Raw genomic sequence first — 144,179 nt, 5'->3', positions numbered from 1 at the left:
ATTTGGAACTCCTTAGGTATTTGTTACACTGCCAAACCCAGTGCATAGTAGGCGCTCAACAAATTAGTGCTGAGACAATAGCCAAGACCTCAAAGGCCCATATAGAATTTTCCCTTAACCCAGGAAATGGGGTTAGTGGGCAAAAAGGACAGAGGTAGAATATGAACATGTTCATTTTAATTCATAGAAATAGCCCCTAAATCCCAATCCGTTACTTCTTTAATGCATTCAAAAAAGCACTAGCCCCAAATCAGAAGGGGCTCTTAGACCTCCAAAAGGACCTTAATAGGTGGGAACTGGAAATTGACTTAACCTCATATGCATAAAGTTGATAAAAGGGTTGAGTGAACAGCCCCTTGGCAGTCTGCATCCAAAGAGATGATTAACTTGTCCTGGGAGGCAGGTGGGGCTAACAGCTGTGATAAGGATAATGCAGAGGGCCTGAGGGGAGCTGGCGCCAGGGTGGCCTTCTTGGAGGAAGGCAGTTGTTTGAATACTCTTTATGGGAAGAGGACAAAGGAGGGTTAGCAATTTTGGGTGGTATGGGATGGAGAATATAAAAGCTGATCCTCAGATTCATATGGAATTACAGGGTACCATAAATAGCCAAAAAAATCTTGAGAAAAAAAAAACTTGGAGGTCTCACACTTCACAATTTGAAAACTTACTACAAAGCTATAGTAATCAAATCAGTGTGGTACTGGCATAAGGATGAACATACAGACCAGTGGAATAGAATTGAGAGTCTAGAGAGAAACTCATGTATCTATGGTCACATGATTTTCAACAAGGGTGCCAAGTCCAGTCAATGGGGGAAGGAACAGTCTTTTCAACAAATAATGTGGGGAAAACTGGGTTTTCACATTCAAAAGAATGAAGTTGGACCCCTATCATATACCATATACAAAAATTAACTCAAATGGATCAATGACCTAAAAATAAGTACTAAAAGCATAAAATTCTTTAAAAAAACATTTTATTTACTATTTAGAGAGAGGGGAAGGGAGGGAGAAAAATACCAATGTTTGAAAGAAACATTGATTGGTTGCCTCTTGCACGCCCCCAACTGGAGACCTGGCCTGAAACCCAGGTTTGTGCCCTGACTGGGAATGGAACCAGCAACCCTTTGGTTCACAGGCCAATGCTCAACCTACTCAGCAATGCCAACCAGGGCCAAAGCCATAAAATTCATCTTAAAGAAACACAGGAGTAATTCTTTATGACCTCAGATTTGGCAATACAGTCTTGTGTAAAACATCAGAAGCACAAGCAACAAAAGAAAAAATAGATAAATCAGATTCCACACTTAAAAACTTTTGTGCATCAAAAGACATTATCAAGAAAGTGAAAAGACAACCTTTCAACTGGAAGAAAGTATTTGCAGATCAAATATCTGATAAAGGCTTAACATCAAGAATGTATAAAGAACTCCTAAAACTCAACAAGACAAACAACCTAATTTAAGAAATGGGCAAAGAAATTAAACAGACATTTCTCCAAAGAAGTTGTACAAATGTCCGCCAAGCATATAAAAAGATGTACAGAATTATTAGGCATTAGGGAAACCCATATCAAAACCACAATGTGATAGTACTTCACACCTACTATGACGGCCATCATGTTAAAAAATAAATAAGTGTTGGTGAAGATGTGGTATGAATGTAAAATGATGCAGTCACTGTGGAAGAGAGTTTAGTGTTTCCTCAAAAAGCTAAATGTGGAATTACCAAATGACCTAGCAATTCTGCTCCTAGGTATATACCCAAAAGAACTGAAAACAAGTGTCTAAAGGGATACTTGTATACCAGTCTTTAATGCAGCATTAGTTTACAATAGCCAGAAACAATCCAAGTGTCCATCGAAAGATGAATGGATAAAAACATAGTGTATACATTCAATAGCATATTATTCAGTCATAAAAAGAGATGAAGTTCTGTTTCAACATGGTTAAATCTTAAAAGCATTATATTAAATGAAATAAGCCAGACAAAAAAGGTCAGATATTGTGTGATTCCATTCACCTGAACACCTAGAATAGGCAAATTCTAGACACAGAAAGTGCAGTGGAGGTCACCAGGGGCTGGGGGACAAGTGGAATGGGGAGTTATTGCTTAACACTTACAGAGTTTCTGGTTGGGAGTTTTGGAAATCAATAGTAGGATGTATGTACAACATTGTAAATGTATTTAATGTCACTGAATTAAACACTTAAAATAGTTAAAATGGCAAATTTTCTGATATATATATATATATATATATATGTATCTTGCCATAATAAAAATATTTTTTAATAAAATGAGAAGTGACAGCTGTGAGGAGAAGTGAAGTGTAATGTGCATATGGCACTCTGTGAAATGGGTAGTTATTGGGAAAATGGGTGGTGATGGCCCAGCTTCTTCTTCCAAAAATGTTTTATGTTAAACACCAAAATATGCCTAAACACAAAAACTTTATATGCAGGGAAGAGCTTCTCCAGCAAATAGAGGAGAAGCAAGATTGAGCCTTAGAGTTAGGAGACTGACCCATAGTCTGGGCCAACCCAAGGTGCTGAGATAATGATCTCAAAAGTCACTTTCTATGTCCAAGTTTTGTAATTCTGGTGGCATGTACTTCCCCTTCATAATAAAGCTAACATCTCATATCAAACATGGGAATATATTTAAAAGAACCATCTCAGCTGACAGGTGCCTGAAACCTTGCTTAGCTAGGAGATGTTTAAACTTCCAGCCTCTCCTCTGAAGAAAACAAAAGGCACTATTGCTTGCATAGCAGTTTTAATTTACCTTCTTTTTTTAAACACTCAGAAAGAGGGGAAAGAAAGGAGAGAGGGCAAGATACATCGAACAGTTGCCTCTCACATGCCCCCAACTGGGGATCTTGTCCACAACCCAGGAATATGCACAGACCAGGAATTGAACCAGTGACCTTTTGTCCACCAAGCCACATCAGCCAGGGCTTAATTCACTTTTTAAGACAAAACATACCCATATACTACTCTATATTATCACAAATTCTTTAAACTTAAGAGAAAGCACTGGGATTTGACTTTAAATCATCATCTTGGTGTGATCAAGGATTCACCTGCTGATGCAGCACTGCCTGACACACTCCTAGGATGCTGGCTGCGGAGTGCGGCAGTGTTCCACCGTCTCTAACGTGGCTCGAGCATTGAGATCCAAGTACTCCATGGTGCTTGGCATATAGTAGATACTCAAAATGTGCTTGTAAATATAGAGAATCTCAGTTCTCCATGAGAGGGAGAACGAAGATGATTGTGGGGACAGCATGAATGACATTCATGAATACCAATGAAGTTCACGTTTAATTTTCAGGCAAGGAAAGAGTTAAAAGGAAAGAGAGTATATATGGTTCTTATTTACTTCAAGCCTCTTTGAAATCCCAGTAATTTCATTTGGATAATTGTAAACCCTCAATTGGACCAGAAATTGATTTTCAGGGATATCCACTATTGAATTAAAGAGTGATCTGCCTGCAAATCAGACATGTTCTCCAATATCTAAACCTCCTGAATGAAACAGCCTCTGGCAAAGCACAAATGAAAAAGTGAGATGAATATGTTATACTGGTTAAAAGTTAAAAAGAGAACCTTTAAAAACAATGTGCATTTCTGTAGAGATGACATTTGGGCAGATTTGATATGATGGCTAGTTTGCTTGGTTTTCTCCTATTTTGGTTGCCTTGTCTGTTTAAACTGTACTGTGCAGGTACACCATACAGCTGGCCCTAAATACTAAAGGCTACGGGATGGCTCTTGCAGGGTGGTAGGTTCAATTAGTATCACATCTTTAATTACAAAGACTATTATATACTTCACATGTATAATTATTTACTTTATGGCATGATGCCATCCTATAGATAAACAAAGACTTTGAGAAAATTTACTAGCTTTTCTGGGAGTGTCCCCAAAAGGGTGTAATTTTCATCCTAACCAACAACTAAGATGTGAATAACCCTACCTGTAAATTGTTAATCTGTTGGGGTACAATAAGTTTAGAAATTGCCCTCATAAATATTTTTCTTTTAACATAAAATTGCAGAAACATTTATCACACCCACAGGTACAAGGATGATCATACTGTTGAAAATACAAATATAAATAGTATAGAGATTTTATTTTCAAGGAACTCCCAGTATAACTTGGAGACTGACATGCAAGTAAATCATTAAAATAAAATCTGATAAAGGCACAAAAAGGAGTGAGTAGAGGTTGGAGTGTTGTAATAGTCTTCATGGCAAAAATCAAAAGTGAGTATTAAAGAATGAATAGACATTTTCATGACACACAAAAGTCAGGAGAGCATTCCAGGAGGAGTGAACAGAATGTCCAGAGGCACAAAAAAAAGGGGAGTGGGTTCGTGACAGCTCCTTGTGGATTTGTACTGCTGTGAGCTGGGGAGTGAAGTAGGGGGATGAGACTGAAAATGTAAGATGTGAGGTAGAGTAAGGCCTGAGATTTCCATTTTTATCCTCCTCGATAAGTAATAGTAAAGGAAGCCACTGCACAGGTAATTCATCTTAAAATATACAACATAAACCAGGTTATTAGATTGTAAAATATGATTGAGGTAGAAGGAGCGGTCCTAGGAAAAATTGAACCAAGAATCTTACAGCTCAAAAATATTATTCAGAATAGCACCAAAAAAAAGAGTCTCTCTTGCCACTTTCTGTCCTCAATTTTTAAAAAGTGTCAGTTTATCACAAGCAAGCCTGGCAAAACAAAGAACTCAGAAGCGGGTGCTATGAGGGCCATTCCCCATGGGCTGAGTGACAGAGGAGCCCTGCTGCTGGCATGCAGGTATCCTGGGTCCAGGCTGAGAAGGTGTGCAGGCAGAGCAAGGTCCTACCTGCTGCACAACACACAGCAGCCTGGAGAACTGATCGCTTTTTAGGCAGTAGAGCCAAGCCCCCTGCAGAGGGCTGGACTGGGGTGTGTTACCCATTCTCTAAGGATGGATGCTTCTTGCAATTCTTACTCCACACATGTATCCCCTGCCCTTGGGTCTGATTTCTTTTCTAATGACTCTGGCATCATAATGTCTCTGCCACCCAAGCCCTCAGTGATGATTCCACACACAGCTGTCTAGTGTTTGTCATAGGCCACAAGGGCTGCTCTGCCTCTCACTCTGTTTCCTCCCCTGAGCCCCTAAAAAGATGAGAAATTTCCTCTGATCAAGACATGGCAAAATTCATTTGAGCATTCAATGAATTGTATTATTTTTGTAAAGCAAATATAATTTTAGTAAGTTATCTAATTGAGGAAGGGTATAAGGAAAGAAGATAAACACACTATGTGCTTGACTCTATGATGGGTGCTGTAACTATGTAATCTCATTTAATCCCCTCAACACTCCTGTGAGGTAAGCTTATTCAACCCATTTTAGGGATGTGAATATAATCATTAAGTCCATGTTCTTGGGAACTCTAGCAGCCACCATCACCCAGCCCAGTTTTGAGCACAATGGCCTAGGCAAGAATCTAACACAGTAGATGGCTGATAAATGGTAGATGGGCCCCACTGGATTCTTGTCCCTAATCAAGTTGATGAAGCTTTTCAACTTGTTTAACTAGTTTTTCAACTAGTTTACCCAGTTTTCCTGCCCTCTTACCCCAGCCAGTTATCACGCCTGATTTCAGTGCTGAAAACATATATTGGTAGAGAACAGAAGGTTCTGCATACTATATTAGGTTCTCTAAAGGAAAAGTCAGTCTTATATGCTTTTATATCTATCCCACTTTTTCCCAAAGGGATTTAAGTGATTTGCTGCAAAGTTACATAAAATAACATGACTAAATATAAATCAGAATAAAATAATAGGATAATGGATAAAATAAACATAAATAGTTGAAATAAAAGTTAATAACAAAAGAGGGGAATAACATAAAAATGCAGGCTATAAGAAATTATATAGCTGCTAATTGCCTCCCTTTTTACTTTTTGCTTACTAGCAGCCAAACTAAGGAGGAAACCATGGTCAGCTACATAGCACTAATTGTTAGAGAGGAAAAGAAACTTTCTTCAGGAAAGCTTAGCTTTTCTAAACAGTTCTAAAATGTATTCCTCATACACAGTTCCACATTAGCTTCTACCCTCCCCACCTCATGAGCAAGTAGACACTATACTCATCACTCATTCCTATAGCAAGGGCAGTAAGTAAAGTAAGACCCTTTGGTAAATGTTAATAGAGAGGTTCTCAAGCTGGGAAACACATTTTGTATCTGTTATCTATTGCTGTGTAACAACTCACCCCAAAGTTTACTACCACCATTTTTGTGCTCATGATTCTGAGGGTCAGCAAATTGTACTGAGCTCAGCTGGGCAGTTCCACTAATGCTTAGGCCTCACACTCCAGAGGTGCTGATTTAACTGGTCTGGATGGGGCCCAATTATCCACAGCAGTTTAAAAGCTCCCCAGGTGATTCTTATGTATTGCCAACCTGAAGTACCACTGGCACAGTGCATAAACCTACATCACACCTGAGTGAAGGCAATACTTCCCAGGTGAGGTAAAATTAAAAAGGACTTCAGGAAATACAGATGCCAGTTACCCAAAACAGTATTGAAAAAGAACAAACTTGGAGAACTCATAGTTGCTGATTTTAAAATTTATTACAAAACTGCGATCAAGACAGTGTGGCATGCACAAGGGGGACACAAGTTCAATCAGAATTGAAAGTCCAGAAATATGCACTTATATTTACAGTCAGTCAATTTTCAACAAGGGTGCCAAGATCATTCAATGGGAAAAAATAGTCCTTTCAACAAATAATGCCAGGACAACTGGACATCCACGTGTAAAAGAATGTTTTGGGACCCATTCCTTTCACTGTAAACAAGAAGTAATTCAAAATGTATCATAGATCTAAATGTAGAAGCTAGAACTATATATGTCTTAGAAGAAAAGTGTAGGCTAATACACCACGACCAATGGTGCATTACTGGAAATTTATCCCAGGAATGCAAGGTTGTTTTCACCCAAAATTAGTTGAACACCCGAAATTCAACTAATATAATTCATTGTTAATTTAAAAAAAAAAGAACAAGCCCCATGGTCATCTCAATAGCTGCAAAAAAATTATTTGTCAACATCCAAATTACATTCATAATATAATCTCTCAATAAGCTAAGAATAAAAGAAAGCTTCCTCAAAGAATGTTATTCTTGGACTTCCGGCAAGATGGAGGAATAGGTGGACGCACCGCACCTCCTCGCACAACCAAGATTAGAACAACAATAATTTACAGATAGAATAACACCCAGAACTGATAGAGGATTTATTTGACTGGAAGTCGGACAGCCAAGAAGTTGAAGTAGACCCATATATCCAGACTGGTAGGAGAAGATGAGCCAGGCGGGCGCGGGGCTGGTGCGGGTCGGCAGCGCGCAGAGGTCGGGGAAAATTTGGCACGAAATCGGCGCGACAGCCATCCGGGGTGCAAGAATGCAGCGGTGATCCCTGAGTACGCAAGCTGCGGCTGGCGGACCCAGTGAGGCAGCAATTGTAGACCAGGGCAGAGCTCGCAGCCCAGGATCCCAGAGAAGGGTCTGAACCCAGGAGAATGGAACTACCGCCTTTGCTCCGCCCCCGCCCCCGCCCCCGCCCCCGCATATAACGTCACAATCTAGTGACTGGGGTGCCCAGCCCCCCACTGTAACAAGAGCGACCAGACGGGAAAAAAAAGGAGAGACAGGGAAAGACATGTTTCCAACAGAACAGATCAGTCCCCCAGGACTCATCCTTTTGAGTGACCAAAAAATAGCCAATCTATCAGATGCACAGTTCAAAACACTGGTGATCAGAAAGCTCACGGAATTGGTTGATTTTGGGCGCAATTTAGATGAAAGGATGCAGGTTACCATAAAAGAGATGCAGGAAGATACACGGAGGAGAGCCAACAGTGAAAGGAAGGAACCTGAGTCTCAAAACAATACAGTGGACCAGAAGGAAGATAGAATCAACCAAGCAGGAAAGCATGATGAAATAAGAATTCAAAAAATTGAGGAAAAGCTTAAGAGCATCCAGGACACCTTTAAACGTTCCAACATCCAAATTATGGGGGTACCAGAACAGGAAGGAGAAAAGCAACAGACGGAGCACGTATTTGAACAAATAATAGAGGAGAACTTCCCCAATCTGGCAAAGGGAACAGTCTTCCAAGAAATCCAAGAAGCTCAGAGAGCCCCAAAGAAGTTGGACCCAAGAAGAAACACACCAAGGCACATCATAATTACATTAGCCAAGGTAAAAACGAAGGAGAGAATCCTAGAAGCAGCAAGAGATAAGGGGACAGTAACCTACAAAGGAGTTCCCATCAGACTGTCAGCTGATTTCTCCAAAGAGACCTTACAGGCAAGAAGGGGCTGAAAAGAAATATTCCAAGTCATGAAAGATGAGGACCTACATCCCAGATTGCTCTATCCAGCAAAGTTCTCATTTAGAATGGAAGGGAAGATAAAGTGCTTTTCAGATAAGGTCAAGTTAAAGGAGTTCATCATCACCAAGCCCTTATTTTATGAAATGCTAAAGGGACTTATCTAAGAAAAGAAGATAAAGAAAAGACATGTATAGTAAAAGGACAGCAAACTCACAATTATTAACAACCACACCTAAAGCAAAACCAAAAGAAACTAAGTAAACAACTAGAACAGGAACAGAACCACAGAAATGGAGGGCACATGGAGGGTTAGCAGCAGGGGAGTGGGAGGAAGAGAGAGGGGGAAAAGGTATAGAGAATAAGTAGCATAGAATGTAGGTTGAAAATAGATAGGGGGAGGGCAAGAATAGTACGAGAAATGTAGAAGCTAAAGAACTCATAAGTATGACACATGGACATGAACTAAAGGGGGGAACATGGGTGGGAGAGGGGGTACAGGGTGGAGGGGAGAGAAGGGGGGAAATGGGACAACTGTAATAGCATAATCAATAAAATATATTTAAAAAAATGTTGCTGAATAAAAAATCGAGGGGTAAAAAAAAGAATGTTATTCTTATTAGTGAAACACTGATCATACAGTGGAATAATTATTCAGCCTTAAAAAAGGAAGAAAATTCTAGTGTGCTACAATATAGATGAATCTTGAAGACATTATGCTAAGTGAAATAAGCCAGTCACAGAGGAGACATACTGTATGATTCCATTTATGTGAAGTACCTAGAACAGTCTAATTCATAGTGGCAGAAAGTAGAATGGTGGTTGTTAGGGGCTGGGGGAAGAGGAATGGGGAATTAGTGTTTAATGGTAAAGAGTTCCAGTTTGGGAAGATGAAAAGAATTTTTGAGATGGTTGTACAACAGTGTGAATGCACTTAATGCTACTTTACTGTACAGTTAAAAATGGTTAAAGTGATAAATTTTGTGTTATATTTTATATTTTATAATTAAAAAATAAAAGTAAGTAAATAAAATAGTGAAAGATGAGTACCTCACCTGTAAGGCTGGCAACAAGTCAAAGATATCAGCTCTCACCACTGTCCTGGAGTCTCCAGCCAGTGAAATGATGAAGGAAAAATAAATAAAAGGTATATAGATTAGAAAGAAAGAAATAAAACTGCCTTTATTCAGAGACATGATTTATATGTAGAAAATTCAAAGCAGTCTCCCAAAACTTACTAGAATTAATAAACCAGATCAGCAAGGTCATACAAGGCTATAGCATACAAAACCAATATACAAAATTAATTGTAGTTTAATATATTAACAATGAACAATCCAAAAATGAAATTAAAAAGCAATTCCATATTTGAACAATGATTAAAATAAAATTTAAAAAAATATTTGAACAATGATTAAAATTAAAAAAAAGCAATTCCATTCACAATAGCATCAAAAAGAACAAAATACTTGGGAATAAATTTAACATAAGAAGTATAACAACTATCAACTAAAAACCCAAAACATTAGTAAGATATTTACCTGAAAAGTTGAATAAATGGGGAGACATACCATGTACATCAATTAGAGGGCTCAATATTGTCACGAGAGCAATTCTCCCCAAACTGATCTAAAGATTCCACATAAAGCCTATAAAAATCAGGGAGTTTTTAAATAGAATTTGACAACAGGACCCTGAAAGTTATGTGGAAATGCAAAGAACAGAGAAGAGCAAAACAATTTTGAAAAAGAAAGTTGGAGAACTGATACTGCCTGATTTCAAAACTTATTATACAGCTATAGTAATCAAGACAACCTTGTTTTGATATAGCCGTAGGCATGTGGATCAATGGAAGAGAATAAAACATCCAGAAATAAGCTCTGACATTTACAATCAATTGATTTTCAATAAAGATGCAAAGGGGAAAAATAGAGCCTTTATCTCACACTACACACAATAGTCATTCATAGACCTAAATGTAGGAGCTACATAACCATCCTCCCTAATGGGAAATATGTACCAAAAAACAAATCCCTGATAAACAGCTCTTTGCTTTATTTCACTTAGGTGAATGAAGCTAAAGGTGGGCCAAATATCTTAAATATTTCATCAATATTTCTTACCAATTTTTTTCTCTCTGTTACCAGATTTGACAAGCTGGGTCCCTTGGAAGAAAACCACATTACAACACCTGGTGGACCTCTGCACTGGAAGGAAAGGGAGTGGAATTTTTAGGTTGACCCCCGGGATACTAAAAAATCCTGAATGGGTTCTGAACTCAGATTTTTGTTTTATAGAAAAGTAATTTGTTTTCCATCTAGAGAATTTGATTGTAAGTTATGCCAATAATTTCTCAAATTTCACCCAAATTTATTTTGAAGACATGACAAAGAAAGGAAGACCTACCCAGGCCTGTTCCCTACTGGGTTGCTTTGGCCCTAAAGGGCTGAGCAATTCTACAGAATCCTAGGTCAGCAGCTGTGTTCTGGGGATTTCACATACTGAAGTGCTCGAGTGTGCCTATTGGACAGCCCGGAACGCTGCAGATCAGGACTGAGCCTGCTTAGGTGAAAGGCCTCCAAGGCAAGCAATCCCTCAATTAATTTCTCAAGGTTTTAATAGACCCGAGAAAGAAATGGACACACCTCTCTCTCAAGGGAGAAGCCGTGGGTTTGTCTATGTCTTCTGGATTCTCTCCAGCTTGTAGGTAGGTTTTCTTTCTTGCAATTCAGGAATGGGTGTGGAAAGCAGAAAGCTTCTCTTCTACACCAGTGGCAGCATGTCCACTCACCTGCCAACACAAGAAGCAACTTGCAGGACCAGCACTTCACTTCTTTTTTTTTATATAGCAATTTGGTTCAAAGAAAAGATGGCCCCCTTCCCATGAAGCTAATAAAAGGGAACTATATTTAAAACAAGGATATATACTCAAAACCCAATTTCTATCTCTCCCTATCTACTGACAAATACTCATTAAAACTGAATTTAAGAATAGCCATGTGTGTCTTTTAAAAGATTAACTTCCCTCCTACCAAATGAATTAACCTTAAAAGCTCTATTTCAGTTAGTAGTGACCTTTATTTGAGAATGTGTCACACTCTCATCAGAGACATCAACTTTTTTTCCATGAATAAAACTGTCACAATTAAGAATTATAACTCTTAATATTTATTTACCTTCGTGTTCCACTTTCTACCTAAGAATTATAAGACAAAATTACATACCACGTAACAGGAAAAATGTAGAGAATAACTGTGTGAGTCTGGGCAAGTCATTCTCCTTTCCTGTAGGAAACATGAGCAGGGGTTAGCACACAGTCACATGGTCAGATCTACTCTTCCTCGATTTTATGATAAACAGATTAAAGAAAATGCCTAGGACTATCAGGATTTTGTGACAAAGTTAAGCATAGCATGTGATCCTAAGTCACCAGTGTTATTTGTATCTCTTACCAATACTTTATTTACTACCATTTTTTAATGAAGCAAGGTTATCATCATCCTGACTCTTTTTTATATTTCTTCTTATGTTTTAAAAATAGCACCCTTGCCCTGGCTGGTGTAGCTCAGTAGGTTGAATGCCTGCCTGCGAACTGAAAGGTCACCAGTTTGATTCCCAGGCAGGGTGTCTTGGTTGTGGGCCAGGTCCCCTTTTGGGAGCATGGAAGAGGCAGCCAATTGATGTTTCCATCACACATGGATGTTTCTCTCCCTCTCTGTCCGTCTCCTTTCTCCTCTCTCTAAAAATAAATAAAATCTTTTAAGAAAAAAATAAAAATAACACCTTTTTCTGGATTATAAAATTAATACTATTCATTACAAAATTTTAAAATATGGCCCTGGCTGGTGTGGCTCAGTGGGTTGAGCACCAGTCTGCAAGTCAAAAGGTCTCTGGTTCAATTCCCAGTTGGGGCATATGCCTGGGTTGCGGCCCAGGTCCCCAATTGTGGGGGTGTGAAAGGCAACCAATCAATGTTTCTCTCACAGAAACATCAAACACATTGATGTTTCTCTCCCTATTTTTCCCCTTCCTTCTTTCTCCCTTTCTTCCCTTTTTCTCCAAAATGAAATAAATACATAAAATATGAAAAGTTATGAAGAAGAAAATTAAATCACCCATTATCCTCTACCAAGAGATAAGTTAACATTTTTGTTGTGTTTCCCTTTATTATTTTTATGTATAATCACCTTTTCCCCCAAAAGCCACATAGCAAATAACTCATAAGCAATTTTTCCATTCTTACTCTATACCCATGTGAGATAAGACCACTTACATTTGGTCATGAGTTTGTCCTCTGGTCCCTGCCTTGTGGTCTGTTTCTCCATCCACCCTAACTCCAAGTCCTTCAGCCAGGGCCCCACTTACACAAGGCCTCAGGTTTAGGTTTTGACAACATGCCTTCAGAGTGCTGTTTGACCCCCTTGGACATTGGGAATGTGAATTGTAAAGGCAAAACTCCACATGACTGCCCATCAATATAACAAAAATCAAGTAAGATTTTATTAAAATCTACATTCTTTGTTGTTTTTGATGGTTTGGAAATTAGAGTTCTACTCTGCCTTTTTACTTTTATTTTTTAAAGATTTTATTTATTCATTTCTGGAGAGAGGGGAAGGGAGGGAGAAAGAGAAGGAGAGAAACGTTTATCAGTTGCCTCTCACAGGCCCCCATTCGAGGACTCAACTGAGACCCATGCATGTGCCCTGCCTGGGAATCAAACTGGCAACCTTCCAGTTCGCAGGCTGGCACTCAACTCACTGAGCCATACCAGCCAGGGTGGCCTTTTTAAAATACAGGTATTTCTGACCTGGCTGGTGTGACTCAGTGGGTTGAATGCCAGCCTGCAAACCAAAAGGTTCCTAGTTCGATTCCAATGGGGTAAGTGCCTAGGCTGGGGGCCAGGCCCCCAGCCGCCCCAGTTGGGGGCATGCGGGAGGCCACTGATTGATGTTTCTCTCTCTTTCTCCCTCCCATTCTCCCCCCTTCCCCTCTCTCTGAAAATAAATAAATATAATCTTTAAAAAAATAAAATACAGGTTTTCCAAAGACATGAATGAGATACCAGAGAGCAGGAACCATATTTGTAATGCCAGCACATGGCCCACAGTAAGTGCTGAATAAATATCCAGTGAGAGTTTAAAAAAACATTAATCAAACCCTTGTTTCCTTTCTGGGGGAATGCAATCAAAACTTTAAGGTAATAGCAACAGTAATTGACATGGTGTGTAGCTGCATACTTTATCAGCCAGAATCACCAGTCTTTAATTATTTAAACACCTCTGTTCCCCTAGTGCTCACTGTCCTTGTCCTCCTACAGTCATGGACTTAATCTGCCTCAGTGACTGCTATTTCCACTGACTCTCCTCTGGTTGACTTAGTCTTTGCTCTACCACCAAGGGCACGCTGGCCTTCTCCTTCATTGACTTACAGTCTCTTTTAGCCTCCCACCATTCCAGCTACTGTGGTCTGCTGCCACCTCCTCCTCTCCTCTGAAACCATTCTTGCCAAACTCTGTGATCACTTTTATCACTATTTTACCTAACCTCTTCAAGGCATTTGACACACTTGACCTCTCCCTCCTTGAAACTCACTCTTCGGAGTGCATGATCCCTGCCTCTGAGCTCTCCTCATGCCCCTAGCCACCCCTTCCTGGCCTCTTTTGCAGAGTCCTCCTCTGCCTGGGCCGTAAATGTTAGAATTCCCTGTGGTTTACTCTTCAGCTCTCATCAGTTCTCACCCTGAGACTCACCTCTCTGATTTCATCCACTCCCACGATTTCTGCACCACTTATAGATCCTGCATGACATCTCTGAGGGGATTATCAACTGCCTACTGAAGAACTCCATGTGAATGTCCCTCAAAATCAACATGTACACATGGAACTTACACCTTTCCTCCCAAACCTCCATTCCCTTATTGTTTTATGGAAACCAAGTCAGAAACTTGGGAGATTCCATACTCTCCTATTGCACAACCCCAAATCTAATGGTTCACTGAGTCCTGTTGACTGTATCTTTTCATTATTTATCCAATTGCTCTTCAGACTGTGATCTTTCCAAGATGTCTATCTTATCCTTTCTCTCTGTAACTTCCCATTTCTCTTATAATAATGGGACCCAGCCTTCTTCACAGGCTCTTTAATATTGGGTCCCTGCTTACCTCACTAGCCTCATCAACCTTTTCCCTTCCTAGTTCCTATGGTCCAGTTATACCCAACTTCTTTTTATTCATTCAGAAAGCCCTGATATCTCTCACCTCTGGTAACATCAACTATTCCATGTAACCTCTCTACCCCTTCCATCACCTGGCCATCCCTACTCCTTCTTGGAGTCTTAACTTAGACATCACTTTTAGGGAGGTTTTACAGGAAGTCTTTCTGAAGCTCTAAATCTCTTAGAATATCCTCCTGTTATATAAGCTCCAAAAATGTTCTGTACCATCTTAACACTTACACACTAAATGTGACTGCCTTTGTAATTTCTTGGACTACCAAGCTTTTCTTGTTTATCTTTATATTGCTAGCACACTACATAGCACAATGCTAGCCCATAGCAGACAGGTGCTCAGTAACAATTGTGAGTGGATGTTGAATTAATGAATGATTGAAGGAATGAACAGATGAATGTGCTTATGTCTTTTGTAAATGCCCTTTTCACCACTTGCCAGGATGAAGCAGATTCCTAACATACTTCCCCACACTCCAGTTCAATTTATTTTTCCACATTTCAGTTCAAATTATCATTTTGAAAAGAAACCCTGATCATGTCATGCCCTTGTTCAACTCAATGGCTGCACATTTCTCGCAAGATAAGGTACAGGCTTTCCCATGGTTTTAAGGCCTATTAGGATTTAGCTCCTTACTATTCTCCTCCTTCACCACCCCTCTCCCAACCAAAAACTAAACTCCAGCCCCTCTGACCACTCTTGGCTCTTCCCACAGCTCAGGCTCTCTCTTGGCTCTGGACCTTTGCACATGCTCCTCCTCCCTCCCCTCTCCCCACTTTTCCCCAGTTTAGGAATAATTTCTAGGCAGCCATCTTGGAGTCCTTAGTTCCTTGACAAGTAGAACTGGGTGACTTTCAATGGTCCCCATTGCACCATAAGGCCCTCAGCCAGTCTTCAATCACAGCTTTCATCAGCCTGCAGGCATCCACCAAGTGATGCTGTACGATTCTTGAGTGCTCAAGAGCAGTCTTTCAACCCCAGCACAGTGGCCTGAGTGAGAAAGGTGAGTAGTGAGATGGTTAACAAAGAGCTATTTTCAAAGTATTTTGGGGATAATTGTGGCCTCTGATTACAATCTTGTGTTACTATTGCAGCAGTCACATGGCATTCTCTGTGGTAGGAGTGGAGGGAGACAGGCGTGGGGAGCAGAGAGAGGAGCCTTGCAAGACCCAAAGTAAGAATGGCCACAAACTAAGGAGAATCATTAACTTCACCTTCTATACCTTAAGCTCTATCCTACTTCTAAAGTAAAACTAGGAGAGCCTATAGATTTACCATATTCTTTCATTTATTTACCTAAAATTTGGGCATAGATTTTTTTTGATAAACAGAATTACATTTTCAAGTATTGCCATTTAAAAGAACCCAGATGCTTCACACTCACTTAAAAAAACAAACCCACTTAAAAAAACAAACAAAAACCAAAAAATAACATTAGCAAGGAGGTGGAAAAATTAAAACCAAAACAGTATGTTGGTTTCTCAAAAATTAAACATAGAATTATCAAATGATACAGCAATTCCACTGATGGCTATTGAATTAAAAGCAGGGACTCAAGAGTTCATGTTCATATGAAGTTCATATGAACTTCATGTTCACATCAGCATTTTTCTCAACAGCCAAAAGATAGAAATAACCTAAGTGTTCATCCATGGGTGAATGAATAAACAAAATGTAATAAATACATGCAATGGAATATAATATTATTTAGCCTTAAAAAGGAAGGAAATGCTGACTCATGTTACAACATGGATGAACCTCAAAGATATTATTCCAGTGAAATTAGCCAGACACAAAAAGACAAACACTATAGTACTCGCTTCAGCAGCACATATACTGAAATGCAAACACTGAATGATTCCACTCATATGAGGTATTTAGAGTAGTCAGATTCATGGGGATTAAGAAATTCAAATTGGTTGTTACAGAATAGTCACGGGGATGTAAAGTGCAGCATAGGGATATAGTCAATAAAAGTCTAATAACTATGTATGGTGTCAGATGGGTGCAAGATTTATTGAGATTATCACTTATTAAGCAATGTCAACCACTAGACTGTACCTCTGAAACCAATATAATGTATGTCAACTGTAATTGGAGCAAAAAATTATTTTAAAAATGAATAAAATCAATAAGCATGTCCTCAGGTGAGGATTTGGGGGGAAAAAAAGGAGCCCACAGATGAGTCTCTTTGTAAAGCAAAAGGCTCTTATGTAATGTGAGGAATCCCACCTTCTCCCCTACTAATCTACTTTGAAAATTCAAGTTTATATGTATTGAATTTCTCAAAGCCAGGCACACTTCAGATATGTTTTTCTGTGGAAAATGCCCATTTGCAATCATTTTTTCAAGGAGATTCTGTGAGAAGCACTCATTTACAAATATCTTATTTTATGCGTGTGTCTAAAAATCACTTTGAGAATCATAATCATTTACTCACTATTGCTATGTTATGTGGGCGACAACCAACCTGCTGCTTAATAATGTCATTCTGTAATTATCCCTCCCATGGGAGAATGGTACATGGATATAGCCCCTGTCACATCACCAAAGTGCAGTGAGAAACTCCAGCTTCTCTCAGCCATCAGTGGGAGTGTCAGGGCCGGATGAGTAATGGACCTGCCAACCACAAATGAGGCTTCCTCTGACTCATCCACACACAAAGCTACTTTATCTTTCTCCTCCCACCCGAGTGCCATCCCTGTCCTTTCCTCCAGAGAAGCCCAGGCCTTACATGAAAGTGGACACACTGTGCCTGAGTGCAAGGAGGTTGTTGAATCAGGAGTCTGCTTGACCCTTGCAGCAAGGTCCCAATAACACCTCTGCCTAGGCCATGTCTTTCATCTGAGGACCTCAAAGTCCTTAAAAGCATTGACTATGAATCCTCATGCAGGCCTGGGATATGAGGAAGGCTAGTTCAAATTTGAAGAAACTAAGGCACAATGGGGATCACAACCATGCTGAATATCACACAAAAGGATGGTCCAATGACAACTTTCGGATTTCCATGTTACTTTTAAGTCCCTCTCCCTATTTCTCCCTGCTCTTTTCCAGAATCAAACTCATATTTTCAATGGATGGGGAAAGGGGATAACAACTTTGCACAAAATATAATCTACAAATAGCAACCAAGTACTTCGGGTCACCCAGAGAATCTATGTTTTTGTGGCTTTTTGAAAAGCATTTCTTCCTGAATCCTCTGAAGTGTCTCTCCTTTCTGAAAACTTTATTTCTTATAATGCCAGCATCTTCTTGGAAGGCAATTGCCTCAGGCTATAAGACTGTCTATCAAAATTTAATCACCTGGACATCTTATGAAAATGCAGGATCTGATCTAATATGTCTGGGTGGGGTCTGAGACTCTGGACTTCTCATAAAGTCTCAGCTTCTGATGGTGGTCAAAGGACCACACTTAGGGTATCCAATAGCTAGGCAGAGAAGGCCACTTGTAGACAAATAACTCTTGAAGCCTATCCATTCCTTCTCTTAGCAGCTTTCTGGGAGCTTAATTATTCTGAGTTTAATTATTCTGATTCTTTAGAGTCTAACTTGCAAACTGTGCTGATCTTAGCATATCACAGCCCTGGAAGGAGGTAAGAAAGTTGTGGTTGTTTAAAGACCACACAAAGTAGGGAGATAGTACTATCTCTGATCATACTTTACATAGTTAATAGACATGCCCCTTTAAGGAGTAGTACCAGGTATAATTGCTTGCTAAGCAACATTCCAACACTTTAGACCAAAAAACAAAAAAGTGAATTTCATAGGAGGTCACTTAGAGTAAAAAGAAAAATTACTTTCAAAATCAACCATCCAATGCATGTCAAGTACATAGTCCAGGCACAGAAGAGATTTTACTATGTACATTCATCAGTGCCTGACATGACCTTTCACCCCCATGATGTAATTCATGTTCCCTGCCATCATCATGGCAACACTGATAACCACCAGCTGTGGCTTCTCAACACCCATGGAATGCCAGAGTCATCCAGGCAGTCTCATTTTGTTAAGCCTTCCACCCTGTCACTCTCTAAGAGGCAGTTGAGGCTCTAGGGCAGCACTTCTAAATAATAAGGTATACTACAAAGTCTAAGTCCTTCCCAGACTGGAGACTTCAACCCATACCTGGCCTACAAGAGACATTCACCATGGCAAATATTTGCCTGTGCTCTTCTAACCCAGACATCAAGGGTAGAGACAAACGGTGCATCTGGTAACATCTGCTGCCCACCAGCACCACCCCACCCCACCCGACTCCACCCCCATGCCTCTGTGTAGGCAGAATGGTGGAGACAGCTCTGACAGTCCACCCTGTGTGTTCCCAGGTGGGGTGGAGGCAGCTAGCTTCTTCTACATGCAACAGATTTTCATCCTCTGCACCAAGTTCTACAATCTGACAACATAAAACTTTACCTTTTTCTTTAACATTGGCAATTATTTCAAATGTACTGAGAAGTGCAGATAATACTGCAAATATGTACATATACTAGCTCTATCAATTCTCAACACTAAATTTTTTGAAAGAAACAAATGTGCAGGCATAGTTGATTTTCCCCATGTACTCCTCCCAAATTTTCTTTCTCTTCCTCTTTCCAGAGCTAATGATTATCATGATTTTGCTATTCATTATTTGTATGTGAGTTTTACACTATTATTTCATGTTATGTGATAAAAATATGTTATTGTTTTGCATGGGTTTAAATAAATGGCATCCCACTATATGCATCTTATTGAAAACTTGATTTTTTTTCCACCAAACATTATCTTTGTGTCCATGTAGTTCATTCATTTAAATTTGCTGTATGGTATTCTGTTGCATGGATTTAAAACCATTTTATTTTTCCATTTTCCTGTTCATGGGCATTGAGATCACGTAAAATTTTCATTCTTACAGGTAAGGTTGCCACAAACGTACTTGTAAAGTCTCTTTGTACACAAGGTTTTCCAGAACCTTGCTTAAGAGTGGAATTGTTGGGACCCAGTAGACCTATTTTTATCTGATGCTGCCTATTTGCTCTTCCTAAATCAACCGCTTACACATCCACCAGCTCTGAGAGATTTCCCATCTCTCCACATCTTTGCCAACAAATAGAGTAGTCATACGTTTTACTTTCTGGTAGTCTGGTAGGAAGGAAATGGTATCCCCATCACCTTTTAAAAACAGCCTTTTTGAGATATAATTCCTATATCATACCATATGGTATGATATACCATACAATTCCTATACCATACAATTCACCCATTTAAAGTATATAGTTCAGTGGCTTTTAGTATAATCACAGGGTTGTGCCTCCATCAACACAATCAACTATAGAATGTATTCATTACCCTAGAAATAAATCCAGCTCCTCTTAGCCCTCACCCAGTTTCCACCCTCTTCCCTGTTCACAGCCCTAGGCACCCACTGATCTACTTTCTGTCCCTATAGATTTGCCTATCTATTCTGGACATTTCATACAAGTGAAATCATACTTTCATTCTCTTCATGAATTCCTACAGCCTGACTACATAGCAATTTGTTTCATGTCTTTATTATTGGGAAATATTTTAATATGTGGTTGGTGCCCATTTAATTTGAATGCCACTAATTACTAGTAAGTCTCATAAGGTTTTCATATGCTTATTGGCCATTTGGTATTCCTTTTCTCAGAATTGTCAATTTATATTCTTTTATCTATTTTTAAATGGACTTGATTATCTCCCCCTTGTTCATTTGTAGAAGTTAGTTAAATATTCTGCATAGGAACCCTTTTTTGGTTGCAGATGTTGGAGGGCAATCCCCCCTGGATTTCTGTGTTGCTGCACCGTCCAGACCTTTCAGAACCACAGATATTCGACACTAACAGGCTCCAAAGACAGAGAACGCCTCCTTTCTCCCCAGTCCCCTTTAATGCTCAGTTTCTAAAGGTGATAAACCCAGAGCCATTTGTTTACATTCCAAATGGTTTAACAAAAAATACCCAGAGACCTTCCTCTCCTCTCCCTAGAGTGGTTTTGTTTACATTAGAGAGCAAAGGTCTCTCTGGCCCCCTCCAGAGTGGGCGGGGCAGATGTGCTGGCAGCATCTGTGCATGCTCTGAAATCCATAGTTTCAGAGCTCTTCCCTGTATCACAAGCCCTGGACATGCAGGGTACCTCTGGACCTCACCATGTCACCTCCGGGAATTAGCAGTAAAACCAATATGCAAGCAAATAGCTGGTCTGTTCTCTGATCCAGAAACCTCCTGTTTCCATTCAGGGTAAATACATGTATACAAATATAAAAACTTAGATATATTCTCCTAGTCTCCACCTTGTCTTTTTCCTACTTATGCTGTCCTTTTTTTTCTCATGTTGGTAAAATACATACATAAAATTTACCATTTCAATGACTTGTTAGTATATAATTCAATGGCATTAATATATTCCCAATGTTGTGCAACTATCAACACTACCCACTTCCAGAACTTTTTCATCTTCTCAAACTGAAACTCTGTCCCCATTAAACACAAACTCCCTGTCCCTCTCCCTTCAGCTGGTGGCACCCACCATTCTACTTTCTGTCTCTATGAATTTGACTGTACTAGGTAAGCAATAAAAGGAGAATCATGCAGTATTTACCTTTTTGTGACTAGCTTATTTCACTTAGCATAATGTCTTCAAGTTTCATTAATGTTGTAGTAGCATGTGGAAGGATCTCCTTCTTAATTGCAATAAAATACACATAACATAAAATTCACCATCTTAACCATTTTTAAATGTACACTTGAGTAGAACTAAGCAGATTCACACTATTGTGCTACCATCACCAGCATCTGTCCACAGAACTCCTTCCATCCTGCCAAACTGAAACTCTGTGCCCATTAACAACTCCCCGTTTCCCTTCCCCCAGCTCATTCCTTTTTGAGGCTGAATAATATTATATCTACTGTATATATGTGTATATAACACATTTTGTTTACTCATTCATCCATTAATGGACAGACACATGGGTTGTTTCTACCTTTGGCCATTGTGAGTGATACTGCTTTCAACATGGAGGACCAAGGTATCTGTTTGAGTCCCTCCTTGTTTATGGGGTCTTTTGACAAAAAAATGAAATTAAGTTTTAACACATTCACTTTTTTCACCCTTTCCTTATGGTCCTGGTTTTTTGAGTTCCATGAAGCATCATTTTTAAAATTTGCCATGCTTTCTTCAATGGCTGGTTTTGTTTCTGGTTCCCATCACCCTAAATCATGATGCAGAGGCTGTTCATCCCCAACTCAGGCTCTAAGCCAACCTGCCCAAATTAGGGCAATCAAAGGGCCAGGTTCCACTTACATCTTATGCCCTGGGCCCTCTCATGGGGTTTTCCCCATTACTACCCCTTGGGTACAACCCAGGCTAGCAACTGCAGACTCATGTCTGGTTCCTGTTGGCTAAGTCTTATCTACTCTCACTGGTTCTTCTAATGAATAGAGTCTTGCACCTGAACTTAAACCCAGGGTCCAGGGCCTTGTGTCCTGTACCTGGACTGCCAGTCCCCATTCAGAATGTCTGATTGCCTGAGTTCTATTCCCTGCTTGCTCCAGGGATCTGTTGTATCCCCCTCCCCACATCAGTGAGGTCTCAGTTGACCAGGGTCTTGGGTCACTGCCTCCTTCCCAGCACTGTTTAAACTACAACCAGAGGTGCCTATATTCGTCTTGTAAAAAAACTGACCATTATTCATTCTACCCTTTTTCATACCATATTATGTGCCAGGCACTGCTTGGATGCAAACAAACAAGGCCCGTCTTCATGGTGCTTACAGGGTGGTTGGGGAGCAGACAATAAATAAGAAAACATACGGACAAATGAAATAGTTACAACCTATGATAAGACTCTAAAGATTATAAACAGGGTATTATGCTTGAAAATAACTTGGCCATGGGGATGCTGCTTCTGTGGTGGTTGGGGAGGGTCTCTTGGAAGAAGAGATAAAAGATCTGAGAACCAAAAGAGGTGAAAGAGCTGGAGAAGCAGTGCGTTAGACAGAGGTTCACTGCAGCTGCAGGTTTCTGAGGCCAGCAAGTCAACATGCTGCTTGCTGCCTGGGACTGAATCTCAGCTCCTGAGCCTCAACTGAGGCTCCCCAATTCTTCTCATCTCAGCAACCAGTTCTGTGACTTCCAGGGCACTGACCATGTGGCCTGGTCCAGGACCCCCTTCTCCACCTGGACCTCTGGGAATCTCTCCATTGTGGGCCTCAGTCAAACTGCTGTGGCCATTCCCACTGACTGCCAAGAAATTTGTTCAGTAAGATTTTACACAAGAAATTCTTGAGTAGCTAACACATGGCCAGTGTGGGAAAGCAAAACAATTGAAATCAGGGTCTCACAACGATATTTTTACAGTTACGTTTATAGCAGCATAATTCACAAAAACTGTAAATAATCAAGTGTCCATGGATGGATGAATGGATAAACAAAATGTGATATATATATAATGTAATATTATTTAGACTTTAAAAGGAAGGAAATTCTGACACATGACACAACTTGGATAAAACTTGGAGATGTGAAAATTAATAAGGACCTCAACAAGTATTGGAGTTGCAAAGGGCTATGCAGGAGGGCAGGGGCATCTCATACCCTGTCCCTCTTAGAAGATTGCCCCAAACAGGAAGAAGTTTTCTACTCTACTACTCCAGCAGAAGGAAGGCAGTACAATTTTCTTCTCCCACTCCCCACCCCACCCCACAATGGCCTAGACAATAGAGACTGTCACAACCCATCAGTGAAAAGCCACTTTACTTCAAACTCCAGTTTTCCCGCAAAGGACTTTTTGTTTATAACAGCTCCTCCTAACTTCACTTTTCCTCTGTGAAAAAACATTCCTCTCCTTTGTTCTCAGGCTTGACTATGGTTTTTTCATAGCTTGCATTTCCAAGATTACAATTCTATTGTTCTTCTTGAATAAACCCATATTTGTTGCTAAAATAACTATTTTATTTTATTTTTAACTATTTTATTTTTAAAGTCAGCAGAACATTATGCTAAATGAATTAAACTAGTCACAAAAAAAGACAAACATTGTATGATTCTATCCGTACTCAGAATAGTAAAAGTCATGGAGACAGAAAGTAGAATACTGGTTGCCAGGGGCTGGGGGAGAACGAGTTAGTATTTAATGGGGACACAGTTTCAGTTTTGCAAAATTAAAACACTCTGGAGATGGAAGGTGGGATTGGTTGTACAACAATGTTAATGTACTTAATGGTGTCACTGAACTGTGAGAACTCCATAAACCCTCCACTCAAATGACTCCATTCAAACCACTGCACAAAGAGACCAAACTCTAACATGGCTTCTAACAGCCTAAGGCCTGGGAAGACCCAGGTCCCCCTTGAAATCCTGTTTCTGAAAAAACTAAAGGCTGCCCAAAGAATTTACCTTTGTTCCAAGCCAAAACCAAATCAATTTCTTCCTTGAAACATTTACCAAAAATAGAAGCTTACCATTATAAAAATTGTACATCTTTCCTCATTAGAGATGTATATTTTTCTGCTATCACTCAGAAGTATCTTTCTGAAGGAACTAAAAGCCATTCCTTTTATCCCTGGGCAGATAGCCCACTTGGTTAGAACATTGTCCTGATTCACCAAAGTTGCAAGTTCAATCCTGCACATACAAACAAGAAGAATAAACCAATGAATGCAAAGTAAGTGGAACAACAAATCGATGTTTCTTTCTCTTTTCCTTCCTCTCTCTTTCCAAAATCAATAAATTTTTTTAAAAAGTTAAAAGCCAATCCTTTTAAACATAATCGTCAAGAACAATTGGGCCTCTGGCTCCCAGTGCCTGTAGGAGGGTAGAGACCAACTTTGACAAATGCCAGTTAAAGGACACAGCTGGCATAATTGTGTTTACAGCATCCAACTCACCAGCTTCTTGTAGTGTTTAATTCACATCCCTGACCCTGCCCGCTACTCCTCCCTCCTCCCTTTAAAATGCCCGTTTGTTGCTGGGGAATCAGAGAAGAGCTTGGTTGTTTCCCTGCCACAGTAGTTACTGAATAAAATTTGTTTTCACTGCTTTAACTAACACCTAGTTTTGTTTATTGTTGACAACCATACACTTAAACATGGTTAAGATTATAAATTATGTTATGTGTAAGTTACCACAATTAAAATTTTAAAATCATAGTGGAAAAATACTTTAAAAATATAAAGCAGACAAGGGGCTTTTCTTCAGAGCTTGCCTTCCAGTGGAAAAATTTTAACATCCAAGAAAAACAGTGAAAGTGTCACACCTGAGGTACAAAAAAGGGACTGGGTGTGTGGCAGGGTTGGGACAGGGACAGAAATCGGGAAAGCTTTCATAGAAACACATGAAGAAAGAGGAGAAGAGAATTACAAAACTCTGAGCAGACAAAGCTCTGAGGTGAGAAAGCAAAGGGATGGTCAGGCAACAGTGGGTAGTTACACTTGATGGGATTGGAAAAATTCAATCTGAAAGGAGTTTACAGGAAGGACATTTTGAAATGGAACAGAGAACCAAATCAGAAGAAGTAATTGATTTTACTCTGTATACAGGTCAAGGGGAGCTGCTCATGGTTTTTAAGCAGGAAAGGGAGTGATCCAAGTTGTACTAAGAGGAAACAGAGTGTCACCCCAAAATATGCCTTGGAAATATTGGTTATTTTAAGCTGGTTTATTTATGGAAATAGTAGACTCAGAAAGAAACTTTGAATCCCCCCGCCCCCTAAAATGCAAAAGGAATTCAGATAGAAAAAATCTACTTAAAGGGAGGGAGCTATCACCTTAGCATCATGATATAAACTAAGTGTGGCAGACAGGGAAGAACCAAAGTCTGTTTGTTAGACCCGCCTCTGTGCCCACTATTTCTGGGTGGCCCAGCAAGAATGTTTACCACACATTTGTTCTTTCTCATCTACCTGTGAATTGCCTACTTTCCCTTTGAAGTCCCAGATCCCTCTCTCCATCTCCTTAGTCCAGACTGGCATATGTAGGGTAAATGGAGGCAGTCTGCCTTCCTCACTTAGATGTCTCGACAAATAAGGGAGCAGTTTCCCATAACCTTGAGAATGGGTCTGATAAGCAGTGTTCTCATAGCCTTGAGAATGGGCCTGATAAGCAGTTCCCATAGCCATGAGTGGGCTCACATGTGCAGAATCTCGCTGTGTTATACAATGTATCCTGGCACCCTGCCAGGGTGTATTTGTCTGTATTTTGTATATAAGAGGGTTGGGACTTCCTGCTGGGGGACAGGTGACATGAAATGTGACACACAGAGACATGCAAGGGGACACACAGTTTGCAGGGTGCGTGGATCACCCACCCATGAATAAAGGCATGTCAGACATCCCAACAGCTCTGTGAATATTATTCCATCTGTCCGAATCCCATGACCCTGTCCAGCCTTGAACGGTCACAACAGAGCATATAAGCCTCAACTGCCCAATTTGTCCTCAGGTCCCCATAATCTTATGGACCCCCCCATATATACACACTAATAAGTTTGGGGGCTCCCATACTATGTGTCCCAAGCATCCATGGTGGGCAGCATCGTGGATCAGGAAATGCAGTTCGTTGAGCCCAGTCAGTGGTTTGTGAAGGATTCAATTCGGCTGGTGAAAAGATGCATCAAACCCAATAGAAAAGAATTCCAGAAAACTGCCATGGCAGCAGCAATAGGATTTGCTATAATGGGGTTCATTGGTCTTTTTGTGAAATTGATCCATATCCTCATTAATAACATCATTGTGGGTGGCTGAATACCTTTTTAGAAGAGGGTTTTTCATCTTGGAGACTGGTCAACAAGAGAGGATTTTTGAGAAGCTTGTGGTGTAAAAAAATGCATATTTTGTGTTGTTCTTTCATTTTTTTTCTCAGATGTTTTCTATTTCTAAATTAAAATAATTTCAAAATAAAAAAATAAGTTTGGTTATTTTCTCCTGTCAATCTGTTCATGTTAATTTGATTATCAGACCAGCCAGAAGAGTGCAGAAAGGTAAAAGGAAAATTAATTCTCTCCCCCACAACACAAAAGGCAGAGAATGCTAGTAGTCTGGTGGTGTGTGTGAAAGAGAGCAAGGAGATTGGGAAGAAAGTCTGAAAGCCAGCCAGCCCCATTGTCCAGGTGAGCCTGCAGTGGAAGGGAGCTTAGAGACAAAGGCCTTGGTGGGGACCTGACAAGCAGCTGTTGTTAGAGATTCAGGGAGGGAGGTGGAGCCAAAGGGCCCAGGATTGGGGAAAGGCAGTGATAGTTCCAACAAGAAGGTAAAATGCACTGAAAACACTCCATACACGACAGCAGTAGTTAGTATTTGTTTCAAATTAGCAAAAGTGCTCTCTCACAAGGAAGTAGTCAAAGACTATCTTTGTGCTCCATAGCTGACCACCACCTTCCAATTCTGTACAAGAGGTCGAAGACTTCAAAAGGGAGTTAGAGATTGAAGAGGGAATTTCTTTGGAATAATTCTTTTTTTTTAATTCACATGATATGTCTATTGATTTTAGAGAGAGAGAAACATTGATTGGTTGCCTCCTGTACATGCCGACTGGGGATCGGACTCACAGCCTATGTATGTGCCTTTACCAGAAATCAACCCCACAACCTTTTGGTGTGTAGGATGCCATTCCAACCAACTGAGCCACCCAGCCAGGTCTCTTTGGAATAATTCTTGAAGTGCTCTGACCTTTCCCACTCCTTCTTCACAATGAGGGTGGGAGGGAAGAGGGCATCACCCCTGCTGCAAGGTCAGTGGGAGGACCCATAAGAGGGCCAGTTGGAGAGCTTGACCTGTGTCCCTTCAAGTTTATAAGACACAATGGGCAAATGCTGGATGAAGACTCATGTCTCAGAACCCATCAATGCAAGAAGCCATGGCTGATGTTGGGAACAGCCCATACTTTCAGAGTTTGTGAGCTGTTCCCATGGATGAGAGCTGAGCCTCTCTAGAGAAAGCTGGCCTGAATGTCACAGAGCCTGCCCAAGAGGGTGATCTAAAGAGGCAGGAGAGGTCAGCAGACAGACACTGCCATGGCCAGAAGAGCATTCACTTGTGCTAAAGAAAGTTTAGGGGAGAGACCCTCAGGCATCCTTTTTACAGAATTGTGGAGATTGAGCAGCTCTAAAAATCTCAAAGTGCTTCATGAGATAGAATCAACTGTAAACATCTGCCAAGCTCAGGGAACTTCAATGACAGCTCAAAATAGAGCAACTCCAGAAAAGCTGCTCTTGTTCCCCACACCCTTACCTTTCCAGCCTACTATCTCCTCCCCACCTTATTCAGACCCTGAAGGAGTCAGAGCTGATGGTTGGCAAGTTGTAGAAGGAGCTATTGAATCTCAAGATGAGGAAGTAGTGTCCATGTCTCCTCGTTCTTTTTCCTAATATTGGCAGCCACCCTGAATCAGAACAAAACTCTGGAAGAGAGAGGGCTTTAATTGTAAACGAGATGCAAAGATTTTGCATTTTGCCTCTTACACAAAATTGGACATTTGAATTACAAAAACAGAACTGATTTGCAAGACTTGAAGTGACCAGAGACTTTTTATCACCTGAAAGGGACCAAACAAGTTATGGGATCTGCCCTGAGTGTCACCTGAAGGGTGAAGGAAGGAGTCTGAAGGTTTGAACAGGCTGGGAGGGTATGGGAGGGTGAGAATACAGCTGTTTCTCTTGCCAATAGCGATGGTCAGTGTAGCACAAGGTCAAGAAGTCACATCCCCTGACTGGCTACAGAGCTGCTGGTAGCAGCTTCCACTACGTGAGTGAACAAAACTGACTCCTAAGCCATACACTGTTTCCTAAAGGGAATAAGTGGGGAAGAGAGGAAATTTAGGAAAATACCAGTACTCCAAGCTAATCAATTGTCATTTCAGAGCTTTAAAATTTGGGGTACTGTGGTACTGCTGACACATTTGTACCCAATCATGGGTGATGCCACAGGCACAAGGGTTACATCTCAATTGTAATTTCTACAATAGAGACTGTATTGCTCTAGAACAAATTACCCCAAACTCAGCATCTTGAAATGACAATGGACACCAATTATCTCACATAGTTTCTGTGCACTGGGATGTTGGCAACAGCTTGAGTAGGCGGTTCTGGCTCAGGGTCTCTGAGGAGGTCATAGTTAACATGTCAACTCAGGCTGCAGTCATCTGAAGGCTTAAATGGGGCTGGAGGACCCATTTCCAGTTAGTGCAGTAATATGGCTATGGCAGGAGGCCTCATTTTTTTCACCAAGTGGGCCTCCTTATTTGGCTGCTTGAGTGCTCTCACAACATGGCAACTGACTTATGCAGAGCAAGGAGTTCAAAAGGGAGCTCAGGAAGCCACCATGGATTTTGTGACCCAGTTTGGGAAGTTACATACCATGCTTAGTACTCTCATCAACAGAGGTAAATTATTAGGTCCAGTCCAAACTCAAGAAGAGGGGACTTAAGCTCTACCCCTTAAAGAGAGGGTGTCAGTGAATTTGTGGGCACCACAGAGACTGACTTTTCTCTCTTACACACAGAACAGGGAGTGAAAGCAGGAAAGGAGTAGGTGCCGAGAGTAGAAGGGCCCCTGTCAGTGAAGCTGGGGCCCCAAAAGCATCAGTTAGGACAGAGCTATGACTTATGCCAGTTTGGTAAGTTCCTTAGAGGTTGATTTCAAGGTCATGAAGAAATCTGAAATAAACCATTGGTGGTAGACTTTACAGAAAAACTGGGAGTATAGCAGAAGATTTTACAGGTCAAAACTGTTAAATAAAGGACTTAATGAAATGTTCCAAGGAGGCACCCAAATAATCCAGTGTTTTGGGATTATACACCCACAGCAATTAGATTCAGGTTCATATAGGAAATAAAAAGCAAGAAACAAAAAAATCTGGAAACCAAGAGAGATTAATCCAACAAGTATTAAAACATTATAGCCCGGCTGGTGTAGCTCAATGGATTGAGCGCGGGCTGTGAACCAAAGGGTTGCTGGTTCAATTCCTAGTCAGGGCCCATGCCTGGGTTGTAGGCTAGGTCCCCAGTAGGGTGCGCACAAGAGGCAACCACACATTGATGTTTCTCTCTCTCTCTCTTTCTCTCTGCCTTCCCCTCTCTCTAAAAATAATAAATAAATTTAAAAAATAAATTAAAAAAACATATTATAAAGTCACAATAATTTCTAAAAGTATGATGATGTTGCATGAATATCCACAAAAAGAAAAGAAATCCACAAAAAGATCAAATTATAAGAATTTGAATATATGATAGAGGTGACATTTCAAATCTTTGGAGAGAAGATGGACTATTCAGCAGACTGGTGTTGGGAAAGCAGCAGAACCAGCTGGCGGGGAGAGTTGGGGTGTTATGTCAACAAAATTGACCTCTCGTGGGTTAAAGATTTAAATTTTTTTTAAAAGCATGGAAGTACTATCTAGTAACTAAAATAAAGCATAAGAACATATTATTATCTTGAAGTTTTTTCTAAGCATAACTCCCACAAACAATGGAAGAAAAGATCAATCAATTCAACTCCATTAAAAAAGAAATCTTCATCAAAGTGCACCAATTCACCATCAAATCTTCATCAAATCACCAATCAAAGTGCAACGAAGTACGAACTGGGAAAAAGTATTTGCAACTCAGATCACAGACAAAGTTATAGATAAGGATTCAAAAATTACTAAAGAAACAGGCCGAACTCAATGAAATAATGGGCAAAAACAGGTCATAGAAAAGGCTCTTCACATTGGAAAATCTGTCAGCCTCTCTCACAATAAGAAAAAGCCAAGCTAAAATCCACTGACATAACTTTTTCACCAGGTAGTTTGGCAAGATCAAAATGTTAACAATGTGTTGACAAGAATCTGGGGATGGATACATCATATGTTGCTGGCAGGAGTGTAAATCAATGCTCATCCATGGAGAGAAAACTGAAAATATCTACCAAAATTACAAATGCACTTCTAAAATTTAACCTACAAATATCCTCATATATGTATGTGTTGGAGCAAAGAGAACTTCCCTACCCCACCCCCTTCAGTTCTTACAGCTGTACTAATAATAAAATAATAAAATTGACACAAGACTAGATTAATACATGCACATGGGAGAATCACAATATGATGCTCAGATCATAAAATGAGGCTCAAAAAATGATCAAACCAGGCATATTTTTATACTATTTAAGCAATAAAAAGAAACAATAAATTCTGAGAAATTGACAGAACAAAAGAAATAGTGTTCTTTAGAAAGGAATCTAAGGTTTGGGTATTAATTAATGAAGAATCTTAAAAAAGTAGTAAATCAGAAAAGAGGCCAGAAGATTTGATTACACAGACTCTTTGGCTCTGAATTGTTTAACTCTAGTGATAAGGGGAGTCTTCCAGGTGCAAAAGGACTCCTTTTACATGCGAGATTTATTTTCTGCATTCAGAAAGACAAGGGAGGATCAAGGTGCCATTCTGACACCAGCTACCAGTTAAGTAATTTTCATTTAAAGTAATCAGTATGCCTTTGTGGGATATTTTGGGGCAGCCTGTTTTGGGCCTCAACTTATGACATCATATATGAAGTAGATAATCCGTTAAAATTCCAAAGGATTGAAAAGATCCAAATGTCCATCAATTGTAGCCTAGTTAAAGGGTGTGATATTATGCACAAGTTAGAAGAATAACAGAGATCTATCTGTACTGATGTGAGAGGGATTTCAACCAGATATTTTGTCTAGTGAAATAAGCAAGGTGCAGAGCACGTGAATGTCTCCATTTGTGTAAAAGGGGGAAGGACAAGAATATCTACAGATATTTGATTATATACACAAAACCTGTGGAAGTCACACAAGAAACTGGTAATATTGTTCACTTTTGAAGAAGGGAATGAGTAGTTGGGAGATGAAGAGGAATGAGAGAAAGACTTTAATTTTATATCCTTTTACATCTTTTGAATTTTGAAACATATGAGTAAAATACTAATTCCAGGAGCAGGGGTCAGGGGAAGTTTAGATAAAAACAAAACAAACTGAATATGCCCAAAGTTGGGAAGTGAAATCATGGAAATGGAAAATTTTTTCATATTTTTAATATTAAGATATAATTCAGATATCATAACATTCATCATTTTAAAGTGTATAGCTCAGTGGTTTTTAGTATATAAAAAAAGCTGTGCAACCATCACCACTGTCTCATTCTAGAATATTTCATCACTCAAAGCAGACCTCCATATGTGTTACTTGTCACTCCCTCTGCTCCTTCCCACTAGTGCCTGGTAATCATTAATCTGCTTTCTATCTCTATGAATTTGCCAATCCTGGATATTTTATATAAATGGACTCATACAATATGTGATTTTTTTTGCAACTGACTTCTTTCATTTAGCATGTTTTCAAGGGTCATCCGTGTTGTAGCATGTGTTAGAACCTCATTCCTTTTTATGGCTGAAAAATATCCCATGGTAAGAATATGCCCATTTTGTCTGTCAGTTGATGGACAGTGTGTTATTTACACTTTTTGGCTGTTCTTAATAGTGCAGCTATACACAGTTTTGGAAGGAGACTTGCTGGGGGGTGGTGAACACACAATACAATATATGAATGATATGTTACAGAATTATACATCTCAAACCTATATAATTCTATTAACCAATATCCCCCAATAAACTCAATAAATAAAATAAAATAAGATAAAGAAATGCAAAGTTTTGACTCACATCAGCTTCAAGTTTCCTAATACTCATAACAAGAATTGGGCCAGCATGTACTGCCATATGATTGATATTTTCTGTACACATTTTCAAACACATTTAAAATACATTCTGGTCCAACTATGAAAAAGTCCAATTTTCCATTTAGGTCAGTTTTTCCTTTACCATCCCATGCACTTCCCACCTTGTTTCTTCTGGTGTTTTCCTCCCTTCTCTGTCTGATGCTGTTTGTGCATTCCCCATCCCTCTCGCTTCCCTACCGCGCAGTTCGCTTCTCATAATATGCATTTTTCATTCCCTCTGTTTGCCAGCATGTACAATCATCATTGCCATATTAATTCATCCTGGAAAAAAATTAAAAGCTGACACACCTGAGCTTTCTTTGCATAACCATTTTTGCCACTAGCTCTTAGCCTGCAGGCCCAGGGGTTTGTTGAAACCCGCCCTGCCCCCTTCTCCCGCAAGTCTGAAGCTGTAGCATTTTTCAAGCCCAGGGTTACTGATCCCCAGAGACTCTCTTCACAGAGATTACCATCAGCAGCAACTGGAAGGCGGTGTTTATTTTAGCTACAAATAAGACTTTGAGAAACAGGAGGGAAGTCACACATGCACACACACTCCCTCCAGAGAAATCTTTTGGTCTGGAGTTTCCTTGGTGTCAGGGTAAACACAAAAAATAAGAGCTCGGGTTCTTCTGCTGCCATTTCTGTCCATCCAGGCTCCAGAGAGCATTCCCTCCCAGTGGGGAGAACAGGCCTTATTTATAAGAGTGGCATCCTTAGCAGTCAGAGATCAGAGTTTCGGATCAGTGAAGGAAACTTGTTTGGATTTTTCATTATAAATGTCATTGCCCTATTAGTGGCCAAAATCCTATTTAATGGAATATAGACACTTGGTTTTGTTTTGTTTTTTTGTTTTTTAAACTATACCACTGCCTTTATATTCCCACTCTGGGAATAGCAGCATCCTGTCTCTCCTGAAGGATTGCAACAGAGTTAATTGCTGTTTTCTCCTCTTGCCCTGTCCAACCATCCCACAGAGTGACACAGGTTGATGCTCCTCCCACATTTCCCTGTCAGACAGACCCCTGTTCTAAACCATGCCCTGTCTCTCTGGTACCAGTAGGACGAAGTCTAGCTGGTGCACGGATATATAAGACGCGCCAAAATTGCGTTCTTGTCTGTCTTTCCCTGTTCTCCTATACATACCCTCTCCACCAAACAAGTCGATTCACTCTCCTCTGACCACCCCAAGCGCATTCCAGCCTTGACTCAGACCACACTATCTGCTCTCTGTCTAAAAGCTCTCCATTTCCTCATTCAACAAATATTTACAAAATTCCCACTACGTGCCAAGAGGCAAGACTTCACAGTGACGCGGGGTGAGTGAGAGCAGCAGACAAGGCATCAGGCAGTTCTAACACAGTGTGAGAAGGTGTATTGGACTGTGACGCAGGGTTCTGGGGGAGGGTAAACTAGTGAGGGAAGAGGGCCAGGGAAGGAAAACATCAGCCGCACTGACTGCAAGCTTTCAGCAGCTGTTAGATAGGCAGTGTTTTCCCATTGGTGTCGGAAGGCTATGTGCTGCTAGCCACTCTACTGCCTCTCTGAGGCCCACATCTTCCTGGGTCAGAGAGACTTAAGTGAGGGCACCTGACACCAGAAACTTTTACCTTCCGCATCTCTTTAGCAAGCAGTGGCGCAGGCCCTTGTTCTTTGCAGTGTTTTTAAGCTTTGCGTGTTGTATCTTGTTTCCACAACTGTCTATGTCTCTGTGGGCGGGGCATAGTTTCACACACACTGTTTTGTACAGAGTAGGCAGCAAATAAATATCTGTTGAATGAATAAGTGACTAAATGTACTCATAACACCTGATTATATGTCCAAAATCATCTGTCTGCAAAATAGGTCCACTAAAGAGAGTTTCTCTTTCCTAGTTCACAAGGAGTGCTAAATAGATTAATTCATTTTTGTCCCCAATGAGACTTGAGATCTTCAGTTGAAGAACACTAAAATCTTACTAGATGAAAAAAAACATAAAACAAAATATATTTTACCTGGTAGCAGGGCCTCAAATACTCTCCTTTAAAGTCATTTAAACTCACAGCACAAAAGTGGAGAGCATAGAATAAGGAGAAAAACTTATTTTTCCTCTTTAAATGTTTTTGCAGTATCTAAAATGATTTCTGAGCTCTGGGAGTATGCTGCCAAAATCAGAAGAAATGTACACATGAATGTACAGCTCAGAGCCAGCCTTTTCCTGAAGGGTGGATGGCCTGTGTCCTCCAAAACCTGGACACTGGAGCTCTGAAGCAGCTTCTCACTCAGCAATTAATGCTGCTGGAGCTACACCCAGGCCCCAAGCCTCCAGCTTTGTCTCTGGAAGAAAATGCTGCTGAACACTGAGGAAATCTTCAAGGAGATTAAAAATAATGACAGAGATCCACAGCTTTGCTCTCCTTGCCTTCCCCTCTGGGCATGAGGCTGCCTGCTCCCAGGATGCCTTGTGCAGAGTGGGTGGTGGCCTTCCAGGGAGAAATGGGCATGGGTGACCACACCCTTCTTTAAGGCTGTCCTCCCTCTGTTTGAGGGACACTATGTTCTCCTTGACAGTTTTCCTGTCTCCTCCACCTTGTCCCACTTCCACACTCACTGACCTACTTGCCTTCAAGGTTGAAAGCAATGGTCTCTCCCCTTCTCTGCTCCTCACACTCTGTCCAGCCGACTTACTTATGCCCTCCCCAAGGGACAACCTCCAAATCTTACATCCGTTTACACTTTTGCCTGCCCACAGTGAAAACTCATTATGCCCCAAATTATCTCATTCTCTCTCTCTCCAAACCTGTCTATCCTGCTACCTTGGGAGCCAGAAACCTGAGGCACTGCTCTCCCTTCTGCTCTCTATGTGCTGCCAGGCTCCATCCTCCACGTTCCAGCTGCCACCGTCTTGGTTCAGGCCCCGCTTTCTCTCTCATTAGCTTACAGAATGGCTTCTCTGTCCTCAATCTCTCACTCAGTCCAACCTCCAAATTTTGGCCGAAGAGATATTTCTAAAATGCCAATCTGATCATGTTTTCTCCCTATTTAACTTCTGTCACCGGAATCCTACCACCTAAAGCAGTGTTTTCTAAACATGGTTATAGACCGGGGAGCTTATAAAAACTAAAGATTCCAAGGACCCAAGAAAGGCTGAGTCAGAATCTCCAAGGAGTTGTAGGTTATTAGCTCTGCCTTGGACCTGATTTTGAAAATCACTTTTACCAGAAGAATCAACTTCAAATTCCTTTGAAGTGCTTTGGCCTCAACAATCTGAGCCATCTTCCATGTTCATTTCCTGCAGGTACACTCACTCTCTGCCCTGGTATTCCACTGTGCAGATGCCAACTGAAGGTTTCCTTATGCCCCCTAGAAAAATCAGTTCCATCCTCCTCTGGGCCTCCTCCTAGCCAAAAACAAAAACAAACCAAAAAAACCCTACTAGGATTGGGTGAAGGGATTAAGAGATACAAATTGGCAGTTATAAAGTAGTCATGGAAATTTAAAGTACAGCATAGGGAATATAGTCAATAATATTGTAATAACTATATGATGTCAGGTGGGTACTATACTTATTGGGGGCATCACTTTTTAAGTTATGAAACTGTGCAATCACTATGTGGTACACCTGGAACTAATATAACATTGTGTGGCAACTATAATTAAAAAATAAAACACAACACTACTCTATCACTTAGCACATTGTACCTATATTTCTTTTTTTTTTTAAGATGTTGCTTTTTCCAGCTAAACTACAGACTAACTCCCTGAGGAAAGTCTTAAATAGTTTTGTATTCTCAACTCCCAGCACAGGGCTGCATCATAATTGGTTTTTAATAAATATGTATTAAATGCACGACTGGATGAAGATGAATATAAGAAAACACATAATTTCTATGTTAAAAAAAAGAAACAGGCCCAAGGTTGAGTCACTTGCCCCCAGGACAGCAAACCCAGACTTAATTGCAGTTTCAGCCCCTCCCAGGAGTGGAATTTTAAACTGGAATTTCTTGATCAAGGTAGTGAGGTGATCTGCCTGATAGGACCCTTGCTGCCTTTCCCCCAAAGACAGACAAGCTGGTCTGAAATGACCCTTTCTTTCTTTTTTTTTTCGTTAATAACTTTCTTGTCCCAGCCAGTTCCCTATAAGAACCCTCCATCGTGCACAGATCCTCAGAGTACCTCTCTATTTACTAGGTCGGTGTGAAGACCAGGACCAACAGAATAGCACTGGTCTGATTAAGATAGCATAAAGTATATAAAACAAAGTGGAGTCACTCATATCAATTAAAATGGCTGCAAGTTAGCCATGACACTTTCTTTCAAGAGGAAAATTATTTAAGTCAGAGTAAACACATCTGGCAAGGAGACACACTTAAGATATCTGCACATGTGGTCAGAGTAGCCACGTCTGCAGAGCGTGACCAGCCAGAGATGGGCTCCTGGGGAAATTCTATACTTGCTAACACCGGTGTCAAGCACAACAGCCATGTACCACCATAGGCTATTAGGCAAATTATACATCTGGCATCAGGGGTGCCAGGACATTTATCGAAAAGACCCAGAAGGGTGGCGTACACCACTTTGAAGGTATAACCGAGGCAGGCTCCAGACCACTGCTGAGACAGCCAAGCTCCACACTCCAGAGTGCTGCCCCATGCCATGCTGATCTCCCTTGGCATTGGCTGCCCCAGGCTCTGCCCTGCTGGACTGGGGACATCTGTCCTGCTATGCACCTGACTCTGGAGATCATTCCTTGGCAAGACGCTGGCAAATCTCTTGCCTACCATGCTGTCTCCAGAGCCTGCACATAAGACTCTGGGACTCCAGTTCATTATCCCCATTGATTGATTGTGTGTGTGTTACATTTCTCTTAGACTGTTAAGAGTATGAGTAGGAATTAATGTATGTTGAGGTTCTACTTTGAGTGAATGTGCATTCAACAAAAGTGAGTGAATAGCATAGTTACTGTGTGTGATTCTTGTCTATCCCTTGGTGCTGTGCTGTCCAGCAGGCAGCTAGCCGAGCAGTTGCCCAGCTGACTTACAGGAAAGACTATATCATGAACAGGTGCTTGTGTAAGTGGGATGCTGGTTGCTTCTAGGGTCAATCAATAAAGCCAATTATATCTTCAGATTTACTCAGTTGAATTTTGTTTTTTAACATACATATAAAATTTTATGGAGATGGAATAATATGAAAAGCTACAGTTTTTATAATTTCTAAAAGTTTAAAAATATCTGAAGCCCCAGAAACTTTCCATGTTCCGCCTGAAGTCTAAAACCTCCACATCATTACTATATCCTTTTTTCCCCAGCATCCTCAGCTGAAACCACCCAACAGTAGTGTCCTAAGGGGAAGGGGCCTTTGGCTTAGGTGCAACCAATAAGGGATGGCTTTGGCTATGATAATTTTTTAAAGATTTTTATTTAATTATTTTTAGAGAGAGAGGAAGTAAGGAAGAAGGAGAGGGAGAAAACATCAATCACATACCCCCACAGGTGACCTGGCCAGCAACCAGCCATGTGCCCTGACCAGGAATCAGATGGAACTGGCAACCTTTCAGTTCACAGGCTGGTGCTCCATCCACTGAGCCACGCCATCCAGGGCTGACTATTATAATTTTAAAGAAGATAATAAGCCAGTTAAAACCTACTGCTTTTGATTATCAACGTGTGTTAGTAATTCTAAGCAAAGTCAGTGATAAAATTCTACTGGTTCCCCCTCCCCTCCAGATAACCCTGTCCTCTTGTGATTCTTTTCCTTATTATCCTAAGTAAAGCTATATTTGATATTTAAATCTTTATAAAGAGAGAGAGAGACCAGAAAAACCTCTTGATCTGCTGCCAGTGGAAATCATACTCTTTCACAGGGTTGTGAGGAAAGCATTTCACAGATGCAGACACAGGAGACTGTGGTGTGACAGGTTTATTTGGGTTTCCCATGTCCCACCTGTCTGTCCCACCATGAGAAAAGACTATTTTTTGTTTGATTATTTAGTTGACTTTTATTTTTCTTAAAGATGTTATTTATTTATTTTTAGAGAGAAGAGATGGAAGAGAGAAAGAGAGGGAAAGAAATAATCAATATGTAAGAGACATATCGATCATCTGCCTCTCGCACGCCCCCAATTGAGGACCCAGCCCGCAACCCAGGCATGTGCCCCAACTGGGAGTCAAATCAGCAATCTTTGGGCTCACAAGCTGGTGCTCAGTCTACTGAGCCACACCAGCCAGGTCATAGATGACTTTTAAAAATAAATATATGCATATATTTGATGAAAAGTAAATATATATATATATGGAATTTATTTGCAAGAGGAAAAAAGTGTTTATTCTAAACTAAAGCTACTTATTAATATTGCAGACCCAGAGAAAGAAGATACTTACCAAGAAGGACTCCTGGTGGCTAAATGGGCTCAAAATAAAAAACAAAAACAAAAAAACAGCACAGCTTGGCAGCAGTTTCTAAACAGGGGCCTCTCACAGGCCTCCCACACAAGCCGCACTTTAGGGAGAATCCTGCACTGAACGCAAGCTGGTACTAAGCTACCTGCCTCCTGCACTGAACTACCTGCCTGCACTGTGTTGCTGCCATCTTAGCCAGCCCTTATAAAAAGAAGTTCCTGAAATCCTATTTCAATGTATAGGACTGAGACTTTATCTATCCAATCACAGCTGTGCAACTATCCCCAACAGAATCTTCACTGACCAATCAGAGTGACTGCATTATAACCAATCAGGACAGTGCCTTTTGGACCAATCAAACCTCAAAAATTTGGAGTCTTGATTTGCATAAGGATGGACCAATCAAGAACCAGAGTTGGGACTTCTCTATATATAAGTCAGCTCTCCTCTGTCTCTGAGAGCACACTTTCCCTTTTCCCTTAAGACTGAAGACTGTGTTTTCCAGCTGGAGCTGAAACACTAAAGACAAAACACCTAAGGTGTCTTTAGGTGGAGCAGATCTGTCTGCCTGAAGAGGAGGCTTGCTCAGAGGCATCCTCTCCCCAGGGCCACCTCACAACCATGCTATTCCATAGCTATGCTGTTTCATAACTGGACCATAATGCTATTGAATTGTTCTAATAGCTGTGCTGTGTCACAAGTGAGCTGTTTCCACTGAATAGTTTCCTTCTTAACCTTACCCCAAGTAGGAGTTCCTATTGGGGGTTCCTACTGAGGTTGAATTGGCACCATTGATTGACAATATAATGCTTACACATTTTTTTAACAGTGAAGAAATAGAATCCTTTACATAACACTGTTTTAGCTTAATACAAAAATGAGGCAAATTTCTTACATTAAACAGGTGGAGTTATTCAATAATTTAATAATTCAAATGCTACAGGAAGTTTGTGACACATTAAACAATATTTTTATAGAAAAAGTATTTTTATTGAGATATAATTTATATATATTTGGGTGTACAACATAATAATTCAATATTTGTGACACATTTCTGAAAGAATGATAATACATACATAACTATTCATAGAAAATGTCAGACAACAAAAAGGAAACATACTTTCTACCAGTGCTTTTTACAAAACTGAAACAGAATTTTGTAAAAGCCAATTTTCCATATTTCAGTATATACAAATTAAAATATAAAATTAAAATAGCTTAGAATTTTGCTATTTCTTGTTAGAAAACTTACCATAAAGAGTCCAGTCAAGATGGAGGTGTAGGCAGAAATGCTTCACTTCCTCACACAACCAAAATAAGGATAACAACCAATTTAAAAATAAAGAACAACCAGAACTGCCAGAAAATCATCTACACGGAAGTCCAACAACCAAGGAGTTAAAGAAACATTCACACTGGTAGGAGGGGCAGAGAAGACTCATGGCAAAGCAAGGTGATGGATGTCTTGGGAGATCCCACATTCACATGCAGATAAGCCAGGCAGAATAACAGGGGAGTGAGACAGAACACAAAAGCCAGGATTTCAGCATGGGAAACTAAAGACTCAAAATCCCTAGCTGTGAAAAATCTGTGGGGGTTGCAGTGGGTGGAGGAAACTCCCAGTCTCACAAGGGAGTCCATTGGAGGGACCCACAGGGTCCTAGAACATACACAGACCTGTGAATCAGCACCTGAAAGGGCACAATTCACTTGTGGGAATCAAGGGAAGTGATGGAAAATGGGATGAGAGCCAAGCAACTGGCACTGTTTCCTCTCTGACCCCTGTCCCACAGAGAGTGCCACATTGCAGGAAAGAGGATTGCCCCACCCTGGCAAATACTTAAGGCTCCAGCTCTTACCAAGTAACAGGTGGGCCAAGACAAAGAAATATGGCCCAAATGAAAGAACAGATTAAAACTCCAGAAAAAGAACTAAGCAATGAGAACATAGACAACCTATCTGATGCAGAGTTCAAAACACTGGTAATCAGGATGCTCACAGAAATGGATGAGTATGGTCACAAAATGAAGGAAGAAATGAAGGCTACACAGAGTGAAATAAAAAGTATACATACACGGAACCAACAGAGAAGGGAAGGAATCTGGGACTCTAATCAATGATTTGGAACAAAAGGAAGAAATAAGCATCCAGAATGAAGAAACAAGAACTCAAAAAAATGAGGAGAGGTTCAGGAACCTCTGGGACAACCTCAAACATTCCAACATCCAAATCACAGGAGTCCCACAAGAAGGGAAAGAACAAGAAATTGAAAACTTATTTGAACAAATAATGAAGGAGAACTTCCCCAATCTGGCTAATGAAATAGACTTCCAGGAAGTCCAAAAAGCTCAGAGAGTCCCAAAGAAGTTGGACCCAAGGAAGCACACACCAAGGCACATCATAATTACATTACCCAAGATTAAAGATGAGGGGAGAATCTTAACAGCAGCAAGAGGAAAGAAGAGAGTTACCTACAAAGGAGTTCCCATAAGGCTATCAGCTGATTTCTCAAAGGAAACCTTATAGGCTAGAAGGGCCTGGAAAGAAGTATTCAAAGTCACAAAAGGCAAGGACCTACATCCAAGATGACTCTATCCAGCAAAGCTATCATTTAGAATGGAAGGGCAGATAAAGGGCTTCCCAAATAAGGTCAAGTTAAAAGAGTTCATCATCACCAAGCCCTTATTATATGAAATATTAAAGGGATTTTTTTCTAAGGAAAGAAAAGAAGGTTAAAAATATGAACAGTAAAACAACAACAAACAACTATCAACAACTGAACCTAAAAAACAAAATCTAAGCAAACAACTTAAACAGGAAAAGAACCAGAGAAATGGAGATCACGTGGAGGGTTATCAGTGAGGAGGAGGAGAGGGAGAATGGGGGGGAAAGGTACAGGGAATAAGAAGCATAATTGGTAGATACAAAATAGACAGCGGGAGTTTAAACATTGTATAGGAAGTGGAGAAGCCGAAGAACTTATATCTACAATCCATGGACATGAACTAAGGGCAAAGGGGAATGCTGGAGGGTGGGGGCAGTGCAGGGAGAAGGGGGATAAAGAGGAGAAAAAAATTGGGACAAGTGTAATAGCATAATCAATAAAATATGCTTTAAAAACAGAAAACTTACCTTAAAATCTCTCATTTTAATCAAGGTAAAAAACAATTTTCACAGTCAAAGAGTTAGAAGCACCGGACCCTTTGACCTCTGAGAATCCCCTCTGCTACAATTTGGAATATTATGTGTCTTTGACCAAGCTTTCTTTGAGGAACCTCAGAGCAAGTTTACCAGCCATGTTGCAAAGCATATAAAACTAAAAAGCCTTTCTTTTTGTCCTTTAGATAAACAGATTATTCTCAAGACAAGAAAGAAAGAGAGAGACAGAGTGAGAAAGAGAAAGGAAGGAAGGAAGGAAAGAAGGAAGGAAGGAAGGAAGGAAGGAAGGAAGGAAGGAAGGAAGGAAGGAAGGAAGGAAGGAAGGAAGGAAGGAAGGAAGACAAACCCAAATGGAGTCACCCACCAAGGCTTAATACCTAACCTAGGATCAGGCTGGCCTGGCAGAGGGTGGCAGGTTTATTCTTTGGGTGTTCTAGAGGGGATGAGTTCTGAGGCAAAAGCCTGTCATTCTTCCAAAATTGTGTAGATTTTTAATCTTACGTTTTAGTTTGTAAACTAAGCCTATGAAAATAAGATAACTAAAAACTAACAGGGGAACTGCTAGGAGAACCCAGGTGTTAGCCTTCATTGAGAAGCTTAAGTGATTAAAACTGTAACTAAAGAGTATTCCAAAATCATGAAGCTTTTGAATCAAGATCCCTTCCTTTATCACCAAACCTTTACCTCTGGAATTTTGCCTAGAGGGTATTGGCAGGCAGCAGGACCCCAACTTGCTGTTCAGTAACAGTATTAGGATGATTAGACGGGGAGCTGCAAAAGGGAGGAGAAAAGCCATGGGCCATGACTTTGAATCTTAAAAAGAGGTCGAAGTTACAATTTTGAATGCAGACTCAAAGACACCTTGGACGTTGCATTGCACTTGTACTGATTTGTTGACATAGAAGCAACACTGCTCTTTGAGATATAGACATGTGCCTCTTTCTGAGGCAATGAGATCTAATGTGCTTCAATTCTGACAGGTGACCCCTCTTAGGGAGTTTATCTGCTCCTGGGGGAATGCTAAAGTCTCCCCCATTTTAGTGCTTTGGCAGTGTCCTGGGGTAGGCAATGGTGGATACCTAAGGAGGCTTCCCTTACTGTAGTTCCCATGGCCAAGACCATTCCCATAGCCAAGAGAATGCCTATAAGTGATATTGGAGGAATTAGGGGCCAGCCCTTTTGATTAAGTGTCCTTGTGCCCTTAATGGGAAGGGGAGAGTGGCATTTTCCCAGGCTGTGGAGACATCAGGAACGATGTAACTAAGAGAGCAAATTCCCCTCCACTGTGAAGGGAGGGTCCAATATGCCTTAACCCAGCAAATCCAGAATTTACCAATTCAGAAAAGAGTAGCTGAAATGAATTAAATTGATTTGTTCAGATATGGCTAAGGTTTCTCCCTTTTTATATGAGTTATCTACCCAAAATTTATATTTTAAAAGATGGCCCTGACAAGACTTCTTGGAGAAGAGTAGATATTTCCATTTCAAATATGTAGGGAAGGAAATCAAGCTTCTCCTTGAAGGACTTTGGTTTCATAAAGCCAATTATCTGTAAGTCTTTTTAAGATGACTAGAGGAGGTTTTGGAAAGTTAAAAGGGTCTGGTGGGCTTTGATATTCTGAAGCCACACCTCTGGCCCTGTAAAGACTTCATTTATTTTTTTAAAAACAAGTTATTTTTAATACCTTGACAGTTGGGTACTACTCAAATGTTTGTAAAGGGCTTGGGCAGGAACCCTGTCATCCCATACTGCTGGATCGATCTGGCATTCCCATGAAGGAGTAAGTGTATCTGGGTGATCCCTAGCCTGTATGACTAACATTTGAAGTGGGGACTTCAATGTAGGGCTGCCTCTATAATTATTCTAGTTCCTAATAATTGAAGGAGGTCTCCACTGGCAGGGGTCAGACACTCTGGGACTACAAGAAAAGAATGAGTGAAGTGCTACCTGTCCCAGAGACAACCTAGAGGAAGGGTGAGGTTTTTGGTTGTAGGCTTCCCAGCTACTCCTAGGACAATACCGGATTGTGAGGAAAGGGGTCTGGAGAAGCAAGTAAAGACAAAGTACATGGCCCTGATAACTAAGAAGAAAGTTTCTGTCCTACCTGCCACATCCGTGTACACCGGTCCAGTAATGGTGACCTCTTGAAGCAGGGCCAGCTGTAGTGGGCAACTTCAATCCTGTGCCACCATCTGCAAGACAGTCGCAGACTTGAGCCTGCGAGTTCCAATTCAAGGGACAGAGAGCTCTGCCTAGTGGCCTGCCTTCTTGCTTATACCATGGTGCCTGAGGTGGCTTGTTACAATTTGGACATTCCTTAGCCCAGTGCCTCGCCTTCAGGCACACATGACACTTAGTATCCTTTAGGGTGGACTTGGAGGGGCCTGTGAAGTATGGCTGTGATTGTCCCACAAGAGCAACTAGAATTTGGGCATGCCTTAGTCTCCTGCCCCTTCCTCTCTTGAACCCTGGCCCTCCTCTCCTGGTCCTAATTGTAAAAGGCTGTGTTGGCTATAGTTAACATTTCATCCGAGGAAACTCCAGTCTCCTGAATGAGGTTTTGTAACTTTCTCCTAATATCAGAGGCCAGTTGAGTTAAAATTTTGCCTTTTAGTATCACCTCATATGACTCTAGATCTAGATTGGTATGTTTGATAAGTGTTTCCCTTAGCCTTTCTAGAAACATGGTGGGATTTTCATCTGGACCCTGACTAATGGCAGAGACCTTGGAATAGTTAAGGGCCTTCTGATGGCCAGCCTCAATCCTGCTTCAGTGCAGAGTAGGAAATGATTCCTGTCCCACTTCTGGGAAGAGCTGTTATAGTCCCATTCAGGAACCATTGGTGGGACTGCTGTTTCTCCTGTGGTGCATTTACTGTCTGATAAACCAAGTTGTTAACAAATTTTCTGGCCCCGTTGATTACTTTCTCCTGCTTGATATCTGAGAGTGTCTGTCCCAAGACAACCATAACGTCCTTCCAAGGTAACTCATAAGCCAAGGAGAGGTGCTGAAGTGCATCTCTATATTTATCTGGGTTGTCAGAATATTTTCCTAAGACAGTTTTAATTTGCCTAAACTCAACAGGAAAAAAGGTTTATGGATTAACTGGGGCCCAAACTCTCCCATGGTTTCTACTAGAGGTATCTTAGGAGTAGAGGAAGTAGAAGAGAAAGAGGCCGTTGGTTGGGCTGGAAGACCCAGATATAGGGGCAGTAAAAGTAAATGGAAGGAGAGTTTTTCCAGAGGTCCTACAGCTGGAGTAGGCTCTGAAGGGGTCTGGGAATTAGAGGAAAAGGAATCAGGAAGTAATATGGGAGTGAGCTTACACTTATGGCATAAATCTCCATGACCCCTTAGATAAAAGATTGCCTGTACACATGGGATTTTGGACCATTTACCATGACGTTTGCAAAAAAGATCAAGCCATAAGATTGTATTGTAATTTAAGGTCCCATTTTGTGGCCAAACCTCCCCGTCCCCTAGCCAATATTGGGGCCAAACAGTGTTGCAGAAAAATATAAGTCCACTTTTCTTCAGGGTTGGGGAATCAAACAGTCCAACTGGAAAGGATATATCCTAGAGGAATGCCAGCAGGAATGGATTCTTGGCTTCCCATCTGAAAGGGAGAGATAACATGAGGTTAGAGATCCCAGCATCCTGGGGTCTAAACCTGAGGATTTTAGTGTCCTGAAACCTGGGGATCTGGGACTCAGCATCCTGAGAGCCTGGAATCCAAAATCGACATCTCTGCTATGGATAGGGTAGAGGCAGAGGCAGGTACAAGTCTGCTCCTTTCCCTCCCGAAGGGTTGCCTACCAATTGTAGGAAGAATCTTGGTAGTTCCCACATTCTTCTGGGACCTGAAAAGTCTCAACCAGGGGTGGGAGCCCAAGAGGCTCAACCAGGTTTTGAGGAGAAAATTACAGAGGGCTAAAGGGAAAGCAAGAAGAGTAGAGTGATGCAGAGCCTAGGCAGGAGCGTCACGAAGGAGAAAACTTTGGTCCCATTGAATGTGGCCTGCTTGCTGGAGGGATTTTATGAGCTGACTCTTGTTAAAAGCTATAATGCTGGGACTGAGTGAGTCCTTAACCACATGTTCTGATAAGGTTGTGGGCCTAAACTGAACTAATCCAGTAGCAATGACTCTCAGAATGGGGAAATACTCTCAGGACCAACAGTCTGGACTGGCCCAATCTCATGGGCCCCCAGGCCTTAAATAAAAGAGATGTCTGAGGAAGAGAGGGATCCCTGTCTCAGTAAAGAACCAAAGGGACAGGTTGCAAGCCAGAATATGCCTCCTCTGCCTCTCGAAGGCACACAAAGGACAGGTTTGTGCCGACTTGTCTGCCTTTTCAAAATACCTTACTAAGTGGACCTTATTCAAAACAGTGTGCAGAGGACCCCTGAGGAGATATGTGCAAAATGTCCCTTGTTTCCACTTATTGTAGGCATAACAGGGCTGAGCCCAATTTGAAACAGGAGTAAGATGCAGGGCTCGGAACAGGCAGGTAAAGAGTCTAAGAACCTTGGGTTCAATGTGATGGACTAATGTTAGGCAGAGCCATAACTAGCTATCAATTATCAGGAGTTGTCTATTGATAGCCTCTGGCCAATAGCATCATAAAAAATGTTCATAAAAACAAGAGAGGGGAAGGATAGGGTCACCATCAGCAGGGTAATAGCTAGTGAAGACGCATGGCCCAAAGAAACATGGTCATCATTTGTCAAGAGAGAAGATGCAACAGTTGCCCCACCTGCAGAGTTAGCAGAGAAGGTAGAGGTATAAATAGAGTATCCAAAAGGCAGCAGGAGAAGCTAGATCTAAAAGGAAAATTGAAGACTTATGAGTAAGGCTGATTGAACAAGAATGCATGGTTAGAAGAACTTAGAAAGAGCTTAGAAAGCCCAGAATTTTCCATTGAAGTCTAAAATCTTGCCTCCTCCTCTCGAGAGTTAAACCTAAGTAGGGGAAATGCTTCAGGGGTGAAAGTGTGATTACTTGCACAATGCTCCTCATTGCATGGACATTTGCTTGCAGCTGATGGGGGACTTAGTGTCTCTTCCCAGGTCCATGACCAGCTTATCATTTCACAAGGTCTTCTAGCAGCAAGCACCCTAGTGGCTTTTAAATATTTGGCCCCTGCCAGCATGGTGTGGCAATTTCTGAAGAGGGAGAGAACAAGAAACCCTCAGCAAAAGCAATAACTATAGGAAGCTGACTTGCAAACTGTCATCACCAAGGATATGACTATAAACAGGGTCCTATCCAACAATCCAAAGTCATGGTACCAAAAGATGTTACTGGAGCTCTATTCTTCTTGCCAACAAAGTAGAGAAGTAGAAGAGTAAGAGTTGTATTAGTACGCCCTCAAGGGAGAGAATGGACCTGCCAAGACAGATGAGAAGAACCTGAGTCTCCTGAATCTGCTGCCTTACATACATGCATGATTACTGTATTAGCACAGGGGAGGGGTTCTATATTGATTGACAAATACTTTGGTCATATAACTTTAGTCTCTTCTGCGCATGGCCTTTTCCCTAATTCTCCTTGACTGCCCACATGGGGTTAAAACAGCAATGAATATTTGCTAACAGGGGCAATTAACTGAAACTATTTCAACTATTTGCCTTGGGTCAACAAGGGCAATGGCCCCCTTCCTCCTTCCTCCCACCGCTCATTTGTAACTACTGCCTAACACTTCCTCCTCATGGTCCCCATGCTGTTCCTCCCTGCCCCACACAGATACACACCTGTCACCTGGGTCTATTTCTCAGAGAAGTTGCTCCCAGAACAAGGTTGAGAAAGTGTGTAGGATATTCCCCTTCCTTCTCCTTAAACCACAGCCTGCCTCTGGAACTGTGAGAACACTGTGCCACTTTGGGGGTTCATCTGCTTCTCCACGTCCAGATCTGATAACTTTCTAATTTCTTAAGACTTAAAGCCCCACTATAAGTTTGTAACCAAATGCAGGTCCTGCTGCTTGCATCTTTGAAAGCCAATACTCAAGAGGCAGATGCTGATGTAAAGGAAAGAGGTTGAGATTCTGGCCATCTGGAAGATGAGGAACTCTTGTCTCAAAGCCAATCTCAATATCTCAGTGCAGGCAGTGGTTTTTATAAGAAGACAGAGGGGGAGAGAACAAAGAGATCAAGGGAGAGAGTTGAGAAGTTCTCTCCTTGCTGACAAGCACAGTCCATTCAGATAAGGCAGGTGATGGTGTGGTGTGCGTCATCCTGGCTTCCCGTCATCCTGGCTCCACGGTTGAAGGTCAGCAGTCTCCTGGAACTGGGACACCCTAAGGCCAGTGTCTGTGTTTTGAAGTTAGTTTTCAGGATTCTTACAGAAACATGTTTTTATCTACAGGCTCCATGCTGGTATTAGTCAGAGTCAGCACTTACAAACACAATGTCAAAAGAATGGTGGGGTGGGTTACAATTCCCCACTCTTACAACAGGAAGAGAAATAAACAAAGAACTTCACTTTTTAAAAATTGTTTTATTGTTGACATTACTACAGATTTAAAGAACTCCATTTATTTTTATGATAGAAAGGGATGGAAGAAATGATGACCAAGATGTGGAAAAAGCTGCCAAATATATTTTTTAATTCTTGGGGAATTTTCACTTTGGAGAAGAGACTGGCAATCATGCATGTAGAAGGCAAGGAGACAGATAAAAATTGCTCTTGGTTCAAACATACCTGATTCCTGAGAATGCATTCCTTCCTGGTTGTCAGATGTGACAGCAGGAGTGTGGGTGAGGGGGCTGACCTCTGAGTCAGGTCACAGGGCTTGGCTGTCTTCTGCCATGCTCTGAAGTGAATATTCACAGACACAGCCAAAACTAGGTAACTCTAATAATCTGAGGAGTGGGTGGGATGGATTGACCAGCTAGTAGCTTGTTTAGCAATGCAAACTACTAGTCAAGGGTGTTACTAAAGGTGACCCGAAATGTTTCCTTACAAAGATGACCAAGTCACACATGGACAAATGTTTTGATCTAGGTAAGAGTTACAGACAAGGCACATTTGACAAAAAACACAGAGATGATTTTATTCAGAAACTGAACAACAACATTCTCCAGTTCTAGAATCCTGTTGGGCCGAGCTGGGTTTCCTGAAAACCTAGAGGCATTTGGAGGCTTTGGTTGCTCACCCCTCAAAGTTGAGCTGGGCACCAAGTCCAGAGCCCATGTGTCCAGGTGGCTGCCCAGCTCAGTAGAGGAACACATTCAGAGGGTATGATACTGCGATGTTACATAATATGTTACATAATATTTAGAATTATGTACAAATACATATTTGGTCTTAGTCTCCGTTTCTGGCTCACAGCTCCCCAAATCCTTGGTATTCCCTAAATATTAAGAGTGATAAAAGTGTCTTTTATCATGTGAACGAGGTGACTTTTAGAAGCATGTAAGGATGGAGGCTGGTTACCAGGAGAAACAACCAAGCATATGATTAGAGGACTGGACTTTCAATGCCCCCCAGCTCCTGGGAAGGGCTGGAGGTTAAATCAATTGCCAATGGCCAATGATTTAATGTCATGACTATAATGAAGCCCCAAAGGAGGTGGTTTAGGGAGTTTTTGGGTTGGGGAACACATGGGGATGCAGGGACAGTGCTCACCTGGAGAGTGCATGGAAGCTCTGTGCCTTTCCTCCACACCTTATGCTATGCAACCGTTCTATCTGGCTGATCCTTTTATAATAAACTAATGATCTAGAAACTCTTTTTCTGAGTTCTATGAGCCATTCTGGCAAATTAACCAAGCTCAAGGAGGGCATTGTGACAACTTCTGATATATAGCCAGTTGGTCAGAAATCCAGGTAACAAGTTGGATTTGTGATTCTCATCCTGAGTTGGAGGGGGTGGTGGGAACCTCTGATCTATAGCCAATTGATCAGAAGCACAGGTAAGAGCCTGGGTTTGCAGCTAGCAACTAAATTGTGTGTATTTGGGGGTGGGGGATAGGTAATGGACAATCTTATAAGACTGAATCCTTAACCTGTGGAATCTAATGCTATCTGCAGGTTGTATCAGAACTGAGTTAAATTTTCAGACACCAGCAGGGTGTCCTGCTAATTGGTGTGTGGAGCAGCCCCCCCCCCCACCCCTACATGTTGGAATTGGGTCTGGGAAACTAATTCACAGGGTAAAGCAGTACATCCATCCCCACATAAACGAATGCAGACTGGACAACACAGTGTCTGCAGAGGAAGCACTGAGTCGCCTTTAGCATTGGTCATCTGTCAGCAACTCTGTTGGAACCTTGCACTGACACTGAGCCACATACATTTATTAGTTTCTGTCCTCCCTCTTCTTCCTGCCCAAAATAACTAGCAATAAGAAGTGAGGAAAAATTTTTAATGTAGGATTGAGTAAATAAGATTTTATTTTTATATAATATTTTAAACATAATATAAAATGACTATAATCCCTGTGAACTTTTAAAATCATCCCATCCAGAGGAAATGGTTAATTATACCACCCTCACTTTAAAATAACATGTCAAATAATTCCCACACTAGTAGCTACCTGCCTTAGTCTGTCCAAGCTGCTATAGGAGAACACCACACACTGAATGGTGTATAGACAACAGAAATTTATTTCTCAGATCCGGAGGCTGGAAGTCCAAGATCAAGGTGCCTGCAAATTTACTGTCTGCTGAGAGCCCACTTCCTGGTTCAGAGACAGCAGTCTTCTTGGTGTGCCCTCAGGTGGCTGAAGGGGCCAGGAAGCTCTCTGGGGCCTCTTTTTATAAGGCACTAATGCCATTCATGAGGGTTCCACTCCCATGGCCAAATCATCTCAAAGACCCCAGCTTGTAGTTCAATCACATTGAGGGATAGGTTTTAACATATGAATTTGGGGAGGACTTAAACATTCAGCCTATAGCACCTGCCTTAGAAGAGTTTTATGTGGGTTGACTAATTAACTGAGATAGTTACTATCTTATCTTCCTTCTCAGTAGTCTGAAAGGACAGAAATATTTCCTTCACCAAACCATTGACATGGGTCCCCATGAAAATCAAATAGAAAGGGACTACTATCCTAGAATTATCTTAACATTTTGGTAATAATTTTCTTGCTTTTCTTTACTATTTGCCCACTGTGCAGTAGTCCCCTGCTATCTACAGTTTTATTTTTCATGGTTTCAATTACCTGTGGTCAACAGAGATCTGAAAATATTAAGTGGAAAATTCCAGAAATAAATAATTCATAAGATTTAAACCACATATCATTCTGAGTAACATGACGAAATCTCTCACTATCCAGTGTTGCCCAGCATGGAAGTAAACTGTCCCTCTCTCCAGCATCTCCATGCTGTGTATGCTCCCTGTCCATTAGTTACTCAGGACCCATCTGATTACCAGACAGGTTACAGAGAGTGAGAGAGAGGACATGTTAGTATAACTTTATAACAGTATATTATTGTAATTGTTCTATTTTATTATTAGTTATTGCTGTTAATCTCTTATTGTGCCTACTTTCCACATTAAACTTTATTTTATAATTATGTGTGTGTGTGTGTGTATATATATATATATATGAAAAAAACATAGTATATACAGGGTTTGGTACAATCGTATTTTCAGGCATCCATTGGGGGTCTTGGCATACATCCCCTGCAGATAACAGGAGACTGCTGTTTACAAATAGAATATCTGTTTAATAATCAATCTATAATCAATCTGTTTCCTTTTGTGTCTTATTTCTTTTGCTTAATCCTACACATGTGAAATGCATCCACTTTGTTGCACCTCTATTCATTTTTAGTTGCAAAATAATTCATCATATGAATAAGCTTCTTTCTCCATTCTACTGCCGATGGACACTTAAGCTGCTAATAGTCTGGGGTTATTACAAGCAAGGGGGCTATGAACATTCTTGTTTCTGGCATCCAGTGAACATTCGTACGTGTTTCTCTAGGACAGTGCCTATCTGATAGAACTTTCTGCTATGATGAGAATGTTTTACATCTGTGTTGGACAATACAGTGGCCACCAGCCACATGTGGCCATTGAACATTTGAAATGTGGCCAATGCGACTAAGGAACTTAACTTTTATTTATTTTATTTCACTTAATTAAACTTTAAATAGCCCTGGCTGGTGTGGTCTCAGTGGATTCAGTGCTGGCTTGCAAACCAAATGGTCCCTGGTTCCATTCCCAGTCAGGGCACATGCCTGGGTTGTGGGCCAGGTCCCCAGTCGGGGGTGTGTGAGAGGCAATCACACATTGATGTTTCTCTCCCTCTCTTTCTCCCTCCAGTCCCCTCTCTAAAAATAAATTTTTTAATTTTTTAATTTAAATAGTCACATGTAGCCAAGAGGGTTCTATATTGAACAGTACAGGCATAAGGTATATACATAATAGTGGAATTGGCAAGTAACCAGATGGTAAATTCAACTCTAGGAGATAACACCAAAATGTTTCCAAAGTTCCTAAGAAGTCAGACTTCTTAAAAGAAACCTGGCTGTTGAGTCCTCAGGAACCTCAAGTTATATGTTAACTTTGGTTGATGAATATCATGTTTTAGTAATATTTACTAACTCCCTTAGCAGGTCACTAGTAAGTAGCTTTCACCATATTTAACAATGAAAATTGCTGAAACCATGCATTATTCACTCATGAAATCAAAGCAGGGACTCAGGCTTTTTAGATCAGGAGGATGTCTGACAGTGATTTGAGAATCTTTAGTATAGTAGAAAGAAAACTGACATTGGAGCCTCAAATTCAAATTCTGATACTGCATCATGGTAGTGATGGGACATTGAGAAAGCCACGTAAGCACTGAAGTTCAGTCTATTCTCTTCCTCAACAAGCATCCACAGGAAGGCACTGTGTTGATGGTAGGGATAAAAGACAAGAAAAGACTCTTAAGTATCTCACAGTATATTTGAGGAGAGAGCCATATGAACTTTTTTTTCAAGTATTAATTCATTTAATTGTAATTAGTACAAAAACATCTATCCTACAGAAACAATAAGTGAAAAGGCAAACAATAGAAAGGGAGAAAACATTTGGAAATAATATATCTGATAGGGGGTTAATATTCAAAATATATAAGGAACTTCTACAACTCAAAAAACAGAAGAAAAACAAATAACCTGATTTAAAAATGGGCAGGCTTGAATAGACAATTTTCCAAAGAAGACACACAAATACTAACAAACATATTAAAAGGTGTTCAATACTACTAGTCAAAGAGAAGTGCAAATCAAAACCACGATGAGATAACTAACACCTCACACTCATTGGGATAGCTACTATGAAAAGAACAGAAAATAACAAGTGTTGACAAGGATGCAGAAAAATTGAAACCCTTATTTATTGGTGAGAATGTAAAATGAAACAGCCATTATGGAAAACAGTTGAGGGTTGCTCAAAAAATAAAAAACAGGATTATATGATGACATACCATATAATTAAATGAAATTACATAAAATTACATGTAATTATTAATAGAATTAATATGATCCAGCAATCCCACTTCTGAGTGTTTATCCAAGAGAATTGAAAGCAGCATCTCAAAGAGATATTTGTATCCCATATTCAGAGCATTACTATCCATAATAGCCAAAAGATGAAAGTAACTCAAATGTCTATTGACAGAATGATGGATGAAGAATATGTGATATGTACTTAGAATGAAGTATTAGACAACCTTTTTAAATGAAATCATGTCACATGCTACAACATGGATAAACATCAAGGATATTATGCTAAATGAAATAAGCCAGTCACAAAAGGGTAAATACTGTTCAATTTTACTCAGATAAAGTATCTAAAGTTGTCAAAATCATAGAAACAGAAAGATGAAAGGGGCTGGGGGAAAAGGGGGAAAGGAAATAGTATTTAATGAGTATATAGTTTCAGTTTTTGCAAGATGAAAACTTCTAGATCTGTTGCACAACAATGCAAAGATACTTAACACTACTGAACTGTACAGTTGAAGATGGTTAAGATAGCAAATTTAATATTATGGTTTTGCCCTGGCTGGTGTGGCTCAGTGGACTGAGTGCCAGCCTGCAAACTGAAATCTCACCAGTTCAATTCCCAGTCAGGGCACATGCCTGGGTTGTGGGTCAGCTTGGGGTGATCAATTGATGTGCACTATCTCTCTTGCACATCAATATTTCTCTCCCTCTCTTTCTTTCTCCCTTCCCCTCTCTAAAAAGTAAATAAATAAAACCTTTATTATTATGAGGGTTTTTTTACCACTATACAAAAGTACCTATTCCACAGAATTCTTGTACAAATGAAGAAATAGAATGAGAAAACCTGCTTGGTAAAATTCTTCATACATAACAGGTATTCAAAATGTCATTTCACAGCGGTCCGGACCCTCATCTCTAAGCAGCATCATTTCTAGAGCTTTGTAACAGGTATCCATGCCATCAATTTCTCTGCTTCCCTATCTATTCCACACATCACTGTAATGAAATGTCACTTCCATTCCACCACCTGTCCCTATGCTGTCATTTACTGCCTGGTAAACTCTGCAGGGTGCCTAACCCCTCTGGTGCTCCATTATAGCATTTCAGGGGTTCCTGAAGATTCTGTGAGATAATGCATGTAAAGTGTTTGGCATCCCTGTGGACTGCTGGTGGGACTATAAATGAAACAGCTGTTATGGGAAACAGTATGGAGATACACAGAAAGTGCTCACCAAATTGTTATTATCAGTACTCTAAAGGGTTTGCTGATTAAATCAGAGCTTCTTCACCTGGAGAAGACCATCTATAAATGGTTGCATCTTACTTCATGTAACTTAGCTAAATGTACACTGGTGGTTGCATACTCAACGCCACTTTCTCTTCCCTTCCCCTGAGAGAACCCAAAGTTCACTCGGGAACACATGCATCTCTGGGTGGTGAACACGTGCTGCAGGCAAACTGGCCCCTTCCTCCCACAGGATTAATCCTTTTCATTTCTGGGCCAGCAACTGCAGTGCGGTGCAATTCTCATAGAGATCTGAAGGGAGACTGCTGAACAGACATATTCTTGGCTGATAAAAAGAAAAACACAAGAAAGAAAAGGCCCTTTTTCTACATCTGGATACTCTCACGAGAATGAGATGCACTAATCATGGCAGAAGAGAATACTATAAAGAGCCAGGACCTTGACCAAGACCTTGGACTGATGTATGTACCATCCAGAATGGTCCTATCTCTAAAATTCTCCTGTGAGAAAAAATACATTTGTCTTGTTCAGGGCTCATATTCAGCAGGTACTCCTTTAACCAGACATATTGGTTGCTAGCATATTGAATATTCCCATGCTGCTCTGTTAAGAGCAACTGTTGAGAGCCACCTAAGTGACTCTGTTGTCTCAGTCTCCCATTCCTCCTCTGGAATTTGCTAGACTTTCCCATATCCCTCCACAATGGGTAAATGCTGGTCATGGCAGAGGCCTCCAAAACTCTACTCCATCACCACAGCCAGGGTCTATTCTGATTGTTTATAATATTAAAAACCATGCCAAAACAAACAATAAAAAACAATATTTTTCGTCCTGTTTAAATTGCATGAGACACAAGCTCTCTGCCACAAGCTTAGCTTTTCACCCTCTTACACCCCAACCCAACTTACCATCCTCCAGTCTAGCTTCCAGCATCACCCAGCCACTCAAGGCTCTACGCATCCATAGCATACATTGCCTGTGCCACACAATTTAGTTCTTAAAAAGTCTTGTATTATTTCCTAATTGTTCTGTGTATGGGCATATGTATGCGTATGCGTGTGTATGTTATTTCATCAGAAAAGAGTAACATTAAGGGCAGGAGCTCAAATATAGCCATTGTATATCCCACAATAACATATCATCAGAAGGCTTAGAATAACATGAATTTCAGGGTAAAAGAGAGTGAATGAACTATATAGTTACTGTTGATTTTAATTTATTTTCTCATTTTTGTTTTTATTTTATTTTATTTTTTGGTGGGGGATGGGTGTTGGAAAAGAATCTAAGGTATGCAAGTGTATATTTACTGTAAAAATTTACTCCCAGCTCTTAAACTTCTTTTTCAACCTTTGACCCAACTGCCTGTGGTCAAAGCCTCTCTAAGAATGCAGCATGAAAGATACATAAACCAGAGCCCAAGGAAGGCTCTGATTGGTATTTCATTATGCTGTTCACATTTTCTACTACTTCAAAAAAGCCCAATACCACAAAACCCAGAACAGACTTTCAGGCGGCAAACAGGCTTGTTAGCAGTGGGGTGGCCTGTGGAGCTCCGGAAGCAGCGCAGAACAGCCTGGCCAGTCGTGTGCAGGGACAATCGAGCTGCCACCATCAGGCTGTTGCCCTCCAAACAGGAGCAGAGTGTTGATCATCATGTCTTTCCAACTCTCCACTTTCCCCTAGTCTTCTTGTAATTGTGTACAACAGAGAACATCTAAAGTCCCTTCAAGAAAGATCCTAACAGGGCATCAAAAAGTGGACCCCATTTCCACACCCAGGGCATAGATTTTATGACAGCCCTGCCCTTAACTGGGGTCAACAAAATAGGCAGTGGTCAGGAGGTGCCTCAAGGCTCCTCCAAGCACCTGGACCTCTGGACCTTCCATGCCTGCTTCAAGGAGCTGATCTAAGAGCAGCCCTAAGTCCGTACCATCAAATCCAAAACTGCCTGATCCTCAACTACTTCCATCTCTCTATGGGGTAACTCAGGCTGCGTGAGGCTGGGTTTCCAGTCCTGTGAGTGTTCACCAGCACTGGCCATGCACATTCCTAAAACCATGGGCCCGGATGGATCCTACACCACTCCCTCTCACAGGCCCTGGCGGCTCTCCTCATTGTCCTTCATGGTCTGGAGACAGTGAGTTTCCAGGTGTGTGGGTGTGCACATGCTGTGTTAACGTGACTGCAGCTCAGACAGCAGCACAGCCACCCCAACCACACCCCACCTCCAGCAGCCGCATCCAAAGCTCCCTTAATATGCATTCTTGATATCACTCTGATTCCTCCCTTCCTCAACAGCCATGGTTGTGGAAAACAGACTCCTATGTTTGCTGGGATGCTGCTACTGGCTGGCACATGGCACACCATGAGGGGTAAGGGCCCCAGGAGCCCAGAGGCTGGGTGGGGCCTCCCTCGGGCTTACAGATAGAAGCAGCTGAAATTTCAAACCCCAAATAGAACTGTTCAGAGATCTTTTATGCACTTGCCTTCTTGTAGGGGCCTGTTCCTTCTTTGTTACAAAAATGTTTTCCTGTAATTAAGATCTCTGAAGGACTGTGTTGTTTGCAGCAAGCCTGCCCCAGTCAGAGCTAGATTTCCATCTCTGTGACACCTCTGGAAGACTTGTCTCACTCTGAAGGGCTGCTCCCAGAGAATCCACTCTTTGTTCATCATCCCCAGACTTCAGGGGTAGGGGCACTTACCCACTCTGGGCCATCCTGGAACTCCCCACAGTCAAAGCTGTTTCAGAGAGATGCTGAGAGAGTAATTCCAGCTAATGCCCATCACTGCTCCATGCTTTTTTTGGTGACAACACCCTTCCTTGACAGGCACTGGCTAAACCAGCAAGCATAAAATTTGTCCTCATTTGTAAACTAGAAGAGAAGCAGTGATGCTACCACAGGAAGGAAGGGGAACCTAACCAGAGCTGGGCCTTCCAGCAAAATGAAGAGCTACCAGCTCTCCACTATCCCATCGGCTGGGTAACTAGATGCTCCATAAGGCTGCCATGAACTTACAGTGAAACAAAACCAACCAAAAACAGCCAAAAAGCAAAATAACCAAGAAAACCCACGGCTCTGCTTGAGAATCCTAACTGCAACTTGGCTTGCATACCCAGAGGAACTCTGGGGTCCCAAGATGGAGTGGAGTCGGATGCTCAGCTAATTTCCCAACCTCAGCCTCACAGCCCGTCTGGGATGAGCACGCACCCCCTCACCTGATGAGGAAGGCCAGCTTCTCCTACTCAGGCGCTAGGTGTGGGTGTGAGCTCCCTGAGCCAGCTCCACCTTAGCCCACAAGCAGCAGCTCAGATCCATGCCCCAAATAGGGAGTGCTTTCCTAACACGATGGGAAGGCTGCAAGCTAACTCCTCTCACTGTTCTAAGCTAGGGCAGGGCCAGCCCCACATAAAACTGTGAAGTCAGGAAGTTCGGCTTTTGGAGGTCTCCACCCTCTTTCTCTGCGCCTCTCTCTCCACTTCCCACCACACCCTTTTGGGCATTCCACTGCTCTCGGCCTCGTTAAGGAAGATTTGCTCAGTGGAAATTAGCCGTTTACAATTTTGTGTGAATTTATCTCTAATTAAACAAACTCCTTCTCGTGATCTTAAAAACATTTTCCAGAAGCAGAGTGTTGGTGGTGAAGGTCATCTTGGTGATCCTTCCTACTTCTACAAAGGCTGTCAAGGACTTAAAGACCACTGGCTCTGGAGGTCTTGTTTTTTAAGTGCCAAGTGATTCCGACTGTAAAATAAAATGTATTCTTTTTGGAAGAGAGTAATAGAGCAATAAAGTGACACTGCAGGTGAACTTGTGTTAGAATTTCCAAGGATTCTGAGAGGAAACCACGTTAACTGAGAACTTTCTGTGTCAGGTTTGAACTTTCACAGTCATCTCTCTTGACTTCCATCTCATCCTCATTTCAGATGAAGGGACAAGTTCAGAAGGTTTGGCTTACCCAAGTTTGTCCAGCTAGCAAATCCTGCAGGTGGAATTGAACTTGCAAATATCCTGCCACATTATGCTCACTCAGAACAGAGTGAGCATAATGAGTTTAAAATACATTATGATGTCCTGAGGCACCACAGGAAAACCTCAGATTAACAGGGAGCACAACTCCCAGACTGTCAGCATTACTTGGTGCTGATTTAAAACTACCCGAAAAGTTTTTACAGGAATTTATTACCAAGTGGAACGTCTGGATCTTTTTTAAGCTGAAACAAGGATTTGAAAGAAATTTCACGTTTCCTTTGACATGAAAAGCTTGGAGGTGGAGTAGAAGGCAGCTGGGGGCTCTGTTCTGCTGCTCCTGTGAGAGTACCTTTGGCACAGAAATTTGAGGAGTAGGACAAGCTAACAAAATACAGGGCAGGGCAAAACAGGGCATACAGTTGTTCATATGGGAAATAATACCATTACTAATAAATAGGAATACAAGAATGAACTCATGTGTTGTGTACTCACAAGTGTGAACCTACTTTTTCCATACACTGTACTGTTGGAAAAAACAATTAACATCTCCTTTATTTATTTATTCTTTTTTATCATATATTTTTCATTACCATTTAGTCCCCTTATGCCCCCTCCCCGCTGCAATCACCACACTGTTGTCCATGTCCATGAGTCATTTTTCCTTTCTCCTCAATTTCTCTGCCCTCGAAACTGCCCCCCAATAGCTGTGATCCTGCACTCTATCTGTGAGCCTATTTTGCTTGTTAGTTCTATCTATTGATTCTTAAGAAGCCCCATTTTCCCTCATTCAATGTATATATTATCTGTATTTAAACAAAGTGGAATGGAAATTTTATCTTCAGAAATAACAAACATTCCCAAATATGAAATTTTAAATGTATCTAATAGAAGATTAGGTTATTCAGATTTGGGGGGAAGCCTTGTTCATTCTTTTGTTTGTATGTTGTTCTAGCCTGTATACCACATATACACATTTAAAACTTTCTACCCCACAAAAAAATAAAAATAGATGAAGTTAATTTAAAAATATTTTATTTGATACAGCATATGCAAAATATTATCATTTCAACTTGTAATTAATATTCTTTTTTCATACTATCTTCAAAATCTGGTGTGTATTTTATTTTATTTTTTTAATTTTAATTTTTTAAAGATTTTATTTATTATTTACTTTTTAGACAGAGGGAGAAAGAGAGGTAGAGAAACATCAATGTGTGAGGGATACATTGATTAGCCTCCTCTTGCATGCCCCAACCAGGGACCTGGCCCGCAACCCAGGCATGTGCCGACTGCGAATCAAACTGGTGAACCATTCAGTTCACAGGCCAGCATTCGATCCACTGAGCCACACCAGCTAGGGCAGGTATGTATTTTATTCTCACAGTGTAGACTAATCCTGTTTCAAGGGCTCAGCTGTCACATGTGGCTGTGGTACCAGAGTGAAAGTGTAGCCCTGTGACCTTCACAGACTTGATCTCTCCAACATTTCCATTTTATGAATGGGGAACCTGAAGCCCAGAAAGATGAGGAGAGTCTTAGCAAGTTAGTCGCATGTCAGACTCCCAGTTTAAAGCCCTTTGAAAGTCTAAATTTTTGTTTGTGTTTTTCTTGAACTGTGTGTATTATTTTAAAGCAAAACTAACAACTGATTAAATGAACTTACAACTTCTGGAAAATGCTGTTGAGGAGTTTCTTCCGGAATTCTTCAAGAGGATTAATTTAATAATCAACCACCAAACGTGTAGCTGCTGTCATCGGGATCTGTTCATTTAATCCTTCTTTAAGGGGAATGTAAAGAGGGGGACTTGACTAGTCCTGCGCAGTCAGTCTTCAAGATCTGGCAATCAGCAGCTTCCCAAGCAACGGACACTTGCAGTACAGGCTGATGGTTAGATTTCAAGAGCACACCTCCCTCTAGAGGAGCAAAAATTATTGCAAGGAGAATGATTAAAGTGTCACCCAGTAAGAAAACAGTTGCCATCACAGACTGATTCATGTATAAGGCAAACCTGACTTGTGATAACTGGCACCTCAAACCCATTTATTCCAATTAAAAATAAAAATTTTAAATTTAATTTTTATTTTTAATTTTTAAGTATAAAAATGTAGCTAAACACAAAATTAGATCAGAAAATCCTTATTTAATATAAATTATTTTGAAACATAAATAAATCGTAATAAGGTGGTTTTTTATCCCACACTAAAATGTAAATAAAACCTCTTTCCCAGATTTATTCCAAACCTAGTAACAACCTAAAACCTGTTCAAATCTATATATACAAAAATTAATCATGACCAATTTAAATTACTTGGGAAAGTGTAGAAGAGGGGATTAATAATCACAGCCAATCTAATACAAATGGAAAAATGCTTGCAGTCACTCCCAAATATAACCCTACATTACATATAAATCACGATGAAAATATAAGTGCCTACATTACAGAACTGTGAAATTTTGTTTAAAAAATAACAAAAATAAAATGTTGGGTATCATTGGTGCACATGGAATAATATAACACATAAGGGCGATAAAGCTGGAAAGTACTAAAATGTAGCTAAAATTCAAAACACAAGCTTACTTCAAAAAACAAAAACATTTGTCAGGGAAATAAATGCTAAATAGGAAAGCCAAACTTTTCAGCAGGATGGCCTTTCAGACCAATTTGAAAAAACACAGACCCATCCTACTCCAGCCCCAACCGACTGTAAATTCTAGCTAATATGAAAAGGAGGAAGGTCAAATCACAGTAAAAATCTTCTTTGCAAATCTCTTGCCCCAATGAATTTACTGGAGTAAAGTTCCTAACACTGTATTTTGTCTACTCGACATTTCTCACTTTAGCAACATCACCTCCATTTTTCCATTATAACACGGTGCATCTATTCCCAGCAAACCCAGTCTCCTGGAATCAGTGTTTAATGTGCAGAGCAGATTATCCTGGAGTCAGCTGAAGGATGACACTAACCAAAACCTTGAAGTTAACAACCAAGAGTATACACCTCAAACTCTTATTCTTAATTCAGCATCTGATGATCAGAATTTGGCAGCAGCTTGATATATAAAAGCCTAATCAGATTTTGTGAGTTGAGGCAGATGTTGTTACCTAGTATTTGCAGCCTATGATTTAGTTTCGAATTCAAAAGGCAGGTATGGACAGCTACACCTAAAAATATTTCAGAATTGGAGAGGAAACAGTAACAAGATATAACCAATGCCAGGCAAACTAGCTTGGCAACAAAAATTCTGGTTAAAAATAAAAGATGGAATGGATCATATCCATCTGATAATTAGCAAAAATGGGCATTTTCCCACCTTTAATCTAGTTTAAATACAGACAGATATCTTCCTAAGATTTTCTATATCCATTTTCCCTAACTCTCTAAATCATAATGAGAAAACATTTATCTATGAAGAAATATAGCATACATGGCCACAGCCTAAAATATGCTTATAACTAAAAAATCATGTCACTTAAGAAAAAATCTTGCACTATTACATCCTTACTCCATGGTAATACATTAGGTGCAGGGATCTGGCCTCACCAGAGAGATGGCATGTGCTGCCCAGGCTGCATACTAACATGAAAGCGGAGAAGCAGGAACAGCAGAGTCTGTGAACTCCATTTATTTAACTACACATGAGCACTCAGTTAATGCTCTAAATTCAAAATGGTGCAATAAAAGCAACTTTTAACATAGACAAGAAGCTGTGAGGCCAGTGGCCACGTGGTGCTGCCTGAAGGGAAAAATAAAAGTCTGCAAGAGTGAAGCACGGATCGGGGAGAGGAGAAAAGGGAAGCACAGGAGGCAGATTTTGGACAGATGGTGACACAAAACTGTTGTACTGCTGGATGGATGTCTCATTTGAGGATATCTGAGCATGGGCCAAGACCATGTTCAAATCTAGGTCAATCCAGCTTAATGCACTTCAAAGGGCCACAAGCAGCCACTGAGGCAGCACTGGGATGATTTATCAGTAGTGCTGTTTCACTGAAATAATCAGAAGACCCCAAGCTTCCCACTTAAACAAACACTTCATTTCCTGACCTACATTGTAGCATAGCAGCTGACCCTGCTGACATAATGATGAATTCATCTCATTTCTCTCTGCCCCACAGTTCTTCTGCCTGCCTTCAAACTGGACCAGTTCCAATGCATCGGCTGCCTTGAGACTTGTCCAGAGATTCTAAAAGAGACCCTTCACAAAGGAAATCCTCACACATTTTCTGCTTTCTCAGAGTGCTTCCCATAAGGATTCTTCTTTTTTAAAATTTTATTTTTAATTATATTTTACTGATTATGCTATTACAGTTGTCCTCATTTTTTGTACTTTGCTCCCCTCCATCCAACACTCCCAGTCCCTTAGGCAATCCCCACACCATTGTTCATGTCCATGGGTCATGTGTATAAGTTCTTTGGCAACTCCATTTCCTGTACTGTACTACTGTATATCCCCCTAGCTATTATGTAACTACCTATATGTACTTCTTATTCCCCTCTCCTCTTCACCCATTCTCCCACACCCTCTCCTATCTGGCAACCATCAAAATATTCTTTGTATCCATGATGCTTGCTTGGTTTGTTTTTTAGATTCAATTGTTGATAGATATGTATTTTTTGCCACTTTATTTTTCATAGTTTTGATATTCTTTTTCTTAAATAAGTCCCTTTAACATTTCATGTAATGATGGTTTGGTAATGATGAACTCCTTTACTTTATTTATTGTCTGGAAAGCTCTTTAATTGCCCTTTGATTGTAAATGATAGCTTTGCTGGGTAAAGCAATCTTGGCTGTAGGTCCCTGCATTACATAACTTTGAATATTTCTTCCCAATCCCATCTAGCCTACGAAGTTTCTTTTAAGAAATCAGTAAACAGTCTTACAAGGACTCCCTGTAGGTAACTAACTTCTTTTACCTTGTTGCTTTGAAGATTTTCTCTTTATCTTTAACCTTTGGCATTTTAATAATGATAAGTTTTGGAGTGGGCCTCTTTGCATTCATCTTGTTTACGACTCTGTGCTTCCTGGACTTGCATGTTTATTTCCTTCACCAAATCAGGGAAGTTGTTGTTTTTTTTTCATTTTCAATTATTTTTCAAATAGATTTCCAATTTATCTTTCTCTTCTCCTTCTGGCACACCTATGATGCAAATGTTGTATTTCTTGAAGTTGTCTCAAATGCTGCATATACTTTCTTCATTTTTAGGGATTCTTTTTTCTTCTTGTTGTTCTGATTGGTTTTTCTTCTTCCTTATCTTCTAAATCATTGATTTGAATCTTGGCTTCATCTACTCTACTGTTGTTTCCTGAATATTGTTCATTATTTCAGTTAGTGTAGCCTTCATTTCTGACTGGATCTTTTTTATGCTGTTGAGGTCCTCACCAAGTTCCTTGAGCATCCTTATAACCAGAGTTTTGAACTCTGTATCTGGTAGATTGCTATCTCCATTTTGTTTAGCTATTTTTCTGGAATTTTGATCTGTTCTTTCATTTGGGCCATGTTTCTTTGTCTCCTCATTTTGGCAGCCTCCTTGTTTTTGTTTTTTGGGTAGAGCTGCTTTGACTCCATGTCTTGGTAGCATGGCCTAATGTAGTGTCTTATAGGGTCCAGTGGCATATCCTCACCTATCACCCAAGGTGGGCACTACAGCTGTGCCCTTTGTGTAGATTGAGTATACCCTCCTCTTGTGGTGGAAACTTGATTGCTGTTGGAAGATCAATGGGAGGGATTCACACAGGCCAGTCAGCTGCAAGGACTGGCTGTGACCAATGACCACAAACCTCTACCCTCCATGGAGGATCAGCTGTGCACGGGCAGAGTGGTGGTGCTCCAATGCAGTCTGTAGCTGTCTGCTGGGTGCACTTGCTTTGGGGTTTCCCAGGTGGTGTAGGCCATGCCAGCCCCCATCTGTGTTTTGCCTAGGGCTACCCTGCCTGAGGTATATAGCAATCTGAGATGGGTGGTATATTGGTATTTGTGCTGGGCTTGGAGATTCCCAGGTGAGCCCAAGCTGTGAATCTAGGCTGGCTGCTGCTAGTTCCTGGTTTGAGGCTCACAGAGGTCAGCTGTTGCTTGTTTGAAAGGATTTAGAAAGTTGTGAAGCATGAGACAAGACCACCCATTCGCATGGAATATCAGCTTGGGGTGGGGGTGGGGGGTGGTTCCTGGGGATGTCCAAGGCGGGTCAAACAGTGTTAGCCAGGTTGATGGAGTCTCAGCTATGGAACCAGCTTACCAGCTCTGTGGGAGGAAGGTTTAGGAAAGGGACAATGGCCTCTGCTCACCTTGATGCCAGACACTTTGGTTCTTCTCTTTATACAACTGGTGCCTTTTATGCCACTACCCCAGTGCTGGAGCTCAGAGGGACTAAGCGTCAATAGTTGAGTCTGTGTGTGGGTTCCCTAAGGGAAACTGCTTGGGGCTTCAGAAGTTTCTTCCACCAACTTAATCCTCGCTGGTTTTTGCAGCTAGAAGTTGTGGGGACTTATCTTCATGGCACTGGAATCCTGGGTTGGGGGGCCTGGTGTGGGGCTGTGACTCCTTGCTCCTCAGATACTCTTCCCCAATTTTTATCCACCACACATGGGTGAGGGACCAGCCCATTCCACATCTGTGCCCCTCCTACCATTCTGGATGGATGTGGTTTCTTTAATTCCATAGTCGTCAGATTTCTATTCAACTCGATTTCTGATAGTTCTGTGTGATGGTTGTTCTATAATTTAGTTGTAATTTTGATGTGTTTGTGTGAAGAGGTGACCCATGTCTGCCTATGCTGCCATCTTGACTGGAAGTCCAAGGATTCTTCTATAGTTGTCTTGGTCAATGTGCTACAATTTCACATTTGTCTTAGCTTTGACAGTGACTATTCTAGGTGTTTTGTAAATGCAAGCAAGTTCTTCAAAGCTCTCCCCTTCCTCACACTGGTTGCCCATTCACTGTTGACATAGACATCCATCTCTTCTTGATTAATCACATAGAAGTTATCCCCTTCATTATTTCACTGAGTAACAGTCTTTCCAGCAATAAAGGACGCTGAAAATATGGCATCAAAGATATCACTTCTCTCATAATCATCAAGTTGTGAAAACACATTCTTTTTAATGACCTTGGCTAAAGCAGCCATTGCTTTATAATCTTTTGGTATAATCTTTCTAAATGATGCAGCATCTTCTCCCTGCCGACTTAAGTGCTGATAGCATCTCACCTCTGACCTTTAACCACTGGGTTGGGTGGAGGAGAGATTTCTTCCTCCCTTGAATCTCGACAGAGAGTATTAACTCTCTGCAGATTCTGAATCTGTTTTGTCTCCTCCTTCTACAGCCTCTCAAAGTATTCCCTGAGGAATTCCGTAGGTCTCTTGGTGGAGCAGTGCACAACTGCACCATAGACATCTCAGCAGGGCCTGACTCTTGTGCTTCTGCATGGAGAGCTCACATTCCTGGAGGCTGTGCTCATTCTCATGGGCTACAGTGCAGCCATGAAGCTTGGTTCTCTGTTCCTCTCCTGATGCCTCATGTCCCCTTTATTCTTCCTTCTGCTCTTCACTCCCTGTCCATGTGGCTTTCAAGAGTGCCCTTCTCTCCTCCACTCTTCTTTCTCTCTCCTCTTCACTCACTCATATTTTTAATAAGAAACTCTTAATTTAAAAAAAAATTTGTTGATTTTAGAGAGATTGGAAGGGCGAGAGAGAAACATTGGTTTCCTCCCACATGTGCCCCAACCAGGATCAAACCTGCAAACTTTTGGTGTACAGGTTGATGCTCCAACCAACAGAGCTACACCAGTCTGGGCAATAAACAAAACTCTTTTAAGAAATGAAATTTTAACTTGGTCTTTCAACCTTTGAAGGTCTTTTCTAAGTCATGGATCTGCTATACTTTTGATAATCATAAAACTGTAAAGAAGAAATTTTATGACCATCTTGTCCAGTACCCTTAATCCACAAATGAGAAATTTCCCACAGAGGAAAAGCAGCTTACCCATTCCCCCAGGAAAGAGAGGGATCTTGGGCCAGTGGCTCCTTGAGCCAGCCCCTTGAGCAAGCCTTGGCAATGTTTCCATGCTGGAGCAGCAGGAGACAAGCTCCCAACATTACTGTCAGTATCATATCATTGAAATGAAAAACCAGGCTGAGTAAGACCAAACAGCTATGAGCAATCAATCATGCCAATGCCTGGGCTGGGGTCCTGTTTTATGCCCTGTTGAAGGAGAAATTCATGATGGTGCTTCACTGTGGGAGTCTATCAGCTTTCCAAGTAAAAAGAAGGCTCATTTAAAATCAGGACCATCTCTTAAAATCAATTCATCTTAAAAACTTTCAATCTATATTTGGGAAGAGATCGCAAAATGTGCAGTTAGAAGCTTTAGTTTCAAAGTCTCCCATTCTCATATATTGTGGTGATTTAGGATTGAATAATTCATTAGTCAATCCACTTTTAGCTGACAACTTTGGATACTAGTCAAAGTCAAAATGACAATCAAGTTTTAAATTCATCTGTTTCATTGGCTGGGCAAGAGTGCTGCTGTGGCTCTGAGGTTGGTCACTGTAGAATGGAGCCACTGGTCACTGAAGGGCAAGGCTAAAGGGCACAAAGAAATCCACATCAGCTCCTGGTTTTCATTTTTATAAACGTGAGGGGTGCATCCAATTCACATAATAGCCTCAAATTTGTTTAAGAAACACAACATGTTATTCACTTAAATATATATTTACTATGTTTCAAACACCATTCAGTTCAGACAAAACTGAACAAATGTAAAAATAACTGCCTTTGTGGAGCTTACTTTCTAGTCAGAGGTTGGAAGGTGAGAAAGGACATGCCATACATACACTTGACCCTTGAGTGCTGCCAATGTGCGGGGTTAGGGGCACCGACCCTCACAGAGCTATAGAAAAAGCACCTAAAGTTAATTAGGTGTGTAGGGGCCAGAGGGAAAGGGGCAGACCACAATTCCAAATGGAGTGGTCAGGATAGGTCACTGAAGAGATACTATATTTTAAAACAGGATCAGTTTTGACAGAACTAAAAATTCTACCAGCATTTGCTCAATATACAAGTTCTGTAATTGCATCTACTAGTAAAATCTAAATATCAGAACCAAAAAGGCATTTCAAGTGACACCATGCTAGGCCAGTGCCTGTAGGCATTACAATGTCGCCTACATCCACTTTCTGGGTCACATGCTTAAACTTTGATGCCTCTAAAAAAGTTACTTAACAACAATAACAAGAAAGATATAGACACTTTTATAATATAGTAGTATGATGTGCAAGCCCTGTTTTAAGTACTTAGTATACTTTAACTCATTAAAAAAAACTTTTCTTAGAAATTTTATATGAGAATTAGAGGGAATAATATAGTGATCTTACATATGTATTACCCAGCTTTTGCAACTATTTATGTTCTGCTAGTCTTGCTTTACCTATCACTTTTCTTTAGGGATAGGGACTGAGATGGAGTGTTTTAAAACAATCCTAGATATCCTGTTCATTTCATCCACAAAGACTTCAGTACACCTTAGAGAACAATTTTTTTAAATGCCATGGCACTGCTGTCATATCCAACAAAATCAACAATTCCTTACATCTAATTCCTATTCCATTTCTAATTTTCCCTCTTTGTCTAATAAAAACAAAACAAAACAAAAAAATCACACCTGTTTAGAACTGGTCTGATCTCATCAGGATCTGAATGAAGTCTGCAGTGTTGGGATGTCCAAGGTCTGTCTGGAAAAAGTCCAGCCATTGTTAATATAGCAAGAACAGTTTGTGTAACATCGATGTAACCTGGCAGCCAAGGAAAGTGAACTGGAATGCACATGCATAAACAATGATGATTACACTGTACTAGTCAGTGGGGGTGGTAGACACCATTGAGAGCATGTGTACCGGGTGGTTATCACATTCAAAATGACCAAGTGAGTGAAGCAAAAAATATCCATCAGATTTGCATTAAGCTTGAACATTCCTCTATAAAAACTATTCAGATGATTCTGAAGGCCACAGCTATGGGCAACTGGTGACTGGCAGCTACATCATGACAATGTGCCTACTCATGCATCATGTCTCATGCAGAGTTTTTTGGCAAACCATTAAAATACCCAAGTGACTCAACCTCTGTGCAGCCCAAGCTTGGTGCCCTGCAATTACTGGCTTTTCCCAAAACTAAAATCACCTTTGAAAGGGAAGAGACTTCAGACCATCGATGAAATTCAGGAAAATATGATGGAACAGCTGATGGCGATTGGGAGAACTGAGTGAGGTCCCAAAGTGCCTACTTTGAAGGGGCTGAGGCAGCATTGTCCTATGTACAATGTTTCTTGTATCTTATATCTTCTTCAATAAATATATTCATTTTTCACATTGCATGGCTGGATATCTTCCGGACAGACTATATATATATATATATATGTAATTTTACATGATATTTACATATATATGTAAATTTACATAAATATGTAAATTTACATATATATATGTGTGTGTGATTTTTAAAAATAGTTCTCCCTCCCTTTTCCCATATATATATATATATAGTATATATATATATAGTGTATATATATATAGTGTGTATATATATATAGTATATATATATAGTATATATATATATAGTGTATATATATATAGTGTATATATATATACTGCCTTCAGATTTGGTTGATTTTATCCAGTGCGTTATGTATTTCCTATAAAGTGTTGGTTACTTCTAGAGGCTACATAGATTCAAGTTCAATGTTGTTTTTGTTTTTCTTTTTGGTGGGGGGAGACAAAATACTTTATAGGTGGTTTTGGGTATTTCTTTTTACATCACACCAGGAGCACTAAGTATCTGGCTATTCTACTTTCAGTAACTGAGCAATGAGTTCCAGTATTATCAGCCTGATCTATACCATACCCTGCTCCCCAAAGCTCTGCCCAGCACCCTTTGCTGTAGCTCTATAAGGCAAGCACTATTATCTCAATAGTAGTCAGGCATTTGCCTGCTTAATGGAAACAGGTTCTGAGAACCTGAAGCATCCAACCCACAATGGGCCCTATACCTGATGTCAAACAGACCCCTTCCCACCTAATTCCTGAAGTTCTCCAACAGTGCCCTCTGGAACTCATGGTCAGACACCAGCAAAAAGCCTTGTACCCTCACCTCCTCCTCTGAGGGTTCCCTTTTCTTCACTCTGTTAAAACCCTGGCTCTCCTGTTTCCCTGCTACCCCCTTAATCTCATTTCATCAGACATCACTCACTTCCCCTCCATGCTGCCAGCATTATTGCTACCCCTTTTTCCTGCCCATTTCCCCCTACCCCTGAAGATTTAAGCATGTATCTCACTGATATTCTGAAACTAGGCCTATTCTAACACAGATGGCCCTTCCTGAACTCTAGCCTGTTCCCTGAACTTCTGGCCTTCAATGCATTTGTCTACTACCTACTGAAGCCACTCACACCAGGGCTGTACCCAAGGCATCCCCAACAAGGGCAACCCTCTGTGCGCACAACCTTAAACATCCCATTCTCTGACCTGTCTCTTTAGCTCTTGCACTCTGGCCTCCCGACTCCAACAATTTTTGGGCCCTAAGTACCTACCACTTTTTCGCGGACACATTTATGACCCCATGACTGCTAAATACAGAATTTGTAAAGGCTAAAACTTCACCCAAAGATGCTGAAATTAATCAGCCTTTAAAGAAAACTATTGTATTAAGTAGCACTTATATGGAACATGAAACCCTTCAGAGATCTGGAGATATCTGTGCTCACACATTAGGTTATATCACACCATTCTAAACAGAAATGAAGAAAAAAAAAGGATTTGGTGGCTTGGTGGCTACTTGTAGCTGTGAGAGGGGCACCTACCTCCTCATGATTTTAGCCTGCCAGCAATCAAAGCAGGATGTGGTAGACACAGTAAATGAAGGGGAGGTGACAACTGAATTCAAGAACTCCACAAATTCAAGTCTTGATTCTCTAAATTCAAGTTCAGAGATTTCCATAGCACTATCAACTAGGACTAAGATCTCTGCAGAAGAGGATATAACAAAAGCATCTTTTCCTTTGGAAACTGGCTGAACTGATTTGTTACCTGACATTACAATTTGCCCTGGAGTTTATAAAAGCCTTTATGTCCAATGCAACATAAACCCAAGGGATATGGAAGTTAAAAACTCCAACCTGAATGTGGGAAATGTGAAAACCTAATCCAAGAGACAAAATGTGGAGAGCTCCTGCTTTACAATCACTAATGGCTGAAAACTTATCCATTTAATGTGGTCACAAAACATCTTCATGGGAAGCTACACTTGGAGAATTTGCTCTAGCTGCTGATCCTTGCAGCTCTTTCATCATTAAAAGGTAAACCCCCCAAATCAAAGAAAAGCTCTGATTGTTCATAGTCTTTATTTACTACGAATTATTGTTGCATAGTTACTTTCTGTTTGAAGGGATGAGGTTTGGGTCTCTTGGCGCAAAGGTTGGGACATAATTTTGCCAATTGCAGATGTATCTGACTCTCACATTTTATTGATTTTCTCATCCCTTCAAACAATGCAGGTGTTTCTAAAAGTTTACTGTGAGAAACCTGGATAATATCTTTGAAACACAAAATCAGTTATTTCCTATGCTGCTCAAGTTCTTATTCTTCCTCTGCTAAAGCAGGTCAGGAACAGGACTTTCTGGCACAGAAGTTCCAGCATTCGAGCGTGGCCTTGGAGCAAGGGGTGGGACCTGGGCAGCTGTGGGCCTAGGTCTGATGAAGTGTGCCTCCATGGTTCTGGACTTGACATCACGTTTTCTTCAGCTTTATAACTTGTTGAAGGTGGACTCAAGAAAAACTTTACAGTTTGGTACTAAGAGTTGAGTGAGAAGATCTCCACTTTTCATGAGTTTTTTATTTTTTAATTCAGTGCAAGCAGCTTGCTGTTTCTTGATTGTAGGCATACCCTATTTTGTGGCTATATTTCATTAACATTTTGGCTCAGAAAATGAGTTGGAAAAGTTTCTTTAGAAGCTGGTTCAAGTGCAATGTAAGGACATCTCAACTGTCATGAGCTCTGAATAATGACATTTCTAAAAAATCCTTTTCGTTGCCAAAAGCTTAACAGGTTTTCTAATTTTTAGTTGCCTTGAAAGTCCTGTTCCTGACCTGCTTTAGCAGAGGAAGAATAAGAACTTGAGCAGCATAGGAAACAACTGATTTTGTGCTTCAAAGATATTATCCAGGTTTCTCACAGTAAACTTTTAGAAACACCTGCATTGTTTGAAGAGATGAGAAAATCAACAAAATGTGACAGAGTCAGATACATCTGCAATTGTGTCCCAACCTTTGCGCCAAGAGACCCAAACTTCATCCCTTCAAACAGAAAGTAACTACACAACAATAATTCGTGGACACTAAAATCTGTCAAGTACTTAAAATTCCACTGCAATCAGTCAGCAAGTAGCCTTATTAAGTCTGCCTAAGAATAGGCTTCTTCTTCTGAGCCTTCTGGTTAGAAGGATAGAATTAAGAGAAATAAAGTTTCAGACAAGTTTGGCAAGAATACTACCAGTGGCTACTTCTCAGTTACAGACTAGGGCCCAGAATCCAAACAGGGATACAGCCACTTTAGCAAGAGAGTTATGGGAAAAATGTTCTTCAGATTAGAATACTCCTAAAGTCCCAAATCTTGACATTTGACAAGCCACCTCCTCCTGGCAGCAATGTGAGAATGAATCATCCCTAAATTCTGTGGACACTGCTTTTGCCCAAGCAAAATTGATTCCAAACAGAATTGCTTTAGTTTCACCAAAAGATAGCTCTGAGGAGCTTTATCACCTGGTACAAATACACACTGTCAGGCCACCAGTCAAGATGGAAGGCGGAATAGGTCAACACTCTCCTTGCTTTCCCCCATGACAACAAAATTGCAGCTAAATTATAGGACCCTTGAGAACCACCTGAAGACTAGCTGAACAGAACTGTAACTAAGGACATAAAGAAGCAACCTCGTCAAGACTGGCAGAAGGGCTGGAGACCCAAAATGGGCTGGTCCCACACCCAGGTGTGGTGGTTACGGGTCAGGAGGGATATTTCAGCTGTGGAGAGAGGGTTATCTGGGAACAAGTGCTGAGAACAAAAACCCCCACAACAGCTGGAACTGAAAAGCAGTGGGGAGTCAATCCAGCCCAGGTGAGACAGAGGGCTGCTATAGGTCCTTGTGTTCTCTAAGTGATCCATGCGTGGATTTACTCTCGAAAAGTCACTTGTTGAGCTCCAGCGCTAGGGCAGCAACTCAAAAAGCACCAGAAACGTATGGGGAGGAACTGAATTGTCTGGCTTCAGAGTGAGGGCCAAGGGGAAGCTCTCTGGGAACTAAAGGGCTAACAGGTACCCTTACTCCTTCGTGGAACCCTCCTCCCACCCAGCCTGCATGTGCAGTTGGGCGCCAAATCTGAGTCTCCATCAAACTTGCCACACACTGGTGATTCCCTGAGAACCCGCCCCATCCAACTTACACACAGGCTTGAATCTTTTTCAGAAGCTGTTAAGGGGCCAGCCTCAGCTTGAGCTGTGGACTTTCCTAAAATCTCTTAAAGGTCCAAAAACTCCAAACATGTACCACCTGGCCTCAGTGTGCCCTGTACCTCTTGCTAAGCAGCCTCCAGCCTGAAACTAGCAGTAGCTGGCCTCGGTTCACAGCATATCCTCTCCTAGGGGCCTCCAATATCAGCATAGGTAGCTAGTAACTGCAGATCACTTTGTAGCTCCTACCAGGTTCCCTGGCCTAGGCACAGGCAGCTGCTAACCTAAGCCTGCAATGAAGCCCCTCCCAAGAGGCCCCAGAACCAAGACACCCACTGGCTGGCTTCAGACCACCACAAAGCACCACCCAGTTAGCTCCATAGACAACACACTCAAAGGGTGGACTCGGCGGGCACCAGAGCCCTGCTGTATCAAATCTCACTCTATAGGGTCAGCTCTCACACAACAGCTCATTCACTGCTCTCATGACCAGTCCTCACTGCCAGTCAGCCTGAGGGTTAATCCTACCCACTGACGTGCCAACAGCAATCAAGGCTCAACTACATCAGGAGGGCACACACAGCCCACACAAAGGACACCCCTGGAGCACCCAGTTCACATGACCAGAGAGACTGTGCCACTAAGCCTCACTGAACATCTACATTAGGCCACTCTGCCCACTCTGGGAGACACAGCAGATCTACCTAATCCATAGAAACAAACACAGGGAGGTAGCCAAAATAAGGACAGAAAGAAACCTATCCCAAATGAAAGAACAAGAGAAATATCCAGAAAAAAAAAAAAAACTAAATAAAATGGAGGCAATCAATCACCACATACAAACTACAAAACACTGGTTATAAGGATGTTTAATGAACTTAAGGGAAGAATAGTCAGTGAGAACTTACACAAAGATAGAAACCATAAAAAAAAGACAGAAACAAAGGACAGAATCAACAGCAGATTAAATAAAGCATCAAATCAGCAATCTGAAGACAAGGTAGCAGAAAACCCCAATCAGAGCAACAAAAAGAAAAAAGAATTTAAAAAAATGAAGATAGTTTAAAGGGCTTCTGGAACAACATCAAGGGTAACATTTGTACCACAGGAGGACCACAAGAGAGCAAATGATTGAAACCTATTTGAAGAAATAATGACTGAAAAGTTCCCTAACCTGGTGGAGGAAATAGACACACAATTCCAGAAGTGCAGAGTCCCACAAGATGAACATATAGAAGCCACACCAAGACACATCATAATTAAAATGCCAAAGGTTAAAGACAAAGAATCTTAAAGTCAGTAAGGGAAAAAGTTACTTACAAGGGAGCTCCCATAAGACTGTCAGCTGACTTTTCAACAGAAATTTTGCAGCCTAGAAGAGACTGCCAAGAAGTACTCAAGTCATGAAAAGCAAGGACCTACAACCAAGATCACTCTACCCAGCAAAGCTGTCATTTAGAGTCGAAGACAGAAAGAGCTTCTTAGACAAGAAAAAGATAAGAGTTCATCAAAGAAAAAGATAAGAGTTCATCACCACCAAACAAATATTGTAAGAAATGTTAAAGGGGCTTCTTTAGAAAAAGAAAAATATGGATAAAATAGCAATAACTACGTACCTATCAATAATCACTTCAATTCTAAGTGAATTAAATGTTCTAATCGAAAGACAGAGGATGGCTGAATGGTTAAGAAAACGACTAATACATATGCTTGTCTATAAGAGACCCACTTGAAACGGAAAGACACAGACTGGAAATAAAGGAATGAAATAGGTGTTTCATGCAAATGGGAATTCTAAAAGGCTGGGGTAGCCTTACTTGTATCAGACAAAACAGACTTAACAACAAAGGCTATAACATACCAAGAGATAAAGGACACTTCATATAGCCACGGTATGGAAACAACATTAAGTGTCCACCAACAGGCAATTGTCTAAAGATGTGGTACACACTGGAAGAAGGGGGGAATCCCTAAACCCCAGAATTTATTTATAAAATATTGTGTATTCTTGCATGTTTAAACTTCAGTCACCTTCAAAGTACTCTCTATTTGATGCAATACACCTATCAAGAGTTTTTTTCACTGCTCAAAAGTTTTTGAACTTGTCAATTTTGATGTTGTTAAGTGCTTCTGCCGTTTTTGTTTCAACTCTTCCACATTGGCAAAATGCTTCCCTTTGAGGACTTTTTTCATGCAGAAAAACAAAGAATGTCACTTGAGGTGATATGGGGTGAACAGGGAGGGTGGGGCACGGGGGTCCTGCTGCTTTTGGTCAAAGAACACTCAGTGTGGTGTGGGCCAGTGCACCTGTAAATCACCCAGCATGAAATAGGCAAATGCATTGAAGGTCTTCAAAAAAACATTTACAGAAGCAGAACACAGCCTCTCACAACGCCAGCTGACACAAAAGGGTACACTGACACAAAAGGGTTCGTAGAACATTCACCTAGTTGGGGGAGCCTGTAGCCCAAGGGGCCTGCTCTCCAGAAGAATATTACCTGGCCATAAAAAGAATGAAATCTCACCATTTGCAACAACATGAATGGACATAGAGGCTATTATGCCAAGTGAACTAAGTCAAATATCCTATGATTTCATTTATATGTGGAATCTGAAGAACAGAATAAAAGAACAAAAACACAAACTAACTCACACACAGAGAAGAAACTGGTGGTTGCCAGATGGGAAGGGGTTGAAGGCTGGGTGAAAAAGGTGAAGGGATTAAGAAGCACAAATTGGTAGTTACAATATAGTCATGGATGTAAAAGTACACTATAGGAAATATAGTCGATAATATTGTAATAACTATATAAGGGGCCAAGTGGGTACTAGACTTTTGGGGGAATCACTTCATAAGTTATAGAAATATATAACCACTATGTTGGGCACCTTAAGCTAATATATTGAATACCAACTGTGATCGAAAAAAAACCCTCCAAAACATAAACCTTGTCAGAATAAGACCAAATACAAGAACTAGAATATCTCGAAGATAAAAATTCCCCCAAAGTACACAGAATTAATTAATCTGGTTTGTATTCTTTTTAACTAACTAGAATATTTCATTGGGGTGACTGTTTCATTGAAATTCTATTCCATATTTTGAACTTTTTTTAAAGTCCAAGAGGGGAGTATATTATATTATGAACATAAATTTGACTTAAGACTTTAAAGGCTCAGTTGAAACCTTCCCTGCCAACCCCCAATAATCCGTCAACTCTCAAACAAGCAGGCACAAGCTTCAGTTTAAAGGAAACTAAATTTATGGAAATTGTTTCTGATGCAAGGGCTAATGCAATCATTTCTAATGTAAAGTACCACAGTAATAAATAAAATTCTGATTTTTCAATATTTGTGCCCTTTTGCCATCTCACCCTTACTCCCTTTCACCCAAACCTGCTCCACCCACATTCCTTTCCAACACAGCAGGTGGCAATTCCAGTAGTCTCTCAGTTGCTAGTCATAATGCCTAACATCATCTTTCACTCTTTCTCCATACTCCTCATATATTGCTAGCACATCTAGTTCATTCCCCTTTTGTGTTCTACCTAGAGTCCAACCACTTCTCTTCATGTCCCCTGCTACTTTCCTAGAGCAAGTTGTCATCATCATCATCTCTCCTATGGGTTACTACAATTAATACCCAACTCTTCTCCCACCCTCATTTCCTTAATTCTCCAGAGGCCAGTGATAGTGATCTTTCAAAACAGAAGTCGTATCTTATTATCTCTCTGCTAAGAACCCTCCAATAGCTTAACATCTTCTGATTTCATCTATCTTCTCCCTTGGTTATAAAGCTCCAGCCTCCTTTCTGGAACGTTTCAGGCATACTTCTGCCTCAGGGCCTTTGCATTTGCTGTTTGCTTTGCCTGGGATCCTCTTCTCTCCTGATATGCACATGATTAATCCTCAAGTGTGTGTTCAAATATAGCCTCAGTGTGGCCTATTTTAAAAGGGCAAATTTACTTCTCCCCAGGCGTTCTCTCTTCTCTGCAATATCTCTCTCCCACCTGCTGATACATTGTTTTTACTTATTTTGTTCAATGTCGTCTATTAAAATGTAAACTACCCAAAGGTAGCAATTTTTGTCTGCTTTATTTACTGCTGTATCATCAGCACCTCCAATACTCAAATATATGATGAATGAATGAACATGCCAAAAAGGTGAACATGAAATAGCTTATAAACTGGGAGGTCCTAGCTCAAAAAAGAATATTAAAGATGAAAAGTGCATTACAAATCATCATCAATGTACGCAGAACAAAGTTGCGGTGAATGATTACATCAATAGCCAGATGAATTCTCTTTAAATGAAATTCCTTTTATACATATCATGGTTTTAATTATATGGTTTCAGATAGGTCTTTAGCATGTGCAAACAAAGCAAAACAGCTGCTGCGAATTTGTCTAAAGTGCCTTTACACTTAAACAAAAGTAGTGGACATTCACTACATTTAAATATTTATGATGCTTCAGAAAACATACAGAAGGAGAAAAAATATATAAAAATAATATTGTACAAAGTTCTTCATTAAAATAGCTTAAATAAATTCTCTGTAAATACCAGACCGAGCCAGTGACTGGATCTAGAAAACAGAGCCTAGAGATCTTCCACATAACTGCATGAAAACACTTGAATCAGTCTTCAGACACTGTCATAATAACCATCCAGTTAAAAATCAATATCCCATCTCATAGATGCAGCTTAACATACACGCAAGAAAAGCAACTGATGGCAAAGTACTGCACATAATATAGTTCTGATCTATTTGCCCTTTTTTGACTTGGCTGTCTTCTCCTTTCTTTTCTTCACATGTTTAGGAATTTTGTTTTTTCTTTTTTCTCTCTGGGCTTCCTTGACCATCTTTTTTCTTTCCTGTAAAACAAAAACAAAAAATATCTGTGAAATACAGATAGAAGTGAAAAACAGACTTATTTGGATAACTTCACATCTGTTTTCCTATGGATCAAATCTCAAGTAACACTATTAATTCAATCAAGAGAAAGATGGTATTTAAACAAAATAAATTTTTATTTTTTTCCTGATGTTCAGCAGATTTTAAAGCAACAAGAAGCACTATTTTAAAAGATGAGGTTTTCTTTTTATAAAAAAACTCCATTCATTTGGACTATGTACATTGCTACAATTAAATAAAAAGATATATGTAACAGAATAAAAAGGTGTTAAAAAATAAAAATGATTATGGTTTGGTGGTACAATTTGGGATGTAATTATCTTTTTAAAAATATTTTTTAAAATTTATTGATTTTAAAGGGTGCGGGAGACAAAGAGGGGAAGAGAGAGTGCAAGAGGATGTAACATCGATTTGTTGTTCCACTTATTTATGCATTCACTGGTTGATTCTCATATGTGCCCTGACTAGAGAGTAAACCTACAACCTTGGTGTATTGGGACAATGCTCTAACCAACAAAGCGACCTGGCCAGGGCTGGGATAAAACTGTCTTAAAGGTATCCTAATAGAAATTTGAAGACAGCCAAACAGAAATATCCATGAGGATGTTATTAAATGCTTGTAACTACCGTATTTTTTGGACTATAAGACACACCCACCCCCCTTTGGGAGGAATAATGGTTGTTAATGCTGCTGTTGAGTTCTGTTTACATTTACATTGGTGAAATACTATGTTTTTTATGTTATTAAATATTCTACCACATTTTTTGCTTCCAATTTTTTCCCCCTATTTTCCTCCTCTAAAACCTCGATGCATCTTATGGTCTGAAAAATATGGTACTTTATAAGTTTAATATTCTAACAAATAAAAGTTGGAAAGAGAAAAAAAAATTTATTTCCAGTAGACAAAGAGAAAAATGTAGTAACAACATGTTGAGTATGTCGCTTAGAAGTCTTAAGACCCAACTTTATAATTTAAAAGATTAAGGTAAGAATGTAGAGTAGTAGTTACACAGCTATAATGTATCATCCAACCATTAGTGTCTCTTCTGTACAGCTAGGAGTGGAAGAAAGGTATCTTTTAAAATCTGGAAAATCTGGGCTGTAAATACCCCCTGAAATGGCTCTTCAGTATCTCACCATGAGGCAACTCCAACATCATTTGTACTTCAAGTGCATGACAATCATTTTTAATCAATGTCTTGAATTCAGTGTGTCCTCTCCTAGGGCAGTGCCCAAGGAGCTCCCATTATCTAGGAGCTCCTTGGTAATATTATCTAGGGAGCCCAATCCCTACATAATATTACCACCAAAAACAAAGTTCATGCTTAGGACTATAGTTAGAGGTATTTACTGATCAATAATGTTTTCAGCCACCATAATTTAGATACTTGAACACAGGGAAACGAGAGTGGCTACACTGCCATGGTAGCGAACAAGGGAATTTTTATTCTTGGCTAACCTTTTTATCAACTTCAAGGTCAGTGGTGGGTTTCCTGGAGCAGACATGGTCCCCCTGCTCTTCAGAAGCTGCATCAGAACACTCAGAGCTTCCAGCATCTTCTGAATCAGAACAATTCTTTTCCTTAACCTGATTTTCTAGGAGTGCAGGTACCTTAAACATATTTCAGATCCATGTTATTCCAAACCAGTTAGTTATCTATTGTTATTCAAAGTGGTAATGCCACAATTCAAACTTTAGCCTTCCAAATAAACTTTGAAAAGCAGAAGTCTGTACTAAAACATCAAAACCACAGAATCAACATTAGGGAGGAAGCCTAGAAGTAGCCATTCCAGTAAGGCTCAAGAACATACTCAAATGAAGAAACTGGGGCTTTACTGGATGACCCAGAGCAACAAAACTGTTCTACTCCAGAAAAGGAGGCTGAGTTAGGATTTGGAAGTATAGCCATGGCTGCATAATGATGGGGACAGGTTCTGAGAAATGCATTGTTAGTGATTTTGTCATTGTGCAAACATACAAAACTACTGCTGTAACTGCACGTGCTATACTTTTATATGACTATTAGCGCAGGTCTATTTACACCAGCATTGCCACAAACATGTGAGTAATGTGTTAGTACTATGACGCTGTTACACCACTAGGTGATAGGAATTTTACTCCATTCTACTCTTAAGGGACCACAGCCATATGTATATGGCCTGCTGTTGACTGAAACACTGCAATGTGGGGACGACTGTGAAATACACACAGAAGTAACAAATACTTATTTGGATAACTTTACAACTGTTTTCCTATGAATCAAATTTCAAGCAACAATTATTGTGAATTTGATCAAGAGGGAGGATGATATTTAAGCAAAAGAAATTTTCCTTTTTCCTGAAGCTTAGTTTTTAAAGGCAGCAGGAAGGACTTTTTAAAAAGAGGTTTTCTAAGAAAAGAACCAAACAATTAAAAGGCAATTCTTTGCAAAGACAACAAAGTAAATTTTCAAAGAGCAAACTGAGATCCTTCATATTTAAGCCTTTAACTAAAAACATTAAAAGAAATAAGAACTGCCTTTATTACTGCTTAAACTAGAATTAATCCCTGCCATTCTAAAATGTAAAACAAAACAAGATTGTTTTAAGAATGTAACACTATAGGAATCCAGCACTATAAGACTGTTAAACTCCTGAGACTGCTCCTCATACATACTTTTAGGCTGGCTGTAAAACCATCAAGAAGTACATGGTTATCATTAATAACTTCACAAATGAAGACCAGGATACAAAAAGGATCAATGCCTCAGCTTTAACAACAGAACAATTCAGACAGAGAATGAAAAATAAACCATCAATTTCTGTGTTTCAGTCTTGTGGTTAAAAAGAACGAACACAAAAAGGGCATTTCTGAAAATGTCATAGGCTTTGCAAGTATATATTCTAAGAACTATATCATTGTTAATTCTAATAATACTTTACATTAAATTTTATATCCTTTAAGAGTTTTCACATATATAAATAGTAACAAATATTCTTTATACCTTCTGAACGCCTGACAAATCTTTCTTCAATCCTGTAACAGTTTGGTACAGAATCTTGTAAATCACAAAGAAAAAAACAAAAATTAACATAAAATTAGATAGTAAAATAACACACTCCAATATTAATTAAGAAAGAAAACTATGGGCTAAATAGTATTCTGTGGGATCATAAAAAGGTGCCTAAAACTTATCTCACAGTAACAAAGAAAGTAGTATATCATGGGTGTTAATCTTGTCCAGTATCAGGAGATTCCAGCTCACAGGCCAAAATCCCACTGACAAACTGATGGTTTCTACCGATGAACATTTGCGATGAATTTAATGATGGAAAACTCTTTGAATCTCAATGAAGTGAAAAATATTCTCCCCAAATTAACTCCATCCTCCCCTCATTAGACTTGTATCATGAAAAGCTGTAAATCAATTATTATTAAAGTGTTTTTGATTTCATCAATAAACATTTGGAGAAAATTTTTGTTTTTATAATGATCTATACAATAGCCTCAATTTTGCTTTTTGGCCTGTAAAACCTAAAATATTTACTGTATGGCCCTTTAACAAAAAATATTTCCAGACCCTGAAATATATGTATTAATGGGTCCAGTATAATATTCACTTATATCCTAGACTTTTGTATAGATTTTCCTTTTCTACAACTGTAGTTTTAGGCTCATTCAAATGTGTCATTTTCTTTCATAAATACAAATGAATTCCCTTTTTACATCCAATGTGCACAAAGGACATGTTAATGCAAAAGGAATCAGCCACCTCACTAGATTAGAAGCCAGCATTCATTACTGCAGGCCTGGGACAGCGGCTCCACATAAACTGAGCTACTCACATTGTCCTGCTGGGCATTCATGGCCATGTCCTCTTCCTTCAATTTCATCATTATATCCATATCCCTCTCGTAATTTTTTACTTCATTCAAGGTTCTAGGAATATATGCTCGTTTAAACACCTAACACACACAGGGGAAAAGTAAAATTGAAACTGTTACATATTTCTTACTTACACTCAGCATCCTCACCCCCTATCAAATCTTAAAAAAAAAAAAAGAATCCACCAGCCAGACTGTCTGCACAGGCCAGTGTTACATGTGCTGTGTGCTATGCCAAGAGTAATTTGTTACCAATGATAACAAACTATGATTTAAGGTTACCCTTAGAATAACATTTCTCTCTCCTCCTTTGCATTACACATTTTTTTTCTGAGTGGGAGAAAAAGGAATGTAATTACCTGGCTGTGCCTTACAAAGGAACACCTTCTAACACAGGGGTATCACCCACTCTGCTACCCTGAAAAAAGGGTCAGAACTGCTGATAAATACAGGGTATCTTGTATTATCCAGCACAATAATAGCTGTGAGAATTTAAAAAATAAAATAAGACAACCTGCAGATCACCTTCACAAAAAGTACACTAATTCCCAAAATTAAAATATTTTTTTTTACCAAACATAAATATTGAAAATTTACAATGTTACTGCAATCAACATTTAAATAATTAAAAAATCTACATTTGAAAGTCGAAACAGGCTTTTCCTTGTTGAATCATATATTCTAGTAGGTTCTTTAAAATGTTTTTGGGCTAATGGGTTGCTGAGTGGAATAATGTTGCTAAGTAAGATATTACATCTCTAGAAAATATCATCATTTAAAAAACTGCTTATCTATTAAAAGCAAGTTCATGCCTTATTAATATTTTTTAAAATACTTATTTATTAGAGAGAGAAGGAGGGAGAAAGACAGGAAGAGAAACATTGATGTGAGAGAGAAACATCGATTGGTTGCCTGTCACATGTGCTCCAACCAGGGACCAAACCTGCAACTTAGGCATGTGCCCTGACCCAGGAAGTGAACTGGTAATCTTTTGCTTTGTGGGATGACACCCAACCAACTGAACCACACCAGTCAGGGCACCTTAACAATACTTTTAAAAAGACCTCAAAGCACAAGTGTTTCCTAAGGCTATGAACAGATGGTACCTCTTACCTCTTCATCTACATGATCTTGGCTGGACCTTTCTTCCTTGGTCCTTTGGGATGCTATTTCCATAGCCTTGAGAAAACAAAAACAAAAACAATTACTTTCCTTCACATTCAAACTCCATAAGATGCATCCATTTCCCAACTTAAGTATGAATCTGTTCTAATCCTTCTTGGTATCACCTCTTCACAAAATAAAGGACTTATTGTACTCCAGCGGTCAGGTTAGCTCTCCATGTTAGACCTCACCAGAAAGACTGCCATCGACCCAAAAGTAACAGAATAAATCATACTTGGCTAACCTCGGGGAATCCTTAGCCTCTTTCTCAAAAGCATTCTACTCTTACTAATTTTTAAACAACTAGCAGAAATATTTACTAAAGGATAATTAATACCCAAAGTATGAAAAGAACCATTCCTTAACTCTTGAGTAGTCAATGAAGGGAATCAAAGAGAGTAGATTATCCTCCAATTTGAGTATACCCTAACGCTGCTGCAGCATAAACCACTAAAGAAAGCAATCTCAACAATGACTGACACTAAAATGTGACAAAGGTTCTACAGGATTCTTCTGGCTTATAACACTGTAAAACCGAAGATTTATTCTCTACTGTATTTAGAATATACAGAAAAAAGAATGAACAGTACTAGGTGGCTTTTTGTTTTAAGATCATATACTAAAATTAGTGTCAGAGTTAAGTAACAAAAATCATGTGATATTTAGTCATTCAATTAACATATGGAATTACCTACTATTGCCAGGTACTACTTAGGTACAGGGAATACAAGAATGAAATCCCTGTCTTTTAAGAGTTAATATCAATAGTCTAGTAAAGAGTGACAAAATCCTTCTATCTACTTGTATAATGGTTACATAACATGAAAATTGCAGCTGGCCCTCCATATCTATATATCTGTAACCATGGTTCTGTATCCCCAGATTCAACCAATTCTGGACTGAAAATATCCAAAAAGAGTGTTAACTGAATTGCTGACATGAACACTGTATTTAGGCCTATGATGACTACATCTGTATTTAACACGTACAAACTTTTTCTTGTCATTATTTCCTAAATAATACAATGTAACAACTACTGACATACCATTTACATTTTATTAGGAATTATAAGTAACCCAGACACGATTTAGAGTATACAGGCAGCTATGTGTAGGGTATATAAAAATACCACACCATTTTACATAAAAGATTGAGCATCCTTGGATTTTGGTGTCCTCTAGAAGGGTCCTGAAACCAGTCCTCCTTGGATTCTGAGAGACGACTGCACAACCTTTGGAAATAATTATTTCTGCCTGATTTCTCAAGAAAGCTTTCTGAACTGAGCTTTAAAGTTCATTCAACGAAGAAAGATAAGCAAGGGTAGAAATGGGAAGGCATTCCAAGGAAAAAAAATATGAAAAGATATGATAAAGTTTGAAAACTTGTGTAGGGGCATGTATGCCACGTGTTCAAAATTCTACAATTCAGAGGTAACAAGAACAACAGAAAACCTGGACATCAAAATTAAAACCTTGTGCTTTGAAGGATGCAATAATCAGAGTAAAAAGGCAGCATATGGAATGGGAGAAAAATATGTGTAAATCATATGGTGTTAATGATATTCACAATACATAAAGAACTCCTTTAACTAAAAAAAAAAAAACTGATTAAAAAATGGGCAAAAAACTTAAATAGACATGTCTCCAAAGAAGATATACAAATGGCCAACAAGCACATGAAAAGACGCTGAACATCATTTGAGAAATGCACATCAAAAGTATGTGATACCACCTCATACTTATCAGGACAGCTACTCAAAAAAACCCCAAAACCCTACAAAAATAAAACAAAATCGAAACCCTTGCACATTGTTGATGGATATGTAAAATGGGGCAGTCACTAAGGAAAACAGCATGGGTGTTACTCAAAAAATTAAAAGTAGAATTACCATATGATCCAGTAATTAATTCCACTGGTTTTCCTTAAATCCTGGCTTGAGGCCACATTTACCAATTTTTTTTTGGATGGGGGGGGGAAGGGGGGGGGGGAGAGAGAGGGAGGGAGAGGGAGAGAGGGAGAGGGAGAGGGAGAGAGGGAGAGAGAGAGAGGGAGAGGGAGAGGGAGAGGGAGAGAGAAACATCAATGTGAGAGAGAAACATCAACTGGCTATCTCCTGTATGTGCCCCAACTGGGGACTGAACCTACAACCTAGGTGTGTGCTCTGACCAGAAATTGAACCTGCAACCTTTCGGTGCACAGGACAATGCTCCAACTAAAGAAACCACACTGAACCATTAATTTCATTTTTGAGTCTACATCAAAAGAATTAAAAGCAGAGTCTTGAAGAGATATCTGCATACCCATGTGCACAGCAGCATTATTCAACAACAGCCAAAAGGTGGAAGCAACCAAAGTGTTCATAGATGGATGAATGGATAAACAAATGTGGTATGTACATACAATAGAAATACTACTCCATCTTCAAAAGAAGAGAATTCTGACATATCCTACACCATGAATGAACTTTGAGGACATTATGCTAAGTGAAATAAGTCAGCTAAAAAAATCTAATGGTGTATGATTCCACTTACGTGAGTAGTCACCATTATAGACCAAAAGGAGAATGAGCTGGGAGGAGGGAGAAATGGGGAGTTAGTGTTTACCTTATGAAACAGCTCATTTCACAAGATATAAAAGTTTTGTGGATTAATCATGGTGATGGTTGCACAACAATGTGAACATACTTAATGCCACTGAACTGTACACTTAAATGGTTAAAATGGTACATTTTATACTTTGTATTTTTACCACATTTTTAAGAATTGTGTGATTCAGAAAGGCTTTTGGGAAACAAGAGAAAGGAATTAATGACCAAAAGCTAACAACAGGTTTCTTATTAAATGTTTACAACTTTGACAGTCTATGTAATCTTGCCTAACAATTAAAATCTGGCTTTACCATTGGCATTTTACTATACTTTTGATTCCCCAGCTGTGAAATCAGAAGGAAAAGATCTCAGGAAGCTGTCAAATAAACAAAAATTGTGCTGAGCAATTTGAGTCCTCAGAAGAGCCGCATAAAGGCCAATTACTACTGCTATTTTGTTTTTTTTTGTTTTGTTTTGTTTTGTTTTTCCTTCCTTGCCCCATCTCACCTTTGAGAGATAAGCGTCCATGTTCTCCTGCGTAATTGATGGGTCTGTGACAAATTCAAAGAGTTCCCGCACAGTCATCACAGCAACGTTGTGCTTCAGGAAGAAGTCTGTCAGGAGGAAAATATTTGGGACAGCTTTACTAGAGAAAAGGTTGTTATTCTGACAACTTTACAGAGAAACAAAAAAATGAAAATATACCATCTGACAGCTAATGGTGTAAGTATCATGCATTGAACGACTTAGTCCCAACATTTTATATCACCAGCTTAACAGAGTACAGAACTAACACACACAAGCTGGTAAAAAATTAAAATTTCCACTCACCATTGACATTAGCACAATCTTTTCTCAAGAACTCCAAGGCATGTGGGTGGTCATGCTCCACAGACTGAGAAACGTCAATGATGTACACACCCCCACCACTGTACCTGTGGGCCAGACAGGCAGGGACTGTGAGAGACATCAGCAAGATGCACATTCCCCTATGGTAACGTGAGGGCTCACTTCAATGACTAAGGTCACCCAAGGCAGGAAACACATCCTATACTCTGACCATGTGGAAGCCAACTTTAATACTTTTGAATTTGGCATGGCATCTTGGATTAGGGTTTTGTTTATGTTTTTAAAGGACATGAAATGACTTCTGGGAGGTTCCTAAGGGACAAAACACACTCACAACATGTTAAATTCACTGAGATCTGCATGGACGAGTCTGGCATCTTGATACATTATCCTCATGTATTGGATGACCTGCAGGTACAACTCCCGAGCCTTGGATTCTGATAACTGGATGTTCTTCAGAAGTGGTGCTGGCCTTTAATAAGAATAAAATGAACAATGAAGATAAAGTGACCAAGACAAGTTTTCTTGCTTTACACTGCATTTGTTACAAGTACTTCTCTTCTACAACTCATCACTGAACAACCTGGCTCACTATAGATGTACCATTCTGTCAAGCAACAGGTACTTCCCCAGCTTACTATACAAAATATTCCTCAAAACAAACAAACAAACAGTGTACCTTGTTATTCTGAAGCATTTTGAGACTTAAAAAGACAGAATAAATTTTTAAAATATTTTACTTACATATTCTTAGAGTGAAGGGAAAGGAGGGAGAAAGAGAGGAAGAGAAACATCAATGTGAGATACACTGATCAGCTGCCTCTCGAATGCATGCCAACAAGAACCCAGCCTGCAACCCAGGCATGTACTCTGACTGGGAATTGTACCTGCGACCATTCGTTTTGTAGGACAATGCCCAAACAACTGAGCCACATTAGCCAGGGCGGTAAAATAAATTAATAACTCTATGCACTAATACACTAGGAAAGAGTCATAAAAAATATTCCAAAAATAAACAAGCTATTTAAATAGAAAATGCTCATATATTGGGTAATTCAAAGCACTTAGAGATATAATTCTGAGCATGTAACTATTAGGCCTTCTACATACTCACATGTCATCTTTACCAATAAAACCCATGACAAGAACATGACTTCTTAGCAAGATAGGTTCGGGGCATGGGATCCCAGCTGTGTTTAGCCTGTGATATTAAAACAGACAAAGGACAAATGAAAAGTCAAAACAACATCTAAAACAAATTACAATAGCTGCACTACACAAGATTAATACTGCTGTTAGAAAATGGCACCAGAGCCTCTCAACTGTACTATCGTATTTCAAAAACTATTAAGACATTAGAGATTTAAAGTCATACCATCACACACCACCAAGAACAACAAAACAGTGGCAATTCAATCACAACTCCCCAAGGCCTGTAATACTCTATCCAATTCCAGAGATGTTGAACTGTGAAAAAATGTGTCTTAGAATTGACAAAATACAGTGACTACGTCTGCAATGATCTTTTGAGTTGATCAGCCTGAACAACAATTAGCAAAAACAATGATTAGCTGGACTCATACCTAGTAGCTAACTAAGTACATGCAGATTTCAGAAGGGCTTTCAAGACAAGCATTAGTATCTTCTTAATACTAAAAGAGCCAGTGTGTCACCTATGTACAGCATATTAGGTGTCAGTTCAAAGACTACAGAAATGTGTCTAAAACTGGACTGGAAGAAGAAAAGGCAACTGATAAAGAGTTTTGAACCTAACAAAACTTTCTAAACTCTAACACCTATTTAAGAATGATGCACCATTTTTTCCACCTGAGTAAGTCACTTCACTGTTTAAAATCCTGTAACAGCTCTTTATTATCCTTAGTAAAAATTCTGAAGGTTTTTATATGAATTCTAAGGATCTTTTAATGATCCAGCCTTGCTGTATAAATGTGAATCATGAGTTCTTAAAACAGACAAGGTAAGGTAGCTCCTCCTTGTCCAGAAGTGTTTCAGTTTACCTCAGCAGATCTGGTAGAACTTGGCTCCACTGTATCCCTATCTTTGGACAGAATGCCCTAGGATCTGCCAGCAGGAAAGAGCTAAGGCCAATGCCCAAGGCACAGCACAGACACACCCCCAGAAAGTCACCTAATCAAGTTCCTCATTTCTTTTTCTGCCCAAGTTTTCACCATTTTTCTGGGGTTTCCTTTACAATAGCCATGACGAAACCTTGAACAAGAAAAATATTTGTTATTTGAATCATTCCATTCTAGTTTTTTTTTTAGGATTCAGAAATTAAGCCAATTGGAAAAAATACATCTGAGCTTACCTGAATTCCCCGCTTACATACTTATCCCGATCTTTGAACACCAAAATAGAAGTTTTATAAATTTTAATTGCTCTGCTCTCTCCATTTGTTGTGCTAGCATGGTATACATTAGCCTATTTTAAGTCAAAACCAAAGAAAATTAAGTTTGTGTTAAATAAGTACAAACAGTATTTTACTTTTTCAATTTATTTGATTCTATCCCCAAAAGTTAAAAAAAGTGAACTGCAATAATATGCATAAAGAACACTGTCATCTTTTGAATATGTTAATTAAAAAGTACAATAAATATAGCTCCAAATTACATACATAGTAAAATCCAACTTAAATACACGTGAGAAGTGGTTTCAAACATTTTTATATCTCAGGCATGTAAAAAATATCTGAAGACATCCTTATATCTCATGATTTATAAATTGAATTTTACTGAGAACTGCTTCCCATAGAATTAGTTGCTAATTTAGCCCTGGCTTGTGTGGCTCAATGGATTAAGAGCCGGCCTGCAAAACAAAGGGTCACCTGTTCGATACCCAGTCAGGGCACATGCCTGGGTTGCAGGCCGGGTTCCCAATAGGGGGCATGTGAGAGGCAACCAAACACTGACATTTCTCTCCCTCTCTTTCTCTCTCCCTTCCCCTCTCTCTAAAAATAAATAAAATCTTTTAAAAAATGACTAATTTAAAAACACCATGTTTGTCTTTCTGCATATCCATATATTAAAAAATGAGAGATAATAGCTGACTCATAGGAACTAGGCCATAAGTCCCACCCCTTTTATTAACTCTCTGATTAGGACTCAGGCCTGTAGTAACCTGACCATTAGTACTGCTGAGCACTAGTTGGACTTAACAATGTGGTAAAGTAACAGCAGTGAAAAGGCACAATTATGTGCACAACTTCCTACCTAGCTATAAATATTGATAAAGCCATTTTTAAATACTGATTAAACTATCCTGGCTTATATATAGTTTTTCCTTTTAAAGGCACATTTTATTTCTAAGTGCCTTAGTTTCATTTCTTATCTGAAATAAGAATATGAAAACACTCAGGCATCCAAAGAAAAGCTCACTTCTTTTCCTGTGCTAATGCAGCCATTTATCTCTGATATCACTCCTCTAGTCAACATCTTGAATAATATCATTCGTGTTCTGGGATCCAACACCTAAAAAGAGATGCAAAAAAATAGAAAGTTCAGAAAGATATTGAAGAATCTGACAGTTAATACACTGAAGAGCTTAACTGTACCATGAAATCCTGGCTGGCTAAATGAGGGTTGCTATTATGGTGTTTTTATTTAATCTAATTTTTAGTAGAGAGAATAGGAGGTGAGGGCCAAAGGAACCAGAGAGACAATAAACCAACAAGTTCATTCAGTCAAAGAAATCAAAGGCTACCAAGTCCAAAGGAGGCAGTAATTGACTCTAGACCAGCACTTGCTAATAGAAATATAATGTAAACTACGTAAGCAATTTTACATTTTCTAGTCACATTAAGATGTAAAAGATAACACATTCAGATGTGTTTATTCCAATATATCTAAAATACCATCTTTTTAATATGTAATTGATGTAAAAAGGTTATTAGTGAGAGATTTAACATTCTGTTTTTCACCGTCTTAAAGACATGGTGTGTATTTACATCTATAGCATGTCTCAGTTTGTATCAGCCACATTTCAAGTGCTCAATGGTCACTCTCTTTGAACGAGGGGTCAGCACCCTACAGCTCATGAGTCATCTCCAAGCTGTAGCTTGTATTTCTACAGCCTGAAAACTAAAGATGTTTTTTTACATTTTAAAATAGTTGTTAAAAAAAAAATTGTGCCCTGATTAATGTGGCTGAGTTGGTTGGGCAGTGTCACAGCTTGACTCCCAGTCTGGGCACATGCCTGGGTTGCAGGTTCGGTTCCAGTCAGGGCATGTATGAGAGGCAACCGATGGATGTTTTCCTCTCACATCGATGTTTCTCTCCCTCTCTTCCCCCTTCTAAAAATTAGTAAATAAATAAATAATAAAAATTTTTTTATTAAAAAAAAGTTTCTTAAAAAAAAAATTGTCAGCCACAATGCTTAATGTATTTATTCTTTAGCTCTTTAAAAGAGTTTATGGCCCCTTACTATAGATGAGTAATCCGGGGAAGGGTCTCCTTCAAAGTCAGAGCAGTCAGCTTTTAGTAAAAAAAAAAAACCCAAAGTCTTCTTTAACAAACACAAGGCAATGAATTAAAGTCTGCCCCTGTCCATGTCTGAAGATGAAGCAGCCACATATTTACATACAATTTCGAGGGACACCTGCATAAGCTCTTCATGGCCCAGGAGGCCCCTCCAGCCCCACTAAGTGAGCCAGTGCCAAATGGCCAAATCTAACTATACGAGAATAGCGATTTTTCAACTGGTATGCCGCTAGCATTTTTAAAAAATGCAATACCTGAGTACGTAGTCAGGGGCACTGACCTCCTTCCGTTAAGACTGTCAAACAAAAAAATGACAACAGCCAACACAACAATAGCTGCCCAGTTTGAATGAATCAAAATTATACCTATGTTTTTTGTCAGACTGGCAAAAAATATAACACAGGGGTGGGTAACAGTACGTTTACAGTTGCACTGTCACTTTTTTTTTTAAATATTTTATTTAATTTTAGAGAAAAGGGATGGGAGGTAGAAAGAGAGGGTGAGAAATATGGACCAGTTGCTTGTCATAGCCCTAATGAGGACTGAACCCACAACCCGAGTAAGCGCCCCGACCGAGAATCGACTTAACCACCTTTTGCTTTGTGGGATGATGTCCAACCAACTGAGCCACACCAGTCAGGGTGCATTGTGACACTCTTGTGTTAATAAACCTATTGTAATAATCATAACCTGAGTGTCTTTTTTCATACAAACAACTGTAAATGTACTTTTGCCCAACCTTGCATATGTTTCGGTGTTCTGTAGAATTTTAGTTACTAGTTTATGTGTGCCATGAGATGAAAAAGATTGAAAATCACTACTCTAGGGTCTATCCTTCAATGAGGTGGCTGTGGTCATGCCAGAAACCTAAGGCTTATACAAACAAAATAACCTTTGCAGGACTAAAAACCCAAACTACAAATAGTGGCACAACTGGAACATAATGAAAGTGAGTGAACAGGCAATAACTAACATTTCCTCTCTACTGCACAGGTAAACAGCAGGAGTGTAAGTTGGTTGAGCATAGAAATCTACAGAGACCCGGGCTTCTGCAAAACTAGTAGGTAGCCAAGTTAGGGGAATAGAAAGGGCACAGGAAAACAGTTTAAAAACAAAATAGGGAAAGAGAAATATAAGATAATAAACTTACAAATATGTGTTTTGTAAAAGTCAAAATACATACTGTCATTCAAAATTAATTTCAAAAGAGAAAAAGAAGGTGTTTTCTGCCTGAGTTATTTTAAAGTCTTTGAAAGTTAAAGCTGCCTCATCTCTCTGAGCTGGACCATACTTTGTTTTCAATCACACACACACACAAATCACACAAAATAAATAAATTAGAGGACAATGAAGACACAGATCCAAGACCTGTTCCTGCTGGACTGAATGTGAAATTCTCCAGTTACACAAATGGTTCTAGAGCACAAGTTGGGTGTTACTCCTTTGGGGATTGAGGTAAGTAACAGAAGGGATGCTTATGTCTTAAACCAGAGAGGCCACTATTCCAAAATGTGCATATGTGTGTGGTGGAAAGTGGGTGATAGGTTGCAGTAGCAATGTTCTGACCCTTTTTATTTATCTCTTTGTTCCCATAAAAAATCTGGGTCTATGCTAACACCCAATCTCAACACACTGCATGTGGGAACACTAAGGGCCAACTTTCCCCCATTCTTGAATAGAAAGAACTGAACAAGCATACCCCAGTGATTTCTAAACCAAGTAAAGGATTTCTAACTGAAAATTTTAAGGCACTACTTGTGTGTGTGTCTCTCTCACACACTACCACCCACCTACTTGGTGGACGATACCTGACCTATCTTCTAAGAGAGTTCACTAAATTCCTGCAGACCTTGTTTAGACAAAAGATATCTAGTTAGATAGTCACTCCTGCTTCCCCAAAGATGAAAGCACTGCATGGTGGCTTCACGGGGCCAGAGTGAGGCATGACTTCACTTTGTCTGCTAATAGTTCTATTATAAATAAAGCAAAATGTAGATCTCTAAACCCAAAACTGTAAGGAATAATTTTATATAAGAGTAATTTTAGGTAACATTAGAATTAAGATGGATAAAAGCAAGCTACAATTCAAAGAGAACAGAAATGCTGCTTTAAAATAAGGATTTGTAATATTTACATTGTACCTGTTCTACAGTTGCTCTGTCTGCCTTATCTTTGATGCGATACCTAACCAAAAACAAAACAGTATAGGTAACATTCAAAATTCAGCCAGAGAAGCCAAAATAAAAAGTTTCTACAGGTACATTATTCCATAAATTCCTTAGTAAGTAGTTTCTTTAGAAACAGATTTCAGGATCTTGTAGTTTCAACATTCAGTGAAACTTCCTTCATTTCCCCTTAATAAGAGTGCAGTTCCCAAGGGCAAAAGGAGCACATCTGCAATGAAAAAAAATCCTATTCATATTTTATAAGCATTAAATAAAAAGAACAGGTGAGGTAACATGAACTATGCTATAGAAAAGAAAAGATTAAGTCTATAGCGTCCTTCAAATCTTTAATGATTCTATTACTAGAGAATTAAAGTCAACTCATGAGGCTTTCTCTTTAGAGTGCTTTTTTTCAGACATAAGTCAAGATAACATTTGAAGACAGTTACTGAGTTCTGTATTAAAATGCAAATCTGATTAGCTTCAGTTCACACACTAAATGACTGAATTAGTACACTAACCTCAGCTAATAAAGATTCAAACACAAAGATTCAGACACATCAATGAAATAACAAATGACCATGTTGTTTCTCAAAAAGCTATTATCTCTTGTGCACCGTAATAAACCAGAAAAAAATTGGTTTTTAGTCAGAAAAAAATGGTTTTTAAGTTCAGTTCTAACATTACTAATTGTATGATTTTAGTGTCACTCTCTATAATATATTGTTAATGCCTCAGAGTTAACAGCATATAGAAATTAGGCAGATTTTACACAACTGGTTTTGAGAACAGAAGTGTAAATGCAATCTGTTCTGTTATAGCAGTATTCTGTTTTAAATCTTATCTTGATTTAAAAAAATAATGGAAGGGAACAACTTTTAATAAATCATAAAAAGAGAGCATTTTTATGCTAAGATTTTAACCTTTTAGAAGTTTAACATTTAAACAGAAATGTACAAACATTGTTATCCTAAGAGCACATTTATAAATTTCATAATAGTACAGTTTTACCATGTATTTCTAAAAAAGACTCGTTTAATATTTTCGACTTATAAAGGCATAAGATACCCTCATTTAAGTACACACAAAAAAGAAGTTTAAGTATACAAAAAAAAAAAATCCTTGGCAAAAGAATTATGAACACTTACTTTGTCTAGAATTAGTCCCTATCAACCATGTCTTAATAGTTAAAATATTACTTACATGTCTGCTTCCTTTTGTCTAGACTTTTCAGTGACTTTATTTATGACAGAATCAGTAACATTTAGTTTATCTAAAAATAAAAAAAATCCACAATGTAAACATGTAGAACAGAAAGACATCAATAATCTTTCTGAATAGGATCCTTCTCCCCTCTTCTCTATTGTCTGAATATTTTATTATACATAGAATATATTTTTGTAATGAAAAATGTTTTTCATGTTTTTAAAGGTAAGCACTAAGTTGTGTTTCCTTAATAACAAGTGTCACTTTCATCACTACAGCTGTAATTTGTGAGCCATAGAAATCTAGATACAGAAACTCCTAAAAAATACTGTATCTGCATCTGCTGAATTTCAGACACTCATATTTTTTGTACAGCTAATACAGATAATGCAACTGCCTGGATTCCAAGTTTAATTCTAAAAACTGAAGTTTCATTTCAAATTATAGGTCCATGATAGGCAATGACAGGTTATGAGACACTGTGCTATGTTACTAACAAGTCAATGTCTACAAGAGAAAAATGACCATGCATTTTTCAAGAGGTGGTAGCTCAAAATATTCTGATTCCTTACATTCAGCAGCTCACTAAATGATTAATGCCTACATAAAATGTCCCTGGTAAACAACATCTAATTATATTCAATGTTCTGGTATTTTCAACATCCTACTATTATATAATCCAACTATAAAACCTAATACAAAACAGACAATAACTTGAAGGTATCTGTTACTCTGTATTTGTACAACAGGCAAGAAAACAGAACTGAGAAAGCATAAGCTCATGTCTTTTCCTTGAAGCAATGTTTTTAAATTACTAAGCATTTATTTTCTCTAAGCATTACTCAGTCAGTAACACAGAATATACTAATTTCTTGATTCAATAAAATTTTATAACACTTCATGTATTTCTAAAGAATTTTCTCATGCCCTAGTGACGAAATGTATTTTACAAACTCACCTAGATTAATTTTATTCTCATATTTCCGTAAGACCTTGTCTGCTGGAGTAGACATTTTGGCTGAATTACAGCTGGAAGGCTGTCGATTTGCCTAGAAGAAAGGAGTTCCAGAATTTAAGGCACTAGTTATACATAGAAACCTAAGATTTATCATCACGTTTTTTCCCTTGGTTCATTGTTAACTATTAAAGTATCAATACTTAGAGGTGTACCCTAAGGAAAGGTAAAAATCAATCAAATCGGCTCAAATGTTTTTAAAAGGCATTTGAAATACAAGGTGAAAGTTACTGGCTAAAACAAAGGGATTGTATAATCTGGGTGGTTTTGTCAAAACCTTTTTGCAACATATTCCTCATTATTATAAATAAAATTTAATGCATTTTTCTAATTTGACTGGCTTATAAATCTAAAACTTGAATATGTTCCTTTGTGCCCAAAATAAATAGTAACGAGCCAGGACCAATAACCAACTGGTTCTAAGAATTTCATTCTGGGCCTCGTATCTCACGAAAAGACTGAGAATGAGGCTTAACACTTAGACTGGTGCAATGTACAAACTTTAATAATGGCAAAAAGAGAAAAAGAGGAGGTGACATCCAGAACACAAACAGAAGAGAATATACATAAAAAGGACCTATAATAATTACTGATTCAATCCTGTTATCAAAGCCTGGAATTTGGAGGCTGACTTATTTCTTATTTGCATAAAACTTAAAATTTTTCCATTAAAGTTTTAAGATAAATTTTAAATTAAAATCATAAATTTCATGGTACAAAACACAGATAAATTTTTAATCACCTACAATCCCATTGCCCAAGGATAGCAGTTAACATTTAAGTACATATAGTTTTTTTACTAAAAGAAATTGCACTGTTGAAATTGCTAAATGTCTCACCCATACATCAATGAAGGAGTTACCAAAACAAAACTACAAGTGTGAAATTTCTTTAGTTATTTTAAAAATGCATGCATTCTTGTCCACAACAATTGTTTTAATTTTGAAAGAAATATTTTTTATTTTCTTCCCTCCCTATCTTTTTGGGAACCTTTATGCTCCAATAAAATGCACTATATTAATCCCATGGCTCTGTAAACTCCTGACACTTGGCACTCCCAGTTTGAGAAGCAGGCTCTACATGGTTTGGTAGCTTGTGTTCTGAACATGGCAGAAGATGGTAGATCACGAACATATTTCCACATCATTAATATAGTCGTCCGTTGTAACATTTTCTGGCTGCATAATATCCCATTCTGTGAACCAGCCCCGTAGCAAATTTAATCAAGGTTGGTTTATTTTTTTCCCTTTCTTTTTTTAATCCTCACCCAAGGATATGTTTCAATTGATTTTAGAGAGAAAGGAAGGGGGATACAAAGATACAGAGATACAGAGACAGAGAGAAAGGGAGAGAGAGAAACATTGATGTGAGACACAAACATCAATTGGTTGCCTCCTGCACACACCTTAACCAAGGGGTCAAACCCACAACCTAGGTATGTGCCCTGACTAGGATTCAAACCTGCAACCTTTTTTGGCGTACCAGACAACACTCAAACCAACTGAGCCACCTAGCCAGGGCAAGGCTGTTTTCAAGGTTCCTTTACTAGAAACAATACTGGAGGATTACTTTGTAGCTAAATCTTAGTACACTTCTAGAAGAATTGCTGAGTAGTTATTTTATAACCTTTTATCGATACCAGCTTATCTTCCAAATACTTGTACCTATTTATTAGACCATCAGTTATAATATATTGTGTCTCTGTCAGCCTTATAGGTTAAGAAAAAAAAAAGCATCTCTACCTATTTAATCTGCATTTTTTTTTCTAAAGAGAGAAAAAAGAAAATGACATTTTCATTTTTTAAAAAAGAAAGCTTTTTTTTAAAAAAAAGATTTTATTTATTATTATTTATTTTTAGAGAGAGAAGGGAGGGAGAAACAGAGAGAGAGAGAAACATCAATGTGCGGTTGCTGGGGGCCGTGGCCTGCAACCCAGGCATGTGCCCTGACTGGGAATCGAAACTGCAACACTATGGTTCACAGCCCACGCTCAATCCACTGAGCTATGCCAGCCAGGGCAATAATCTGCATTTCTTTAATTACTAATGAAATTTCTTTAATTACTAATGAAAGGACATGACTATTCATGTCCTTTCTTGATGAGATTTTTAAGCTCATTATTTTATGACAACTTACATAACTCTTTAAACTTACACATTATGGAAGGAATCCATATCTGTGATATTACTAGAAATATGGAAAGAATGAACAATAAAAATCAATAAAGGCTGGGGCTACAGAGCAATATAACCTTTCAGTTACTTAATTCCAAAACCAGAAAAAGTCCTTTATAAAAAGAAGATGGGCCCTGAGCTGTGTGGCTCAGTTAGTTGAGCACTGTTCCACAAAGCAAGGTCGCTGGTTCGATGCCTGGTTAGGGCACATGCCTGGGTTGCAGCCTGGTCCCCTTTCGGAGTGTGCGTGAGAGACAATCAATTGATGTTTCTCTCACACATGGATGTTTCCCTGTCTTTCTCCCTCCCTTATCCTCTCTCTAAAAATAAATAAAATAAAATATTTTAAAAGAAGGCATATAGAGACATCTAAGATGGCAGGGATTAAGCAGATGTTATACTCACCCCCTACCAGGACAAAACTGAAATCACTAAAATATAGAGCAAGCAACCTAAATTACCAACTGAAGACCAGCTGAAGAGCAGTCTTGCAGCCAAAGATTTACAGAAGCTGCCACCACATCAAGACTGATAGGAAGGGTGGGAACGCAAAAAGGGCTGGCTCTGCTCCCACAGGTGGTGGCTGAAATTCTGGATGGATTTCTCAGCTGTATGCAAAAGGTTCTCTCTGAGACGTCTCAACCCCAAGCTAGGCTCCCCAGCCCAGAGCACTAGAGCCAGAAAGAGGTACCCATATTAAATCTGGCTGTGAAAATCAGCACAGATTCTGTCTGCCATGGAAAGGCAGAGATCTACTAGAGATACAGGTGGCTTCTTAAAGGGCCAACACACAAAATCTTGTTTACTCATCCTAGGCTCCTCTGAAAGAAGGGCAGAGCAGATTAGAGTCCTATGAGAAGAAACTGGGTTTGTGGCTCTGGGGACAGAGCTCAAGGGACAGCTGCCAGGATCCCTGTGTTGAGTATGTCTTCCACACTGCAGACACCATTTTTCTTGCACTTCCATCCATATGGTATCAGCCTGGGGGAATGCAATAGCCTCATCCTCTGTATTCCCTCTCACCCTACCCTGCAGAGGTTGTGCCCTGCTGAGGAGTCAGCTGCCAGGGCCTGGGTGTAGAGGTCTGGACAGGCTCAGGGTGTTTCAGTGACTGAGTTGTGTGGCTTTGAGACAGAGGCCATTCCCCCTGACTTTTCCGTGAACTGACTGGCACCTCCCCCTCATGAAAGACCTGCTAGCCACACTCTCCAGGATCTTAGCAGCTCCACTCTGCTGAGATCAGACTCCTGGTAGAATCTGGGTCAGACTGAGCGGTGTGGCTCTAGGGCAAGAGCCACTTCCCCCTCATATGACCAACCAGTCAGTGCAGAGCCCCCCCCCCCCCGCTTCATATGAACAAATCTTGGTCTGTCTAGGCCTGATAAAATTCTGCTGGCCTTACCCTGATGATTTCCTGAGACCTTGCCCTACACAAAGGTGTGTGAGCAACCAGCAAGTGGCAGCTAGACTTGGTTTACCCCAGGTCATTTCCTGAATGGCCTCAGACCCAGCACTGGCACTGAGTTTGAACTTGCATCAACATGTTGAACACTATTCTCCCCTACCCGATAACTCACTGAGAACCTACATTATGCCAGAGGCTCTTTCAGTGACTGAGCCTAACAGTCAGCCAGCAGGCAGAAACAGGTAGAAGTAAATTTCAGGATGCCATGGAACTTTTGTGAAACTGTCCCTGGGCCCAATGTTGGTAAAAGTCAGTCTTGGTACACAGCATGGTCCTTCCCAAGCACACTCAGGCCCAGCAGAGGAAGTCACAAACTGTAGATCAATCACTTTATAGCTCCAAACACGTTGCCCAGGGTCAGTCACAGGCAGCATCTGACATTGTGCTGTATCACAGTCCCTCCCAAGAGGCCCCAGAACCAACACACCCAGTGGCCAGTTTCAAACAACATCAGAGCAAGATACAATTAGCTTCACAAGCAGCATATCCAAAGGGATTATCTTGGTAGGTGGCACCAGACCATGCTGAGGCAAATTTTGCTTTGTGTGGTCAGCCCCTGCACAGCAGCTTGTATATTATGGTTCAAGTTAATCCTCAGTCAGTCAACCTGCAGGTAGACCCCATGCACAAATGGGTCAATAGCAATCAAGACTCAATTACAACAGGAGGACCTACAAAACACAAACAAGAGACATTCCAGGAGCACCCAATTCAGGTGATCAAGGAGACTATACCGCTGGGTCCCACAGAAAACCTACTACATAAGGCCATACTACAAGACTGGGAGTCATAGCAGATCTACCTAGTACATGGAAACAAACACAAAGAGGCAGCCAAAATGGGAAGATGATGAAACAAACCCCAAATGAAAGAACAGGAGAAATTTCCAGAAAAAAGAGCTAAATGAAATGGAGGCAAGCAATTTATCAGACACAGAATTCAAAGTTATGGTTATAAGCATATTCAAGGAACTTAGTAAGAACTACAAAGTCATGAAAAAGGACACAGAAACCATAAAAAGGAATCAATCAGTCAGAAATGAATACAGTATCTGAAATGAAGAATACACTAAAGGAATCAACAGTAGGTTAGATGAAGCAGAGGATTACATCAGTGATTTGGAAGACAAGGTAACAGAAAATATCTAATCAGAGCAGCAAGAAAAAAAGAATTTTTTAAAATGAGTATAGTTTAAGTGACTTCTGAGACAACATGAAGTGTAACAACATCCACATCATAGAGGTACTAGAAGGAGAAGAGAAAGATAAAGGGATTGAGAACCTATTTAAAGAAATAATAACTGAGCACTTCCCCAATCTGGTGAAGGAAAGACACATAGTACAGGAAGCAGAGTTGAAACAAGGTGAATCCAGAGAGGCCCACACCAAGACACACATAATTAAAATGAAAAAGGTTAAAGACAAGGAGAGAATCTTAAAAGCAGCAAGAGAAAAGCACTTAATTGCCACAGCAGAGCTTCCATAAGACTGTCAGCTGATTTCTCAACAGAAAAGCAAGGACCTACAACCAAGACTACTTTACCCAGCAAGGCTATCATTTACAATTGAAGAAAAAATAAAGAGGTTCCCAGACAAAAAAAAAAAAAGCTAAAGGAGTTCATTACCACCAACCAGTCTTAAAGGGTCTTCTTTAACACTATGGAGGTTGCAGCTAATCTGAGAGAAACAAACAAAACTCTTTTCTTAAATACTGTTACAAACATCAGGTGCACAGGTATAAGGCCATGACTAGCTAATCGTTTGTGTATGACTAATGTTAAGTCATAATGTTTAAGTAGTCAGTTTGGTTATAACATGTTTCCTAAGGGTGTGTGATATCTGATAGTAAATTGTAGTTGAGAGACACCGCAAACTCCAAAGTCAGTGTTAATGTAGGTGTATTTTCCCGCAAATTTTGAAGTCAGTGTTGTGGGTTTTTTTTCCTTTACCATTGAAAAAAGCTGGAAAAATAAAACAATGCAACAATCCAATGGATGCTGAAGAATTTCAGCAAATGCTAATCCAGTCGATGATGATAAGAGTCAAATGTGAAAATGAAAGTGATTTAGAAGCTGAAGATTATGTGGAAGTTCATTCAGAAGATTCAGAAATCAAGCAACATATGTCTGGTGAAGATGAGTTAGACATGAGAAGTGTTTTTTAGGAAAGACAAAAAATCAAAATGGAGCAAAAATCCAATAGAACTCAAAGTAGAAAACAGCCACAGAATATTTTGTGTCAACTTCCATGTATTTTATTATATAAATATTTAATAAAAGAAATGCAAATTTGCAGTTTTTAAATTTTTTTTTCACATTTCAGAACACACTAATAATGAATTTATCGCTCAGATACATGCGACCTACACTGTAACCTTTTTGACCATGACCTCTGCAGGGTTAAGAAAATAAACAAACAAACAAACAAACAAAAAAAAGAGGAACATAGTTAAAATAATAAAATAGCAATAAATATGTACTTATCAATAATCACTTTAAATGTAAATAGCTTAAATGCTCCAATCAAAAGACACAGGGTAGCTGAGTCAATAAGAAAACAAGATCCACATACCTACAGTCCACAAGAGAACCACCTTCATATGAAAGATACACACAGACCAAAAATAAAGAAATAAAAAAAGATATATCATACTAACGCAAATAAAAAAAGCTGGGGTAGCAATACTTATGACAAAATAAACTTTAAAGCAAAGGCTATATAGTAAGAGACAAAGAAGGACACTACATAATGATAAAGGGAACAAGAGAATATAACCTTTGTTAACATTTATGCACTCAACAAAGAAGCACCTAAATACATAAATCAATTATTGATGGACATAAAGGGAGAAATCAACAGTAATACAGGCACAGTACAGGATTTTAACATCCCACTGACATCAATGGATAGACCTTCCAGACAGAAAATCAGCAAGGAAAACGGCAGTCTTAAATGACACACAAGATCAGATGGATTTAATTGATATATTGAAAACATTTCACCCCCCAAAGCAGTAGAATATACATCCTTTTTAAGTGTACATGGAACATTTTCTAGGATAGAACATGTTAGAACACAAAACAAGTCTCAATAAATATAAGAAGATTGAAATCAGCCCTGGCTGAGTAGCTCAGTTGGGATCAAGAGAGGAATGTCTGCTTTCACCACTCTTATTCAACATAGTACTAGAAGTCACAGCAATCAGACAAGAAAAAGGAAAGGCATCCAAATTGGAAAGGAATAAGTAAAACTGTCATTATTTGCAGATGACATGATAATATATGTACAGAACCCTAGAGATTCAACCAAAACACTACTAGAACTGATAAATGAATTCAGTAACAGCATACAAAATAAATATCCAGAAATTAATTGCATTTTCATACACCAATAATGAACTACCAGAAAGGGAAACTAAGAAAACAATCTCATTTACAATTGCATAAAAATTTTCAAATAAAATACCTTGGAATCAATTTAACCAAAGAAGTAAAAGACCTATACTTGGGAAATTATAAGACACTGAAGAAAGAAACCATAGAAGGTAATTAAGTGAAACCATATACTGTGTTCATGCACAGGAAGAATTAACATCATTAAAATGCTCATACTACCCAAAGCAATCTACAGACTCAATAAAATTCCTATGAAAATACCAATGGCATATTTCACAGAACTACAACAAATATTCCAAAATTTATATGAAAGCACAAAAGAGCCTGAATAGCCATCTGGAGAAAGAAGAACAAAGTTAGAGGGATCACGCTACCTGTTATCACACTACACAAGGCCACAGTAATCAAAACAGCATGATACTGACCTAAAAACAGACCTATAGATCAATGGAACAGAATGGCACTAGGGACTGGTTTCATGGAAGAGAATTTTCAATTCTTCCACAGACTTGGGGGGAGGGGGGCCAGGAGGTGGAGCTCAGGCAGTAATGCCAGTGAAGTTTCACTCACTGCCACTCACGTCTTCCTGTGCGGCTTGGTTCTTAACACACCAGGGACTGCTGGGGCCCAGGGGTTGGGGACTCCTGGAATAGAGATACCAGAAATCAACCCATACCTTTATGGTCAATTAATATTTGACAAAGTACACAAGAACATACAATGGGGTAAAGACAGTCTATTCAATAAATGGTGTTAGGAAAATTAGACCAACATGTGCAAAAAAATGAAACTAGACCAGCTTCTTACATCATACATAAGAACAAACTCAAAATGGATAGACTTAAATATAACACTTGAAATCATTAGTCTTAAAAGAAAATACTGCCTAGTAAAAGAAAACTTTACTGCCTAGTAAAGTCTCTCACATTTCTTTTAGCAACAACATTTTTTCTAATATATCTCCTTGGGCAAGGGAAACAAAAGAAAAAAATAAACAAATAGGAGTACGCCAAACTAAAAGGTTTTTGCACGGCAAAGAAAATCATCTGTAAGGGCTATATCCAAAATTTATAAAGAACTTATGAAACTCAACATCAAAAAACAAACAATCCAATTAAAAATGGGCCAAGAACCTGAACAGACACTTCTCCAAAGAGGACATACAGATGCCAATAGATATATGAAAAGATGCTTAATGTCACTAATCATCAGAGAAGTACAAATTAAAACCACAATGAGATATCACTCTACACCTGTCAGAATGGCTATCATCAATAAATCAACAAACAATAAGTGCTGGCAAGGAGGTGGAGAAAAGGGGATCTTCGTGCACTGTTGGTAGAAATGCAGATTGGTGCAGCCACGGTGAAAAACAGTATGACGTTTCCTCAAAAAAGTAAAAAATGGAACTGCCTTATGACTCAGTGATTCCACTTCTGGCAATATATCCAAAGAAAACTGAAATACTAATTTGAAAGTATATATGCATACCTGTGTTCACGGCAATGTTATTTATAATAGCCAAGATTTGGAAGCAACCCCAGTGCCCATCAGTAAATGAGTGATTAAAAAAGCACAAGTGAATGCTATTCAGCAGTAAAAAAGAAGGAAATCTTACCTTTTGTGACCATATGGATGGACCCGAAGAGTATTCTGCTAAGTGAAATAAGCCAGCTGGACTTCTGGCCAAGATGGAGGCATAGGTGGATACACTGTACCTCCACGCACAACCAAGATTGGAACAACAACAATTTAGTGGCAGAATAAAATCCAGAACTAACAGAAAGTTTATCTGAATGGAAGTCGGACAGGCAAGAAGTTGAAATAGACCCGTTCATCCAAACTGATAGGAGGGGCAGAGAGGAGCAGCCAGGAGTGGGCTGAGGTGCGGAGAACAGGGAGAATTAGGCACATAAGGCATCTGGGGCGTGCAAGATTGCAGCAGGTGGACCCTGAATATGCAAGCAGCAGCTAGCAGACCCAGTGAGGCGGCAATTGTGGAGCAGGGCAGAGCGCACAACCCAGGATCCCAAGGAAGGGACTGAGGTCCCATGGAGAACAGAGCAACCACCAATGTTCCCTCTTGACCCCACCCTCACATACAGCGTCACAATCTAGCGACTGGGGTGCCCAGCCCTGGTGAACACATAAGGCTCCGCCCCTCACCATAACAGGAGCGACCAGACCAAAAAAAAAAAAAAGAGAGAGAGAGAGAGAGAGATGGCTCAAATAGAAGGACAAATCAATGCCCCAGAACTCATCCTTTTAAGCAACCAAGAAATAGCCAACCTATCAGATGCACAGTTCAAAACACTGGTGATCAGGAAGCTCACAGAATTGGTTAATTTTGGTTGTAAATTAGATGAACAAATGCAGGTTACCATAAAAGAAATGAAGGAAAATGCACAGGGAACCAATAGTGATGGGAAGGAAACTCAAAACAATAGAGTAGACCAGAAGGAAGAAAGAAACAACCACACAGGAAAGAATGGAGAAATAAGAATTCAAAAAAAATGAGGAGAAGCTTAGGAACCTCCAGGACATCTATAAACGTTCCAACATCTGAATTATAGGGGTACCAGAAGGGGAAGAGGAAGAGCAACAAGTGGAAAACTTATTTGAACAAATAATAAAGGAGAACTTCCCCATTCTGGCAAAGGAAATAGATTCCAGGAAGTCCAGGAAGCTCAGAGAGTCCCAAAGAAGTTGGACCCAAGAAGAAACATACCAAGGCACATCATAATTACATTAGCCAAGGTAAAAATGAAGGAGAGAATCCTAGAAGCAGCAAGAGATAAGGGGACAGTAACCTACAAAGGAGTTCCCACAAGACTCTTAGCTGATTTCTCAAAAGAGACCTTACAGGCAAGAAGGGGCTGGAAAGAAGAAGTCATGAAAGACAAGGACCTATATCCCAGATTACTCTATCCAGCAAAGCTTTCATTTAGAATGGAAGGGCAGATAAAGTGCTTCTCAGATAAGGTCAAGTTAAAGGAGTTCATCATCACCAAGCCCATATTTTATAAAATGTTAAAGGGACTTATCTAAGAAAAGAAGATAAAAAAAAACATGTATAGTAAAAGGACAGCAAACTCACAATTATTAACAACCACACCTAAAGCAAAACCAAAAGAAACGAAGCAAACAAGTAGAACGGGAACAGAACCACAGAAATGGAGATCACATGGAGGGTTAGCAACAGGGGAGTGGAAGGAGGAGAGAGGGGGAAAAGGTACAGAGAATAAGTAGCATAGATTGTAGGTAGAAAATAGGGGGAGGGTAAGAACAGTATGAGAAATGTAGAAGCTGAAGAACTTCTAAGTATGACACATGGACATGAACTAAAGGGGGGAATGTGGGTGGGAGAGGGTGTACAGGGTGGAGGGGAGTGAAGGGGGAAATGGGACAACTGTAATAGCATAATCAATAAAATATATTAAAAAAAAAGGTCATAGACTCAGACAGCACTATGATGATTGCCAGAGGAAAAGAGGGGCAGAGGGGAGGTAAAAGAGGGCAAAGGGGAGGTAACTGGTGATGTAAGGAGATGTGACTTGGGTTGGTGAACAATACAATATACAGATGATGTATTATAGAACTATATGCCTAAAGCCTATATAACTTTCCACGGACATGAACAATGGTGGGGGGAAGTGCCTGAGGTGGGGGCAGGTGCTAAGTGGAGGGGGCAAAGGGGGAAACACTGGGACAACTGTAATAGCCTAGTCAATAAAATGTAATTTAAAAAAACCTATGTAACTTTATTACCAATGACACCCCAATAAATTCAATAAAAAAGAACTGTAGACTCTCAAAAATTAAAATAAGAAGATATAAGCAAACAGCATAAAAAAGTATAGAATCATTTACAATACCTGTGGGTTACTCCCTCCATTTGAGATACAACCCTTGGTGAGTTTTCCAATTCCATCATCCCAATCCCAATCATCGTCATCATCATAATCCTCCTCCTCTTCATCTTCTATCTCACCTTCATCCATCCTTTCATTCACATTATTTTGAAAGTCTTCACACAGAAAGTCATCTTCTTCTTTCCTTATCTTCCAGTTAATGTTTTCACTAGAAATAACAATGTTTTATCATGTTTACAGATATTCTAACTGGACTTACATATGTATTTATTTTTCAATATAACACATATGTAAGTCCAACTGATTACATTTATTTACAATATGATAAATTATACCTAAAAGGTTCCCTTACAATGTATCTGTCAATAAGTCAATCTTAACACGAAGTTTTCCTGTTTATTCAGAGATCCATTCAGGTTGTTTGCTTATTCTCAAGGTCATACTAAAGAAGTACATCAGGTGTTCCTGATGCACCTATGCCTTAAGTTAGAATCTATATTGCTATCTTTTCTGTTGAATGAACTGGCTTTGATCAGTACTCCAGACCTTACTACAAAACTACTTACAGAACTGCTTAAAGAGTGGGTAAAAAAAATAAAATAAAGAATAAACCTTTCTGACAAAACTTGAAAATAAGTCTGAACCAGCTTGACTTTGAACTCAATACCACTTGGCAACATATGAAGCTGTATTCAAAATTCCTGTTATACAAAGAACTTCAAATCCCCTTTGTTCATTAAGGGAAGAAATGGTGAATACAAGCACCACAAATGAGAAAGTAGGCTGGCTATAACTAAACTGATGAAGGGATTGTCAAACCCAAACAATAGGCCCAAAGCAGAGAAAACACAATAGGGTGTTTTTGCCATGTAAGAATTCAGACCCAGTGTTAGTTACTGTATCTTCTTAGTTTTTCAAGAGAAGCCAGGAATATGGATTTTTGTGTAAAATCTCCCACTTAACTGGCATATTCAATTTTAACAAAACACTGTGTATACCTAATAAAACATGTCTGGTAGTCAGATTCAACAGAGATACTACCAGTTTTAACATCTCACGTAGAGAACAAGGACAAAAATCATATAAAACAATTGCTAATACACACTACCAGCTTAAAAACTAAGATGTGAGTTTAAGTAAATTCAGATTATCAAGATTATCAATCTTAACTTATTAGCTACAGTTTACAGGGCTTCAAATCTCCATGGAATAATCATTAAATAGCTACTATTAGGATTTCATAAACATAATCCATAAATTGATCCTTCATTTGCTAGCAACCTAGAGTGTCATGTTAAATTTATACCTTCATTAACACTGGGGCTTCTCAACCTCAGCTGGACAATTCTTTGTTGTAGGAGGCTGTCTTGTGCCTTGTAGGATTTTTAGCAGTATCTCTGGCCTCCACCTACCAGATGCCATTTAGTGCAGCCCCATTCTTAGTGGTGACAAAAATGTCTCCAGAAACTGCCTAAAGTCATGGGAGGTGTGGGGGGTGTGGGGTGGTACAAAATCAACTGGTTTATCTTTACAACTTCCAGTGATGGATGGTAAACCAGTTCACACTTATTATCACTAATTATTTAACAGCCTCACTAGTTGTGTTTCTTCTTTCCCCTTAACGTCTTGCCTAAGGCCTTTTGTATGCTCATGTGTAAACATAAATATGGAATGTTCTCATTTCTCTGGCTAAATCCTACTTATCCTTCCAGTATTAGCTTACTATCACTTGCTCAGGTAAGTTTTCCCTATTCTTCACCCATTTCTCCTTTGTACTACTGACCCAATTATAATACAAATCATTTGTCTAATTATTTAATATGTTCACCCTGCTAGAGTACAAGCTCTTTGTCAGAGTGGTGTTTACTAATGTGTCCTTACCAACACTAGATCTGACACATGGAAAGCAATCAACATATATTTACTGAAAAATCTACAATTAATAAAATTTATTTACAATGAAACCTTACTGTAAACATAAAGATTTTTTTTTAATTCTAAAATAAATGTTTCGTTTTTCTTTTACATGTTATCCTTAATTCCTTTTGCCTCATGTCTCACATCCAATCTACCACTAAATTGCCACTTCTACCTCCAGAACATATCTCTATGATCCTATCTCTAATGTACATCATCTATGAACTGAATTACTTTTTGTATTGCTTCCACTCTGCCTTCCAAAACCATCCTCTCCATAGCAGAGTGATTCCATTAAGTAATAAATCAGATCATGTCATTCCTCTGCTAAAATCTCCCTATGACTTTCTCCAAGACCTCGAATATCTCAATTCCTCACCACCACTTTTAAGGCTCTGCATGAGCTGGCCCCTTCTCACTTCTATATCGTTACCTATCATCTATCTTCTCAACTACCTCTGCTCTAGCCCACTAGATACTCCTTTCACAGCCAAGAGGGATCCCACCGTGGATACTTTGTACTTGCTGTATCCTCTTCCTGAATGGCTGTTCTTGCCTCTTCCTGAGTTTAGCTCATTTTTGTCGTACATTTTTGGATTTACCACCTCCTGACCAAATCACAACTTGGTCTATCAACCGATTTAAATTATTTCCATAGCATACATCATTGTCTGTTGTTGTTGTTTTCAATACTTCTCTGTACTACTCTGCCCTCCTCAAGTAGAAGGTAAAAATTCAATGACAGGGACTTAATTTGTCTGGTTCATCGCTATCTCCAACGCTAAGGACAAAATCTGGTATATATTAGACGCTCACGTGCTTTTGAACACTGAATGTAGTTAAAGCGCAAAAACCTATGTTTCCCAATCGCTAATCCCAACTTGGCATCTCAGCAATGCTAACCAACCTGGAAACCCTGCACCTCCTTGACAAGTGGCTTTCAATAAATAACTGCCGTGAACTGGAACGAAAATCACGGCTGGGATGGAGAAAGACGCAAAAGGCCTTGAAGAGAGCTCCAGAGTGATTAACTACCAGTCTCCCTCTAAACCAGTGTTAACTCCCCCAAAGGAGGAAGCGGCAGAGAGTAAAATCCCAACGGGAGTAGGTGTACTTAATCGCCTTCTACCTGTCGGAGGAGTCCGCGTCGTCGAACTGCCCGGGCACTACCCGACTCATCAGCAGCCGCCGGTAGTCCATTACTGAACGCGCAGAGCTTTAGCGCCACCGGAAGCCCCTCAGCCGGAGCTGGGCCAGGAACCACAGAGTGTGAGTTCAACTTCAAGGCCTTTCCACGGATGTCCGCCTCGCACTTGAGTCTGTTCTTGAGTCCTTGTGCCAAATACGCGCGCCACGTGCTTTACGGAACTAAAACCTACAGCCTAGGTACAGCCGCCCCTTCTCGACCGGAAATCTCACCCCACCGGAAATCTCATTCTACCGGAAGTTCCGCCCTACCTCAGCTGAAGTTTGCGGTGGACGGTGCGCCAGAGGGACACATCGATGTGTGAGGTGAACTTGAATCACTTCCGTCGCTGAGCCGGTGCCCACCATATCACCCAGAGAATTCAGTTTCTGCGCCCTGCTTTGTATGTCCCTCCCGTATAAAGACGTGCCTGCCAGCCCACAGTTTCTTCGGCTTGGGAGCTCACGCCCGCCATTCTCAACGATGGTGACAGACTTCGAAGCCCCCCAGGCAGAGCCCGCTGGGTGCGCGAAAGCCTGGCTTGCGTCGTTTCCCCGCCGAGATTGGCTGGCGTGGGCGGGTGTATGGGCGTACGTCACAGGAACGGTCTGGAGCGCCCACATCCCCTCTGCGACTTCTTAACAGCCATCCGCTGGTAACCTCGAAAACTTTTTTCCCTCCCGCAACACCTGGTGCGAGGGGGTGGGAGCAGAAATCCTTATTGTGGATGCAAGAAACGGCATGGACTCTGGAAGTGAGCACGCTTTTACGATTTAAAGCGTTTAGTGCATTGTTTTGAGGTGAAAATGAGTTGTGTTTAGAAACTTTGTCATACGGCTGAAAATAACTTAAAAACAAAACCTTAGAGTTTTGACCAGTAACTCCAGTGACGCCTCTTTTTTTTTCTGCATAACTCACTGATTATTTCGTACGGATTCTGCCCCCAGCCCCCAACGACAAACCCCGCGCAGCGAGGTCTCTGGAGCCGCTGTAGGGCCGAGCGAGGGTGTGGAACGCGAGGGCAGAAGCACCGGCGGCCGTCCCCTTTGTCTTCTCCCGCGAGATCCAGTAACTTTTTTTTTAATGCCCATCTTAAAACAGGTTTTGAGTGTCTCTGGAATATCTATGGAACATTTGAATAAATATTTTAAAAGTCTAACATCTGGTAAAGTCAGAATGAAAGATGGAAAAAAGTAAGCCTAACTTAAATTGGCTGATTGTGCTATGCGAAGTTGTAAAAGTTTAATAGGAAGTTCTGGGTTCACAGGTTTAAGAAATAAGGCCCTTTCCGGGTTTTTTTATTTTCATTTGGAAAACAAAAACAAGGTTTTCAAATTATATTCACCACAACATAGGTAGCATTTATGTATTTGGAAAAAGGGGAAAATTTGAGCATAAAGTTGAACCATTCACCAACCCTTACTAGCCTGCTAGGCTCAGTGGCTTTTTTTATACTTAACCAAAGGATGACATACGTTTGAAGAAACATAATCCTCAATAAATTATTTGTTAACTCAATAAAATAATTCAGGCAATTTGGTAGTAATTGTAGATTGAGAAAGTTTAATAGAAATAAATAATTAGAATGCAGGATTTATTAAAATTTGCTTTGGCCAACACCGGTGGAGTTTTTTGCTGTAGAGGGGTATTGAAAAATGTAAATGGACTCCTCTCCAAGTATTTATAATCTGTATAGTCCTTGAAATAAAGGTTATGACTAAAACAGTAAAACGAACAGGTACCAAATTGTGGGACAGATTTAGACTAAAGACCTTGTAGGAATTTTAAAAAATAGGTGAGTGGGTAGTAGGAAGGTTTTAGAAGAGAGAAGCACTTGCCAGGACAAATGAAGTGGGAAGGAACAAGACCTATTTACAGGGAAGTGAGCCTGACTTTGCCAGAGCAGAGGAATATTGGCTAGGTAATATGGGTTCAGGCTTTATAAAACCTAGGAAGTCAAGCAGAAGAATTTTCAGTCATTGTGATTGGACATCCTTTCCATCCTCATCCCCTAATAGACTTGAGGAATCACAAGAACATGGACCAATGTGAAGACTTAAGGGATGGAAAGAAAGCATGACTTAATGAAAATTGTTTTTAAACGGTAAATGGACAGGACTTGGTAACTGAATAGCGCGGGGACAATGAGGTAGAAGGATGCCAAACTTTGAAACTCTAACTGCCTGAGAGAATAAGTGTGGCATACAGAAGTGAGGGAAAATTCATTTACAATCTTGGATTTGAGTTGATAAAGAGATACGCAAATAGCACATACTAAGTAAATAGAAATACAGTGTTTGGTGGAACTTTATAGGTCTCTGATGATATTTTGTGAATGTCTTTTGATTAAATAACTTAGAGATCCCTTCACCTTCTGGGTCCCAAGGCTTTTATGTAATTATTGGATAGTAGCCACACAACTGATTTGCTTTTGTCCAAATTAGTATTTACTACCATACAAAGTTAACTTGGTGTATTCAGACAAAATTTTTTTATTTTTCCAATAACTTGACAAGTGAAATCTTAAAGTTAGAACAATAAACTTTCCTGTTTTCTTAATATGCAGAGGGATGGGGGAAAAGCTTTTTGTTTGCATATATTAATAGACCTTAAAATTATGTGTTTTTTAAAAGCCTTCCATCATTCAACAGTTAAGAACAAGAATTATCAAAAAGTTTGGTCATCATCTTCAGATCCTGTATATTTTGAAGTGGATGATTCTCATGAAAGATTAGAAAGCATGTCAGAAGCGGATGCCATGAATTTCAGCAGTCTTTTTCAAGATTCAACACACACAAACTCTCCCTTCCATATGAAAACCAGCAGTACTACTGCAGTCTTGCCTCAGGTGTGCATTGCTTATAAGTAATGGGAGGTACAGATGTATTTAGCATTCACATTGTGTTCCATATGAAAATGTCTTAAAAAATACAAGGAACAATAAAGAAATGTCCAGTGGAGGCCTAGAAAAGAGAAATAGTAGAAATAGTTTTCAAGAAAGATAGAATTTACAAATAGAGTGTTAAAACTGATCCTTTCTAGCCTCTTAATGAAGTCCCATGAGTATAGCCAGAAGACATGCTGCAAAACTCAGACACAGAGTAAGGACAAGAACACAAGGAGCCTGACATCTGGTCTCTTTTCATTTAAGAAAATATTTGGTCATAATATGGTGCTAATCAGGACCCACGTTACTATGTACTGAATTGTCTTGAATTATGTAAGTAAGGAGGTCCTCCCTTTTGGATTTCATTATAGAAAGTACTATATAGATCAGAGGAACAAAAGGCTAATTTTAGCTAAAAATGGTAATACCATGTAAGACAAGAGTTACAAGTGATCTCTGAAATTCAATGAGCAGTGGAGTCCCAAGAAGTCTGTGTGAATATAATATCAATACATGTGAGTAGTGCTATTTTATTTTTTAGTACATTATTCCTGATACTTTAAAAATCTAGTTAGGAGAAATGGTCTAAATTAGCAGTAAGTCCAAATAACATATAGTTATAAAATATAACTCAGTTTTTATTATACTTGAGAGATATTCAGAAAGTGGAACAATGCTATGAAAAGCATATTTAATAGAGATTTGTAACCAGCTGACTTTAATAAGAGATAAGTACTTTTTTAGAGCATCATTTGCTTCCACATACTTGATATACTGTTCATGATTGAATCAATGTTTTCCTTAAACATTTAAAATATTTTTCTTACTATTTTATTTATACTGTTAATTTATGTAATAAATCCTCTCATCTTAGATAACATTAAGGTAACTTTGAGAATAAGCCCTAGATGAATTTTTATAGCTTTCTATTTTCTGGATTCAGATTTTACCTCATTACCATATCCCTATTTTGTATATCCAGTGGTTAAAAACTTGAATAGACCATATTTAATTAACATCAAGGAATTATCAGTAAGAGATATATAGGTTATCATATACTCCTATATTTATAGGAATACAATTTGACTTACCAAAAAAAAAAAAACCCCAAAGTATTAAAATAGCAAGATACTTCTTTAACTCTCAAGTTAAATATTATGACTTTATTAACATGATTTTACTAAAAGAGAGCTCAAATATGCAGTAGGGAAAGATACTAGAGACCACATTCTACCTGAGCAAGAAAAAATTATGACAAAAATTACATAGCAATGTACAAATACCTTTAGAAGAGGCTTATGATGTTTGAAGTATTAATATTGATGCTTTTTTATTATTAATACAGAATGAAATAAAGACTGTAAAAAGGGAAAATGAGCCTAAACTCACACTTTCTGAAGAAATTTATAGCACACTAGATGATTTGTTAGGCGGTGAGTATGTCTTTATTGGCAATATACAAAGAAATTAAGATCTTTTTATGTTCTATGTATAGATTAAACAAATAGATAAAGTTATACATATGTGCATATGTGTATATGTATAATGATGCTTTTTACATAAAATTTTAAAACAAAACAATACTGTATAACCACAGTTTGCACAGTGTCCTGCAGGATATTTTGAAATTTGAAGGAAACAGTGGTCCTAAACATTTCTTGAACACCACAAATTACTAGCATGAGATAGCTCACTATTTCAATGTACAGTGTCACCTCAGTCCTCAAACTTAATTCATTCTGGAAGGCTATTTGAAAAACGATTTGTTTGAAAACTGAATCACACCTGAGAGATGTGTAACTGATCATACAGGTGTCAGCATGAAAGGGTTGTCAGGTTGAGAACCAAAGTTTTATTCAACAACCTGGGTGAGAACCAAATTGTTCAAGATGGGAGACATTCGAGAACTGAGGTTTGACTGTAAAACTACACTACAATCCTTTCTGTGAACATCTTATTTACAAAGCTGTGGTTTTGGAGATTGCTGTAATAAGAAGCAAGTATTGCATGAAAATCAAGGTGAAATAGAAACTGAGGGTTGGCTTTGTCCAATCTGTACAATCAAGTAATGAGTTTGGTTGTTTAAGAACAAAATAAAATATTTTTCTTTCAGTTTATGTGTATTTTGAAACAGCTATTAAATTGGTAGGACAAATAATTGTTAAGCTGTTTGAACTTAACTACTTAACAAATGGAACTGTTAGGTGTAGGGGTTCTGTGAAAAAACTACTGAGATGTTAAGGTGTCACAGAATGAGAAAGTCTGGGAACTTGATATATGTTATCTAGAGTATATAAGTGACTAGCAAAAGAAAATATGGATGGGAAGAATGAATACACACTAATTTCAGCAATAGTGGTTATCTCTGGGGAAGGAAAAAGGAAGAAATTTAGGTAGAAGGGAGGGATCATTAATCAATTTTGCAGCACTATTTCTCTTTTGCCTTATTTGCTTCTGGTTTTTAAAAATATTAAATCTGGGTAGTTTGTCACATTGAGAAACTGTATATAGCATACCATTTAGAAGTAGTATCCCAGAATCTTACCAGCTTTGTGATATTAGGCAAGTGATTTAACATCTCTTTTGTCTGTTTCCTTATCTGTAAAACAAAGATAATGATAGTACCCACATGGGATTGTTGTGAGATTAAATAAGGGTATGTATGTTTGCTGTATACTATTCACTGTGCTTTTGTATTCTTTTGAAACATTTTATAATTAAAACATTTTAAAATTACAGTACAACAAAAGAATTTTGATGATATCTTGAACTTTGTTGTACCAGTATTTGACTGGAATAATATGTAACAAACTTTTTGAAGCAGTCATTTGAGAACTTCTTTCTCCTATGTAAAAAAGTTGTTTTGTTTGTTAGCACAAAGCCATGCTAAAATCCACCCAGTGCTAAAGGTTGAAATATATATAATTCTTAAAAGGCTCAAAAACTTTATTTCATAAATGTTAATGTAACTGTTAACACATAAACTTATGGTCAGCTAATTCTTATTTTCTTCTGTCTCTTTATAACAAGATGTCAACAATGGAAATTATTCACAGGATGTGCTAACGGGGCCCATTGACACCAGCATTTCTTCCTTCAGACAATGTGAACCCATTTGCAAATTTCATCAGACAAAAACATTTAATGATGAAATGATAACATTTCAAAATCTGACAGGTGACATTCCTTACACAGAAAAATCAGAAATGCAAAGTCATGTATATAATTATGCAAAAGACAACAATATAAAGGAAGATTCATTTAAGGAAGAAAATTCAGTGGAAACTACCACTTCCACCAATGAAGACCAACTTGCTCCTGAATGTGTCAGGCAACCTCCTAGAAGTCCTCCTGGAATCCACTGCAGTAGAGAGACACTGAAATTCATGGACATGTCTCTGGCTAAAAATACTGCCGAGGACTCTGCCCTCAACCCTAATCAACCTGAAAGCTTCTTGTGTAACGAATGTGTATACAGTGATGTTGAAAACTCATTTTACAAAGAGAATAGCTTTAACCAGTATGATCCGAGTGCTAATTATAAAACAGAGGAGGTAAGATTTTTCATGGTCAGTACAGCCTGTACAGTATTGAAGGATGTTTTATTTCCCAGCAAAATGTCAAATTTTTATTGTGTGTTTTCCATTGCCATTTAGTCCCCTCATACCCTTCTCCCCACCCCATAATCACCACAGTATTGTCCATATCCATGAGTCCTTTTTCCTTTTTGCTCAATCCCTTTACCCTACAGGTGGCAAACACAAGGCCTGCGGGCCAAATCTGGCCCTCCACCTTGTTTTATCTGGCTCAGCACCTTGTTTCTTCTACCCGGCATCAGCACCGAGCTCTCACTTAACTATTAAGGAATAGTTAAATTTATACAGTCCTAAAATTACATTTGGCCCTTTGAAGACAACTGCAAGGCTAATGTGGCCCCAGTGAAAATGAGTTTGACACCCCTGGTCTACCCCCTAACCTCCCCTACCCCTTAGCTGTCATCCTGCTCTCTATGAAGCTATCCCTATTTTGCTTGTTAGTTCAGTTTGTTCATTGGATTCCACATATGAGTGACATCATATGGTATTTGTCTTTGTCTTTGACTGGCTGGTTTCACTTACATAAGGTTCACCAGGTGTATCCATATTGTTACAAAGGGTAAAATTTTCTTTTTTTAAGGTGGAATAGTATTCCATTGTGTAAATGTCCCATCATTGTTTTATCCACTCATCTACTACTGGACACTTGGGCTGCTTCCATATCTCAGTGATTGTAAATAACGCTGCAGTAAACATAGGGATGCTTATGATCTTTTGAATTAATGTTTTGGTTTCCTTCAAATATATTCCCAGAAGTGTGACTGCTGGGCACAAAGGCAGATCCATTTTAATTTCTTGAGATATCTCCATACAGCTTTCCACAGTGGTTGCACCAGTCAGCAATCTGGTTCAAAAGAGTTTCCCTTTCTCCATATCCTCACTGGTACTTGTTTGTTAATTTATTGGTGATTCTGAATTTGTATTTATCTGATGATTAGTGATGTTGAGCATCTTTTCATATATCTATTGGCTACCTGTATGCTCTCTATGAAGTATCTATTCAGGTCCTTAGACCATTTTTTAATTGGAGTGTTTATTTCTCTTTAGGTGCTAAGTTGTGTAAGTTCTCTATAAATTTTGGGTATTAACCCCTTAACAGATGTATCAATGAATATATTCTCCCATTCTGTGGGTAGTGTTTTTATTTTGTTGCTGTTTTCCTTCGTAGTGCAAAACCTTTTTACTTTGATATAGTCCTATTTGTTTATATTTAATTTTGTTTCCCTTGCCTCGGGAGATAATATCTGAAAAAATACTGCTACAAGCAATGTCTGAGATTTTGTAGCCTGTTTTCTTCTATGATTTTTATGGTTTTCAGTCTAACATTTAAGTCTTTAATCCATTTTGAATTTATCCTTGTGTGTGGTGTAAGAAGGTGATCTAGTATAATTTTTCTGCATGGATTTGTCCAATTTTCCCAACATCATTTATTGAATGCACTATCTTTAGCCCATTGTATGTGCTTGGATGTTTTGTTTTAAGTGTATAATCTGAGACCTTTCCAAGTCATGATAAATTATTTAATCAGCACAAGGCACATTGCTTCTCTGGGGAAAATGCCTTCCTAGATCTTGATCAATTTAGAAATAAATTTTTCTAATAAAATCAAGCTCATAACTTGGAGATTTGCTCTACCAAATGATAATTTCTTTGAGGATCAGGGCTCTGTCCTACTTCTTTTATGCATTTTAGCATCTACATGGTGCCTTGACTATAATAAGCTCTTATATTTGGTGAATTAAGTTGGGTAGAACTCAGTATACAAGTAGAAAAATGTTGTGAAGAGCAAGGAATACAGAGATGTTAAATTATTTGACAAGAAATGCTTAAGATTTTTCTATCATATGGTATTTCTATTGGCAAGGAAAAATTTTTTTTACCAAAGTGAAAACATTAACTTGTCTTTTGATTTATTAATCCTGTGCATGTAGTATCCTAAGAACACAAAAGATACTAACAGTGTAAATTCTGTGTCCTCTGACCAAAAAAATTTTTTAAAAATTGGCATGGGCAAGTAGAAAAAAATCAAATAATAGCATAAATAATATCTTTTTATTGTGAGTTTGATGAGAAAAGCTATGCTTATTATGCTTAGTATGCAAGTATGACCAGTTTTTTGTCAATTTATTTGGAAGCAGCATTTATTTTTTTTCATTTTTCTTCATTGTTGTTCAGGTACAGTTGTCTCCATTTTCCCTCCACTACTCCCCTTTGGCTTTGTCCAGGTGTCCTTTATACATGTTCCTTGATGACCCTTCCCCTTTTTTCCTCTATTTTCCCCATCCTCCTCCCCTCTGGTTACTGTCTGTTCTTTATTTCAATGTCTGTGGTTATATTTTGCTTGCTTGCTTACTTGTTTTGTTGATTATGTTCCACTTATACACAAGATCATATGGTATTTGTTTTTCACCACCTGGTTTATTTCACTTAGCATAATGTTCTCCAGATCTATCCATGCTCTTGCAAAGGGTAGGAGCTCCTTCTTTCTTTCTGCTATGTAGTATTCCATTGTGTAAATGTACCATAGTTTTTGATCCACTCATTTACTGACAGGCACTTAGGCTGTTTTCAGCACTTGGCTATTGTAAATTGTGATGCTATGAACATTGGAGTGCATATGTTCTTTTGAATTGATGTTTCAGGATTCTTAGGGTATAATCCCAGCAGTGGAATTGCCATGTCAAAGGGCAGTTCTATTTTTAGTTTTCTGAGGAAACTCCATACTGTTTTCCACAGTGGCTATACCACTCTGCATTCCCACCAACAGTGTACTAGGGTTCTCTTTTCTTCACAACCTGGCCAGCACTTATTGTTTGTTGATTTGTTTATGATGGCCATTCTGACCAGTGTGAAGTGGTATCTCATTGTGGTTTTAATTTGCATCGCTCATGGCTAGTGATGCTGAGCATTCTTTCATATGTCCCTGGGCCCTCTGTATGTCCTCCTTGGAGAAGTATCTGTTCAGGTCCTTTGCCCATTTTTTAATTGGGTTGTTTGTCTTCCTGGAGTGGAGTCATGTGAGTTCTTTATATATTTCGAAGATCAAACCCTTGTCCAAGGTATCATTTGCAAATATATTTTCCCATCAGGTTGGTTCCCTTTTCATTTTGCTGATGTTTTCTTTAGCCATGCAGAAGCTTGGAAGCAGCATTTAAAAGAGGACTTTATTTCCCTATATTTGTTTCTGGAAAATAACATTTTAAAAATCTGTTTAGTTGGGATTTCTAAAGAGTATTCCTTCCTATTTCCATTACATTTACTCATTCAGTCATTAAATACTTTCAGACATCTAATATAGGCTAGGCCCTATGCTGTGTGTTGGTTACATAATAGTTAAAAAAAAGATGTAAATTTTGTCATCATGAAAATAACATCCTACTGGAAGAGATAGACATTACTCAAATAATTACACAAATAAATGCAGATTTTCAACTATGGTAAGTATCATGAATAAAATTTTCATATAAAGTGTAAGTAGCCCTGGCTGGTATGGCTCCGTGGGTTGAGCATCAGCCTGCAAACTGGAAGGGCCACTGGTTCCATTCCCCTTTAGGGCACAGGCCAGGGTTGAAGGCCAGACCCCTGGTTGGGGGGCATGCAAGAGGCAACCAATTGAAGTTTCTCTTGCACACTGATATTCCTCTCCCTCTCTTTCCCTCTCTGTTCCCCCTCTCTCAAAAGTAAGTAAAATCTTTTAAAAACTAAAGTGTATGTAAATACACTATATTTAATGTTATGTATATATAATGTTATGTAAAATTACATACAAACTTGCAGCAATGATTGGTGCTGCAAATAAAAGTAAGGTAGGTGTCTTACAGCCTTGGTCAGAGAGTTTGGGGAAGGCTTCCCAGATGTAGTGGGAATTGAGCTGAACTCTGTAAGATGAGTTGGAGTTAATTCGTTAACTGGGGTTAGAGGAGCCTTCCATGCAGAAGTAATGTGCAAAAACTCCATGGCTGCAGGGAGCATGGTCCCTACTAGGTCCTGAAAGAAGACCATGGTTGCTGAGTTGGAGGGAGCAACAGGGATGTAGTAGATGAGGATGGAGAGTAGCATGGATCAAATGTCAAGACCAGATATTAGAACCTTGTAGGTTCCAGTAGGGATAGTTGTCTTTATCCTAGAACAATGAAGAAACATTAAAATACAGATGTTCAGCCCTGGGCAGGTGGCACAGTTGGTTGGAGCATTATCCCATGCACCAAAAGTTTGCAAGTTCCATTCCTGGTCAGGGCTCATGCCTAGGTTGTGAGATTGATCCCCGGGCAAGGTGTGTACAGGAGGAAACTGATGGATGTTTGTCTCACACTGATGTGTCTGTCTGTCTGTCTGTCTCATCAGTAAACATATCCCTGGGTGAGGATTAGGAAAGTAAAATAGAAAATATAGGGGTCCAACATCTAAATTCTAGAAAGTGATACAGCCCACTCCTATAAATACCTTTTACTGTTTTTTTAAATATTTTATTGATTACACTATTACAGTTGTCCCATTTTCCCCCTTCACTCCCCTCCACCCTTCACACCCTCTTCCGCCCACATTCCCCCATTTAGTTCATGTGTGTCATAAGTTCTTGAGCTTCTACATTTCCCATACTATTCTTGCCCTCCCCCCATCTATTTTCTACCTACCGTCTATGCTACTTATTCTCTGTACCTTTTCCCCTTCTCTCCTCCTTCCACTCCCCTGTTGCTAACCCTCCATGTGTTCTCCATTTCTGTGGTTCTGTTCCTGTTCTAGCTGTTTGCTTAGTTAATTTTTGTTTTTGTTTTAGGTGTGGTTGTTAGTAATTGTGAGTTTGCTGTCATTTTACTATACATGTTTTTTATCTTCATTTTCCTAGATAAGTCCCTTTAACATTTCATAAAATAAGGGCGTGGTGATGATGAACTCCTTTAACTTCACCTTATCTGAGAAGCACTTTATCTGCCCTTCCATTCTAAATGAAAGCTTTGCTGGATAGAGCAGTGTTGGATGGAGGTCCTTGCCTTTCAAGACTTGGAATACTTCTTTCCAGCCCCTTCTTGCCTGCAAGCTCTCTTTTGAGAAATCAGCTAACAGTCTGATGGGAACTGCTTTGTAGGTAACTGTCTCCTTATCTCTTGCTGCTTCTAGGATTCTCTCCTTCATTTTTACCTTGGCTAATGTAATTATGATGTGCCTTGGTATGTTTCTTCTTGGATCCAACTTCTTTGGGACTCTCTGAGCTTCCTGGACTTCCTGGAAGTCTATTTCCTTTGCCAGATTGGAGAAGTATCTCCTTTGTTCAAAAAACTTTTCCACTTGTTGCTCTTTTTCCCCTTCTGGTACCCCTATAATTCAGATATTGGAACATTTAAAGATGTCCTGGAGGTTCCTAAGCCTCTCCTCATTTTTTTTTAATTATTTCTCCATTCTTTTCTGTTTGCTTATTTCTTTTTTCCTTCTGGTCCACTCTATTGTTTTGAGTCCCAGTTTCCTTCCCATCACTATTGGTTCCCTGTTCATTTTCCTTCATTTGTCTTATCATAGCCTTCATTTGTTCATCTAATTTGTGACTGAATTCAACCAATTCTGTGAGCATCCTGATCACCAGTGCTTTGAACTGAGCATCTGATAGGTTGGCTATCTCTTGGTCACTTAAAAGTATTGGCTCTAGGGCTTTGATTTGTACTTCCATTTGAGCCATTTTTTTGGGGGGGGGGAGGTCTGGTTGCGCCTGTCATGTAGTGAGGGGTGGAGCCTTAGGTGTTCTCCAGGGCGGGGCAACCCAGTTGCTGTGTTGCCATGTTGTATGTGGGGGCAGGGTCCAAGAGAAAACAATGGTGCCTGCTTCTCTCTCTGTCGGATTTCAGTCCCTTCTGCCACTTCCCTCAAGCTAAGTGGGACTTTCTGGTGCTAATTCCCTTGTGGGTGGGCTTGTGTATGTTCTAGGACACTGTGGGTCTCTCCCACGCACTCTTCTTTGAGGCTGGGAATCTCCCTGCACCTCAATCCCCACAGGTGTTTTCAGTCAGTGTCTTGAAGTTCTGTTTCCTGGTGCTGGGACCCTGGGTTGCACAGTCTGTCTCACTGTCCAATTTCACCTGGTTTATCTGTGCGCAAATGTGGCCCAGACAGCCAGGTGCCTTGCACGCAGTGCCTCGCTTCACAGTCGCAGCCTCACTGAGTCTGCCAGCTGCCTGTGTGCCTAGGGTCTGCCCACCGGGGTCTTGCGTCCAGATGCCTTATGCGTCTGGTGCCAACACTTTTTGTGCCGCAATCCCTCTCCGCCTGGCTGGATGAACGTGTCTATTTTAACTCTTTGGTTGTCTGACTTCCATACAGTTTAATTTTCTGTCAGATCTGGTTGTTATCTCTTTCTAAATTGTTGCTGACCTTATTTTGGTAGTGGGAAGAGGCACAGTGTGTCTACCTACACCTCCATCTTGACTGGAAGTCCTTTTACTGTTTTTTTTAATGTAGTATTCATTTCAGCTTTGTTTTACTACAATGTACTGTCCTTTTTAACTCCCCACCCCAAACCTGTATTTTGGGCAGAAATCAACATGTCCTGTGGTTACAGGACATGTTTACCTAGCATTCTAATGTTTACGAGAGTCATAGCACAATGAGATAATGGTTTAATGAGGAATGAAAAAAGTATTCAAAAGAGGCCTCAGAGTCTGTAGGGTAGTTTATAAATTTGTTTTAATTTATGTGAAGTCAAAGAATGAATGTTGTATGTGTCCAGAAAATTTTGTATCAGAGAAGATGGTGAGATTATCAGCGTTTAATTTCTTTGTAAAAGTAAATAGGATACATATTTTTATCATACACCTGTTGTTTGTGCTCTGCTGTGCTGTTAGATGCTATACGTACATTTAGCAATTAACACTTAAGTATTTTTGTTAAGTAGGTGTTATTATTGGAAATATGTATAGTTATTTTATGGCTGAGGACACCAAACTAGGGATCTACCATTCAAGGCCGGCTCTGACTTCAAAGTTCAAGGTAATTCTACTCTTTCACTCTTATTTATTCTTAATTTATAGGTTGCAGTTTCTTCAAAAGGTATACAGAATTCTGGGGAGATTCCTGAGATGTCAGTCAGTCACCAAAAGGAAGTTGCAGTGGAGAACATGGAGGGTCTAAAGATTGTGTCAACTTGTTCTCCTGCAGGCATTGCTTGGAGTGGTGGGGCATCTTGGGAGGATTGCGAGATACCTGAGGCAGAACAAAGCTTGGAAAACTTACAACCTCTGGAAGAGGATATGGCTTTAAATGAAGTCTTACAGAAATTAAAACATACTAACAAAAAGCAGCAAACTCTGATCCAAAACCTACAGTGTACTAACATGTACTTAGAGAAGAAAGTTGAAGAATTACTGGCTAAGACTAACAAGCAGCAGGTGTTGGTTGATATCATAAATAAGCTAAAGGAGAATGTCGAAGCATTGATTGAAGACAAATACAGAGTAATGATAGAGAAAAGTGAAACTGACAAGACATTGCAGAATTTACATGACATTTTAACTAACACCCAAAAACATCTTCAGGAATCTAGAAAAGAAAAGGAAATCTTACAGATAGAGCTTAAGAGGATCAAGGGAAATTATATTTGTCTACAGGAAAGGTACGTAACTGAAATGCAACAAAAAAATGAAACTGTTAGTCAGTACATAGAGATGGGCAAAGCCTTAAGCAAGAAAGAAGAAGAGGTAGAGAGACTGCAGCAACTCAAAGGAGAATTGGAAAATGCCACCACTTCTGCTTTGGACTTATTGAAAAGGGAAAAAGAGTCCCGAGAACAAGAGTTCCTGTCTTTACAGGAGGAATTTCAGAAACGTGAAAAGGAAAACCTGGAAGAAAGACAGGAACTGAAATGTAGACTTGAGAAATTGGTAGCTCAATTTAAAAATGTGCAATTTGTATCTGAAAGTGAAAGGGCCAAGAATACAAAGCTTCAGCAGAAGATCAATGAAGTAAAAAATGAAAATGCAAAACTTCAGCAGCAGGTTGCAAGGAGCGAGGAGCAAAATTATGTCCCTAAATTTGAGATAGCTCAGCTAAAGGAGCACTTAGAGGACGTAATGAAATCAAATATCACAAAGGTACTGTCACAAATTCAAAATCTCTAATGCAGAATTTCAGAGGTTTCCAATAATCTGGTGATGCATCTTTAGGCATGATAATTTTTTTTGCAGAAAGAATTATTAAGCAGAAAGAATGGAAAATTAACCACAGGTTTGGAGAAGTTACTTTGGTTCTTGGGTACTTGTATTAAAGAACAGCCATTTCAAGTCTCTTGTGATTGTTATGGTAAAGATGAAAATTAATGTTGGAAATTTTTGGCTACCTCTGACCAATAATCTGAAGCATCCTTTGAGAAAGGATTTTTCTAAGTGGGGATTTTAATCTTTTCAACAATAAAAGTAAATAATATAATTGCATATTTGGTTTACCAACCTATATCACATTAATTTTGTAAAATTATAAACATTTTTATTGAGATACAATTGATAAATAACATTAGTTTCAGGTGTACAACATAATGGTTTGGTATTTGTATACATTGTAAAATGATCACAGTAAGTCTAGTTAACATCAATTAAAAACTGTGAGAGTATGAGAGCCTCATATCAATATTTTTGGAGGGACTGTAATTTGGTATTCTCTGCAGTTCAAATGGCTGTTTTGGCAGCCAAGAACCTGGAAGCATGTCCTGGAAGTAGTAATTTTCACAAGAGAGAGTAAACCTATTTCAGTTGTATAGACCTGCCTTAAAATAGTAGTACAATCTTAAAAACTTTGACTACTTAGAAAGAAGGCTAATCTGAACAAGAAAAATTTCTAAGTTTTTTTTTTTATATTTGTTATACCTTGAGCTGATCTTTTGTCTTGAAAATGTACTGGGGGACTCTCTTTCATGAATCTGTAATCAGTACATATACTCGCACATACTGTTGGCAAGTACGGTAAATAATTCTATTTTTAATGATTCTTAGGAAACCACTGTCTCTGTTTAAAAAATTTTCTCTGTCATCTTTTCTCCAGAAAGAAGGAAGAATTATCTAAGCCAGTGGTTCTTAAACTTTAGCATTCATCAACATCAGCTGTGAAAATGCAGATTGTCGGGGCCCAACCCAGAGTTTCTGATTCAGAAGGTGTGTGGTGGGGCCTAAGAATGTGCATTTCTGACAAGATCTTAGGTCTCACTGATGTTGCTAGTCCAGGAATCACACTCTGAGAACCACTAACATAAGCAAAGATGACATTAAGTTTAGCTGCTAACCAAATCATAATAGTTTTTAAAGCAGTAAACTCTGAACGAATTAGTGTAAATGTACAGAAGTTTATCACAGTATATGAACTTTTTCTTGAGCTTTTTAAAAAATAAAGTAAAATTTTTTGTTTTCTCTTAACTAATCAATTTCTTTAGTATCCCCATATCATCCTTACTGTGCTTTTAGTTTTGCTTTTTATTAACTCTAGATCCATTTTCTCAAAGTGTGGTCTGAGAGTGTTTGTGAGGTCAAAAATATTTTCATAGTAATATAAAGATGTTATTGCCTTTTTCACTTTCATCCTTCCACAAGTATATAGTGGAGTTTTCCAAAAACTAAGTGACATGTGATGTAATTGTTTTCATGGCTGATACAATGTGTGAAGCAAATAGAGTCCAGCTGTCTTTCATCAAGCCAGTGTTAAAACATTTGCAAAAAACATAACAGTCCCACTCTTTTCATTTTTTTTTGTAAAATGCAGCAATATTTTATTAAATTTTTATTTATATTGACAAAATAGAGTTATTGTTATTTAAAAGTAAATATTTTTAAATGTTCTCACTTTTAATTTCTAATGTAGTAAATATTAATAGATATAACTTACATGAACAAGATGTTTTTGAGGTCCTCAATAATTTTTAAGAGTATAAAGGGGTACTGAGAATCAAAAAGTTTGAGAACCACAATCCAGAGCTTTTAGGAGTGGTATTTTAGTCAGCATTTTACTTTAAAAGTAATCCAGATTCTGTCTTATTGTGACAAATCTGAATTGTGTACACATAGGATGCAAAGATGATACATTCTAATTTGTTCCTGAATTACTCACCTTGTGAAGAAGAGAGCCTGAATCCCCCAGATGTGAAAAGGACTTTCCAGCCGGCCTTCAAAATTCACAATCTTATGGCTCTGATGACAAGACTTCTCACATGCCAGGTAATTTGAACAAATGCTTATTTTTATTGGGTGAGGGAGAAATTACCAAGGTTGGACTTAAACCAAAAGAGGCAATAGGAGGTGACAGAATTAAGTCATGAAATAAAATAATGGAAGATAAAATAAAGACCCTTAAACCAACCAGTCAGCCTTTTCTTCCACCTATTGCTTTCTTCTTCAACATCTAAATCCCACAAGTCTACAGTATAGTAATATAATAAGATAAAAAATAAAGACTCCTAGGGAAACTCTTCATTTAACACTTCCCATTTTCAGGAAAGCTCTTTCAGAGCAGTAGTCTTACACTCTGGATCTGTCTCCTCCTAGGGATAAGTTATTGTTCCCACTAATGAGCTGTTTACTATTTACCCAATCTAAAAATATTGCTTCAGGGCAAAGGGGAGGACAGTGTGGAGCTGTGTACATTAGTAGAATGAAAAATGAAGTTAGTGTCAGATGAGTTTGAATCCTGACTTCACTACTTACTGGGTGTGTGACTGGGCCAAGTAACTTTACCTTAGTTTCCTCCTCATATGTAGTGGAATGATACTTGCTGCTACCTTGGAAGGTAAGGAGCACCACGTTTAATGAGAACATATTAAAGGACGTGACACCTGATAGTTTCTCAAAATAGCTAGCTCTCTTTCTTCCACTTTTCTTCTATTTACATTTCTTTGATCTTAAGTGCATTCATCTGAGCCAAAGTTTGATGGCATAGGTTTGTGATGTTCCCGATCCAGCACAAGCCTTATTTCTATTTTGTCTTAGTTCAGATGTGATGAACACTAGCATTTACTGAATGTGACACACCGAGCTATGTGTTTTATGCAGAGCTCACAAAGTAGTGGCCCACAGACTATATCTACCTAAAGTTGTGTGTTTAAATATTGGGATTTGATTGTGGCACAGTATCTTCTTGGCTGCAAAACTTTTCACTGCACCTTGTCCTTCAAACGTATGCTTACTCACCATATTTGCTTGTTTTTCTCCCATCTCGCTGGTGGCGACTGTTCTTTCTCAGTTTTATTTGCTGACTGCTTCTCCTCTACCAGACCTCTCAGTAATGAAGTATAGATCTTCTTAGTACCAATACTACGTTTGTTTATTCTGTCTCCCACCCCACCAGGACATAAACCTTGAAGATGAGAGACCTGGTATGCTGTATGTCCCGTATACCTCACACTGATTAAGCTTCTAATAGGCAAATATTTGCTGACTTCCCAACCTGTTCTTGAAGCCATTCAGGTTTACTGCTTCTTATGGATTAGCTCTTACATGATTCTTTATATTTTTTATCAGGCTTTAAAAAAATATGGATAAATAAACCAAGGCTTAGAATCATTGAGTTTCTTGTCCAAAGTCACATATGATAAAATGGTTGAGCTCAGGCAGAATCTCCCAGGCAGTCTGACTCTTGTGCATGCACTTTTGATCCTTAGGTTATTTTGGTACAAGTACCTTCATTCTAGAGTTTTATAGTATTGAGGATGTCTGATTATTTTAGTATCAGTTACAATAATTTGTCTAGAATTTGAATTTGTAAACTAGGTTAGGAGGGGGTGAATGTATGAATGCATGAGCATGTATAGTTATTATAAATGAATATTAACCTCCCAGTGATTATATTAACCTCTCCCAATAACAATTTATGCACAAGTATAAATCTATATGAAATCTTTCCACACTAACCCTTTATTGGATGTCTCATGATGAGTAAAGAATTGAGTTCAATATTATTTAACCTTCTTTGGTTTGATCACTTATTTTGGGAGGGAGATTTGTTTCATTTGTTTTTCCCTTTTAGCTTTACTGAAAACATTTTAAACTAGCTTCTCAAACTGTTACCTTTAGGACATCAGCAATCTTACTGCTGAACATTTCAAAGAAAATGAGAAAGTTAGTGATACAATGCTGCAAAAATTGAAGAGTTTCCATCTTAAAAAGAAAAATTTAGATGAAGAGGTACTGTATGTAGTCTTTGTTCTAAAAATTATATCACTCTGATTGGGTAGCTTAGTTGGTTAGAGCATCATCTCTATGTACCGAGGTTGCGGGTTCAATTCTCCGTCAGGGCACATACAAGACTAGAACAATGAATGTATAAATAAGCAAAACAACAAATCAGTATCTGTCTGTCTCTCAATTAAAAAATTTTTAATAAAGATAAAAATTGTATCACTTTTAGTGAAAAAATAGTCAAAGTAAAAGGTAATATAAATGTATCCTAAAAAAGAGAATCCTAAAATTTGGATATTTTTTTAAAAGAATTGTTTTTGTGCACCCTGGCTGGTGTGACTTAGTTGGCTGGGCATTGTCCTGCAAACCAAAAGGTCACCAGTCAGGACACATGCTTGGGTTGCAGGCTCACTCCCTGGTGCTTATGGAAGGCAACAGTCAATCTTTCTTTCCCTGTATTTCTCCCTCCCTTCTCTTCTCTGTAAGAAATAAAAAATAAAATAAAATAAGAATTGTTTTTGTGGACCAGATTATCTTTACTATGGCTCTCACTAAGGAGATATATTGTGCAACATTTGACTTGTATAATAATGTAGGTCTGTATTAGAAAGTCTTGTTCATCTACCAAAAAAATTGGTATGATTATTTTTTCACTTTTGCATGGCATTACTGATTTCTGAAGAATAGTGTATTTTGACATTTTTATAGTGATTACAAACTTTATCACTTGGAATAATGTATAAACTGAAAACAAATAATTTTATTTTTCATGTGGAACAAGGGTAAGGAAGAGGCTCTTGAAATTTCTTCAATTATTCTTTTCTTGGTATAGTGTTACAGAGATTAAAAGATAAAATTAAGAGAGTAAGCTAAGCCCTGGCTGGTATGGCTCAGTTGGTTGGAGTGTTGTCCCATAAACTGAAAGGTTGCTGGTTCAATTCCTGGTCAGGGTGCACCTAGGTTGTGGGTTTGGTTCCTGGTTGGGGCACATACAAGAGGCAGCCGATTGATGTTTCTCTCCCTCTCCCTCTGTTCCCCGCCTCTCTAAAATCAATAGGCATGTCCTCCGGTGAGGATAAAAAAACACGGAGAGAGGAAGTTAGATAGGGATGGTGATAACAGAATGTTAACTTGTGCCATTTTTAATCTGAGAGGAATACAAAAGTGACAAATTTATCTAGCTAAAGGAATAAAACATTTAAATCTGAAATCTTGGATTATTACAACAAACTTAGTTCTGTGCTATCAGGAAATTACTTCTGTGAACTGAGGAGAGAGAAAATCAGTGCTGCAGGTATTCTGAGGAAACTCTTTGATCTCCTAGCTAACCTGTAGAGAAAAGGATCAAGAAATAAACAAACATGCACAGAAATTACTGGCCTCCACTTCTTAAACCCATCTTCAAAAATAAGCCCAGTTGAGGGTTGGAGCAGTATGGTACAAAAATACGATTTCAGATATTCATGCTCTTTTGGTAAATTTCTGTGTAATTCCTGAAATATTGGCAGATGAGATTATGTGATGTCTATGATTTGATTTGGTGAAGGGCATGGAGAAAGAATGAAGTGGTTGGGAATATAAATGATACAAGATTGGCTATTAGCTATTAATAGTTGAAGCTAGATGATAGTTACATGGTGGTTTATTAAAGTTTTTTCTCTGTTTTTTTAAGAAATATTGGAAATTGTTCATAATAAAAAATATTCTGTGCAGCACACTTCACTGATATTTGGCAGTGTTTGAATATTAAGATTTATTGTTATACTGAAGGAAAAAATGAACCAATAAGAAATGATTATAAGTTGCATGTAGAAAAGTTGACTAGTTTTTTTTTCTTTAAAGAAGAATTTTGATAGCCTCATTGTAAAAACAATGGAACATTAGGATAAGCTCCCTAGAGATCCCAAGCTCACCTTCAAGTTCAGGGATTCACTGGGACTCAAGGGATCCAGCATACAGTGTACTCACAGCTATGATGTATTATTATGGTGAGAGGATACAAATCAAAATGAACAAACAGAAAAGGTGCAAAAGAAACCAGATTCAAGCTTGCATCCATCCTCCCTCAGTGGAGGCTCATAGGATTCATTTCCCCAGCAGTGAGTTATGACAACACGTGAAATGTTGTCTACCAGAGAGACCCACTTGTGACCCAGTGCCCAGGGTTTCTAGTGGGGGCTGTTCACATAAGCACCTTCTGCCTAGCATATACCAAAATGATAAACCCTCCAGGTAGAAAGAGGAATTCAGTATAAACCACATTCTTCATACAAATATGTTAGGCACAATGAGCCATTCATATCAGGAAAGGATGGAGACCCTCCCACAATTCAAGTTCCCAGATACAGTCAGAGGGCAGCTTGGCTAGCAGGCCTTTTTAAGGATAGCAACCTCGGGCCTGCTATATGAACTCTTTTTCTGGACAAAAGCTGTCACAACAGCATGTCTTTTGGGATACCAAGAATTGAACTTTGCATGGTTTGATGGTTTTATTATAAATGTTATAGAATGTAGTTTTATTTACTCTTCTCTGAAATGTAAAATGCTTTTTGTTTCCTAGCTACAGAAACATAAAGATAGAATTGCAACTTTTAGAGAGTTAATTGCTAATGAAAAAGCATTTCAAGATCAGGTGATTGACGTGAGTTTAACATTTACTACGTACTGTCTTTAATATGCAAAAATATAATTTCAGATGTTTATATTCTTTTGGTAATTTGTTTAAATCCTTCTAGCTCTAAGTTCTATACTTTTATTATTGTAGCCACTGAAAATCTCTTTGTTTCACTAATAAAGTATTTATTTTTAAATGCTCAGAGTAGTGTCAAAGTATTAGAAGTGAGCACAAATATATTGAATCTCAGGTTACAGACTTCGATTCAAATGAAGCCAAGAGTGTGAATTCAAATGAAGTCAGAGATGTACCTACCTTATTGGGAGCCAAACTGGATAAGTACCACAGTCTAAATGAAGAGCTTAATATCTTGGTAAGAAAAAATTTTTGTTGCTTTGCTATCATTTTTACATATAACACCATTTTATTAACAAGTTTAAGAAATTTGCTCATTAAAATGGTCACACACTGGTATTGTGGCAGTATTATTCACCTACAGAGTAGAGAGCTGAACTTTTACATTTTCAGGTTTTGAAATTTTACATAATATCCCATCTGATTTCTATTTAGACTAATCAGATTAATTTCTTTCAAAGTGTAGAAATAAAAAAATATGTGCAATTTTTTATAGTGAGTGAAGCATATTTACATTGTTGTATATGCTACCACCATTCATACAGTGATAGTTGTTTACAACCACCATGATTAAGAGATGCTTTGAGAGATAGCACTCATAGTTTACTTTAGATGGCACCTAAGGAAAAGGGCATCACTGCAGAAGAGAAATAGTAATTATATAACTTAATGAAGGTGTTAGCTTATGGAATGGTAGGAGTCATTTTGCAGTATATAAATGTATCAAATCAACCAATTGTATACCTTAAACTTACACAATGCTGTATGTCAATTATATCTCAGTAAAGCTGGAAAAAACTAAAGGCAAATAAACAGGAAAAATATGTTAGAAGAAAATGAAAATATGATATTGGTAACTAGATAGTTACCAATCCATTTGGATATTGGTAGCTACAGAGTTACAATCCATTTGGATCCCACTATAATAAAAAGGTGGTTAATTAACCTAATATATTTTTAATAGCAGTTATTTAAAGAAGTCTATTATACTTCTAAATTATTAAAAATATGCATATATGCTAAATTTAGAACATACCCATTGATCTTTTTTAAGTATAATTTCCATTTTATTTTTTTCCAGAGAATATTTCTTCAGTCCTTAGGATTTAGCACCTTACATGGGCTTTAGTGGAGGTCATGGGACAGCACCAACAGGTCTAAATTGGGGTGGGAGTGTTCAATCCTTCTGGACTTCATGAGAGTGATTCCTGACTACCTTGCTGTGAGTAGCACAGTCACACAGTAATGTAGTTTCATATACAGCTTGGGAAGCACATAGGCATTGAAGACACTCACTTCAGAAACATCTGTAACAAGTAGAAACAGCTGCTGCCTCTACTGTGTTTCTTGGTGGGCACACATTGGGCATAGCTGGTGCAGTGAATAGGCTACACATGGACGTGGCCTGTTTCAGCACACCATTGTTCCTTCTTTTGGGAGGTGATCTTAGAAGAGAGGACCCAAGAAAGCCCCATTTACCTTTAAAAGAAGAAAAAGTCCATTGCTGTAAAAGCTTAAATATTTCTTTTCTAATTCATTATTTTTTTTTCATTAAAAAGTAATTGACTTCCCACAAAAGGTTAAGAAACACTAGTCACTGGGGAGAGAGAAAGCTAAATCAAACAGAGCCCCTGCTTCTAAGGGATCTAGAAAAGAAGATAAAATACATAAATAATTATTTACAAAGAGTAAAGGGAAAGTTCCTTAAAAAGAGATACAGTGACTAGTACCTAAGAGAGGAGATGTATGTAGAATGATGAGTTCAAAGAAAGAACAGATGACATCCAAGTGGGAAAATCATGGGAAACTTTGTAAAGGGGATGAGAGTTGGGTCTTAAAGACCAGTAAAATTTGAGCATAGGCATTTAATAGAAGAGCACTCAATAAATTCTGTCATTCATTAGCAGTTCTGTGCTTCAGATGTAAAATACGAAGAGAGTGGACCTTAATCTTCCCAATGTTGGGAAACTAGAATGAGAAAAAAGAGACAAATGGGAGTGTATGAGACATACTGTGTAACTTTAAAAATGTTGCTACCATCTTCTTGTACAAACTGTCTCAGAGAAACCAAATAATTGATGAAGGAGAGTTCTTCATTGAAGAATGTCAGCTATTGAAAACAGAGGAGGAGGTTTAGGTAGACATACTGTGCCTACTTGCACCACCAAAAGAAGAATAACAAATTTAAAAACAAAAAAACAACCATAACTGACAGAAAATCAAACTGTATGGAAGTCCAACAATCAAGGAGTTAAAGAAGAAACATTCATCCAGACTGGTAGGAGGGGCAGAGGTGGGCAGCCAGGTGGAGAGGACTCACAGCAAAAAGGCAGCTGGTGGAGCAGGTAGTCCCCACATTTCCGTACAGATACACTGGGAGGAACTACTGGGGAGTGAGACAGACTGCACAACCCAGGGCTCCAGTGTGGGGACATAAAGCCTCAAAGCCTGTGACTGAAAAAACCTGAGGGGGTTGAGGAGGGGGGAGAGAAACTCCCAGCCTCACAGTAGAGTTTACTGGAGAGACCCACAGGGTCCTAGAATGTACACAAAACCACCTACCTGTGAATCAGCACCAGATGGGCCCAATTTTCTAGTGGTTAGCAGTAGAAGTGACTGAGAGCTGAGAGAGAGCTGAACAAGCTCCGTTGTTTCTTCTCGGACCCCTCCCCCACATACAGCACCAAAATGCAGCAAAGTGGGTTGTCCCACCCTGGTGAATACCTAAGGCTCCGCCCCTTACTACATAACAGGCATGCCAGACAAAAAAATATATAGCCAAAATGAAATAACAGATCAAAGCTCCAAAAATAGAACTAAGTGATGAAGAGATAGGCAACCTATCAGATGCAGAGTTCAAAACACTGGTAATCAGGATGCTCACAGAATTGGTTGAGTATGGTCACAAAATAGAGGAAAAAGTGAAGGCTATGCAAAGTGAAATAAAGAAAAATATACAGAAGCCAACAGTAATGAGAAGGAAACTGGGACTCAAATCAACGGTTTGGAACAGAAGGAAATAAATCAACATGTAATTGGAACAGTATGAAGACATAAGAATTTTTTAAAAAGTGAGGAGAGGCTTAGAAACCTCTGGGACAACTTTAAACCTTCAAACATCCGAATCATAAGGGTGCCAGAGAAGAGGAAGACCAAGAAATTGAAAATTTATTTGAAAACATAATGAAGGAGAACTTCCCCAATCTGGCAAAGGAAATAGACTTCCAGGAAGTCCAGAAAGCTCAGAGAGTCCCAAAGAAGTTGGACCCAAGAAGAAACACACCAAGGCACATCATAATTACATTAGCCAAGGTAAAAATGAAGGAGAGAATCCTAGAAGCAGCAAGAGATAAGGGGACAGTCACCTACAAAGGAGTTCCCATCAGACCGTCAGCTGATTTCTCAAAAGAGACCTTGCAGGCAAGAAGGGGCTGGAAAGAAGTATTCCAAGTCATAAAAGGCAAGGACCTACATCCAAGATGATTCTATCCAGCAAAGCTATCATTTAGAATGGAGGGGCAGTTTAAATGCTTCCCAGATAAGGTCAAGTTAAAGGAAATTCATCATCATGAAGCCCTTATTATATAATATGTTAAAGGGACTTATCAAAGAAAAAGAAGATAAAAAATATGAACAGTAAAATGACAACAAACTCACAACTGTCAAAAAATGAACCAAAAGCAAAACAAACTAAGCAAACAACTGGAACAGGAACAGAATCACAGAAATGGAGAGCAAATGGAAGGTTATCAGCAGGGAGGGGGAGAGGAGAGAATGAGGGAAAAGTTACAAGGACTAAGAAGCATAAGTGGTAGGTAGAAAATAGGGGGAGGTTAACAATAGTATAGGAAATGTGGAAGCCAAAGAATTTATATGTATGACCCATGGACATGAGCTAGGGTGGGGAATGCTGGTTGGAGCGGGGTGCAGAGCAGAGGGGAATAAAGAGGAGAAAAATCAGACAACTCTAATAGCATGATCAATAAAATATACTTTAAAAAAAGAAAAGAAAATAGAACCAGAGGCATTGAATCATGGAATAGATGGACAACTGTAAGAGGGGAGAGGATGGTGGCACTGATTGAAAGAAGGTGAAGAGATTAATCAAAGATACATATGAAGGATCCATGGACAACAATGAAGGGATTCATCATGAAGTGGGCAGCAGGATGGGTGGAGAGGGATGAGGGGGTAAAAGTGGGACAACTATAATAGCATGATCAATAAAATATATTTAAAAAAATAAATCAGGCCACCAAAAATAAATAAACTTTAAAATATTGAGCTCTTAATGAAAAGAGGAGTCACAAACTGGAAGAAAATATTTGCAAGTCACAGATCTGATAAGGACTGGTATTGAGAATATGTAAAGAACCCTCAAAACTCTATAATAAGAAAATAACCCAATTAGAAAAGTGGGAAAACATAACAAGAATGAAATATTGCCATTCGTGGCAGAATGGATGGACCTAAGGGATGCTAAGTAAAGTAAGTCAGAGAAAGACAAATACTATATGATTTCCCATATACATGGAATCTAAATAATATAAACAAAGAGGCAGAGAACAGACTAATTGTTTCCAGAGCAGAAGGGGATTTGGGGACTGGGTGCAAATGGTCAAGGGATTAAGAAATACAGATTGGTAGTCACAAATAGTCATGGGGATGTAAAGTACAGCATAGGCAATAGTCAATAATATTATAATAACTATGTATAGTATTAGATGGGAGTACTGGAAATATTAGGGGAACATTTTGTAAAGTATATCATTGTCTAACAACTATACTTTACACCTGAAACTAATACAAAATAAAAAACAGTAGGCAAAAAGATTTTAGCAGACACTTCCTTAAGAAGATACATAGATGACAAATAAACACATGAAAAGATATCATCTTAGGAGGTAAATTAAAACCACAATGAATACCACTACACACCTATTAGAATGCATATTTAAAAGACTGAATGGAAGACATTAAGACACTGAAGCAGATGTAAATAAATGGAAAAATACTTAATGCTCATGGGTTGGAAGAAAATTAATATTATTAAAATGTCCATACTATTCAAAGCAGTGTATGGATTCAATGCAATGTCTATGAAAATTCCCATGGCATTTTTCACAGAAACCAGACAAACAATCCTACAATTTATATGGAACACAAAAGACCCCAAACAGTCAAAACAACCTGAAGAAAGAAGAACAAAACTGGGGACATTATGCTCCCTGATTTCAAACTCTATTTAACCATGCTATAGTCATTAAAACAACATGGTAATGTTATAAAAAGAAACACATAGATCAATGGAATAGAATAGAGAACCCAGAAATAAACCCACCCATATCTGGCCAATAAGTTTCCAACAAAAGAGCTGAGAATATACAATGGGGAAAAGGACAGTCTCTTTAATCAATGGTGTTGGGAAAATTGGATAGCCACATGCTAAAGAATGAAACTGGACCAATATCTTTCTTATACCAATCACAAACATCAACTCAAAATGGACTAAATCTTTAACATGATATCTGAAACCATACACCTTTGTGGGAACTGGGTAGAAGGAGGTAAAGGAGAAAAATTGAGACAATGTAATAGCTAAATAATAAAATATTTTTAAAAACTTCTAGAAGAAAACGTAGTAAGTTCCTTGACATGGGTCTTGGTGACAATTTTTTAAATCTGACAGCAAAAGTAAAAGCAACAAAAAAAAAACAAGTGGGACTACATCATACTAAAAAGCTTCTGCACAGAAAAGGAAATCAACAAAATGAAAAGACAACCTATTGAATGAGAGGAAAATATTTGCAAATCATATATCTGATAAGGGATTAATATCCAAAATATATGGGAAACTCATGTAAATCAAAGCAAAAACAAGCTCCATTAAAAATGGGCAGAAGATCTTAATAGACATTTTTCCAAATAAGACATACAGATGGCCAACAAGTACATGAAAAGATGCTCAACCTCACTAATCATCAGGGCAATGTAAATCAAAACTACAGAGATATATCACCTCGCACCTGTTAGAATGGCTGTTACCAAAAAGACAGGAAATAACACATATTGGGAAGGATGTGGAGAACAGGGAATCCTTGTGCACTGTTGGTGGGAGTATAAATTGTTTCAGCCTCTATGGAAAACAATATGAAGATTCCTCAAAAATTAAAAATAGGATGACCATATGATCCACAAGATCATTATGCTAAGTGAAATAAGTCAGAGGAAGATAAATGCTATATGATTGATCTTATATGTGGGATCTAAAAAAAAAAAAAAACAACCAACAGCAAGCAGAAAACCAAGCTCAAATACAGAGAACAGGTTGTTGGTAGTTGCAGGAAGGGGTGGAGGGGGAGGGGAGTAGGAGAAATAAATGAAGGTGGTCAAAAGATGTATATACAAAAAAGATGGGACAAACATTTCTGGCATTTGGGGAGCTGAAAACTATGAGGGGGACATAGCTGAGGAACGAGTAGCTGGGAGAGTGAATGACAAACATACCACAGTTTGATCAGTCAGTGGAACCCATGAGGGTACAGAGGAAGATGTTAACTTGGGAGTTGAGGGGAAAATAGGCGCTTCAGTTGAGTGAAAGCTGGGAAGGAATGTTTGGGGGAATAGTTTAGTATCCCAATAGAATCCAGACCCTGGAGGAGACTGTGAGAGTTCCTCTCCAGCTTCAATGCCATGGATTCTTATGCCATGGGTTTACCTCCTGATCTGGGGTGGGGGGCAGGGGACAGAAAGACTGATCATAACAGGGATTGGTGAGGATGTAGAGTAATTCCAGCTCTTATACACTGCTGATAACATAAAATGGTACAACTACTTTGGAAAATATTTGGGCAGTTTCTTAAAAAGTTAAACACACACCTACCACCATTCTACTCCTAGGTATTTACCCAAGAGAAATGAAAGTATATGATTATACAAAGACTTGCAAATGAGGGTTCCTAGCAGCGTTATTTCTAATAGCCAAAAACTGAAAGCAATTCAGCTGTTTACGGATGAATGGATGAACCATACAATGACATAATTTTTAAAAAAATTTTTTAAAGATTTTTATTTAGTTATTTTTAGACAGCAGGGAAAAGAGGGAAAGAAACATCAATGTGTGGTTGCCTCTTACATGCCCCTTACTGGGGACCTGGCCCACAACCCAGGCTTGTGCCCTGACTGGGAATGGAACCAGTAACCCTTTGGTTTGCAGGCTGGCACCCAACCCACTGAGCTATACCAGCCAGGGCCTTATTGTTTTGGGGTTTTTTTTTTTTAAAGAATGAATTTCTTACACACAGGCAACCTAGATGAATCTCAAAATAATTATGCTGAGTGAAAAGAGACGAGTAAATACTGTTTGGTTCCATTATATGAAACTCCAGAAAATACAAACTAATCAATGGTGACAGAAAGCAGATCAGCATTTTCCTGGGCTAGCACAGAGTGTGGGAGTCAGGAAAGAAAAGCAGGCACAAGGGAGGGATTACCAAGTGGCAAGAGGAAACTTTGGTGGGGAGGGACAGTAATGGATATGTTTACTGTCTTGATTGTGTGATGGTTTCATAATTGTATACATATGTAACAGTTTATCAAGTTGTGCTCTTTAAATATGTGCAGCTTATTGTATGTCCATTATACTCTCAAAGCAGTTAAACTTAATATTCTTTAGCAAAAACTGAAAATTTTACATTCATTTTCATTATAATCCAAACGCTGGTTTACAAAGCTATCCCTTTATCTAAAAAATAAATACTTTAAGAAATTCTGTGCTCTTCTTTCTTTAATCTGAGTTCAGCAAATAAAAATTTCAATCCAGGACTTATAAGAGTTATTACTTTGATCTGGAAAGCTATTAAATAAATTCAAACTATGAATTTCTTAAAGAATTCCGTGAAGTCTATAATGAAAAAGAGAAGTGAGGAGGAATTCCATGCTGCTGCAGTAAAACATCATGAGTTATGTGAAGCTAAGAGTGGAACTCTACTCTCCAAGAGTGAGGAGATGGCATGCAAAGGAACAGAATAGAAAAAGCTTTATGCTAATGGTTGATAAACATTTTCTACTTCTAGACATACCCTTTCAAAAATCCTTTAAATTCTCTTCACCTTGGTTTCGTCTGTTAAATTGAGGTGATAATATCTGTACTCCCTAGTTTAAATAATGTATGCAGTCAGTTCAGTAGGACCACTGATTTGAAATCATCCCATTAATTCATCTACATAGGAAAGAAAAAAGTTGCTATTTCTGAAGTGAATTTGTTAGTCTTTGCTTCCTGGGGACATGTAAGTATTTTAAGATATTAAAAGATTGATGGCCATTCTTAACATGGTTATTGAATGGGGATATTTCTGTTGTTTTTCTTCTGTTGTAATTTTCTGTTGGGGGGAGGGGTTCTGTTGTAATTGCTTTGAATATTAAGGTAACTGCTAAGGGAAATTGTGAACACTCTTTCCTGATAATTAATCCTAGATGTCACTTTTAGGATACAGACTTTAATTTTTAATGGTTTTCTGCAAATAATAATTCAACCATAGGTCAGAATATGACATACATTGAGCTGAGCCTTTTTTAAAACTGGCAGTCATTTATGCCAGTGAGAGTATTTATCACAGCTGAAAATACGTTATTAAGCACAACAACAGTGTTTACTCGGATGTAAGTAAGTCTTTACATTGGTTATATATGGAAAGAAGATAGGGAAGAGTCGGGGGCTAATAAATATTTGTATTCACCAACAGGTGTTTAATTATTTGCATAGTTGTTGCAGAGTGTTAAAGAAAAGCTGAAACATCATTTCTGCTCATCTATTCTAAATGCAGTCTAACTAGGATCTGGTTCATAGCAACTTTTAAAAAATTTTAACTTGATTGGGGTGGTATAGGTTAATAAAATTGTATCACTTTCAAGTGTAAAGTTCCATAATACATCATCTATATATTGCATTGTGTGTTCACCAGCCAAAGTCAAATCTTCTGTTACCTCATATTGGACTCCATTTAACATTTTCTGCACCCCCTGCCTTTCTCTCTGGTAGCCACCATACTGCTGTCTCTGTTGGTTCATAGCATCTCTTGATTCACCTACAATAAAACTCAGTTTGAAAGAGTATTGGAATAAAGTATAGCTCACAGTTCTTACTTGTTCTTAGCATCCATGCTTTCATGGCTGTTTCCAGGTTAATATTTTTACTTATGTTTCTCCATAGATTGCAAAATTGGGAAATCTTCTTGAGTCAAAAGAAGACCACTGTACCAGACTCATTGAAGAAAATGACAAGTATCAAAGACATTTGGGCAATTTAATAAATAAGGTACAAATGTTCTTACAGAAATTTGTCTATTAAAAACTATGCCAAATATTAAAATAATACAATTTTGTAGCTAAAAAGAATCTGAGGGATGATACAACACATTTATATTGATTTTTTTTACTTCATAATGACATTATAAAACGTCCCCATTAGCCTTTTGGCTGAAAGTTAACAAAAGAACATTGTGTATATCTATCCTGCTGTCAGCAACTTCACTTCTTAATATTGCTACTTCATTTTGAGGGTAATTTTAAATTTTGCCAACTCAGTGTTCTAGTTTGCCTTTCAGAAACTGCATTAACATATGGAAGCAATCCAAGTACCCATCAACAGATGGTTGGATAAAAAAGCTGTGGTACATATGTACAATGGAATATTACTTGGCAATTAAAAGAATGAAATTTTACCTTATGTGACAATGTGGATGGACTAGAGGTTATTGCGCTAAGTGAAGTAAGTCAGTCAGAGAGAGATAAACACCATATTATTTCACTTATATGTGGAATCTAAAGAAGAATATAAATTAACAAACAAAAAAGAAGCAGACTCATAGATACAAAGAACAGACTGATGGTTGCCAGAGGAAAGGAGGTTGGGGAGCTAGGTGAAAAAGGTGAAAGGATTGAGAACTATAGATTGGTAGTTACAAAATAGTCATGGGGATATAAAGCATAGCATATAAAATATAGTCAATAGTACTGTAATAACTATGTATGGTGCTAGGTGAGTACTGGAAATATCAGGGGAACACTTTGTAAAGTATATAATTATCTAACCACTATGCTTTACAACTGAAACTAATACAAAACAATAGTAAATGTAAAAAAATGTGACTTTTCCTTTACATGATTCTATATTTTAAAAACTTTACAGTATGATCCAGCAAATCTATTCTTAGGTATATATCCAAGATAAATGAAAACATATGTCCACACAAAAACTGTACACAAATGTTTAAAGCAGCATTATTCATAATAGCCAAAAAGTGGAAATAATTCAAATACTGATAAGTGCTTCTACAACATAGATGATCTTTGAAAACATCATACTATGTGAAAGAAGCCAGTCACATATTATATGATTCCATTTATCTGAACAATCCAGAATGGGCATATCTGTGACAGGAAGCAGATTACTGGTTGACCAGGATTTGGAGTATGGAGGGAGTGGAAGTGACAACTAAGAGATATGAGGTTTCTTTTGGGAGTAAGGAGAATGTCTTAGTCTTGATTGTGATGATGAATGCACATATCTGTGAATACATGAAAAGCCATTGAACTATATTTTAAATGGGTCAACTGTATGCTATGTGAATTATATCTTAATAAATTGTTAATAAAGTTTTTTTAAACTGCATAAACTTTGACCAAATGGACTATATCTCTTAGCTGAGATATGTACCACTTGTCTAAGAGATGACTGGATCATAGTTGATCCACTACAGTTGTCCATTTTTTTTATACTTCACTTTCTGCATGTTGAATAGATATATTATAGTTCCATTTGTATTTCTTTTTTTAAATATATTTTATTGATTATGCTATTACAGTTGTCCCATTACCCCCCTTTATTCCCCTCCACCTTGCACACCCTCTCCCACCCACATTCCCCCCTTTAGTTCATGTCCATGTGTCATGAGTTCTTTAGTTTCTACATTTCCCATACTATTCTTGCCCTCCCCCCATCTATTTTCTACCTACCGTCTATGCTACTTATTCTCTGTACCTTTCCCCCCCTCTCCTCCTCCCACTCCCCTGTTGCTAACCCTCCATGTGATCTCCATTTCTGTGGTTCTGTTCTTGTTCTAGTTGTTTGCTTAGTTATTTTTTGTTTTTGTTTTAGGTGTGGTTGTTAGTAATTGTGAGTTTGCTGTCATTTTACTATACATGTTTTTTATCTTCATTTTCCTAGATAAGTCCCTTTAACATTTCATAAAATAAGGGCTTGGTGATGATGAACTCCTTTAACTTCACCTTATCTGAGAAGCACTTTCTCTGCCCTTCCATTCTAAATGATAGCTTTGCTGGATAGAGCAATCTTGGATGTATGTCCTTGCCTTTCAAGACTTGGAATACTTCTTTCCAGCCCCTTCTTGCCTGCAAGGTCTGTTTTGGGAAATCAGCTGACAGTCTGATGGGAACTCCTTCGTAGGTGACTGTCCCCTTATCTCTTGCTGCTTCTAGGATTCTCTCCTTCATTTTTATCTTGGCTAATGTAATTATGATGTGCCTTGGTGTGTTTCTTCTTGGGTCCAACTTCTTTGGGACCCTCTGAGCTTCCTAGACTTCCTGAAAGTCTATTTCCTTTGCCAGATTGGGGAAGTTCTCCTTTATTATTTGTTCAAATAAGTTTTCCACTTGTTGCTCTTCCTCTTCCCCTTCTGGTACCCCTATAATTCAGATGTTGGATCACTTAAAGATGTCCTGGAGGTTCCTAAGCCTCTCCTCATTTTTTTGAATTCTTGTTTCTTCATTCTTTTCTGATTGTGTGTTTCTTTCTTCCTTCTGGTCCACTCCATTGATGTGAGACCCAGCTTTCATTCCATCACTGTTGGTTCCCTGTGCATTTTTCTTCATTTCACTTGGCATAGCCTTCATTTTTTCATCTAATTTGTGACCAAAATCAACCAATTCTGTGAGCATCCTGATCACCAATGTTTTGAACCATCCATCTAATAGGTTGGCTATCTCTCGGTAACTTAAAAGGATCGGTTCTGGCGCTTTCATTTCTTCTTCTATTTGAGCATCTTTTTTTTTTTTCCTTTGGTCTGGTCATGCCTGTTACGTATGAGGGGCGGAGCCTTAGGTGTTCACCAGGGTCGGGCAACCCAGTCACTGGGTTTTGATGCTGTATGTGGGGGCAGGGTCCAAGAGGAAACAATGGCTCCTGCTTCTCTCTCTGTCGGACCTCAGTCCCTTCCGCCACTTCCCCCAAGCAAACTGGGCCTTTCTGGTACTGATTCCTATGTGGGTGGGCTTGTGCAACCTGTGGGACTTTCCAACGACCTCTCCTGTGAGGCTGGGAGTCTCTCCTTGCGCCTCAACTCCCACAAGTGTTTTCAATCAGTGCCCCAAGGCTCTATTTCCCAGCATTGGGATCCTGGGTAACGCATAGTGCCTTGCTTCACAATCACGGCCTTGCTGGGTCTGCCGGCTGCCACTCCTCGGCTGGGGTCTGCCAGCTGCTGCTTGCACGCCCAGGGTCCACCCTCTGCAGTCCTGCATGCCCTAGATGCCTTACACACCTGGTCCCAACATTCTCTGCTCTCTGCACCGCAACCCTCACCCTGCTGCCTGACTCCGCCCCCCCTACCGGTCTGGATGAACAGGTCTATTTTAACTTCTTGGTTGTCTGACTTCCATACAGTTCAATTTTCTGTCAGTTCTAGTTGTTACTCTATTTCTAAATTGTTGTTGTCCCTATCTTGGTTGTGCGAGGAGGCTCAGTGTGTCTACCGATGCCTCCATGTTGGCCAGAAATCTCCATTTCTATTTGTTTTCAAAATAGAAGGAAGATGTTTTGCTTATTGTAAAACTTTCATTGATGGGAGTCATTTAATTGAACTTCAGCCAGTGGAGATTTTAAAGCAAAAAAATAAATAAAATTAAATAAAAATTCTAGAATTAATCCAAGAATAATTTGTAGAATAAATAGCTTATTTATTCAAGGTTACATCATATGAAGAAATTATTGAATGTGCTGATCAGCGGCTCAAGAGATCTCACTCCCAGATTGCACAGTAAGTTGAGAAATCTTAGTTTTTAATTTTGTAAACATTTACTGATATTTTATTTTACTCTTTGGCTTGCTAAATTCATTTTTTTCTTAGACTACTAGAAAGAAGAAAAATGTGAAGTTTTATAAATTAAGGCCATTCTTCAATCATACAGTTAGTCTGCTGAATATCTGGACTATCTGAATCACCAGATTTTCATCTTCCTTTCTCAGAGATCTCTTTGATTTAGGGAAAGAGGAGCAGGGGATAAAGGAATTAGTGAGAAATATCCAAAAAGTTTGGAGGATATTGCTATAGTATTCAAGTAAAATAACCTTGAAATGCTTAGGATTTATTCACAAAAAATTTTTGAATGTACACCAAATGAACTATACATACATATATCAAGTACCAAATTAAACTTTCTCATTAAAATGAGATTTAGCTTGAAACACTCCCAAATTGGTGTTTTTAAATTCTGC

General features: G+C 39.0%; 3 protein-coding genes and 1 pseudogene across 9 annotated transcripts; 2 read left to right on the top strand and 2 right to left on the bottom strand.

Annotated features, from left to right (window-relative positions):
- The first annotated feature begins 26,133 nt into the window (after positions 1-26,133).
- LOC123820733 (protein transport protein Sec61 subunit gamma-like) lies at positions 26,134-26,355 on the top strand. Its single transcript, XM_045841663.1, has one exon. The coding sequence runs from the start codon at positions 26,134-26,136 to the stop codon at positions 26,353-26,355; it is 222 nt and encodes a 73-aa protein (XP_045697619.1).
- Positions 26,356-44,630: 18,275 nt separating this feature from the next.
- Positions 44,631-66,515, bottom strand: LOC123820732 (annotated as a pseudogene).
- Positions 66,516-77,102: 10,587 nt separating this feature from the next.
- On the bottom strand, positions 77,103-109,533 carry RIOK1 (RIO kinase 1). 2 transcript variants are annotated; one of them, XM_045841675.1, is made up of 17 exons: positions 109,241-109,533; positions 106,198-106,402; positions 95,233-95,323; positions 94,272-94,341; positions 93,045-93,087; positions 89,803-89,895; positions 88,737-88,849; positions 88,556-88,636; positions 87,522-87,608; positions 86,742-86,879; positions 86,390-86,493; positions 86,066-86,172; positions 82,921-82,986; positions 81,769-81,888; positions 80,928-80,981; positions 79,403-79,555; positions 77,103-77,902 (listed from the first exon to the last, which is right to left on the bottom strand). In XM_045841675.1, the coding sequence occupies exons 1-17, from the start codon at positions 109,309-109,311 to the stop codon at positions 77,792-77,794; spliced, it is 1,707 nt and encodes a 568-aa protein (XP_045697631.1). In that variant the 5' UTR covers positions 109,312-109,533; the 3' UTR covers positions 77,103-77,791. The 2 variants fall into 2 exon arrangements, with proteins under 2 accessions (XP_045697631.1, XP_045697632.1); XM_045841676.1 differs by having other exon boundaries at positions 106,314-106,402; positions 109,241-109,286.
- Positions 109,534-109,813: 280 nt separating this feature from the next.
- Positions 109,814-140,115, top strand: CAGE1 (cancer antigen 1). 6 transcript variants are annotated; one of them, XM_045841674.1, is made up of 9 exons: positions 109,914-110,051; positions 111,931-112,145; positions 113,530-113,617; positions 115,215-115,738; positions 122,797-123,855; positions 125,812-125,961; positions 127,813-127,923; positions 130,782-130,904; positions 139,878-140,115. In XM_045841674.1, the coding sequence occupies exons 1-9, from the start codon at positions 110,039-110,041 to the stop codon at positions 140,013-140,015; spliced, it is 2,421 nt and encodes an 806-aa protein (XP_045697630.1). In that variant the 5' UTR covers positions 109,914-110,038; the 3' UTR covers positions 140,016-140,115. The 6 variants fall into 6 exon arrangements, with proteins under 6 accessions (XP_045697628.1, XP_045697630.1, XP_045697625.1 ...); XM_045841672.1 differs by lacking the exon at positions 127,813-127,923 and having other exon boundaries at positions 109,814-109,952; XM_045841669.1 differs by lacking the exon at positions 127,813-127,923.
- The last annotated feature ends 4,064 nt before the right edge of the window (positions 140,116-144,179 follow it).

This window comes from Phyllostomus hastatus, unplaced genomic scaffold, assembly GCF_019186645.2.
Source record: "Phyllostomus hastatus isolate PE091 unplaced genomic scaffold, TTU_PhHast_1.1 phas_contig_37, whole genome shotgun sequence".
Taxonomy (NCBI): Eukaryota; Metazoa; Chordata; class Mammalia; order Chiroptera; family Phyllostomidae; genus Phyllostomus; species Phyllostomus hastatus.
The sequence above is the reverse complement of the archived record's forward strand: the minus strand, read 5'-3'. Positions and strand labels throughout refer to the sequence as shown.

What these genes read in the sequence shown, in the direction of transcription:
- CAGE1 (XM_045841674.1), top strand. An exon ending in ACTAGATGATTTGTTAGGCG is followed by an intron (nt 113,618 to 115,214) that starts GTGAGTATGTCT and finishes CTTTATAACAAG; the next exon opens with ATGTCAACAATGGAAATTAT. An exon ending in CAAGACTTCTCACATGCCAG is followed by an intron (nt 125,962 to 127,812) that starts GTAATTTGAACA and finishes TGTTACCTTTAG; the next exon opens with GACATCAGCAATCTTACTGC.
- LOC123820733 (XM_045841663.1), top strand. Translation starts at nt 26,134, where the DNA reads ATGGTGGGCAGCATCGTGGATCAGGAAATGCAGTTCGTTGAGCCCAGT.
- RIOK1 (XM_045841675.1), bottom strand. Translation starts at nt 109,311, where the DNA reads ATGGACTACCGGCGGCTGCTGATGAGTCGGGTAGTGCCCGGGCAGTTC. An exon ending in GACGCGGACTCCTCCGACAG is followed by an intron (nt 106,403 to 109,240) that starts GTAGAAGGCGAT and finishes TGTTATTTCTAG; the next exon opens with TGAAAACATTAACTGGAAGA. An exon ending in ATTTGTCAGGCGTTCAGAAG is followed by an intron (nt 79,556 to 80,927) that starts GTATAAAGAATA and finishes AATATGTTTAAG; the next exon opens with GTACCTGCACTCCTAGAAAA.